Source organism: Oreochromis niloticus, linkage group LG18, assembly GCF_001858045.2.
Source record: "Oreochromis niloticus isolate F11D_XX linkage group LG18, O_niloticus_UMD_NMBU, whole genome shotgun sequence".
Taxonomy (NCBI): domain Eukaryota; kingdom Metazoa; phylum Chordata; class Actinopteri; order Cichliformes; family Cichlidae; genus Oreochromis; species Oreochromis niloticus.
The window spans coordinates 29,161,113-29,305,291 of NC_031982.2; the positions used below are offsets into that span (position 1 = coordinate 29,161,113).

A 144,179-nucleotide genomic window follows, 5' to 3' on the forward strand; every position below is an offset into this window, starting at 1 on the left:
GGTGATGTTTGGGGTTTGGGGCCTGAGAGGTAAGAAGATGTAACTACATGAATGTGAGTGACTGGAACTCAGCCAAAAGCTGTCAAATCCCTGAACTGTTATAGCTTGCAGGAGATCTATTACGTAACACACACACACACACACACACACACACACACACACACACACACACACACACACACACACGTTCACCTAACCTACATTACCCTGCTGTCTAAAAGAAAATTTCCACTCAATTTATGCCTTTAGGGGCTTTAGGGAAGAGCTTAGAGAAGGGGGCAATCTGCCAGTGCAATTGAGCAAAGGTACAAAAAAAAAAAAAAGAAAGAACGACCATAGAAGAAGAAAGTGATTGCCAAATTGGATGAGATAGATAAAGTTGGAAACTTGAATATATGTATTATACTTCATGTTAATCTGATCAATCTCAAAATAATTTAATCAACTGACTAAACATAGACTAAATGATAGTTTCGCCTCAAAAGCCATGAGTCTAGCATGGCTAAAAAAGATAAGTAATGAAAGAAATCCTAAATGGAGCTACCCATATTAAATTCCACAGAAAACTGTCTCTCTGATAGGAAGAGTGTTTTACATAAATGTTCCGGGTCACTCATATAATCATTTATGTAAAATACTTTTATTTTAAATTAAAATCCCATCAAACTGGTGAGAAATGTTCGATGGCAATGTGTTCCAGGGAGACATTAGGGTTACCTAGTATTGCAAGATTTATGTTGTAAGGCTGATTATGGGAAACACTCACGTGTTACTTGCAATTATGTTAGGATAGCTGTGAACTCTGTCTGATAAAAATAATACATTTGAAAAAAAAAAAAAAGCACTTTGCGGTCTATCAAAATAGAAAAAAAAATTATGCAGTTGTACTCTCTTCACAAAACTAAGAAAACTGTCTGCAAGCAGAATAGAAACATAAGTGGAAGGTGATCGTGATCAGAGTCTTACCTTGAGAAACAGACATTTACCAGGTTCCTGCAAGCTACAAAACACCACTCTTAACATTAGCACTGAAGAGGTGGAGGTGGCCCTCTAGGCAAATTTGCAGAAAAAAAGCCAGATCTGAGTGTGGTCAATGAAACACAGGCCTGAGAAAACAGAAAAAGTTTATATCTGTCTCAAAAAGAAGGAACATTTGAGCCATAAAAAAAGAAAAGATGCTAGTGGAGTCCTTGATACCAAATGTCAGATATGGTGGTGGTGTAATGGTGTTATTGTATTATGGAGATATTGAACAAGTGAGGATATGGCATTACCACGCCATATGCCATGGATTCAGTTTCATCCTAGGAAAACAGGACAGTGACCCGAAACACATTCCAAACTAGGCGGGAAACATTTAAAGAAGAACCAGTTGGTAGCTAGTGCAGTTACCACATCCCTACCTTGTTGAGCTGCCATGGGAACAGCTTGATTGTAAGCAAGACTTGCCCATCAAAGCAATCCAAACTATGGGAGGCGCTCTGGGGAGCATAGTTTGAAATTTCTCCAGATTGCCTCAAGGCATAACAGCATATGACTGACATGCAGTAAGCTGAAAGATGGATGCATATAGAAAATAACTACTTTTAAATACATGTAAATTAAGCAATACAATCGTAAAATCAGTTTCTGCTATTTTACACTTTTGAGCATGTCTAATCTTTCTTGTCACAATCTTCCCACGGATGTCATTATAAATGCTTTTTATTTGAAAGATGAGCGTCCTGCCAACACCTGCTATGATTACACTGGTAACTCCGTTTTTCTTTGTATTTTTAATTTATGTAAATAAAATTATAGAATCTGGAACAGCTACAGCTTCAAAATAAAGTCTTACCCCTTCACAGTAATGACTGTTGAGTTTATGAGTCTGTGTTTTAGGACTACAGTTGAATTGACTTGAAATATCCATAATGACAATTAAATAAGCTATAAAATATAGAAAATGAGAGCGCTTTTGAACAAAAGTTACATAACATTTCCAGGTTTCTAGCAATTAACCAAATTACACAAAGAATGACCAAAGCCAGCAGACCAATTATGTTTTACACTTGTTGTTGCAGATCTGTAGTATTGTTTGTCTTTGACTATTATCAGCGCTAACCTCCTATTATAGTTAACCTTACTGCACGTAGACTGTTGAGCTCTATCGTTCTGCTTTGTACTCGGCTTTATTTACAGCAACTGAAAGGCCTTTAAATTGGTAAACTGTAAGGTACATATAAGAGGTGTCCTCCAAAGTCGTACAACAAAAACAATCTAAAGAAAAAAAACTTTAACCACATTTAGAATTTAACCACAATTAACCGACAGGGGTTTACTCTCTACCCACCAACACCAACTGAAAAATAAAATAAAATAAATGAAAATGTGAAATGCATTGCATTCTTTGCCCCAGGGGTTTTTCAGGAAGGGAATACATGCTGAGCACCAGTTGGAGTCAATATTCAAAGTACTGTAGATGGGAAAAAGGCCTTTTTGGCAATTGGAGAAAAGTTACATGTCCATTAGTCATTCTATTTATTAAGCTGGGAGTGTGTCTGGTGGCGCTGGCAGACTGACAGTTTACCCAGCAAGAGTGATGGAACAGAGCAAATAGTTAGCCGTGAGTGAGTCAGATTGGGAAGCAGATCAAAAAGTGAGTGACACCTGAGTCTGTGCACATCTGGTTTTAGGAGTGAGGCTTCTCTCCAGGCCACATGTGGTATTGATTTGGGGCTACATGCTGCAGGGTTGACCCTTCCCTGTAAGAAGAACTCCCACCACCCCACATTCGCATCTGGAATCCAACTGAACACCTCCCCAGCAGGCTCAACTTGACCCACTTATAGCTCTTATAGTTGCACCCTCCCGCCCCCTTTCCTTTTCGGTTCACTGGCAAACTTGGCTTGCTTTAGGTTGTTGTAATGTCAAGCAAAGGCAAACATGCTGTAATGCTGAATTTCGAGCTAATTATGCAGCTGCAAAACTACACAGTGAAGCATGTGAATTTAAGCTGAGAATTTTTATTCCCAATGTAATGCAAGGATGTAATTACTGTGTAATTCAGTGTAATCGACTGTCAGATCTGTTCAAAAGGCAAGGCAAAGAATGCTGTAAACCTCTGAAAAACAGGTCATGAAAGACTTCTCGCATAACAGCCTTTTCACATAAAAAATAATGCTTATGCTTTAGCAGGTAAAGCATGTTAGTCATGGTCAAGTCTGACCATTTGGTCATGATTAAATAGAATTGTTTTTCTGATTCTATCTTTATCGGTTTTTTGTAACATAATGTGCTTATTTTTAAAGAAAATTTAAAATATTATCTGAAGGACAACATAATGGCTTAAACTCAGAGCATGGTGGCAGATTTTGAATACTGCTTCATGTAAAAAGACCCAAACCAGCACCTGCATGTCTGTATGAAAATCACTAATAGCCACAAAGATGTTTATTAATTTTTAAATAACCTGCCGGGGATAGTTTCCACTGCTGCAGGAAGCTGTCTCCTTCAGGCACATTAACAATATTGGAAATACTCAGTGTTATTTAGACAAGTGATATATCTGAATATGGGCAGGTGACAGCAAGCATGGCACCCATTTGCTAGAGACCTGCTAGCAATAAATCCCACAGAGTTTGTAGTAGGGTGCTGGCAAGTCAAACACCAGCCAGTGCTCATGGACCCGATCGATTGGAATTTGCATTCTCCCATTCACCTCTGTTGGGTGATGTCCAGAAATTTTCAGTGCTGCAGTGAATGTGTGAAATTGGATGTAGTCGCAAAGCCAAGCTATCTGTTTGATGTCATTCCAGACTTTATGCTAAGCTAGGCTTACCTCAAGTGCCATCTGTCAAACATGTTTGACAGGAAGCAAATATATGTTTCTTAACAAAATTGCTCTTTTTTTTGTCCTATCTGGCAGCTTTGCAAGCAGAATTGTGATCTGAATACATGGTGGTACAAAAGCGTTCTTAATGATCACCTATCATAGGATGGAATATTTTTTTTTTATCAAGATATGATTGATCTTCTCCAGGATGAACTCTCAATAGAGATTAAGGCAAGACAAATTATGGAATGACAAAAAAATACATCAATAAATAGTGATGATAATAATATGTAAATCATATGCTTTTGTCTTTGTGGTCGCCAGGTTTGCTGTCACCTGTGAGATACACTCAGTGTGAAGGAATATCTTTCACAAGAACGGTGTTTTAGAGTCTAAGTAGCAATCCATCAAAGCTGTTCTCATGGCATATGGTGGCACAACACCATACTAAGACTCCTTATGTTGGTTTTCCCTTTAACTTTTCTTCTTGCACAATAGATGCCAACAAAGCCATCAACACCTCTGCCAAAAAAAATCCCTTCCTCTCTCACTGGTCTGATGGATAATCAAGCATGACTGAGAAAAGTGTGAGAAGTAAAAATGACTTTCTGTTAGGGAAAAACAGAAATACGCAATTGTACTACATAAGGCTAAAAAAAATCGACCACTCTTTTAAAAAATGTCCAGAGATGTATGAGCAATTTGTTCTCCTGCTGAGGTGCTAGTGTGGCTGTTTCTATTAACTTGACACTGCATAAAATTACGGTTAATGTATGAGTCCTATTTGTCATGAGTGGAGTTTGTTTTGTCCTTCCAAGCTGCTTCATCTAAAGATCTATGGCTCAGGATTGTACTTAGCATCCACGCTGCAGCACCGCCTAACATAGGTAAATATGACTGATTCATTTTCTGTTTTACTCTTGACCCCAATATTACACACACACACACACACACACACACACACACACACACACACACACACACACACAAAGACATTACATTAATAGGTTGGCATTAATTTTTTTAAACATTTTTTTACTGAGTTGTGGCATTATGTGCTGGGATACTTTATCAAAGGAATATATTCTTATCACCAGTGCAGCTGCTGTTGGCAAGGTTTTTTCCATACTATCACATGGTTTTGGGCACATTGGAACTTTTGTGGCAGATAGACAGTACCCTGAAGAATAAAGAATACAATGGTTGGTTTATTACAACATGTTTATTGAATTTCCAAAGCAGTTGTATCTTGTTTCATGCACATTGGGGTTCATATTAGCAGCTTGCCTTAAGGAAAAAGACCATTCAAAACAGCAACATGTTCCAAATTATATTCACTGAAATACGAGACTGAAGCTGAACCAAATTCAAACAAAGCTTTGCATGCATCCTAAACTCACAAATGTGGTCATATACTAGTGCAGTGAGGCCTTGAGTAATGTTTTTGAAGGTTCATGTTTAGTCCCAAGTGCATTAAGAGTGTGTCAGATTCTTTTTTCTTTTTAATTCGTGAACTCATTGTGATGACAAATAAGTAAAAGAACATTTTGGCATTAGCCAAATAGTTGCTTTTACTGACACCAACCAAATAATATTAAGTCTTTTTGTGTACCCAAGCTTTTTAATCGTGCCTGTCTCACATGTGACAAGTACTGTACAACATCTAGAGTTACAAACTCAAAGTAAATATATAGAATTGTTAGCCTTTAAAAATTTGCCTTTAGCTCAGGAGGTAGAACAGGTCATCTACTAAAGAAAGGATGTTGGTTCAATCCCTAGCTGCTCCAGTTTACAAATCTACTAATCTGCCAAAGTATCCTTGGGCGAGATACTGAACCCTGAGTTGTTAGAAAAACAATAGAAAACTGCTTGTGTGAATGAGGCATGATAAAAAGCTCTTTAAGTGCTCAAGTAGATTAGAAAAAAACTATATACGAACCACTCCACTTACCAAACCTCCAAATTAAAGCTATATTCAGTTGAAACTGACATAAAAATCAACAAAAATTACAAACACAGGAACCAAAAACATTTTAAATAAGCAGTAAAGCAATAAAGCTTGGACTGTATGAAACTGTATTTTGTTGGAATGACTGCTCCAACTGCCAGGCAGAGAGTCACTGAAATCCTGTCGCACAAGATCAGAAAACTACACATTAGCTTATAGTTACTGCTACTGCTGCTCCCTGCTGCTTTAAACCAAAGAGAAAAAACAACTTCTGTTTAAACACACAGTCTGGGTTCTGATTTGGCTATGCTATTTCCAACCAACAGAAAGTGCCAGTAAACTCCTGCTCCTGGTTTGCATGCCAATAGTTATCTAACATGGCCTTCGCATTTCTCCTCCAGGGATTCCCCCTAGCTATTGTAAGCGCTGTTCTGCTACTCTGAAAACTTTATTCAACTTTTGTGAGATAAACCATATAGAGGTTCAAGGAATCAAACAAAGATGTAGACTCACCCAGTGTGAAATGACTGTTTGTTTTCCATAATGCACATGGAATAAAACTTAAAATAACACTTTTTTTTGGTCGATAATCTTTTATCCAGGCTATTGTTTTGCAAGGCCATCGATGAAAATATCAAACATGGTTAAAAAATGAGCTAACATTCTGGGCAGTGGAAAGCCTGCAAGCAGCAACTAAACTGTTCATGAACCTCATAATTCACTTAATAATTAAAGTAAGCCTATGTCAGCAGAAAACGCAAATTTTTTGTTGAAGTGATAAGGTTAACCCCCTCGTTAGTATACAAGATGAAAACTAATTAAAAACTCCTGAAACGCCAGATCATGTTCATTACATTTGATAAATCTGGAGTAATGCAACTAATATATCCTATATGGAGGCTATGTCCAGCTTTCCTACTGAGGCCAAATTCTTTACACACATAATGCTCTCACACACAAACAAGCACACACAATTTTATATACATAGGCTGTATCAAGATATATTAGGAATCAGAGGGATACCAGCTAGAATGAGTAAATTCAAAGCCACACCAGAAAACTCATGTGTTCTGTTTTCAGGTTCATTTTAAAGTTTGCCTTTTCAAACTGGACTTTCCACGCCTTCTTCCTAACTATCTCTTCCCTTCCCTGTTCTCCGTGGGAGTGAGTCCCTCTTGAGGCCTTCACCACGGCACCGTGCCAACTCCTATTTGGCTGTAGAACATTATTTGGAATTCACACGCATTTGAAGGGACACGGCAGGAGCAATTTCTCAGCACTCCAGGGGTGTTCTCTCTGCTTGGGGAAGAGATGGTGGGGGGATTTCTTGCTTGGCTACTGGTAACTCTCAGAGGGCATGCTTGGCAAATCATAGATCTTAGTGGAAGGAAATGGCAGCAGAGCAATGTTTGTGAATGTTCCAATTGTTACTGATTCACAGCATAGCTTGAAACTCTTTGAAAAGGGATCTTTGGAAGCTTGGGGAGGGTTGGGTGCAAAGGGCATCTCAGACTTTTATTCCTATTTCTCTTCTTCTCTGTCTTTCTTATCTCTTTCTGTCTTTTCCCTGGCAGAGCTGGGTTGTTAACTGGATCACAGACTGGAGGAGTAAGAATGATTTCATTTAGAATGGTGGGTGCATTCTTGTGTGAGCACTGCCTGAAATTGTACAGGCCCTTTTAGGGAAAAGAGGAGGGTTACAGCTGCACAGTATGACCGTTTCACTGACAAAAGGATGTAATGTGAATGGAAGCAATGAGGCGTGAATGAAATGCTTGTGTCATGTGTCAGATATGTTCCAAGACAGAAAATGGAAGTCATTTACATTTCTGGACTGATTTCATAAGATGACAGACTATGTAGTTAAATACAAAATAATTACCTTTAGAATGTTACATCCCAAGAAAGTGTATAAGTGCATATAAATGTAGTTTTATGTAAACTTTTGTAAACCTTTTGATAATCTCATGTTTTTGTTTTTTACTTTTGCACAGATTTAAAGTCTACATAAAGCAGATCGATGGACTGTTGGGGGCTGTGTGCGCAGAACGCCATAATACTTTTGCTATGTCTCCAACTGGTGCATAGCAGTGCTGTACAAATTATTGCAGAAATCGAGAGACATGGCCATAAAACCCTCTGCTACAGCCACCTTACCCTTGCTCTCTGTTATGTTTTTGTATTGATTCTAAAATTTTAGTACTGACTTTAAAAGCTTTAAATAGCTTTGAGCCAAAATTAATCGCTGACCTCTTGCGTATGTCTGAGCAAGGAAAGAAGGATGTGAGAAGAGGGGGGAGGAGCAGGGCTGCTGTGTAAAGCCTTGCTGTGTCTTCCTGTAAGAATGCATCCTCTGAACTGGATGACACGTATAGACAAAACAATGTGTATGAGAGACACAAGGCAGTTAAATGGATTCTTTTGAATGAGCCGTGTGTGTGTGTGTGTGTGTGTGTGTGTGTGTGTGTGTGTGTGTGTGTGTGTGTGATGCAGAGACCAAGAAATCTTGTTGACAGCTTGTTGTTAGGATCTTACAAATTTGGATATGCGTCCAGTCTTTATGTATATAATGCAGTTCAAACAACCTCTGAGCTGTTTAGTGTTGAGTTTGGTTCCCTTAAGTTGCTGTAAATGTGATTTGAGCTCTTGCTCAGAGCAGTCTTGGGCCTATGTGATAGCAGAAAATGCATGTAACATACAAATTCAGTCCGATGAACTGCGATATGCATGACTATTTGGCAGTGGTAACACAACAATCCACTAGCATAACAGCCTGTGGATTTTCCTTCATAAACCAACATGACTAAGAGTTGTCAACAGCACTAAAGGCTCTTCAAGGCTATACTAAGGCTAATAGGTGGTTTGAGCTCACACCATCCATCCATCCATACATCCATCAATCAATCTTTTTCCACTTATCCACAGCTGGGTTGTGGTGGCAGAAAGTTACGCTGGGTATTCCAGACATCCCTCTCCCCAGGCGGCGAGGGATACTTTATCTCTTCAGCGAGTTCTGGATCTATCCCAGGGTCTTCTCCCAGCTGGATGTGCTTGGAAACCTCCCAAAAGAAGGTGACCACGATGCATTGTAATCAGATGTCTGAAGCACCTTATTTGGTTGTTTTGAAATGTATATTTACTCCCAGCCCCCTCTGGATATCCACAATTCTCACAGTCTCATCACTGTGTCTGTTGATCTATAATGGTAGCTATTCGGAAAAATATATGAAGTTATGCAATGCTTACAATTACTTACTTATTACCCCCTTATTCTAATGTACCTACTTTGAAGTGTTTGTACATAATTTCTACAATTATTAAATTGTATTTTCAGATACTGCAAAATACACTGAGATTCCATTTAACTGGACAGGAATAATGCCCTTGGTTGTTGGATGTATTATAAAGTGTTACCAGAAAAAACTGTTGTGAATTAATTTCCCTGAGACTAGAACTCAGCCAAAACTTACAAGGAGTAATTTGTGTTTTGAGGCATCAAACTGGCCTCGAATTGAGATAGACTGTTTTCATTCCCACAAGCCTATACTCGGCTAATAGAAAGCACATAAAAACTGTATGTAAGTGGTTCCCAAAAGATCTGACCTTCTCACTCTGACTGCACTTGAAAGTTGAAATTATGAATGTCAATAACAGGGTTGGAGACAAGACCCAGTCATAAACGGAGTCGAACACAGACTAAAACATGTGTTTTGCAGAGATACACCTCTCCGTTCGATTGTAAAAGGACCACATGGCTCATAGCACTGTCAATCATATCCTGTTCTGCCACACCACCGACAAAATGTTTTAGAACATCTTTTACTCCACAAAACACACGCAGACTACATAGATGGTCAAACTCCAAAGACATTTGGCTCAAAAGCAACGCTGAAATTAATGCAAAACTATGACGCTGCTGTGCTGCTACATGTATGTGGATTTGGAAGATTCATTGGCTTTTCATGTCCACAGTCAGTGGAATGTATCTGTAAAAAAATGTATCCTGTTTTCATGGTTATTTCTGGACACACAGTGTTCTGTATCAGTCCTGCTTTCCACTTTGTTCAAACCAAATTTATTTCTTAAGCCAATAGTTTTTCAGGGTTGAATATGAATATAAGAAGGCCAGTATTCATCTAAACTCGGTGCATATTGCCCTGATTCCCACATACAGTAATGTGAAAAAGATTTTGCCCCCTTCCTTATTTCCTTTCCTAAATATGCAAAGTGTTTTGCATATTTGTCACACTTACACGTTTCAAATAATCAAAGAACTTTTAATATTAGACAAAGATAACCTGAGTAAATGCAAAATGCAGTTTTTAAATAATCATTTCATTGATTAAGGGTGAGAATTTATGCAAACCTACTTACCTACTTTTTCACTGTGTGGAGAAAGTAATTGCACCTCTTGTGAAATCATAAAATAACTGTGATTAATCAAATTGTTTGGAAAGCTGAGTTCAGTTTCACTAAACACACTGAGGCCTGATTATTAGCAGACCTGTTGAATCAAGAAATCACTTAAATAGAACCTGTCTGACATTCATCAGTCTGGAAAGGCTTAAAAAGTGATTCCCAAGGCTTTGGGACTTCAGTGAACCATTAAACACAAATGGAGAAAACTTGGAACAGTTTTTCCCAGGATTGCCTGACCAGCTAAAATTTCTCCAAGAGCACAGCAACTACTCATCTAGGAGGTCACAAAAGAACCCAGACAAAACATTAAAAACTGGAGGAATCACATGTCTCAAGTCAGATCAAAGTTTATAATTTAACAATAAGAAAGAGATTGGGCAAAAAAGCCACATAAAGGCTCATCTCACGCTTGCCAGAAAGCATCTTGATAAGCCCCGAGACTTTTGGAAAAATACTCTGTGGACTGACAAGATAAAAGTTAAATGTTTTGGAAAGTATGTGTCCCGTTACCTCTGGTGTAAAAGTAACACAGTATTTCAGAAAAGGACCATCTTACCAACAGAAACATTTAGTGGTGGTAGTGTGATGGTCTGGGGATGTTTTTTCTGCCTCAGGACCTGGAAGACCTGCTGTGGTAAATGAAACCAAGAATTGTGCTGTCTACCAAAACATCCTGAAGGAGAATGTCCGGCCATCTGTTCGTGACCTCAAGCTAAAGCACACTTTGGTTTTGCAACAGGACAATGATCAAAACACACCAGCAAGTCCACCTCTGAACAAAATGAAGACTTTGGAGTGGCCTAGTCAAAGTCCTGACCTGAGTCCGATTGAGATGCTGTGGCACAACCTTAAAGGGACATACTCAAAACCCTCAGATGTGCCTGAATTATAACAATTCTGCAAAGATGAGTGGGCCACAATTCCTCCACAGCGCTGAAAAAGTGTGATTGCCAATTATCACAAACGCTTGATTGCACTTGTTGCTGCTAAGGGTGGCTGAAACAGTTATTACGTATAGGAGGCACTCAATTTTTTACACTGGGTGATGTAGGTTTGAATTTTTTCCCCCCTTAATAATAAACAACTTTATTTAGAAACTGCATTTTGTGTTTACTTGTGTGATCTTTATCTAATATTTTAATTTGTTTGATAATCTGAAACATTTAAGTGTGACAAACATAATAAAATAGGTAATCAGGAAGGGGGCAAACACTTTTTCACGGCACTGTATATGAGCTCCCATCTGTGCAGGTCTGAGTTATACTCAACATATGCTCTAAACACCAAAGCAAACTGTTTAAATTTCCAAAAATGGGATCTTCCAACCTTCTCATTTTGATGAAATATATCTTCACAACCGTTTGCTGTTTGGATGTGATTTGGTAGATGATAGGCACTCCACATGAATGGAGCAGTGAGCACCACGACACAAGGCGACGTGCAGTAACTCATTCCTTGACTTGTTATTTTTCCCCTTCTGCCTCTTTTGAACAGTTCCAGTGAAGCAATGGAACCATTGTGTCTAAAAGATGGCCGGATATGGGCCTCCTGTGTTAGCTGATGGAGCAGCCACAGGCACAGTATGTGTATGTGTGCTAGTGTCTGTGATCGCGCATGTTGTGGGTATCTGGTGTGGGGGGGGATTTACTGGTGACAGAGCCATAATAAGGATTAGATGGTAAATTTCTTCATAAAGCACACTAGAAAAAGTATAATAGTGTATCAAAATGTGACAAATGACAACTTTTATTTAGTACTATCAGTAGCATAATGAAACGCAATAATATGGTCCTAGATGATTATGGCCATCACACAGACTCATTATAGCCCACTGTTGTTTTCTTTGTTTTTCAAACTAAATGTGCCAGAAAGTATCCACTTCATAAAGCATTTATTTTCAACTTTCTCCTGATTGTTTATTTGAGCAGAAATGAAAGTTGATTTAACTCGATGAGTAACTTAACTCATTATACAAAGAACAACAGAATAAAATTTAGAGTTTTTTATTATTTAGTATGGTGGAAGATGAAACAGCTGAGTGTAGTGGTTCAGCACGGAGCAAACAATGAAATAAGCCATATAACTACTTGTTTTGTGAGCTCCACAAATTTTTTGTGTACATGCTGTGATCAGCTGACCTGTGCTGCTACACTGACCTTTGTGGATTTAGCCAGTTGAATTCAACAAGATGTAAGCAGATATTTCACAAGCCATATGACTGATTTCCAACTGCCAGACATTATAAAGCTTGTGAAAAAGGGAGAATTTGGTGAGCAACCTAATACTGACCAATTTCACCAAGTACTGCAACCAAGACGTTTAGCCTGTACTAAACTTAACTAAACTGCCTTGTTCAATGTTTCATGCAATCTTTGAATAAGACAATATTACCTTACTTCAATTTGTTTTGCAAGAGCCAGCCATCCATGCTTTGCCACATATCCATTTCAGGGTCGCAGGCGGGGCAAGTATCTCCCTTTCATCATTAGAAGCACTGCTATAATACATGAAAAATTGATTTATTAGACAATTGTACACATTAATCTAGCTATCAGATTTAATTGTGTGTGTGTGTGTGTGTGTGTGTGTGTGTGTGTGTGTGTGTGTGTGTGTGTGTGTGTGTATATATATATATATGTACACACACACACATAAAAATTTGAAAGACTCACATGAGAAACTTATTAGTAAAATGTGTAACTATATACTGCAATATCATAGAAATCAATGCCAACAGCAGAGTCAATGCAGAGATTTAAGTAGTCACACAAACAGTCAATCTGAGATATGTTTATACATAATATGTCAATATGCTCCTAATTTTTTGGCCCATGAAACTATTTCATTAGTATGCCAAATTCAATTGAAATCCTTTGCATTTATAGTCATACTGACCCCAAAATATAAGATGACCCCAAGGTATTTATTGGTATACTGCATTTAGTACTAAGCTTCTAAAGGACTTTCAGACACTAATAAGTTTTAAAAACAAAGCATAATAACTGATTTAGGAGAAAATGTCAGCTATTTCATACCACATATTGTTGTTGTTGAGTCTATAATTAGTAGAGGTTGATGTTGGCTAAGTCGCTAGCGACTCAAATGGGGATATTTATCAGCCTTTGCAGAAATTTTTAATTGATGACAGTTACTCACATGTGAACAGTCAGTCTGAACAATGTAACAACTGCATGAAGAGGAGATTTTTTTTTTGCAATATGCATATGTAAATTATATGTGTATGTAATTATTGATAGTAATGCTTCAGTCATATTAGTACCTGTAAGAAAAGCAGAACTACAACAATAGTAGTTTTCATTTTATCAGACCATTAGGTAAAAATACCATCAATATATATCAATATATGCTTAGTTTTAATCATCTGTAGAGTATCACAGTAAAGAAAGTGCAGTTTTGATTCCCTTTGGAAGTATAGGCAATGCTGCCGCTAGACTGTAGACAAACATTGCTAGTCTGGACAAACAATAACACAGTTCTTTAATAAGATCTCCAAATACAACACTCCAGCATATAGGAGGTCTGCCCACACCTCAATATTGCAGCTATACTATGGAAACAATGGTGTATTAACCTCAGCCTCGCTGATTTCCTCACCAGTCCACATGTTCAATCAATGTTGAACACATCCCAGCCAGGGCACCATTCATTACTAGACATTATAAGTAACGTTATCCCTCAGTTTTAAACATGGTCATCGACCTGGGGGCCAGTTAATGATAGAAAAATGATATCATTTGCAGTCGTGTTCCTTTGTAAGCTGACCCCGAAAACCACACGGGGTCTCTTCATCTTGACCACGTCGGCTATCGATTTCCACTGAGGATAATGACTTTTTATGTCTGTAATATATGAGGGTATGTTTGATGTAGGCTGATCTGTTTGCTCACTGTAGCCCATTTTCATTGCCATTGTCAGGGGAGTCATATCAAGGAAAGCTAGAAGCAATATATATTAGAAGACACTCTATGGACATTGCTTAGCAGGCTTTAGCCTCTTATTTTAGTGAGCAGCTCATCTATCCGAAGCCTGGTTCTTTTTTCCAGTCACATTCGCTGGTGTTTGAGACATATTGTACAATTTACTGGCTGTTTTGGTTAATTGCATTAAGTTGCACTCTAAAATAAAGTTATATACTCTTTCATTCCCAGCTTGTGGAAAAAGCAATGAGTCTTTAACTGTATGTTTAATTACATTTCTAACTTTTTGCTTTTTTTGTTCCACAAGACACTCATAACTGTGACAGCAAAATTTGCAAAATGCAAACTACATGAAAGGAAACTAAATTATTCTTGGTGAAGAGAACTTGGTCTTATTTGATGTTTCAGAGTTGTACTTTAAATTCAAGTTTAATTAAGTAGCTTTCAATACCCTGCATGCCACGCTTGCAAATAAGAGATGTTTTACTTTCCTAAATTGCCTCTTTATTTCAAGGTTATGTGCTTTGATTATTCTCTTTTGAATTACAAATAAAATGTACCTGAAACACAACCAGTGCTGTAATAGATGGCAGTCAAACAGTATGTGGAAGATTTTAAAGATGCTGCAAGCAATCTGAAAAAATAATATTATTTAAAATGATAGAATTTAATTTGATTTGATGTTGCTATAAGTGATACTGAACCAACAAAGACAATCACAAAGACATCTTTCATCTAGGTGCTGATTTTTGCCCCCCTTGACTACTGGTTGCTTGTAATATTGATGAGCCAGGAAACTAAACTTATTGTACTTCTTACATTTGTTTTGGGCAACCTCAAATACATGGAAAGAAATTAATGGACTATTCTATAAAAAGCGCAGCAGCTACCTTTATTTTTGTGTTCTATCTTTGCTAAAGGTGACTGTAACAAGGTAATAGAAATTTTAAAGACCCTCACTTTAAAAACCTAGCAAAAGTTTCAGCAAGGAAAATAATCGCTTACTGAACTTTTATGAACAATCTGAGGTCGTGTGAGGTCAAGAGTAGCATTCATAAGGTCGTGTAGTGATAACCTTTCTAAAGGACAGTGAGGAGGATGAGGTTCGCCTGGCTGAGCTGAGAGAAATTAGCTTTGGCAGCATATGGATAATGACCTGCCGTCTGGCTCAGCACTCACACTCGACAAAGAAAAAAGAAAAAATAAATAAAGTAAACCCACCCTTCCCCCTTCTTAGGGTTAATGGACACATGGATTTATTTTTTTTCCCCCTCTTTGTAGCCCAATTTATCTCATTCTTATTGGCATTACCCTCTTGCCTTTGTACTCTAGCGGGGAGGAGGGGAGGCCAAGCGAAACATGAGACCGTAATGAGATTTTGCAGACATTGCACCATGTAGAATTTCGGATGTTCATATTACAGTTTGTCAATATCCAAGAGAACGTATTAAATCAGGCATTCTTGACGTAGCAGTGGAATGACTGATTACATGACCCACTTTTACGTGCTTAATCAAAGAGTGGATATATAGGCATTTGGTCCTGTTTTTCTCCAATCAATCCAAGAGAATAGGTTGCCAGTGAAACATTACTGAGTAATACCATCTTGTTTATGATAATATTGTGAAGGCAGGGAGAAAATAATATTGTTAAAACCTTTCTAGACCTAGGTCTTTCTCTGCGTCGCTCCAATTTGGCCTACTTTGTTTCTTTTAATAATGGGACATTACTTGTTTTTTATATTTACATTTTTATTTTTAGCTTTTGATATTGCAGACATAGAATCTCAGATTGAAAACGAGTTTTGTTCTTGAGTCAAAGCATCTTTAGGTAGACATGAGGTAGTGTACCTAGTGTAGCAAAAGAAAATCGAAATGACCTGACGCATTAGAAAAAACAACTGTAAATTTTAAGAACGTGTTTATTAAACATATTTTTATCCTTAAAAAGAGCTTTGGCATTTTAAACTATATAGAGAACTGCTGGTTCCCTGCTATGCAGTAACACTTGTGTCAGCTGCTAGACACATCATAATAAGCAGGTAATATCCAGTGGCTTTTTACAGGCACATTACTGTAATAATCCTGGGCTGCTGAATATTGTTAAGTGGAGTGTTGTTCTGCTCATATTGCTCCCTGCTCCAATTTGACAAAGCCACTTAGGCTCCTCCATGTTCAGTCATTTCCATTTGGACTGGAGGGGATTTAAAGCCACTGGAAATGAAGTCTGTGCAGTGACATCATCATGCTGCTTCTGGATGTGTGTGTATTTAGCTTTGGTCCTAGAGTGATTTTTGTGCCTGCTTGTGTGTGAATTCTTGTAGCAAGTCTATTGCGATTTTCCACTTCGTGTGTGTGTGTGTGTGTGTGTGTGTGTGTGTGTGTGTGTGTGTGTGTGTGTGTGTGTGTGTGTGTGTAAAACATTGTGAAGCCCACAGATTTTTATAGAGCACAGGGTCTTTAGGTGTGTAAATTCAGTGGCCGACTGCATGACATCATGACGGATGAGTTAATCATGTCAAAGTTTCATTGGATGGGTCACGTGATGCAAAGCCTGCTGGGATTCCCACTTTAAAGGCAATACAGCATATTATTTTTGGTCTCTAATAAAGTGACACTGTTTTTTAGAAGCAAGTTCACTGCAAGGAAAAAAGGTACACATGTATATGCTCTAAATCGATTGAAAGCAAATACAAATCAGAATTCGTATTCGGATTTACATTAAGTAACTCAGTGCATAATAATACGTTTATGTTCATTTAGACAACGTACAGGAGCTTACAGAGTTAGAATTTTACGAGTCTATCGACATAAAAGATATAAAGTGACCTCCCTTCAGCTGCTGTTGTCAGACTGCTGCTGATCTCCAAACACATTATTTTATGCTGCTACCATGAGACCAATTCACTCTTAATTAGAAAGTGAATGTATTGCACTGCATTACATCATATAACAATGGTTCATTGCTGGTATGTGTTGAACAGATAGTTTGAGACTTTAATGTTGTTTTAATCTGCTATCAAGACTTTTTATCAAGAGTTTTAGGGTTGTGGTAAGAATGTGAATTTATATTCCGAATAGGTCAAAGGTTGAGGTTCGATACGTTTCCTTGATGCCTGGGTTATGTTTGTGAATATTTTTTCTTTGCGTTAACTACAGGAAAGCCAGCCCTCAGACACAGGTGTTTGACATGTGTTAACAACACTTCCTGCAGAGTTTTCTAAAGTGCTGAAAATCATATTATAAAGCAAAAACAACATTCAAGCAATATTTATCACTCTAGAACTTCTTATTTGTCATATAAAGAGAGATAAGGGTAAGAGACAGCAGCTGATTGGTTATTTTTACAATCTATCATAAAGCTTATCATTATTTACATGTGTGATGGTACAATATTCTGCTATGCTAGCTGTGTTTTTTGACCATCTTTGCTCTATGTCAGAACCGCCAATGCAGACAGAATAATCTAGACACCCACCAGTACTTGGACCAACTGCTGGTGCCCAGAAGATTGAAGGAGTCAGCATCCATCTCATATCCAGACTATATCCACCAGAATTTATATTTCCACCTAGCATGAAATCTACATCTATAAACATAGAAGATATTTACTGTATTCACTTCCAATGAGATCTAATTTCTTTCGCTCATACACTGTCACAAAGCCCCTTCCTTTCAACTGTGTATTTTAAATAGACAGAGAACAGGTATCACTTGCGTCCACCTGAGAATCCAATTTTGCACAAAGGACATTCGGCTAACACTCATTTGTCTGTCAGCAAGATATCTCAAACTGGTATGAATGTATTTCCATGAAAGTTTGTGGTAAAACATATACTTCAGGCTTTAAAAAGAATCACTTAGTTTAGGGAGATGGCACGTTATAATATATGATCCGCAAATCCCATAGAGATGGTTTTACAAACAAACTCGACAGTGATGAGGAATGATGAGTTTGTGTGCCAAAAATTATCATTTAGTATCAATTTAAGGTTGTCCCTCAGAAGTATAAATCCCCTTTACAGCCACCAGCCATCTGTTAGGTTTGAAGGCTCCATTTTTGTGCACAAATCCTTTATCAAAGGTCTAAATTTAGTATTGTGGCTATGGTTATGATTGTTGTAGGATAGATTGTTTATTTTGTGGAACTTAAGGCATATTAATGGATGTTTTGGGGATATTTTCTTATTTTCTACTATATCATGTGCAGTGTTGGGGAGTAACAGAATGCATGTACCGGTGTTACTTTTTTAAAATACAAACTATGAGTAACTGTATTTTGTTACAGTTACCACTTAAACAGGTGATAATTAGAATATAGTTACTTTGTTAAAAAGAATGGATTACACAGCGGTCTTTTCCTGTTTCATATGTTAGGCTATCCTCTCTCTATCCCTTCTCTAATTTTGGTAATTCCACGCATTGCCGGAAACCCAAACAAAACACGCAATAAGAGGCTCTAATGTAAGCGTCCTGTTAATGTTGATGGCGTCAGTTACACAATGGACCCAGAGCCAGCACAACAGAGCCAGCAGTGCACGGGCAGGAATGCATTTCTTACTTGGAAATTCTGACACCAATTCATATTTAAAGAAGAAAGGGAATGGCGAAATCTGATTGTGCAATGCAAACTTTGTTTGCCAGCAACCAAGCTGCTATCAGCATCAACAGACTCCACCTCCAACCTAAAGAAACACCTGGAAGTCAGTTCTTTTTTTTTTTAAAAGCTAACCTTAGCCTACTGCAGCTACCTTGTTTTAGTTGGGGTAGCTACCTGGGTTATGTGCCACTTCAGTATCTTCGATGTGCTATTGCTGTGTGATTTATTACTCTTACTGAAGGCTGCATTACAACATGCTAGCTGCAAATAATCATGTGCAGTTCTGAAAGCAGACAGAAAGATAACAGATTACTGATACAGAAATAGTTTTCTCTACGAGATCACTGCAAAAAGTGCAGCCGTACCTAATGTCCACCCTACTGTTACTCATTATATATTAAGATTTTAAAAATCTAGTTGGTATTGCTTTTAGAACTGCACACGATTGTTTGCAGCTAGCAGGTTGTTAATGCTTTGTTAATGCTATCCATCAAGTCTAACAGTCTGCAGTCTGTGAACTAACCTCGGCTAACGCCAGCTAACAATGTTAGCTTGGTGGCGAGTAGCCTACAGTAATAAATCACAGAGCAGTAGTACATTCATGTAGTTGTAAAAAGCATGACAATATGTCAAGCAATCCAAAGTATTCCGAATACGTTACTCACATTGGATAACTAAACGGAATACGTTGCAAACTACATTTTGGGCATGTATTCTGTAATCTGTAGTGGAAAACATTTTAAAAGTAACCTTCTCAACATTCACAAAGACCTAAAACTTACCACCAACGACTGGCTAAAGAAGAGGCACATTAAGGTCACCGAGTGACCTAGCCAGTCTCCACACAACAATCCCATCTGTGGAAGGAGCTGAAGCTTGAACTTGCCAAGAAACCCAAAGGATTCAGAGTTTCTGTAAAGAGGTGTGGGCTAAAATCCCTTCTGAAATGTGTGCAAATCTAGTGACCAACTACAAGAAACATTTTGTCTTCGTGCCTACCAACAAGGGTTTCTCACTAAGAACAAAATCATGTTTTGCGTTGGGAGAATACTCATTCATTGACTTGCAATTTAATGTATAATGTTTCTGGATTTGTGGTTGATATTCTGCCTCTCTCCATTAAAATGAAAGTACCATAAAAATAGAGACTGTTCATGCCTTTGTAAGTGAACAAACATACAAATTCAAAATCCCCTACTGTATGATTTATACTTGTGTCCCAATAACAGTAGAGAAAATGGAATTTGATTACTATTCAAAGAATTACTAGGCTTTTTCTAGGATTGCAAATTACCTCTGAAAAACCATACGCTTTTATGTAGTTTAATGCTGTATGCAAGATTCTATACACACATGCTGTATGGCATCCTGGAGTTCAGTTGTTGAAACACTAAAAAAAGTCAACTGCGTATGTCTAATGGATCTGGCCTACAATAGCACATATCAACTCCCAGCTCTGTCTGAGCCTCTCTGGAGTGCATAAACAAAACCCTTCACAATTTACACTCAGCAATGCCCTGACCCTGCATTACTTACTCTATCCAGCCAGCATCTGCTGCTTAGTGACTCAGCTTCCTATCAGCTGCTGTGGCCGAACTCAGTCTGGCATCCAGGAAGGAGTGTTAGGCAGAGATCCCCCCCTAAGCTTAGCAAGAACTGCTGATCTCATCCAGCTATGCATTCATTTCCAGTAACAGTTCAGATAGTGTCTTTCAGTTTCCCTGGTAGACTGCAAGAAGTGTGTGCATGACTAAGTGTGCCTGTGTCTGCCCGTGTGTGTGTGTGTGTCTGCCCGTGTGTGTGTGTGTGTGTGTGTGTGTGTGTTACTTTCCCCTTGAAAGCTGTTTGTTATTAACTGTGAAAAGGAAAGACCAACTTCCACAGAAGTTAAACTAAAAGTAATGGTGCAATATTGTTTCACACATAATACTGTCGAGACTGAGACTGAAGGAGTCACTTGGAAACGTTTCTCCCACGGAAAACGCCACGTCCAGATGAACAGAATAAACTTTTTGGGGCATAACATTGTAGTTTGGTTGTTTTTGGAAATATATGTTTGTATATTTGATCACATTTATGGTTCAGGGCTTATAGAGAATTCTATGTAAGACTGGACACTAAAGAAGGAAAGGGATTTATATCGACTGGGTAGTTAAAATCGATCAAGCTGGAAATGATGTGCAGCAGTTTGAAATGATTAAAAATGGAGAGAAATGTACTCATGAGTGAAGACATTGAGTTGATAAGTTGGAAGGAGTATTTTGAGGACCTCATGAATGTAGAAAACAAGAAAGAGAGGAAGATGGATGGAGGACAGTGACTCAGGAAGAGCAGAGAATTAGAAAGGAGGACGAGACCGCTGCTATGAATGGATGAAGAATGGGAAGGAAGTTCGTCCATACCTGTGGAGATGTACAGATGGCTTGGAGAGAGGGCAGTAGCCTTTGTAAACAAATTGTTTAACACACTCTTGGAGGCTGAAAGGAGCTGTAGTAACTATATATGGATAAAGTTGATGACAAAAACCATGCATCTATGGGAAAGAGTTGAAGCTACGCTAAGAAGAGACCAGAATACCAGCAAGCACCAGAAAGAGCACTACAGATGTGATGTACATCAGAGCAGTTTGAAGACATAAGAGTTTTCAAACTGCTTTCAAAAGCTTTCATGACAGATGTTCATTAAATTGTAATGCAAAAAAGAAAATTTGATTCAATGTCAAAAGGGAGAAGGAGCGAATAATGAATGTCTTCACGTGCTGTTTAGATGAACACTTAAGTTCCATGTATTAAGTTTGCATACTGTAGACGCTGTGCAAGTCCTTTTATAGACACTGTGTTGTATATGCTGAGAAGCTGTAAGTGTCTGCAGTATCCCAAATAGGAATTGTTTAGAGAAGTCTTGCAGTAGTGAAACAGATCCTGTGCAGATGTACCTATGCACCTATCACATCTGCCACTGTACTAGGAATAGAAAAACAACCTAAGCAGCAATAAAGTCAAAAAACATTGCTACACAGCAAACAGATCAAACCTCTGTTAGGCTTAGAAAAGACTGAACACATTTGGTTTCTGTTGAACATGATCGATTCGAATGTCACCGCAGCCAAACTTCACAACAGCTATATTTATGCTGTCTCTTTCTGGTCTCATTATTATCAGGAACTTAGTTTAAATGTAAAGCTTATGTTATGACTAACTGTAGACTTAACAGAAAAAGGTTATAATACTTATTTTCAACCTCAGTAGCCAATGCTTTTGCTCTGATAAACAAGGGAAACTGAAGTGAGCATCTGATATATTGCAAGACAGCAGCAGTAGTGTAGTTGAACAACATTTGAACTATCAATCACAAACAGTTTATGGTCATTTTAATATACTGCAGAGATTTAAAAAAAAACAAAACAAAAAAACCTCTCCAAATATGATTACGGCAGGGTTTTGTGTTTTGTTTTTCCGTCTGACTCATACGGATGTCATCCCGTTGGTGTTTCCCCTTGGTGCGGTTCATTTGTGCAGATGTGAACACAGTAATCACACTCAGGTGTGGACTAAAACAATCGTACCAAGATTCTTTGGAGGAGGTGGTCTTGGTTCGGTTCCAAGTGGTTCATTTATGATGTGATTGTGATCTGAAACAACTACCAGGTGTTTGTTTCAAGTTTGAGCCAAAAAAGGTCCCGCAACCATCTATGCTTTGGATTTTGGGATGTAGTAAGGGACTATAGATGTTTAAAGGGCAGGATGGGCTAACAGCTTGCAGATTCCAACAAATTCTCCATGTTCTCTAATAGCCCAGAATACAGCACCTTCTTCCCATGTTTACTGTTGTTGTTTCCTACCCAGAAAGCTTAAGTATCATTTCATATATCTGTTTGTTTTGTAAAACCTCCTTTTTATATTCTATTCTTAGGTCTCGGCATATGGCCGAGACTGGCAGAACCTGAGCCTGGTTCTGCCGGCGGTTTCTTCCTGTTAAAAGGGAGTTTTTCCTTCCCACTGTTGCCAAAATGCTTGCTCATAGGGGGTCATATGATTGTTGGGATTTTCTCTGTATGTGTTATTGCAGGGTCTACCTTACAATATAAAGTGCCTTGAGGCGACTGTTGTTGTGATTTGGCGCTGTATAAATAAAATTTAAATTGAGGTCAATTTAAAAATTCCTGTACATCATTATGCCATATAGCTATAAAAGAGCAACTGATTTTCTACCACAGTTGCTCCAAGGTACTAACACTTCAGCCAGTTTAATTTAATTCTCCCTTTGCCATACACTTATGTTCGGTGTTGATCACAACCACAGAAAAACAGCAGAACTTGGAATGAAATGGTGAAAAACAACTGTTCCTTTAGGTGCGGTGCTGATGATTACAAAAATGTACTGATTCACTATGACAGTTCACTGCCATAGATACATTTGGAAAATAAGGTATTGTAAGTAACATCAGACAGAAAACTAAGAAAAGAAAAACAACAAAAGAAAACAAGGGATATATTCATTTACTAGGCACTGTTGTTTGAAAGCAAGAGAATATTAAATGTGATACGACATTTACTAACTAAGCTAAATCAAGCATCAGCCCAGGATTTCTGATTTGACTAGAAGCATTCACATACACTATATTCGTGGTTAGCTGATGAGAGAAGCTGAAATCTGAGATGTGCGATACATCTACTAGCAGCCAATTCTTGAATGTTTTTCCTCTTCTCCTTTTCTGTGTGTATGATTATAGCTCCATTACTGTGGGAAGTTGGTGAGAAGAGTGGGTGAGAAGCAGCTGCAGCAACTTCAAACTAGACGCTGAGACGCTCAAGTTAAAAAATAAAAAATAATTTCCAATTCCAAATAACATGCAATTTCTTTGCTGCCCTATATGAAAGGAAATGCAACATTGGGATAATGGAGAGAAGTTGGTCCAAAGAGTAAAAGCTACTCACTAACAAGCCATGCTAAATATGGGTTTTTTAATTGCTGTTTTTGGATTTGAATCTTCACAGTGAGTTGCTTTATCCACTTCCACATTAACAAAGCAGCAACAGCTGAAGGACATTAGTGTGACTCAGGGTAAAAAAAAACACATGGATGCAACATAGTAGTTATTCATACTTAACAGGGTGCAGTTTAAGCATTTTGGGTTAGCAGGGGAATGAAATCCTGTTTCCACTGTCCTCAGTCTAACTCCAGGTTCTCTGGAAGTTTCATCATGTATCCATTAAGCCGTGCAGCTCCTCAAAACTCACAACAGTGACGTAAAACAACACAAGCAGAGTGAGTCTGGGTCACTGAGTCTCTTTCTTTGTACTGCGGTTACTGTAAGCATGACTTAATCCCTACCAGAGAGATACCAACAGTGAGTCCCTTTGGCCTGTCTTTGCAGGAACAATTCCCCAAAGCCTCGTACTCCTTGCCGTAGGCCTCAGACATGTGTAATTAGGTGTAAAATACAGCTGTGTGGAAGGTAGGGTGGGCCTGGGCCACGGTAACACCAAAGGGAGTCGAGGCTCAGGGCCGGAGAGCCTTGAGCTGCCAGTGCACAGAGACAATTAGGTCCAAATGAAAAATTGATTTCCACTCATACTGAATGGATGTTAAAACAAAGCACATAATAAATACCGTCTGGTGACAGGCAGGAGTGCTGGCCGCAGCAGACGAAGCCCCTTGTTAGCCTCGGCAGCGCCAGGATATCGATCGCCTGTGGTGACAAAGGCGACTCTAAACGAGACCGAGAAGATATATAATTCAATAAACATATCACAGACCTTTAGATTGAACGTGGCAACATGAGCGTACGGGTGCCACCTTAAATGTCCGAGGTGGTTAGTCTGTTGGTGGACTCTTGACAATTGATAGAGAGAACATTGTGCCTAAATGGATCAAAATATTGAATTATGCACTAAGACTGTGGTGTGTTGTGCAATGCATGATGACATGTATGAAGCTCCGCTGAGACTTGCTAAGATGCGGTCGCAGTTCTGACGCTTCTTCCTCAATTTCTACTGAAGCCTGTTTGAAACTGGGTAACGTGGTCAGTCCAACAAGAGCGTAAAGTCATGTTTTGATCTCTTTTTCTAGTAAGCTTTAATATTGAGTTTGAATTACATAAGATTGTGTGAAATATTTCAACACAGGAGGCTGTGGCTACACTATGACATAAAAATTAAATATTCTACCTGTCATGTGAATAGTTTTATTCCAAAACAATTTACTTTTGACATGTGTGGATTGGAAAAGGGTTTTCTGGTTCTGTTTGGGGTTAAAATTAATATTGGAATGTTTAACTATGCAAGCTAATCCTAATCTTGATTAGGTTAAATTTAATATTCTGAATACTGCAGAAATTTTGAATTTCCAGGATAGAAATGCAAATGTATTTAAGATCGACATCTTTTTAGTCATATGGAAATTTGACTCTTTAACCCTGTAAGACCCAACCCATCAAAAAACAGCCAGAAAATTCTGATTTTTTGGAACTGAGATGTTTATTAACCCTTATAACAAATCCACAAAATTCTTTTTACTATATCATGTTGTGTATGATTTATATTTATTATATATTTTTTGTATCGTATTTGATACATTCGGTGTTTTTGGCAACTTCTTGTTAACAACAATGTCAATTTTAGACAAAAAAAAAAAAAGAGTTTTGTCCATAACATTTTGAAATTATGGTAAGTATTGATCATGTTGATGAGATAGAGGTCTCAGAAACTCAAGTGTCAAATATGATACAAAAGGCATTATAGGGTTAAATTCCCAAATGACTGCATCACCTATATTTAAATGTGTACAGGGGAGTCTGGAGTACACTGTCAGTATGAGAGCAGGTTAATGTACAGTAAGTTTAATAAAACATGTCCTTCGGCTACTTTTTTTTTTTTTTTCAGTACAGGATATTAAGGGTACTTTAGCTAGCATATATTTTCAATGAGGAAAATCTAATTATGAATAAACATTTATGTAAAGAGTTAGAGAGATAGTAAACATCTCATAGGCTTAGAAAACATAGCATGTTGAATATAAAGGGAAAAATGAAGTCTGTGCAATGTAACCATTGTTTTATCAGCTGGCATTTCTGTTTAATTATTCACTTCATAGAAAGACTGTGTTGGTAAACCTGAACAGTCCTTTTTAGGAGCCATTCGCCTGTGACTTTAAGCAAGGATTTCTCCCTTAAAGTAGTGGCAGAAGAGTCTTGTAGCATTGCTACATCACTTTCTGTTCACTTAATATACCTCACTAAATCAAGTGAGCATAGATCTCCAAAAGAGACAGAAGGAAGGACAGAGACTGTGAGAAAGGAAACAGACTAGACAGACAACGTAAAGGATGGACCAAATGGAGATGGCAAAGATATGATGGGAAAAGAGGTAATTAGACAATGAGAAGGAAAATTAAAGAGCCTGACTGAAAGGTTTAAAAACTCTATACAAAGGAAGTGAAAGAGCTTCTGAATAATATTAGCACACAGCTGCCTGCGTGTCAAGCAGTGAGAGATTGAGTGACAAAAAAAGAATAAAATAGTGCTTAAACATAAACATGACAAACTGTGAACATTTTAGAGTTTAATTAGATTTTGATGGAAATGGACCAAAGCAAGTTCTCAAATAATGAAAAAAAAAGGTCTCAGTGAAGCTGAGACTGCATTTGTTGGCACATTATATGAGACATAAAAAAGTAAACAACAAAAACAATAATAAGAAAATGATAGAAATCCCCAAAGCCTTAGAAACATCACCTCATAACAGAATATAGAAGGCTTTGTATCTGCAGCACATTCATGGACTTAATTGCATATTTTGTTCCTCTACTTTAATCTGCTCTGCAGTGACAGTACAGACTTAATAAAATTTACCTTTTTTAGGGGCCTTTCATCACCCCCTTTGAGGGTCTGTCAGTTTTTGTTTGCTGTATTTGCTGTTTCATATTCATTTATCTATTTTTGTGGAGGGGAAAAACCCCAGCCATTATTAAATATGTATGTTTTATACACAACATAATACAATGACTTTAATGTTCTATTTCTGACACACTACATTAAAAAGCTACTCAAGAATTATGAAGGTGTTTTAGTTATTCAAACATTTCTCAGAAGCAGAAATAATCTCATTAACTGAATTAGGTCTCAGTGACCTGAGCCATGCAACCACTCAGTTTTTTTGGCTTGTGCTTGACAGGTTCAAGAGGCACAGAATGAAAATAAAAGGCAACAAATGCCAAGTGCTGGTGCAACCATTTTTAAAGCCAGTACATACATATATTCAACTCCCTGAAACTGGATACAAAAATTTTCTGCACTTCCCTCAACAACTGGAGAATGTTTGAAATTTTATTCCTGACACGTGTGTTTTGCATTAAAAATATGCACCCACTGTTTAACTCATGTGCATGAAGTTTGCACTTGCACTCAGTGTTTTGCTGTCAACAAGCCTTGACCTGTTAAAGTTCTAACTGAACCACCTGTGAACCAGTGCAGTGGCAATGCTGTATGAACTCAGTTCAACAGAAAAACAGGAATGCACTTAGATTTAGCTCCTTGACAAACTAGATTAGCTAGCTGTCCCAACATGATTATTAGTAACCATGACATTTGCTTTCCTTATTTAGCTGAAGCTTTAGCTGTTGGTACAGTGCTGTGAAAAAGTATTTGCCCTCTTCCCGATTACTTTTTTTTGTTTTGCATATTTCTCACACATTTCTGATCATCTAACAGATTTTAATATTAGACAAAGATAACCCAAGTAAATGTAAAATTCAGTTTTTTAAACATGATTTAAAAAACCTACCTGGTCCTATCTGAAAACGTATTGCTCCCTAAAACATTGTCTTTTTGTCCATTTTGTCTCATTATTGAATTGCAAACACTAACCTTAACTGAGGCAAATGATTACTGTCGTTTTTTTAATGTTCTGGATTCTTTTGTGACCTCCTGGTTGAGTTGTTGATGCTCTCTTGGAGTACTTTTGGTTGGCTGGCCACTCCAAATAAAAAAAATGAGTCCATTTGTGGGAACATTTCCATTTGGATCTCACCATGGTTTGCAGGAGTCTCAGATCCTTAAAAACGACTGTGTTATCCTTTCCAGACTGATAAATGTCTTTGTCAGATTTTTCAATTCATGATGCATCAAATGTGTTTAGTTGGTGGCAGGTCTAAAACTGCAGGCAGGCAGGCCAGTTCAGTGCATGGACTCTTCTACTACAAAGCAATGTGCTGTAATAAATGCAATATTATGGTTTAGCATTAAGTAGTATGCAGTTTGATTTAAATACATTGGCATATGTCCAGTAACATTTTTGGTTCACTTGGGAAATCAGAAGAGACGATCACTCACAAAAATGCTCCGAAGACTTCGGATTCATGATCATCTTTTAAGAAATGATTAAAGGCCAGCAGCTGTGATAAGTAAGATAAGCAAAAGAATAAAGATTACTGAACTGAAGTTACTTATGAAGACGCCTTAAGCCTTATTATTATTCATTCATAATAATAACAACAACAATATAAACATCTTCAAAAAACTTACAAGCATTGCAACATGTTAGCCACACTGTTTGTAACACTATGTACTTCTTTTGAACATTAATCCATAAATTTTTATGTGCTGTGCCAAGAGATGTTTGTCTAAATAAAAATACATTCTTCCTCTAAACACCACACTGTATTAATTATTAAAAGTTCTCCCACATGCCATCTCTTGGGATGATGAGTCCCACAGTAAACCTACATGACAGTTCATTCATTAATGAGCTGGGAGGGGGTGGAGGGAGAGTTCCCAGCACCAGTGGAAGAAGCCAGAAATGCCCTTGGGATTAAATGACAGTAATAGTGAGTATAGGATAGCATGTTTGTGACAGAGACTGGCAGACAGAACCATCGTGCATGGGAGAAATATTTGCGACATGTACAAGATGGAAAACCCAATGACACTTGGTCGTTATCCTAAAAAAAAAAAAAAAAAAGGTATATTTCTTTCTATAATCAGAAAAAACAAACTCATCATTAGACCATGTTTTACATGTTCAGTGTCCTCAGTTCAGGTTTTCCAAGCTTTCATTTCCCTTTGTTTTCAAAGCATAATGCCACTTTTGGTGCTGGTATCTAAACCAATAAATCTAATTGCTACCCAATGACAGTAATTTGAACCATGATGTTGACAGAACGCTGGATCACCGTGTTCTTGCCAAAGATGAAAATCCTGCATGTGGTAATTTGAGTGAAATCCCATCCATGTTTCTTCTGTCCCTCTGAAGTGCCAGGAAATTGTCAAACACGCTGCTCGTACGGTATATGATTGCAGCTATGTCTGAAATTAATTATAAAAAGGTTTTGATGGTGTCATGGGAAAAGGTATTTGATGTTGCTTTGTGGTTCCCTGCGTCGCATAAGCTGAGTGAATCGCATCATGGTTACGCTGAGATGTGTCTGAACATGTTATTTTGTTACCCGCAGGGCCAAAGGGGTGGGGTACTCTTGGATTCTTGTTAAATTCTGATAATGTGGGACAGTGCACAAAACAGTTTCACAAGAATTACGATGTTTATTCAAAGTTCAGTTATATTTTCGCTTCCAAAGAAATACAGTATACTATAAGGAAGTGTATATTAAGTATGTTAACTCACACGTCAGAAATGCAAGCAAACACGATTCTTTTGATTTGCACTAATGATAGCTGGATTGCAGCAGCAACATCTCTGGAGACAGGAAGAATCATGTAGGTAAAATGTCAAGTGTCTTAGTAAAAAGCATGATCACCTTTTTTGCTTTCAGATTTGAAGAGCCTCTTTTAATTCAAAGAGTCTTTGTCTACAATTCGATGTACACTGAAAAAAAGAGCATGTTGGATTTATTTAATTCAGTATTGGACACTGGTTCCACACAATTGTTTTGCTTTGGCAGAAACTTAAACAACTGAGTTAAATCAACACAACTTATTCATATTCAATAAACCTGTGCATTTTGTGTTGATAAAACGTGATTGAAACATGTTTAGATGAAGTAAGTTGAACTCTTGGAATATTTTAATCCTTCACAATTTTGTCATTTTATTCCAACACTATTCTATATCTTTTACCCCAATACTACTTGGTCACTTAAATACTACATGTTGTCTTCATATTACATAATGTTCAACAAAGCCTAGAGTCTGGTTAACATAAAAATTGAATGGATTTACAATGACTACCATCCTATCTTTATCCGGGTTGCAGGGGGGCTGGGGCATAACCCCAAAATAATAGGTTAAGGGGCAGGGTATAACCCTGGACAGCTCACCAGTCTATCACATAGAAACAAACAACCATTTGCTTGCACAATTATGGGTAATTTAGAATCACTAATTAAGCTAACTCTAATTGCATGACTCGCCAGATTGTGGATTTGAACTTAAGACCTTCTTGCTATGAAGCAACAGCCGTAGGAAAGCTATGATTTCTGTACGATTTTGTCCTTGACAGGTTAGACCACGATAAAATAGAATTTTGTAAATGTAATAACCACCCAATGTCCTTTTTTCGATATACCGAAAAAAGTAAAGGTGGCTGCTCAACCACCTTCCTCAAACCACGATCCAAAGCGCGTGAGATGAAATCACGAGTAATGTCGCGAGATTTAACATTGCTATGTTATTGACTTACTTCACTCGAACATGATATGAACAATTTAATATACCCTCTCTGCATATCATGTAGTGTCTGCACTATATAGTTACACTTAACTTTAAAGCACGAGGCATTTGTGTTGAATACACACAAGATGCTTACATAAATCCAAGAGATGACCAATCCCTTTTTTTCCCAGTGTAATTATAACATCTTTCAAATTCTAAATGACACAGTTCTGGTGAGTAGTGGTGGAGCATGTGTTGCTGTTTAACATGTTGTTGGTAATATTAAAGATGTGAATCTTCAAATTCTACACACTATGGCTAATTCTGATTCAGACCTCTTAAATGAAAAGTAATAATAACAAGCAGCCAGCCCCAGCATTATAAATGGTAAAACTCAAATACAAGAGTGAAAATCAAGTATTTTTATGGAAATAAAAGCTTTTTAATAACCAAATATTTTATGAATTGACAAAAAGCCTTCAGTTTGAAGCTTTGCAGATGAGACAGACACAAGACATAACTCTATAGTTATGATGCAATAATACATGTTTCAAATAGAGAACTGATATCAACACTTTAAACTAAGAAATTAAATGACACATATGAGGACACATTACTTTTAATTTCATCTCACTTGGTAAACTAAACAGAATTTGTTCATTAGAAACTGGCTTCACCTTTCTTTGCTTTTTTTCCTTGCAGAAAGTCTTAACAGCATATATTGCTTTGAAATGCAACTTCCCTTTGGTGGTTTCTTGGTGATATCATTTCATCAAGGAACTTACTGTGATTTCCATGACAATTTAGAGTTTTATCTAGATGATGAGCTATTCCTTTCCAATAAATGTTTTTGTGTCAGTGCCAGAAAGTTGACGCAGCATTTTCAGTTTGAGGAACATTACTCATCCAAGTGACTTCTTCAGTCTTAGGTAAATGCAGATTGACCTAACCTTATAAACAGTACAGTTGAATCATTCAGCCGATTATTGACCGGTAGTGATGGGAGGTCTGGCTTTTTTCAGAGATTCAGCTTTTATGGCTCTCGAATGGCTCCTCATTCAGAGGCTTTTTATTTTACCCTAATTTAGCAATTATGAATGGTTTGTGTGTTGGAAAGCCATATTTTTATGCATTTACTACTAGGGTGAACATACATGAGATTAAGGCCTGATCAAAAGTTTAACATCTTTTGTTCTCCAGAATAGAAAAATAAAAATAGAAATGGGTATAGCTTCAGCCAGCTCTTTATATTATGAATTCTACTCTGAGCTTTGCAGTCACCAATATCATTGACATGCTGGTCCTTTTCTGTTTTCGCTTGTTACTTCACTTTTTCTCGACCCGCTAGCATTTAAAGCTCCCTCTCTGTCGCTCTGTATCATTACTCTCCCTGGCTTTTACATAAAGGTGTTATCCTAGTCTGTCTTTGAGGATGAGAAGATTTAAAGCACTGGGTTGCCTAATGCCTGCTTCTGATGGGAGTGGGCTTTTGCCGTTCACTACAAAAAAAACTTATCTCTTACTGCCGGCTCGCTCATGAATCACACATCACTATTGACTGAACATCCTACCAGAGAATACCCAATGCAAGCTACACCTAGTCTGTAGGTATTTACCTCAATAAATACAGTGTACCTATGGTAAATGGACTGGTTCTTGTATATGCCTTTTCCATTCTACTCCAGCACTCAAACTTCACACCATGCATGCTTTTGTTATGTTTCTGCCACTTACTGATTTCTATCTTACATTCACACATTTCCACAATTAGCTGACCAAGGATCAAACAACCAACCTTACAGTTACTGGATGAGGTGCTACCTCCTGAGCTACAGCCATCCCAAGACACATTGTCAGCAGTTTTGTTTCCTACAACATCTCTGAGTTCCTGGCTTCAGCAACTGAAAATGCTGCATCCTCATAAAAAAATCGACTTTCTTGATTTCCTTGCTTTGACCATGCATCAAGACATTTATGTCAGTGCTTTGACTGGAAATTCACAGATCCTTCTAGAATGTAAATAATGTATTAATGCATCTGAGAGATATGCTGGTGTGTTTAATGATATCAACATGCACTTTCTAATTTTGTGACAACACAGAGTTTTCATTGTGCATAGGCTCAGTGTTCACTGTCTAATCACTGCCAGCAACTTCCTAAGCCAAAAGCAAACATGACTATCAGCTGATGCATTGTGGGTTTATGGCAGAATCACAGGTTCAGTCTATTCAACAGCATCAACTCTTTTACTGTAATAAAATGTTCACATTTCTTAAATATGCATGGCTAACACTGTTTTCTAATAAATACCTATGAAATGTTGCTTCATTTCATTAATCTGAGAAATTCACAAACCATCATTTCTGGGATACTTAACTGCTTAGTAAAGTCTGTTTTACTGTTTAGAACTTTAGGTTGTCTGATACTTTTTATCTTAATGATATTAAAATTTCCATAAGGTCTTCTCAGTACATGGGCTTTCTGCCCAGGAAGCCCTGATCAGATATTGTTGGCATTCCAGATTCAGATTTCTGCCAATAGAGATGATCTTTTCATATTGATAACTTCCGAAGAAATGGAGGTAGATGCTGAATCCATATTCATTGTTTGCCAACTAAAAAAGTAAAATTCAAGTTAAGATTCATTCTAAAAAAAAAACTCATCCTACTATCCGGGGTCTGCAAAGACCCCAAAGGCATATTATGTTGTCACAGGTGGGTTTTTTATGACTTTGTCAGTCATTTAATTCCTAATTGTGTGAGTCCATAGTTTTCTTCTTCTTCTTCTTTTATTTTTTGCTTAGATTAGTGCATATTTAAAAATACAAATGTTTTTGGATCCCAGTCAGGGCATGACGTGCTCATGCCTCATATGAAAAGGAGAGTTGATACAGCAATTACCCTCCAAGGAGTAAAGGAAACACGTCTGCTGATGTGACTGTGCAGGACTCAGCTCAGGAAGGTCTACTCAACAAAGGTGTTACCTTTGTTCCTGTATCACACGCAGGAAGGTAGCCACAGCATGAGGTAAATTCATTGCCTGCAGTGTCTGACTAGCTGTTGTTGGTTTTAGTAATCGCTGGTCCCTGTAAAGCCATAGTGGGAGCTTGCTTCACACTGCCACTAGTACACAAAGTCAGACTGGACAGGCATAAGTATCATTTGTCACTAATACTGTTCATAATTTCTATGAACAGTATTAGTGACAAATGAAAAAGAATCATATATAAGGTAAGAATAAGAATTTCTTGTTGCAGCCAAGGTATGGAGGGTGGAGGGTTCATGATGTCATCTCTGCTTTTTGTAAATGATGTGGTTTTATATGTATTATTGTAGGGTCTACCTTGCAATCTAAAGCCCCTTGAGGCGACTGTTGTTGTGATTTGGCGCTATATAAAAAAATTAAATTGAATTGAACAGAATTGGTTCTGTTGATTCATGACTTCCAGCTTGCACTGGGGTGGCTTGCAGCTGAGTCTGAGTTGAGATGAGAAGTGGGATCTCCAAATCTGTGGCTGTGGTTCCCAGAAATAGGAGGAGTGCCCGCTGCAGACCGGGGACAAGTTGGAGCACCAAGTGAAGCTCAGGGTCTTGTTCATGAGTGAGGGGTGAGTAGAGCGGGAGAGTGACAGACAGACTGGTGTGACTGGTGTATCTGCTGTGATGAGGACCTCCTAGGTGAAGTGTATTGGGCCTATCCTAGGAGAGGTGATGAGGTAGCATGAACCAACGACTTCCCTTACCATTACCCTCTCGTTTATTATCTTATATATATTTCTTTTTTAATTGTTCACTTAAAAGATCCCATGTTTTCTAACATCCATTCAGGCTAAGAGAAATATAAAAAAATCTCATATTTACATTACAGTTGTTTTGCTCTTCATTTTTATTCATCCTTCCACTTGTACTAAAAAATGTGGAAACTATGCAAATAGACATAGACAGATGCAGGGAAGAAAGAAAAGGAAAATTAAAAGTATGACTATGTACATGCATGTTCTGTGGGAATGTAGGCTGCAGGACACTGAGAAGCACTGACAGCACCAGTAGAAGAGCCTGCAGCACTCTTTACAATGAATTGGATCACCTCACAAGTCTGCACAAGAGAACCAGTTTACATAATCAAAGTCAGGGAAAGCCCTGAAGGGAGAAATTGATTTGTTTCACACAGTGCAAATGATCTGCCTCTTTTTTCCCTTATAGCTGATCATAAATGTACCCAAAGCATTCATTTGTTGAGATGCTGATGAAGAGACATTGTTTAGATGCCTTCAATTTTCATGAGAGGTTCACTGGCTAAGAGCTTGACGTCTGAAATATTCAAACCACAATATTTTGTATTCATTAATTATTACATAGTCATTTAGCCTCGCATAATATTATATGGGTTTTGGATTGTTGTTGTACTCGTATACTGTATCTCAGACCTTTGCATTAGTACACCGTGCACACTAGATACTAGGTACACTTGAGTGCATGGAAGTTATTGTTCTCCTAAATCAAACACCAACTGATCACCTATCAGAAATAATACTTACAATTTGGTAGCTTCTTCATTTTCTGACTTACTTCTTGCCAAGCCCTGACTGCACATAATATTGGATTTCACTGTAAAAAACACAAATTAGCATTCATACACTAAATTAAGTCACAAATGTAGTTTCTATACTATAGCTAATAATTATAGCCTCTGTTATCTAACTTACTTTCTCACCTGTTACATAGCCAAAAAGAATAAAGTGTTTTTGACCATTATACCAGGCCTCCACCATCCAGATATTCATAGTGCACTGCATGTAGCATTACATTTATCAGCTATGAAATTAGAAACACTTTGATAGTACTCCAAATTGAATTTAAGTGCAACTAATTTGGAAAAAATGGAACAATTATGCAGTCTGCAGGTTAAATGATTCCACTATGGGCCAAGCATAACAATGAATTTTGTTAACAAAAGGAGGAACAGCAGATTGAGTAAGCCAAATCTCATGCATGTCAGAGAAGCTGTGGCATGTTAGCTCATGCAATGTACTTTTCTTCCCCACAGCAACACCTCCTCTAGAGTTTCTCAGGAACAAGCAGGCACAGGCAGACAGACCCACATTACGCCATTGTTAATAACAGAAGCTGGAATCAGGCCATGGGAAAAATAAATCTGTAACACTTTATTGTAGCTGTACACCTGCCAGCCAGCATGTGCATGATATAATCATTCTAATTCTCATAAAGGGCATGTCTGGTCCAGTTTGGTCTGCATCTCTCATGTAGTGTAAGCAAACAGGGAATTACCCTACCAAGGAATAAAGTATGATTTGGATAAGACAGACTTTATCTGTCTAAAAATGTTTAGTAGGTCTGTTACGGGAAAATCTAGGGATTTACAAAATTGCTCACAATTTCCCCCCAAAAAGTGGTGGGGGTAATTAGCTTAAGCAGTTAAATGACTGAAAAACATCTTAAATGCTGTATGGTTCAACTGTAAAAATAAAGGGAATGTTCAATCTTAAAACATTTTATACTGTGCTTTGTCAAAATTGCTAAATTACCAACCAGATATTAATACATAAATACATTTTATTTCAAAGTAAAATGTGTAAATGCATAATAATATAACAATGGAACTTGTGTAAGCTGATCTTCAGCTTTTACTTTACTGCAGCATTTTGCAGAGCTTTCTGTGAGTGACAGGTGAATATCAAGTTCCTGACCTAAAACTTGTCAGTTAAATGTTGTCAAGTAGCCTCAGGCTGAGGTAATGTCTCTGCAGGCAGTTGAAGTAGTAGAGCGAGAGTTTGAGAAATGTGCTTAAAAATGTTTTGCTTATGTTCACTGTCTTCTGAAACTTTTAGCACTATGGGTCGTTTTTCTTTGATTCCAAAACTAAGATGTGTTTTCGCTCAGGTAATGACTATCATTACATCACAATAGAACACTAAAAATAACATCAAAGAAACACCTAATTCAGGCAAACAAGGGATTTAAGCATGACCTCTTAGCGACTGATATATCCTATGTGAGTACTGCTGTAGCCAAGAAGATGTTAGCGAAGTTTGGAGGTCAATAATAATTTAACTAACTCGCTTGCTTTTTGCCAGCACTGATTAGCTATTCAGAGGCTTATGTTCTACTGAGATAACTTTGATTTCTCGTCACAAAATCTGGCATGAGATTAAGCAAGCAAAACTGTCTGTTAGGCAACACCGCAGGAATGAGTCATAGGTATGAGAAACTTCATGGTTTGTCTCGCAGCAGAAATGCCTTGTTTATCAGACCTGATTGCTAAACACACATGCCTGTCACCGTTCAAAGCATAGAATCACAGGTGTTTGGATATGCATGACATACCACTGCAGTGACGTGACTGAACAGTTTGGGTGCTCATGAGAACAGTGTTTACCTTACTACCGACCAACTCCGCCCAGGCTTAGCATAGGCATTAATTTTGAATGACTTCTTCGGATGTCCCTGTACCATCTTATATTAGCATACTTGACAATAATCTGCTCTTGCTCTTTGTTTTTTATGATCATGCAGTAACTATGCTAATTGACACGTTTAGGTGTTCTACTCACATGTCTGCTGGATTCTCAGAACTTTTTCTGATAACCTGAATATGAATTCTTAGAACTTCCCTGTTTACCACAGCTATGGAATGCTTTAGCAAGGTATTCAGCTCTTCCAGGTAGAGGCTTTCACAGTAGAACGTATTCATGGAAAAGTCTTGTTCAGGGCAAGTGTAGACCTACTGCAGAGGAGAGTGATGTTGTCACAAAACCACAAGTTTCAGTGCTGGAACATTTTGTTTTTCCCAATTCAGAGAATCCCCTCCTTAAATATAAGTTGTCTGAGCAACGTCTTAATGAAAGTATGTATGTAGTTACTGCTGTGTCTTTAGAGGACATTGTGACTTCTTTAAACCACGTTCTTGCTATAAATAAATGGTCAGATAAAGACAGCAAAACTGAAACTACATGCTATTGGTTTGATGTGAACTTTGCATGAACCTTCATTCATGTACAAAAATCCCTTTTGGTGATCCCCTGAATTTTTCACCTACTGACATCATCTTATTAAAAAGCCTTATGCTAAACTTAGATGGCCACCATGGTGCGATATCTGAATCAACTGATAACAATAGCATATCATCACTTTTAATGTTGTTATTTTGAACTGGCTGGTAAAGCGTGATGTTATCTACACATTCACTGTTATGGAAAAACAAATTGTGAGTCATGTTTCTGGCAACTTGACACATGGAAGTCAGTGAAGTGAGTTTTATTCCTTTTGCTCCTGTTTTGGGCTCACTGTTTAGATAAGCTATCCTTGCAAGCTAGTAGCTGACTTAGTCTGTATGCTATATAGCGCTTAATATCTACTTATTTGTACCTTACTTCACTTTAGTTTATCAAAAAAATAATAATAATTCACGCACACAATTGTTTTTCTATAGTTCCATCAGTATGAGCCAACCCTTCCAACTAAAATGTAAATTGTCAAGGCAATATCTTACTGGATTTGCAGTGACCCATATACTTGTGCAATCCATGCAAAGAAACATACCTCAGTTTCTCAACTTTCTGAACTACAAATGGCTTATCATTACTGAAAAGGACACTAACCTTCAAAGAGCCATCTTTATTTAAAAGCAGCAAAATTTAACAGAAAAAATTGCTAATGCAATATCAAGTATTGTTTTGTCTCTGCATGTGTGCTTCTTTAGCTGTGTAAAATTTCCCACATTTATTTAATGTGGGGGACTTTGTATAATTATTAATTAACCTTCGAACCTTTTGTGTTCCATGAATTCCATCGGCATAATGAGTTGAAATGAATCATAATAAGATAATTAGTGCCCTCCGGATGTCTTTCTGTAAAGTCAAGAGTTATTGAATTGTTTTACCAAAAATTAAAATGGGGGTTTTCCATATGGAGGAGAGCAGAAAACCCACACATTCAAAAGGAGAGAAACAGCAATTATGTATATTTTATTTTTGTGCATGTCTTGGTGTAATTGAGTGGGTGTGCACTTGTGCATGTTTTCTGTGCATGTGTGCATCTGATTCCTAATTGATCCATGCTGGCAGAGGCACCTGTAAGAGATCCATCTCCTCCACAGGCGAAGGGGCCAAGCTCTGCAGCATCTCCCACACAGATGGACCTCGCAGTGGGCGACTGTCCATGCAAACTCCCTGGCCCCTCACCAACGGATGGTGTATCACAGTGGGAACATCGTCACACATCAATCCCAATAAAGGGCTGGACTGCCTTAGCGATGACATTTAGATGCTGTGTATTGTTGGGTGAGAAAGGCGGGGAGTTTTCTTTGGTGTGTTTGTTTTGGCTTTGGTGAAACAAGACTCATGTGCCAATAATACCTTTTTTCCCCCATTGTGGGAGGGACTGCGTGTGTAATTTTGTTTCTGCATGCATGTCAGTGCAGAAAATAACAATCTAATTATACATAAGCCACACAAAAAGAACACCGTGTTACTTTTAGTTTTTTGAAGTATGTATTACACGTTATCTTGCTAGTCATTAAAATACTTGATGCAACTTGTAAACTGATCCTACTTGCCACAACTAGTTTTATAAGAAGATTGTGTAAATTGCCTAATTATAAATTGTCAGTGAAGTAATGAGTTTTTCAGTAATTTATAATATTAATACTTTTTATTATTAATGCTTAAGATATTATTAAAATGGCCTTATAATAAGCTTGCTACCTGACGTGCTAACGGCACAACGGTAACTACATGTGATGTTTTAGAATTTCTATGTTTACAATGAAACAAGCAGGTTAGCAGTTACTAAATAGCTCACATTCAAATGCAAAAGTTGTAATTTTTTGCAAAAGGCCAAGCTGGCAGCTCTCGACACAGTTTCTTTTGTGAATGCACGGGAATGTATGATGCAGTTACTGATTGTGTTTTATCTAGAAAATGATGCAGTATTTGGGCCTGATCTGGTATTTGGGCCTTAATGCAACATCTTTTCCCCACCCCCCTGTCACTCCTGTGAGCGCTAAAGAGGTCGCTTGTGATTATAAGTCATTAGCCTTATGTCTTATAGCCTTGAAGTCTGCAATGGAGGAAATAATTATTTGATCCCCTGCTGAATTTCTAAGTTTGTTCACTTGTAGAGAGTCTGTAATTTATATGGTTATTATTGTTATTTTAATGAAGAGGTACAGAATATTAACTAAAAATATGTTTATGTTGCATAAGTTATAAATTGATTTGCATGTCATTGAGTGAAATAATTATTTGATCCCTTACAACCCAGCCAGATATCTGGCTGGCACAGATTGGGTAGGTTCCCGATCTGACACTCAGATTACATTCAATCATCAATCAAGTACAGATACTTCTGATGTTAACTCATTACGAAGCACACCTGTCTAGAGGATAAGTTTCCAACCTCTTTACCAACATGGGCAAGACCAAAGAGCTGTCAAACAATGTTAGAGACAAGATTATAGACCTACACAAGGCTGGAATGGGCTACAAAACCATCAGCAAGAAGCTTGGCAAAGCTTTCTAACACATTACGCCATAATGGACTGAAATTTTATATCACCTGCAAGGTCCGCCTGCTCAAGAAGGCACATGTATAGGTCTTTTTAGGTTTGAGCATCTCAATGATCCAGACAGTGCTTGGGAGAAAGTGTTGTGTGATGAAACCAACACTGAGTTATTTGGCATCAAATTGATCTGCTGTTTTTGGAGGAAGAGAAAAGCTGGGTATGACACAAAGAACACCATTCCCACAGTCAAACATGGAGATGAAACATTATGCTTTGGGGCTGTTTCTCTGCTAAGGGCAGAGGACAACTTGGCTGCATTGAGGGGTCGTGTACCATAAAACCTGAGACCAGAATATATAAGATGGTTATGGACAGTGTTGGCGAGTAACGGAATACATGTACCAGCATTACATATTTAAAATACAAAATATAAGTAACTGTATTCCATTACAGTTACCACTTGAACAGGTGATAATTAGAATACAGTTACTTTGTTAAAATAAATGGATTACACGGCGGTCTTTTCCTGTTTCATATGTTAGGCTATCTACTCTCTATCCCCGCTCTAATTTTGGTAATTCCACGCATTGCCGGAAACCCAAACAAAACACGCAATAAGAGGCTCTAATGTAAGTGTCCTGTTAATGTTGATGGCGTCAGTTACACAAAGGACCCGGAGCCAGCACAACAGAGTCAGCAGTGCATGGGCAGGAATGCATTTCTTACTTGGAAATTCTGACATCACTTCACATTTAAAGAAGAAAGGGATGGGCAGGATCTGACCGTGCAATACAAACTGTTTGCCAGCAACCAGACTCCAGACTCCACCTCCAACCAAAAGAAACACCTGGAAGTCACTTCTAAGCTAATGTTGGCCTCACTGCAAAAAGTGCAGCCTTACCTAATGTCCACCCTACTGTTACTCATTTTACAGTAAGATTTAAAAATCTAGTTGGTATTGCTTTCAGAACTGCACATGATTATTTGCAGCTAGCAGGTTGTTAATGCTATCCATTAAGTCTTAACAGTCTGTAGTCTATGAACTAACCTCAGCTAACGCCAGCTAACAATGTTAGCTTGGTGGCGAGTAGCCTACAGTAATAGTAATAAATCACACAGCAATAGTACATTCATGTAGTTGTAAAAAGCATGACAATATATCAAGCAATCCAAAGTATTCAGAATACGTTACCCACATTGAGTAACTTAACGGAATACGTTGCAAACTACATTTTGTGCATGTATTCTGTAATCTGCAGTGGAATACATTTTAAAAGTAGCCTTCTCAACACTGACAATGACCTAAAACTTACCACCAACGACTGGCTAAAGAAGCAGCACATTAAGGTCACTGAGTGGCCTAGCCAGTCTCCACACAACAATCCCATCTGTGGAAGGAGCTGAAGCTTGAACTTGCCAAGAAACCCAAAGGATTCAGAGTTTCTGTAAAGAGGTGTGGGCTAAAATCCCTTCTGAAATGTGTGCAAATCTAGTGACCAACTACAAGAAACATTTTGTCTTCGCGCCTACCAACAAGGGTTTCTCACTAAGAACTAAATCATGTTTTGCGTTGGGAGAATACTCATTCACTGCCTTGCAATTGAATGTATAATGTTTCTGGATTTTTGGTTGATATTCTGCCTCTCTCCATTAAAATAAAACTATCATAAAAATAGAGACTGTTCATGTCTGTGTAAGTGAACAAACATAGAAATTCAAAATCCCCTACTGTATGATTTATACTTGTGTCCCAATAACAGTAGAGAAAATGGAATTTAATTACTATTCAAAGAATTACGAGGATTTTTCTAGGATTGCAACTTGTCTCGCTGTCAGCTGTTACTTAAAAAGATTTTAAAAAAGAACAAAATAGAAGTCTTATTGAGTTGTATCTGAACAATGCAAAAAGAATCAACTACGGCAATAGTGGCCACATAATCCACAAATGTGAAAACAACAGAAATCCCAGTTTTAGATGTACTATATTATCAAGCTGTTTAACTTTCAGTCCAGTGTTGACAGATCGCTCCACTAAATAGACCTTATTTACCCAACTCATCTTACTTACTGTAAACCAAAAAAAAAAAGATGTGGAAAATGTAATTGCAAGGTCTATTTTTCTGTTGATAGATGAAAACCACAAATAGAAACTGTATGATAATATTTCTTCATTGGGTTCCACATTTTCCACAGCACCATGCAGCTCACTTTATCATGGGTGGCCCCTGTGGAGATCAGATCCTGGGTATGATATCAATTCCTCTACTAATTAAAGGGCTGATGTACCCTAAAATAAAATTCACTGTCTTTCCTCCTACTTGTCACGTATGGATGCAAGTTATCCCACATACTGTGATTCAACCCTCTCCTGAATTATTATTTTATAGAGGAAAACAGCATATAACACTCTGAAATACGCTGTAGATACTATTGCACACTATAGAGCAGATATATTATATTTACCTCATTATCTTTTATACCTTCACTCATAAAATTCAAGCTTACACCCCACGAAGCCAAATCTTCTGCCACAACACAGCAGGGTAATATCGTCGTCCGTGAAGGAAATGTGAGAGATAATGAGGTAAATATTGGATTGCTGCACCCACAGAGTAGCTGTTTTGGAACAAATGACTTGAATTATAACAATAACACTGGTTTGAAAGCGGCTTTAATTTATTTGGAATGTTATTTAACTGTCAGTTAGTCTGGGAAAAGATGGAGATGGTAATCCTCCTATTTGGTGATCTTAAGTTTTCCGTAACTATTTCAATTACCACTTCATACACTACTCTATCAAGACTATTGGATTCTGTCTATGAAATTATTTAAGGTGAAATTCAAAGGTTTCAGCAAAACAAAAACCTGCAAACAAAGACAAACCTCAAGATTGCAGTAAGGCTTTCATATCCTCCTGCAGTGTGGCTGTTGGAACATATAAGGACACATAGCTATAAGAAGAAATAGGGGGAGCAAATTAAAAATACATGTGGCATGAGTGAGGGAGTGAATGAATGAGCCGCCTCCTGTTATGTAATGCTGTGTTGTGTTCTGCAAAATATTGAGAAACTGCTTGCTTGGCGCTTGGAGTCCGGGCTTGAGACATTTTGCTGAAGTAAGACTCTGGAGGAATGTCTGTGTTTTTGTGTGTGTGTGTGTGTGTGTGTGTGTGTGTGTGTGTGTGTGTGTGTGTGTGTGTGTGTGCTACAGCCTCCTGGTTCAGTCTTAAGGATCCAGCCTGATCGAATAAACAGAAAAACCTAAGTAAGACGAGAAAAAAAAGAAGGAAAGATGGGGAAAAAGAGAGAGAGAGCTCAGACCTTTGAAATGTCTCGCAAGTAAGTAAGGTGCAGAATAACTGCCAAAACCAGAAAGAGAAAAACAGACTAAAAGGAACTGAGAGAGGGAGTGACAAAAAGAAAGAAGGAGTGTTACGTAACTTTGTCCTCAGGAAGCTCTGCCAAAATTTGGCTGGGCTTGCCAGACTACTACGACGACAGAGATTTTCTCATGGAACAGATTAAACAGCTCAAGCGGGAAACCAGCAGATGTATGATGGATCCCAGTTCTACAAACTCCCATAAATTGCAGCGAAACACCTCAGTAGACGTTGTATATACTGCCTGGGGACACTGAGATATGCCAGCACAGTGACAGTGTAGCAAGTACGAAGGTTCTACTTACAAACTGCATGTTGAGATAAAAAGGAGAGGGGTCTTCATATCACCTGAGTTTTGATTATCTACAATTTGAAACCTTTTAGTCCATTTTTTTAAGCTCATTTACTATAGACTCCTACTTATCTGGTGATTTGCAAATACGCTGTGTGTCTGTGTGTGTGTGTGTGTGTGTGTGTCTGTGTGTGTGTGTGTGTCTGTGTGTGTGTGTGTGTGTTTCTTCTCAGATGGATTTCAAGGGAAAAAAAACCTTTCATTCAGTTTCCAAGAAAACATCAAATGGGCAAGTCTGGTTTTGACAGTGACTAAATAGGGAATACCAAAATAGCCAGTTCCTGATTTCTGGAGGATGTAAAGTTGCAAAGCAGAATTAAAAAAGGAACTTTTCATTCAGAGTGGTAGCTTGGCCTGTTTCCAGTGCGTAAAAATGAAAGCAAGAATATAAGGGAAATGAAACCAAGGCCAGATAAGGTGCAAAACACAAAGCTACAAATGGGATCTGTGATTATGTCAAAACCAGTTCCAAACATCTATCTTTAAACAGGACAGGAATCTTTCAGCATACCAAAAGGACACTTTGCATGCATCTCTGCAGTGTCAATGGAATGTGACAAATGGCACTGGCAATAGCTGACGCTATATGTTGACGACATCTTGAATATTTGTGGCAGCTAGCTCGACAACTGTAGTCAAATGTTTCGGTTGTCATTCCAGTATGTGGAAGAGCTGAACCTGGCATTAGAAACAAAATGGAAACTATTCACAAATTTTCTTAGTATTAACTATTCATTCGCCTACCACAGTTTCTGAAAAAGAAAAAATTTTTTTTATATATATATATATATATATATATATATATATATATATATATATATATATATATATATATGTATGTCTTTGTATAAATAAGCTAATTAACAATGAACTCAAGCCTTATGTAGTGCAGCTATAAAAAAGATGTTTTTAATTGATGTTGTCTGAGCTTGTACGCAGATTTTCTCATACACAGATTTCAAAGAAAACAGGCCTCTCACTCAGATTCCAAGAAAACAGCCTTCATATGGGCAAGTCTGGTTTTGACTGCGACTAAATGGTGAAAACCTGAACACACAACTCCAGCTCATGATTCCAGGAGGACAAGATTTTTCAAAGCGGCATAAAAGTAGTGACATTTCATTCAACATTAGAAAAAGTGGCGCCTTGCACCTCTGTCTGTTCCTAGTGTGTAAAGGTGAAAGTAAGAAAGGAGGAAAAATGAACATCAGCCAATACAGTGAAGTCAGATAAAGCGAAGGACACAAAGCTCACAATTATGACTCGAAGCATAGTCGCCAGTGGAACATAGTAATGTGCAAAAGTCTTGAGCCACCCCTCATTTGCTTATATTTTGGCAAAAGCCCAGTCTCGAGCTGGAGTTCTAGAGAAATTAAAATGATCTTTTGAAGTTTTTCTTTGGACATCGGGTATATTTAGGTGTATTGTGCAGCATGTCCTTTAAAAATTTAACTAAACTGGACAAGTGAGTCTTCGCTTGGTTGAAAAAAGGAGAAATGCATATATCTACAGCAGATCAAAAGTATCTGAAAGTCATGTCTGTAAGAAATAAGAAAAAAATATAAGCAAAGACCGGACACAGGACCTGAGAGATCTTCTGAGCCTTCAACTGATACATCTGCTGTTCACGGAGGCATCATCAGAACGAGTCTCAGTGGAAGGGTAGCTGTTAAAAAGCCATTCTTATAGAAGATAAAGAAGGAGAAAAGGCTGATGTACGCCAAATTACACATGAACTAGACTCAAAATCAATGGCAGCAGCAATATTTTTTTTTAAGTGACGCCTTACATTCCTTAATTCCTCCCTGGAGAGAGTAATTTGTTACACATCTCTCACAGTTTTGCAATACTCCATAATATAGCATGGAAAGCACTGTAATATAATTACCAGTCTACTATACAGACCTGAGGCTACAGACCCCCACACTGGCACAAATTCCTATGCTAATGAGGACAAACACAAGCTTTTTCTTTTGCTGTTTAACTGTTAACACAAAGCCGCAGCTATGCTGAAAACAAGCCCAAAAAGCACTTTACTGCCACAGCGATTTTACTGTCAAGACAGGTACAAGCATAAACGAAGGCCGCAGTGCTTGTCTTCAGTTGCCGTACACTCAGCTTGAATATCATGCTGGGTACTTTGTTAGTTTTGTGTTAGCATGCTGTCTGTGCAGATGCTTGAAAAGAGCCTACGTGTTAGCGGCAGAGGAGTTGTTTCGGTCTCCGATGCACATTCTCATCCTTTCAAGTTGTACAAAAAAATAATAATGTCCACATCTCCACTCCTCAAATGTTGTAAACTGCTCCACCAATTAACTCCTCCCTGCACGCAGCTAATTTTAACTGGTGTGGAACTTTTTATCTGCACATTGTGCATGATTGACTAGCCTTTGTAACATAACAACTGTAACATGCTAATATGACTGTAATGTGATTCCTCAATATAGTATACTAATGCACTATTACTGCATTACAGAAAGGATGCGGTTTATAAAGGTAAAACAGATTATGTAGGTTGTTTGTTAAAATCAAAGAGAGAGCTAATAAAAGTGGCAATTTACAGATGTTATTTTTAATTTAAGACTAATTTGAGGAGTAGGAAGTATGATGCACCCTGGATGATGACTTGACATGAAATTTGCTTTGAGGCAATTCATTTGCCATTACTTTATAACAACAACAACAAAAAAAGAGTGACATTTAAAAGTTTCCTTAATGCTTCACACTTGCCAGATCATGCCGCTCAGTCATGTGTGCATTGCTCTCTACCACGAACAAGTCAGCGCTCTCATTTACTGCCTAATTGGGCTCTCAAGGATAATGGCTTATTTGTTTGTTTCTGTTTGACCGTGAGCGATCAACAGTCTGTAGATGTTAAGAGTGTGTGCTTTCATTCTCCGTCGCTGTATCTGCATGACCGGCTTTGTGTATTTATGTGTGTTTGACACGGCCCCTTTCCTCAATGTTAATGTCATGTGAATGAGGCAGATCTATGGCAGGTGCAAGAACAGCTTGAGGCTTGTGTCATTAGCCCACCACCGGTGTCACTCTGTCCTGTGCTGATCCAGCCTGGCACCTTTCATCCACCACATGCTGCTCACACACTTTTTTTTTATGAAAGTCTGTATTCCCTGCAAAATGATTTAATGCCTCAAAGTGCCGGTCTCTGTAACTGTTGACTGGTTATAAATGAACTAGAGGCAGATTCCGTGGCGCCTGCTCTTTTCTTTGTTTTTAGCCGAGATTCATTCAAGCCTGGAACAAACGGCACTTCTGTCAGTGTGGTTTAATTGTGCGCTGCGAGAGGTTGCAAAAACACGCATAAATTCTTGGTGACAAAATTAAAAAGAAGTAGGGGTTGAATAAAGGCAAAAACACTTTGTCCTCCAGATGTAAAAGAAAGTGAGATGAACCCAGTAGGTGTTGAAACGTGTCATCTCGAGCGTTTGACACTTTTGAATGTGTGAGAAAAACATGAGTGGAGGTTTCGGAGTGGACCCGGAATTGGGACAGAGTGACAGACTGCCCCGGTAAGCCTTTGGCACTGTCGTCATGCTGCATTGTGGGTAACACCGCATGACACGACCACAGGAGTCGGAAAATGAATTTTCCACTGTGGACGCATGGCTTTGGGGTGATTAACAAGGTAAATGTTACTCGATACTAATTAACACTTATTGAAGCCCTTTAATGTGAATTTAATGTGAATTGCCATGAATGTTTAATTCTTGATCAAAGGAGCAAAATGAAACACCTCAGTGACTCAGTGGTTTCATTTGAAACAATAAGCACGATTACTAATGTGGTAATAAATCCAAATAAACTATTTCTCATCTTAAAAAATGTAATCTCGATATGTTCTGTGAATATATACACATATGTTTAACCTTTTTCATATAGTAAAGCTTTGTAAGTAGGCACCTGTATTTTCAAAGCTCTGGCTTGTCATTCATAAAGTTGTGCACAATCCAACTTGACTCCTGCTGTGACATACAAGCTCAGTGCGCTGCAGGCAAAGTGGAAGAAACACGCAAAACTTTTACATCAGCAATTGTAGTACACCACAGGGCAGAAGTATTACAAGGAAAGGTCGTATGGATTTTTTCTTTAGAAAAGGTACTGCATACCTTGTAAAATATATTCACATATGAATTTAAAAAATAGTAAATGATACTTTGGAAGTGGAAATTACAAAGCAACCATTTGGAAGTAGAGATGCATAAAGCTTCTTATTTTCCCCTTTTTTTTCCTTGAGATCTTTGTCAAGATACCAAAACCAAGACATCAATGTTTTGGGGGGGTTTATGTTTTAATTCAAAACAGTGATGATACTGTGTAAATTCATCTAATAAAATTGAAATATTGCTGGTATTTTATATTCCATTCACATTTTCCCCATTGTGTAGTGATGGTTCAGCTAGGTCATTGCTGTGGTGTCCTAAAGCAGCTGAAACACAGCAGAGCTTGTTTGTTGGACTGAGTGGCTCTGGGGAGTGCCCTGCTGCCACACTGGTTGCCCCAGTATACACTGGCCACACACACACGCGCACACACACACATGCACACACGCACACACAGAGAACAACCTACACACAAGCCTATGATCACAGCGTTCATTGTCAGCGTGAACCAGGGTGGCACAAACAAACACAAATTGGTTACCATTCTTGCAAGCGATCAAACACACACAAAAAGACATGCACACAAAATGCTCCCATCTGTAATTGCATTGACATACCAGCCCACATACTGAGAAACACACACACACACACACACAATCCCCTGAGCCCAATATAGAGTCCATTACTTCGGAATGCCACACTGCTTTCCTCAAGACACGAGATGCACTCAGACTTCGCCGAACCTGACTGGGGTGAGTCACACAGGGCTCCGAGAAACCGACATGATTGCCTAGTTACCCGTGTGGCTACAGCAACTACATGTTTAAGGACAGAGTGACTCACAAATGCCCAAGATTACCCTGGCATTATAACCCACAGCTTGTGTAAATACAGGACTGTTATTCCTACTGAGTTCTCTCATTCAGTGTTTGCAGTGGAGTGATTCATACAGTAACAACACGTGACCAGAAGAGTGCAATTGCTCTGAATGGGAAAGCATGCATTTACAGCGGACTCGGGGGGGAATTCCCAGTTAAATGGATTGCCAACTTCACTCTGCAGTATTCGTGAATATTCTGTTTAGATTATAAGCTGCAAGGAGGTTGCTCAGAGAGCTTGGTGATCTGGCAAAACTCATGTGTCACTGATGAGTATTGCTATAAGATAAATACCCTTTTTCTTTATAAAACAGCATGGCTGATCAAAGATCATTATGTCTACAGTTTAGGAGATCAGGAGGAAATACCACCAGGGTGATTTTCAGTGATCAGGGCTTTTAATAGGAAACGCCAAGTCAGCATAAAACGTTGCGTAACTGAGAACGTTGAGGAAATCTCCTGAGCAAAGCTTAGTGATATACTTTTAAAATAGAAGTTATCTGACAAGGCTTCAAAAGGTATTCATAATTAAAATTGAAAAGAAGGGTAAAAATCACATATTTGAAACTGCAAAGACATTAAAATCACTAGTGAGCCTATAAAAGGCCTTTAAACCTCGTCAAGGGAATTCAGCACTGTTAAGGACCTAACGTTTAACTCTTTCATTTATTCCCTTGAGCTAAGCTGTGTAAGTGTTTTTGCAATTTAAAAAAACAGAAGAGAATCAATTAAACTGTGGTGCAAACACGTTTTCAGAGGGAGTAGTCTGTCAGCTATTAGTCCTCTTCCTCAACAACCACGAGCGAAAGATGCTTGAACTTTAAAAACTGGCATCTTCATGCTTTGCCATCCCAACATCTATACATATTTAAGAAAAACCTAAATGCAACACACTGGGGAAGTCATGAAGCAAAGAGTAAATGAATTGGGCTAACTGTGGATGGCATATAATTTACATATATTTTGAATATGCATAACTATGACAGATGCAAAGAGGATCTATTTCTTTTTTGCCACTGCTACAAGGCAGCTTTCCAATATTTGCACATTGTCAAGGGACTCCATGACATTGTGGAGAGGCCATGTTGCTACCAAATGATTCACTCATACTGTAAATGAAGTTACAGGTAAGCAATAACAATGTGATGACAATGATCACATTGTTATCAACAAAATAAAATACTTCTTTTTTTCAGGACATGACGCTTATTTTTTCCACAAGATCTGTTCTGGTTTGGATAAAAGTCATTTAGACAGGATATGGAATACCTTTGAATGGGTGGGGGATAACCTTTAGAGTGGGAAATCTAGGTTACAGTGGGAAGGAAGGGGTCACATTCCTGTTTGTTTTCATTATGGGATGGCAGGCGCACTAGAAATCTGAATAGGGATGGGTCGTGCAAGGTCCTCTGGGGTCATTCCCTCCCATCATCACATTCGCAGCTGCTGGGGCAGGGCTGCGTGGGAGGATGAGGGCAGAAGGAAAGTCTCCCATGATGTACACTCCTCAAGCCTGTTGGACTTGGAGTTGAATGTGAAAGACGAGGTGGTTCTGTTGAATCCCGCTGAATGTAGTTGAGTTAAAGCACTGTTGTGTGGCTGCCTGGCATGAATGAATGAGTTTCAAAAAAAGGAACATCAATGGTCAGCCAGACTTCCTTGCATAAACAAAGGTTTAAATAAAACTCAGCAGCTTGAATGCACTGCTTCTGCAGACTCCGCATATAGAACAAAAGTGAGACTCTTAAGCTGATGATTACATTTGCCTTATTTGAGGTGTGTTTAACCAGCATATTCGAATACCTCTTAACGATTTTACCAGTTGAAAAATGTATTGGAAAGCATTTCACAAGGAAATATGAGCTCAAAGTAAATATATCCAATAAAAACAAACTTGACAAAACTGGGACAAAAGTCAACCAACTGGCATGTGTTCCTTTCATTGAGTATCTTTCCACACTATCCAGTGTCTCCAGATTGCTGCCATATCCTCCACTATTTCTCCGTGTCCTTTGCATTTCTCATTGACAGGGGATATGGCTGCTTCCTTCCTCTCATGAGCAACAGGATGTGTGCTACTTGGACAGTACGTGCAAGTTTTTGTGACCTACAAATCATTTTTAGCTCTGATTCCAAGTGGAAATGCAGTCATAGGTGTTATATGCTGGTAAACACAGACAATACACTGAACATTAGTATGGGCTCTTACACAGTATAGCTGAAAGTAAGTTTTTCAGGTTAACATCAAAGAACATCAAACATATTTTATTAGAATATAAAGATAACCCAAAATAAATGCAAAATGCACTTAAATGCAAAAACTCTAAATATTCTATATGAAAAATTATTGCTCCTTAAACCTAATAAGTGGTTGTGCCATGCTTAGCAACAAGAACAATAACTGGCAATGCGGTCCTGAAGGGGCAAAGCAATCCCAAACCATCACGCTACCAACACCATATTTGACATTCTATTTATGAAATGCTCTGTCAGTTTTATCCCAGACGTAATGGGAAAATACACCTTTTCCCTTAATAAATGAAAAATCATCAGCTGCGGTTTGTATTTACTCTGGTCGTCTTTGTCTAATATTAAGATTTGTCTGTTGAGCTGAAAAGTGTGAAAAGAAATGTTTCTTTACTTTTTCACAGCACTGAATGTCTCATTTCATACAAGTGTCATTTTTAAATTGTGGTATTGTGCAAAAGTATTTTGTAAGGACTTACTTAGGTTTAAGTTGCTAAACTAATGTATCTCCAAGTGTCAGAACCATTAACATAATTCCTATAACAAGAAAAGCAATGGTGCAGTACGATATAAGCCATTATGGAAAAACTGCATTTTTTTTATTACATTACCAGGATTAACAGACCCTATGCATATCTCATTCATATGATTCAGTCGTAAATTCCCAAGGTACTGTTTAGTCATTTTAAAACCAGCTCTCATCTTTTTTTCCTGCTTTGTCAGGTAGAGATTCTGATGATTCGACTCATTAATTCAAGCCCCTCGCTAAGTGCTGGACTGGTAATGGAGATTAGGAACCAAACTGCGCCCATCTTTGAAATCTGTGGCACTATACTGTGGAAATGTAGCTTCATTATGGCGCAACATGCACTTAACTAGTGTTATTATAGCTGTCCACTGGTTAATATGATGTAGAAAAGCAGTGAAAGGACAACGGAGGGTTTTTGACAGCATGTGATAATAATCTGCCGACAGCTTGAAAACATCTGAAGAGATTGTTCTCAGTGCCAATATATGACAAACAACAGCAGTGTGTACTTGGGTTTTATTCAGTCACAACCAAAAGTTGAAGTTACTATTCAACTTCAACTATTCAAGTCATCGTTTTAATTTTAGACCATCAATCACACGCAAGAGTTAAATTCATCGATTCATATCTCACATTTTTCTCTGAGCAAAGCTGCTGTCTTATTCCACCAAGGATCAGCATTCAATTTATCTCACTCCTGCTACAATTCAACAGAGGTGATAAATCTCCAGAGCTAAAGCAAAAGCTAAAACAACTGACCTCAGCGCTCACTGATAACGGCTGTGCTCCTCTAAACTGAAATCAATACTTTATCTTTTACATTTTTTAAATCACACACATTTAGCTGATCGCGTGGAAGGGATGCTTCTTTTTGGTCGGAGATGCTGAACTGTTCAGTTCCACTTTATTTCAGCAAGAAGATACTCCCAGCTCCCTGAAATTCAGGCACATATGTACAACTAAAACAATGCAAACAACTAAATTATATTTTTTTTGCAAAGAAAAATGTCTTTGGCAGCCACATTTGTAACGCATACAGGGAACAAACTTGTGAGCCTCCGGCTCCTGGTTAGTCTTTTTGCCATTTGATCACCCTGCTGCTCTATCAAATCTACAACAAAAGTACAGTGTTCAACAAGAGGATGCTTTTCCCAAGAGACCAAACCACAGAAATTCTGCACACTTCACAGCATATTGGTCAAGGTAAAGTGGAGGATTGTGTTTCTATGGAGTAACTGGTCATGAGATGAAGATGACTCACAGTCAGCTGTTGCCGTTTCCTCCTCAGCACTCTGGCTGCCATCAGCTATTCCTGTAAATGGCCCTTTGATTACAGGTGTGTGCACACAAACACACAAATTCAGATATGCACAAACACACATACGTGCACGCGCGCACACACACACAAACGTACGCATGAATGCATTCACCGACAGAGACTGGAATAAGTGCATTCATGCACCAGCGAACAGTTTTGTACACAGGTCAACACTCCTGTTACAGTAAATGCATGATTCCATTTCAGCTGAGCTAGACCCCTACAGGATTACTATCTGCATCATCTTCTCTGTAAATACAAGAGAGTAGAACAAGATTACAGTCCATAAATTTTTAGTTGCACACACTGAAGAGAATTATACAGGCAAGCACAAGGGACGGGTTCTCCATATGTGCATCCACCTGTGATGTAATCACTGTAATCAGAATGATCGACATTGCAACATTTAATAGAAATTAGTAGAAAAAAAAATGCAGTAGAAAAACTAACCTGCAGCCTGCAGACATTTGCAGATAAATTTCACTGTAGAGCGTTAACATCAGTTCTAAATCCTCGCATAGCATAACTGTATTAAGTCGCATTGCTGCTTCAGAGGTGCCATGTTTTTTGCCGTGTTTTGTTCTTTGACATGGCACAACCTGAAACAATGTGTATTGTTCATTAAAATAAAGCTTTGTGTCTGTTTACACACACACAAGAACTTTAATTTTTTGAAAAAGCTTATAGTTAGTTGACACTGAACCCTTAGTTATGTTGCTAAAAGCTCAGGCTGCTGGAAGACCTCACATAATGCACTCAGCACTTATTCTTCACTTCCACCTTTTCACTCCCGGTGTGTTTTTACACCTCTATTAAGCATCATTAACTTTTATCTACTCTCTAATTTTGTGTTTTATCCCATTTGTTGTATCTCTCTGCTCTGGTTTTTGTTCTCTCTTTTCTTTAAGGCAGGTCCTGCTAGTGATGTCTTCCAGATAAAAGGAAGGCTTTCCTCCCTGCCCTTGCTTAACGCTTGCTTAACCAGTATACCGTACAACATTTAGCATCTTGAGCTTACTGATGTTGTGAACTCTCAAAATATAAATAAAACTGACGTGACTTGAATTAAATTCAGTTCCATTCAATTTAGTTAAACTGGTTCATGCTATGTGTTACCACAAGTCTTAAATGTCACTGAAAACTAGCTTTACAGCTTAACGTTCGTTTTATGTCACTCCGATGATCGTGACATGTAGTGCAGGACGTTTTATTTCTCAGCCGCCAAGCTGTGCATTATGGTTGCCCAAGGGCACATGTGGCCTATTCTTTTAACAAAAACAAAAGAAGCTGTTGGCTGCTCAGTCAAGTCATACAAGGTTTCCAAATGACATCACACACTAATTAGCACATCAATACATTTGCTACACCACTTCTGTTTTTCCCAAGCTTGTAGCAGGCTGAGTGTATTGCAATTCGTCGGACACTACCGTCTTTCAGGTCAGCATCAACTGCACTAATTTGTTTTCAAAATGCTCTGGGACTCCACACAGGACTCCTAATGGTTGGCAAAGTGTTTGGAGCTCTCGCTTGTCCCTTTTAAAAATGATGTCACCACCAACAAATTTACCAACAGTTGCCAACATCGCACTTTTCGTCACTTAAAAGCTTTTCATATATGCCATGCAAGACATATAGGCACTCACCGTCCCTATACGTTTATCTGAGTCTTTCCAGCACCCTTTTCATCACGTCTTCTCTCGGATCATTGTTCTAATGCTCCCCTGGGTTGCTCAAATTAAATCAGACGTTCCAAGAAATGGTTAACATGCTGTAGTCGTCTAAATCTGACCTCCATGTATGAGAAGAACATGTGACGTGATCCTTGAATGAGATTAGGTGAGCCATGACTCTGCATTATGTACAGCTGACAGATGGACATAGCTAAAGCAGAATTATTTCACCATGAAAATCCCTGTCATTGTTGCTCACATTTTATTACACTTAGGTATTTGTTTATTTATTATACCTTGTATTATCATTGTAAAAACATACTGTGCCATTTGTGTAATGTTCCAGACCATTGTGATGTAAAGAGGGCTAAGTCAGATGCCAGGTTTAGGATGGTTAGGCTCAGCTTTAGAAACAAGGTGAGGATTCTCCTTCACTTTGGGCGACAGCTGAGGTGATTTGGGCTTCTCACCAGGATGTCTCCTGGGCTCCTTTCTTTGGAGGGTTTCCAGGAGCGCTCAACTAGTGGGTGGCCATGAGGGTAGACCCAGAACTCGTAAGAGGGCCATCTGGCCTTCAAGTTTCACAGGGTGATTTATTTACCTTATTTTTCAGTTTCATTGTGAGAAGAAAAGAGGGAACTGAGGTTATGTTGTTATAAAGGCATTGAGTCAGTATATGCAGGAGTTTAGAGAGGATGAATGAGTCAACAAAAACAATGAATGAACATTTTTTCACCTTCCGAATGACACACAGGGGTTTTTTTTTGGTTTTTTTTCCATCATGAGGTCTCCCTAACCTCAAGTGCATGTTTGTTATTGTGTAGCCATGATGATGAAGAAGTACTGTTTGCTTCCTGTTTAAAAACGAAAAGACCGTGCACTGTTTCATAACCTGATCAGGATGTTTATTAATGTTGCCATGACGATGGGAATCCCCTATGTTAACCTAAACCCTTCCCCAGATCTAAATTAACAAAGTTTTTTTTGTTTTGTTTTCTTTATGCTGTTGTTTGTGTGTGTGTGGCGGGGGGGGGGTAATTTAAGGAAACACTTTAATTTTGAAGGACTTATTTTAGTTGCATTGTCAGTAATTTGGGTCTTTATTTTCAGGCAACGACAACCTGAAGCACATTTGCTGCTCAACCAGCAAAAGGCTCATATAACTCGCATAACTATGTAGTAATGTTGGACTGCTGGGAACTGAAAAGCTTGTTCAAAAGCACTTTAAGAGCAGGTGTTGAAAAAGGGAAGAGCATGTCTGTTCTATCTCCTCAGGATTTAAAGCAGTACTCCCATGAGATATTTTTTCTCTTCTAAACACTGCAACTGTGAAACAGGATTCCACTCCCTTTAATGACCGAGGTCTTATGATTCTGATTCATCCACAGTGCATCAAAACCCAAGATCAATAGGACATGTGATGTAATGAACCAATTAAATTAACTCTGCTTGTTTTGCTGCAGTCACTCCACAGACTTTTGCTTATTGTGCCTGCTCCCTGCTTTTACATACTGTACTTTTCTTTCACTATGAATATCTTTGCATTTTGATTAGACTCAAGTAAAAGGCAGTTGGGGTGCCACACACTAAATATGTTAGCAAAATCAAGTCTCTCATGCATCCAAATTGTAATTCAGCTAAATGGCATACATTTGTGAGACTATCAATCAAAACCGCAGACACAACATGTGCGGCTTCTAAATCATTGTCATTTGTTATTATGCTATCTGACTTTTCTTTCCTAATGGCAACAACAAAACTTTTTAGCCTAATTGCAGCCATGGATTTCTAATCAGGCACCAGACGCTGTTTGCAAATTAAGAACTGGCCATTATCTGCTGTGCATAGAATTTTAGGACAGCTAATTAAAAGTGAGTGACCACTTTTTGGCATGCTTTCCAAATGCAGGATTTCAATTGTGTGTAGTGGATGCAAAACAGGCAATGGGTTGTTTTCTCTGCTTGATTCCTGTCATTGTCTATGGTTAGACTTTTAAAAAAAGACCTGACTTTGTGGCCTGTGTCATGTACTGGCTGCTTATTCAGTTTGCAGCTGTGGTATGAATACAAAGTTGTGCTTTTAGCTGTTAGCTGTGTTAAAAAAAAAAAAAAAAAAAAAAAAAGGCAGCATATCTTATTATCAATAAAGTTATGTGTAAAATCAAATAATAATTATGGTGTAGACTGAAAAAAATGGACACCCCGTTTTACATGTGATGTGATATTTTGAAATAGTTTCTGAATCAGTATTCTTTACGTAATTGCAAACCTGCCCAGTGTCAGGTAGAAAAAGCCATTGTATATGAAGTGTTGAGACATAGGACAGACAAATATTCAAATACACACAGGATAGATGGCATGGTAGTATCTGTGCTGCTTGCCTGCATGCTGTTTATGCCCAGTATTTTGTTGCTATGGATTCATCCTAACACAGATCAGCATCCCACGTGCATTGCAGCCAACATAACTCATGGCAACTGTAATTATATGACTCGTTTTCTTTGCATCAGCGTCCACCAAACAGAACACAAAATTGGCAGCAATCTGATTTGATGACATATCTACAGAGACGATAAATATAGACTTCATGCAGGAAGTCCTTTTTTTGTTTGTTTTTTATGACAGCAAAAGTGTCACTTTAAAACGTTGTGACTGTACTGCATTCTTGGGACAACAGAATAGAATAGAATAGCCCTTTATTGTCAATGTACAATAAAGGGAAAAACATGCTCCATACAAGCCACAACTGTAATAACTAATGCAAGGCAAATGAAAATAATTTCCCCTCAATGAAAATGTATTTCTAACATAATTCCTTGCCTTTTTTTATGCTACATGCAAATGATACATGAATATATTCAGTCTGCACACAAAATCTGCTTATGCTGTGCTGCTGATGGAAACAGTGGGTCCAAGCTGTATTTAACAAAGAAGTTGCTTACAGCAGCATGTTTAAAAAAAAAAAAAAAAAAAAAAAAATTGTGCATCCTTGGTAAAACAAAACAGAAACCATATGTAATACCAGTTAATATATAGTACCTAAGTAGTATAAATCAGGTCACAGATACATACTCTAAGTCAGCTGTCCCCAACCTTTTTTACGCCACGGACCGCTTTAATGTCAGACAATATTTTCACGGACCAGCCTTTAAGGTGTCGCGGACAATACAACAAAATAAAATGATATGACCAAGACAAAAACTGTGGTATTATGTAAATATAATAATATATGCGAATTCACTGTGTAATTGTGTAACTTTATTAGCAGCGTCCTCCTGAAATGCGCCAACAACATTGAGAGTAACATCCTCCTCTCTGCCCCTTAATGCTCTCTGGTCGTTATGGTAACGTGTAAATATTTCTTTCAAAATAAGACACTACAACACGGGAAAAGACCCAGGGAAACCGAGTTAACGATAAAAACCCTGAAAACCATATATTTCACACCGAGCCTCAACTCTTGCGACCCGGTACCAAACGACTCATGGACCGGTACCGGTCCGTGGCCCGGGGGTTGGGGACCGCTGCTCTAAGGTACTGGTATTTCCCTACCATCACTTACATTAAATATGATGTTAATACATAAGTTTAATAAACTCTCTACAGGGTGGGCCATTTATATGGATACACCGTAATAACATGGGATTGGTTGGTGATATTAAAGTCCTGTTTGTGGCACATTAGTATATGTGAGGGGGCAAACTCCTCAAGATGGGTGGTGACAATGGTGGCCATTTAGAAGTCGGCCATCTTGGATACAACTTTTGTTTTTTTTCCATAGGAAGAGGGCCATGTGACACATCAAACATATTGGTAATGTCACAAGAAAAACAATGGTGTGCTTGGTTTCAATGTAACTTTATTCTTTCATGAGTTATTTACAAGTTTCTGACCACTTATAAAATGTGTTCAATGTGCCACCCATTGTATTGGATTGTCAATGCAACCTTCTTCTCCCACACTTCACACACTGATAGCAACACCGCAGGAGAAATGCCAGCACAGGCATCCAGTATCCGTAGTTTCAGGTGCTGCACATCTTGTATCTTCACACCATAGACAATTGCCTTCAGATGACCCCAAAGATAAAAGTCTAAGGGGGTCAGATCGGGAGACCTTGGGGGCCATCAACTGGCCCATGACGATCAATTCACTTTCCAGGAAATTGTTCATCTAGGATACGGTGTATCCATATAAATGGCCCACCCTGTATTCCTTAGAGATATATGCTGACGTCATCATTACAATTTCATCCTCTGGTACACTACTCATGTCTAATAATCTATTTTTTACTCTTGTTCCTCACAGTGACCTCTCTTATTGTTTCTTTCCCTGTTCAGGCAAACTTTCCAGCCAATTAGCATTCTCTTCAATGCATAGCATCATTAGCATCAAGCTAGGCACTGTTAGCTTTTTACGAAAATTACGTTCAGATGTGTCTTTGCACCTTCATCCAGACAGCCACAAACTGCTTACAAGTGTTACATTTTTATTCTGTGGTAGCTTAGCTTTGATTAATTCCATTTTATATACAGTGCTGTGAAAATGCATTTGGAACCTTCCTCTTTCATATCTTTTGTGTGTTTCTCACGCTTACATGTTCCACACCATTAAACAAGTGTTTATTTTGACAGATTTTTTTAACGTGATTTCATTCACAGTATTAAGGGAATAAAGCTAGCCAAACCTACTTGCCTGTATGTGGAAAAAGTAATTATTTCAATTACTTGAAATAAAATCTTGAATTAACTGTGATTAACCTAATTTTCTGAGAAGCTGAGCTCAATTTCATTATTTCACTGATCACTGCAAGACCTGCTGAATCAATAAATCACTTACACACAACCTGACAAATTAAAGCAGGCTAAATAAACTAATGTAAAGAAACTCAAGAACAGACTGGAAACAAGTCATTGACATCAATCAGGAAAATACACTGTGGACTGATGAGACAAAAGTTGAACTTTTTGGAAGATTTGAGTCCAGAAACAACATTTCATCAAAAGAACCTCATGCTAAGAGTCAAATATCATGGTGGTAGTGTGATGGTTTGGACCTTGCCATATTTGATGGACCTATGAATTCTGTTTTCTAACAGAAAATCCTAAAGGAGAATTTCTGGCTATTAATTTGCACCCTAAAGCTCAAACTACTTGGGTTAGCTGGACGTGGGTATGATTTGGCATGGCCTTGAACAGGCTGTTCGTGCTTGAAACCCCCTCAATGTGGTTGAATTAAAACAATTTTGCAAAGAAGAGTGGATCAAAATGCATCTGCAGGAATGTGAAAGGTTCATTGCCAGTTACAGCACACACTTTATTGCAGTTCTTGCTGCCAAGGGTGGCAAATCAAGTCAATGGGTTTGGGGAGCAATTAGGGGGGTAATTACTTTATGACATATAGCTTTTCATGTAATGTGGCAAATATGCAAAAAATAAGGACTCAGGAAGGGGGCAAATACTTTTTTCACAGCATTGTAAATGCATCTATTGTGTGGAAACCTTCTCATCATGCATGTTTTAAACATCTTGGTATATTTGAGCTGAGGGGAAAGAAATGGTCCATAGTTTCTCATTACTTAATATTTAAGAGGTCAGTCTCCCATTCGCTAACTTCATGTTTCATATACGTATAAAAACATAATGTTTATAATGTTTATGTTATAATAATAATAATAATAATAATAATAATAATAATAATAATAACAACAACAATAACAATAATCAGTGTGTTCTGACTTTATGGTTTGTAACATTGTAAATTCTCTGTTGTCCCAATTTATAGCCTAAAAGTTTTGCAGTGATGCTTCCCTTCAGTCATGTATGTCATGACAGAGCGCCCATCCTAGTCTTATCTGTCCATGAAACCCACAGACTCATGTGAAAATGTGATGCTGCTGAGTGCTGCAAATGCGGCCACAGCTGAGAGCTCAACAAAAGAGACTCCGCTGTGGAGGCGCTCGACCGGGCCGATGTGCCAGACAATGGCGCTCTGTTCCAAACATGTTGTTTGTCACATCGCCTGCCTTTAACTTGTCAATGCCGCTGTTGTTCTGCTTAACTTTAACTTAATCTTGCATCTTATGTAATTCAGTATGAATTTTTGCTCAAATTTACTGTATACAGTATTCTAGGCACTCATAATCTTAATGATAGCTCAGTGTTAGTCATAGTGTTTGGAGTGATAGAGGACACATTCAGAGTGATTTAAGTATCAGTTAACTTTATTTGCTGACAGGATGTGGGGAATCTGACTCCCTACTTAACAAAATAAAAGTCAAATTCTTCCACAAGCTATAGTTTCTATCAACTGTATTTCAAAACGTGGAAATTATCACCTATGGGACTTTTTTTTTTTCTTTTCTTTTTTTTAAATAAACTGAGTTTTTATGCAAACAACATAATACATGAAGCACAGCACACAAGGAGGACATAAATCTCATCATATACCAACTTGTACATGTATTACCACAGATTAATATTCATGTTTCTTTGATCTCTGGGAGGAGAGATGTGGGAAAGCAAAGCAATTTACATTCAAAGGAGTGAAAGAGGTAAATATATTTCTGGGAGTGTGCCAGAATGTATTTATAACATGTCACTTTAGAGCTGTGAGAGGTATATTGCCGTCTTGCATTAGGAACTCTCACCACGCACCATGGGTGGCAACACTGTTTTTAACCTGTTCTACTTTCCCCCTTCTAGAGGAAATAAGGTGATGCGGTTTCACAAGCAACTACATTCATACAGTTTGCTGCAAAAGAAGTAGGCTCTTAAGAGAGCCACAGGTGACTGACATTAAAACGCACACATGCACTCACAACGCCTGCCAATGCGCATCATTCCCAGCAAAATCTAACCTGTCCCTTACGGTATGCTTCAAACTGCTGCCACTACAATAACCCGCACAGCATTATGTGAATAATCATCTTTATGGCAACTCTATTATAACTTAATAGCTTATTAAATTGTCTACACTGTCACAGAGAGACTCATAATAATGCTCATAAATCTCTGGGCAGCCATGAAAAGATGAAGTCTATCACATTTGTTTCATAGAGCACAGAAATTGATCAGGCTCTTGATGATCCCCCCGAGTCTGCAGACGCGTCTGAATATTGTTGTCATGAACTTGCGTTTTGCAGGCGAGAGAGCAATTTTCTTTACAGACTTACGCTCCTAAGATTCATAGCGCAACTCGCCAAGAGAACGAGAGTAACTAGTACGTGTGTGAGGAAATAAAGATAGCCGTCAGTGTCTATTTAGAGACCGATGCCTCCGCCACTAGCGGACGCTTCTCCTGCCGCTGATCCGGAGCGGCTGACGCTCAGAGTCGAATCAGTAGAAAACTCAACTTCCTCGTTGTGGTAAAACAGGAGTCTCGCTTATATACGGTTCTAAAAATAGCGCTGATTTAGCCCAATGGGAGCCAGAGAGGCTTCTAGCTCTGCACCAATCACGACACACAGGATGACTCGGCTCTCGCTCGTTATTGGCCAGAGGTGGTCTGGTAGGCCTTTGTAAAGTTCCTGCAAGCCCATTGGTAGACGTGCCGTAACGTAATGTAATCACATGGGGGTGGGTTTGCCTGTAATTTTGAATCGGGGGGGAAGTTTACAGTGCGCTGACGGACTTTTGCAGAGTTCGGTGTTGTGCGCTCACGCTCAAAACCTCCACTGGAAGTGCACGACTCCAGACTAGTATACATGCAAATACAGCTAAGACTTCAGCTTCTCTCTGAACACATCAGGCTTCGTTTCCTCACAAGCTTGAATTCGCTTCTACTTGTGGCTAAATCTCAGGAGTGAAATGGATGTCATCCCTATGTGTAGCATCTTCCAGGAGCTCCAAATTGTGCACGACACCGGATACTTTTCAGCTTTACCATCTCTGGAAGAGTATTGGCAGCAGGTAGGCTGACGACTGATTCCTCCCACTCGATTCCTCAGTTTGACAGATAGTGCCACAGGCTCATGTGTGAAGTGCCAGCAGAGTGCGTAATTTCCAGAAACTTGTTTTAAGTGACAGCTGCGCGCCGACTGGCAAATGTCAGAGTAGTTCAATGTAATGTGAGCGCGCGTTTGATTCAGTAAAGCAGCTAATATAAATTTATTTCTCAAAACTTGGTTTGCCTCCGGTTATAGGGGAAATGATGCAAGTTCCCCTCGTGACAGATCTCTTAGGTATTTTTATAGTATGTTTGTAAAAATGCGGACTTAAAATGCGGTCTTCTTTAGTTTTTTGGCGCATTTCATAAAATATCCTTTAAATGACTTTTACAGTATTTTCTGGTGTTACAGCGCACGCACAGTTGTTCGGTGGTGTTTTGCTCGTATTGTGGACAATTTCGGCTCAGGCATGCAGGTTCTACAGGCACATCGGTTTGTGATAAATGAAAAACACGCCGTGTTGCAGATTTAGCGACTGAATGGCGAGCCGTGCGTCTTTGCGCCTCCTCCTGACTTTCTCTCTGCCCCCTCTGCCTGCCGCTCACTCCCTCTCGCTGTCACACGGACCCACACATACAAATGAGAGTGACAGACTGTCAGAAAGAGAGAGAATAAGAGAGGCTGGTTTCTATTGCACCGTTGCTCGACCAGGCGGCCGCCTGGTTGACAAAACAGTGGAGTTTTACACTGGTAGTGACGGGAAGGGACAAGTCGCTTCTTGCTCAGATTGGGAAATGAATTGGCCTGACTCTTCAGTCTTCTCTGTCTCCCCGTCTATCAGATATGGTCGGGCTTCATTCCAAGTCGCCCTCTCAGGCATTTAAAGCTCGCCTGGGATTTATCCACCACTGCTGACAAGAAACATTTGAACTGAATGCCTTCTTTTTCATTCCCAAGTCACGAAGATTTTCCCATGATAGTCCTCTTTTAGAATATATATACACACACACGAAAGGTGTTTATAGTTGCTGCCTGGTACCTGTGGTTTCATTTTATTCCATCTCATCCTCCATCTCTAGATAAGCTATATTTATTCAGTATGGTATTCTTATAATATTTTCAAAATGTTGTTGGTGAGGCTTGTCATTCTTCCTTTCTTTTAGTGTTTCGTCAAGTGATGCTTGTGCTGCCTGTAACCAGATCAGCCAAAGAGGGATAGTCCCCTCTCGGATAGTTTCATTTTCATTTTGACCGTATAAACTTCCAAGCAAATGGGAAAATGTCAATTTCTCACTAAGGGAATAAATAGTTTTAGGACGAGTTTGGAAAAAGTCCGAAAAATGTATTTGTCCCATGACCTCTTGGATCCAGGTTTCCTCAAGCTTTGGCTGCCACTGTTCCAGTCAGTTCTGTTATAACAACATTTGGCTGTAATTTTAAATTTGCTTCATTAGGAAACTGCACAGGCCTGTTTGTGGCCTTCGTATCTGGCCTGTGCTTGCTGACTGCAGAGGGTTAAGGAAGTGCTCTCTCACTTCCTTTTCACAGAAACAGGCCCACAATCCACAGTGGCTGTTGCAGTATTCATGCCAGGCTTTTTATGAACCCCCATGAACCAGACCTCCCTCCACTCAGTCCCTGGTGTGCTATGTTATTTCTAGCAATGCCTCCAAATGCATTATTAAATCCACATTATGTTGAATAATTGATAGATTTAAAAGATCTACAAGCACTTCCCTAACCCAATGGGGGGCTCTGTAGCATATGTAAATTTCATGACCAACCTCTGCACACACCTACACACATTCAAACCATGCCTGCGTTCGCGGGGAAGAGCACCTTGTTCTTGCAGTCTCTCAGAAGGAAATGTGGTGCTTGTAATGCTCCCTGATATGGCCTCAGAGAACACACTTAGAACGTACTTGACTATCCCCTGCATAGGACATTGTGTCTTACTTCATTCCTGCAGGCAGAGAAGAAACAGGGCTGGTGATGTTACAGTGTCACAGCATACCCCCTTTTTTGCTGCTGTTAGAATAAATATAGTGCACAGGAGAATACCTGAGTCTTGTGTTTCCTGTAAAAACAAATGGTCTTTTTTGGTGGTTTTCAGGACTTTCAGGTTGAATGTAAGAGTTTTGTTACATGCCTTTGGCTCTGTGCACCAGTGAACTCATTTCTATCTTGTCTTTCATCTACACAGACATGTCTCGAGCTGGAGAGATACCTCCAGAGCGAGCCTTACGTCTCAGCCACAGACCTTAAATTTGAGACCCAGGAGGACTTGTGGAGCAAGCTGCTGCTTGCCTGCGGGGACAAGTCAAATGAGTCAGACCCAAAGATCACCCACATTAAGGAGGAGGAAGACAATCAGGATAGCCAGAACCATGATGCTGGTGGTTTCAACTCCGATGCCAGCAGCGAGGCCTCGGACAGCTCGGAGGAGCTCTCCCCTACCCTCGACTTCACCTCCAGCTCTTTAACTGATATTCTGGCCGACAACGGCGATGACGTGGCCTCTGGTATCATCAGCACACCACCGTCCTCACCTGAGCTCGGCAAGGAGGGCTCTGTAGCCCAGACATGGATTGGGATACAGACAGTGATGCACTCAACAGGGAAAATAAGGGTTGGGGGCATGGAGAGGAGCCTGGAAAGGTCAGGTCTGACCAGCGGGGAGGCATCGCCTGACGGGAGGAGGCGTGTGCACAGGTGTCACTTCAACGGATGCAGGAAGGTGTACACCAAGAGCTCGCACCTCAAAGCACACCAGCGGACACACACAGGTAAACTGGCCTGACAGTGAGCCTTTCAGAAGTGATGATAGCCGAACTGAAGCGCTGAGTTATTGCTCAAAGTTCTGAAAAAAAATACTCCCACATACTTTGAATAGTTTGTCAGGAGGAATGCCCTCAACTATGACCTAATTCACACAGAGGAACGTGACTTCATGCAGGGCAAAGGGAGGTGGGGAGTGCGTGAGAGAGGGAGAGAGACGCGAAGGGGAGGGATGTTCTTTTGTGGCCAAGTAGCACCCAGAGGATGTGGATCCTGAAAACAAATCAACAGTTCTCAGATTTCACCATGGGAAAAGCTTCCGAAACTCACTCATTTGCATACAACTTCCCAAAAAAAGAGAGCGAGAGAAACATTATGGGAATCTGACATTTGCACTGTTTTGTTAGGGGCTCAAATGTGAGCAGTTTCCCTTGTCACCTTTGACCTCTGCCAGGCTGTTTACAGCTTGGCCCTCCATTAGCAGAGGAAGTCACATTCCTAGCATCGTTCTCCAGCCACGTTAGCCACATGGTTAATGATGGTTAATGGCCTGTAGGACCATTAGGAACAGTCTATTTTTTTCGTGTAGCTCTCCCCCTGTTACATAAGCCTTCTACTCTAGCAGCTTCTTACAGCTGCATACCACAGCTCTTGAGACCCACAAGGCACGAGGTTGTTTTTCTCTTCGTCTTACAGTAGTCAGCCCAATCTGCTTACCACCTGCACAGGATCATGTTTATTTGACCTCCCGTACTGTAAATATTGGCTGTATATCAGAAATTGTAGTTTAAAATATTCATATTGTGATTTAGAAATTCTTAACTCTCTGGTAAACTTGCAGAGGCTGCTTGAATAGCTAAGTAAATGCAAGGCTCTGAACTCGGATGAAAAATGACATGGCTGTCTTTAATATTTTGCTTTTCTTTACTATTATTCTTGTAGGCGAGAAGCCTTACAGGTGTTCATGGGAAGGCTGCGAGTGGCGCTTTGCACGAAGCGATGAACTCACCAGACACTTCAGGAAGCACACTGGAGCAAAGCCATTTAAATGCAGTCACTGCGACAGGTGAGATGGTTTTTATTGTCATGTGTCACCATAATTAGTCACATTCTTCTTTTTTTGTTACAATGGCAAATGCCTCTCAAAACAAAGTGCTATAAATTAATTTAATGCCTCTTCATAAGAACTACTCCCCTTCTTTATATTTTGGGTGCCAAGCACTTCTTTACTGACAAAGAAAGCAGCAAATTAGTTTATCAAAATGACATGCTAGTGGGAGGGATGAATGAGGGTTAAGGATGAAAATGGTTGAGGTCAAGGGGGTGGATAAAAAGAGAGTTGAGTACAATGGATGGGATGTCACATAGAGAAGAGTGCAGTGAGACTGAACAGCATGAAGTTTGGGTCTCTTCTACCAGGGCGCTATTTAAAACATCAGCCAAACCTATACAGACTGGGATAAGGGACTAGGTGTAAGGGGGAGGCATGAACCCTTTCTTTCAATCTATCACATGTTCCTGTTATATAGCACAGAGAGTAAGAAGAGTATCCGATACCAAACAAGCAGAATAAAATTGGCTGCATAGCCATAGGTACTTTAATCTAAATGGAATCCAACAAGCATCTTTGGTGGGTGAAAAAGAAGCTTTATATTGTTTGTTTCACTGGTTTCACATGTTAACAAACCACCCCAGGGTTCTTGTGTTGATTAGCGTCTCGGATGGATGTGTGAACATTCTCCTTCAATTAAAAACGAGATTTTTCATTTCCTTACCCTTCATCTCCTGCAGCTGAAGTGATAGCTTTGTTTATTACAGTGTTTTTTGGTTTTTTTTGGTCTATTAACTGATTCAGTTGAATTTAGCAGCGTTTTGCTTAGTCATTGTAGCCTAGTTAGTTGTTAATATAAGCAACTTTTTACCTTCAACAAGTTATAGTCATTTGTTTTAGTTCTTCAGTTTAGTGGCTGGATCTGATGTTTTTTTTCCTCTTTTAGGTGTTTCTCCCGTTCTGACCACCTGGCGCTGCACATGAAGAGGCACATCTAAGATGGTCTTCATGTTGAGAGCTCTGAGGGATGATTCGGGTTGATTGTCCTGACCTGTGGAGATCAGCGAGGCCGGTGTGTCCTGGGAGCGTTAACAGGGGCACCGTCGTGTTCCAGTCAGTGGAAAAACATGAAGCAACGCAGGCTATTATTTGCACCATACTTAGTGCCTCCAACACCTCGCTGTGGTGATTGCTCTTGAAAGGCTTTTATGGAGGAGCAGGAGGGCAAAAAGAGACTCCAAAATGGGAAAGATCTAGGCTGGAGAAGATGGGAAGAGACTCTTCTGTATGGTGTTCAACGCTTTATTCCTGGAGAAATTTGGGACTCCAGGGGTTGGGGTGCCATTCCTCCACTGACAGTGTGTTTGCCTGTGCGCATGGGGACTGTGAGTGCCTGCGACTGGATGCCTGTGCTGGCTTTATGGAGTGGATGGAGCTTGCATTGTGGAACTGCGAGTGAATGACATAGCAAGGGTGATGTTATACTCGGGAGGTTTATTTTTCTTTTTGAGGGAGGGTTATGTGTTGTCTCTCTAAGAATGAATGCAAGCAAAAAGTTCTGTCTGTCATGACTGATTCTGTCAGCTGTGGAGAGGAGTAGGGGGGTAGTTTAGTGGGGCTGATTGGATAGAGATTGCCCCCTTTCTGCCTGGAGGTGAAACTACAGCTCCCTGTCTAAAAATGGGAGGTTGTTTTGTTTAGTGCAGCTATTAAATGTGCAATGTATTACGTAGCCTGTCTCAAAACATACACGCTATAAAGCTCATTTTGTTTTCCACTGTGTAAGCTTTGTATCTTAAAAGGAAAAAAACAAAAACAACAACAATTGTACACAGTTATTGCCATTATATCAGAAGTTGCATGGGATCTGGGGATGTGTTGCTCACCTTATAGGACAACAAAATTCCATTCAAGAGCAGCTACCTTCATAATACTCAGTATCATAGTATTGTACAAAACACATAAGGCAGTCATTTTGTTTTGCCATATTTTTTTTCTTCATTTTCTTGATAAGTTGGGGATACCACTGTTAGCAAATATTTTGATTGTGGGATTTTTCTTCCTTTTTCTTCACTTTTGCTTTTCTCTTTTGTTCTGTCTGTAAATGCACTGTTGACCTTACCGATGCCTTATGTAAGTGGCCTTGTCCTGTTGAATAGATCACTCTGTTATACATACACACATACACCAAATGACCATTGCGAATGCAGTTGTGCGTTATTGAATAGCTTTATAAAAGGCTCTGATCCATACAGTTGCACCTTTTGCCCTTTTCCCTTGCGACAAACTCCTCTAAACTCTTGAATATTAAAACAAAAGTAACTATATCAGCTTCATAATGACTGCCATTTACACGTCTGTGTTAAATATATCATAGATATTTCAGAACTAAATCATAGTCTTCAAAATTATCCAGATCTGAGACAGAATTGTGGAGAACTTGGAAAAGCAATTCACTTTTATATTGATTTACTACTATGTAGTATAAGATTGCGTGGATGCACTTCAGATTAACTGTAACTTGCTGTCAAAGGTACAGAGTCTTGGAAGCACGTTCTCATGAAATGTTGTGTGGTCAGCCACCGAGAGTTGCAAATCAAGATTTACTGCAAAGGCAACATTTACATTGGGTCCATTATGTCAAGCGTATATTCTCAAAAGCAAAGGATGACTCATTTAAAGTAGGCTAATGACCGCATTCTCAGTCACGAGAGTGGTTTGATATTGGATGTTTCGGGAAGTCTCACCTCCAAGGTGAGTCAGTGTCTTTAGTCAGTTCTAGTTTTAACAGCCCATGATCTGACTTAACGGTACAAAAAATACCAGTCCAACCAGTTCAACTGAGCTGTGTTTCAGATCTAGAGGTTTGTGCTGGTAACCTAAGGTTACAAGGACAAGCTGTCTGTACCAACTTCACTATGTTCATGTTTCAACATAGGTAACATGACTTCGTCACACTCCAAAGTGAGCTGAAACAAAAAAATCCGATGAGCGCACAAGTGGAGAATCTCATGGCCACTTTCTCCACTTGTAGAAATATTTTGGTGCCGTTATATTATACTCAAAAATTATGACAGATGGAAAATTTTAGAAAGAGCATTCATTCATTCATTCATTCATCAGTTACTTAATGTCTCACTTTGTCAACATCACAGGTAGCCTTGTTAAAACTCAACACGTCTCCGGTGAACCTGTTGAACATTCATTTGTCTACAATGTTACTTTTGTTTTTACACTGAGAAACACAAAGATATGTTACATTGTAAACTACGAGAATTTTGTAAGGAAGCTTCTATTTTGAACAGGTGTGGGACCAAAAACAAGTGCAGTGTGTTGTTTCCAAATGTGAACGATAAAAGGCTGAAGAATTATTGTAAAATAGATGCACTCCATTCTCCTTCATTTGCTTCTGTAACATCTTTGTTTTGATTTTTGGGAAAAAAATAAAGTCAGAAAAAAAAAAAATGTACATTTTAAAATGACATCAGTATCGCCTAGACCCGTGGCCTATCATGTTTAATAGAGAAAAAAAAGAAGAAAACTACTTTCAGACGTGAATTGTTCTGGACACTTGAATTGTAATAATTTTGAATTCTGGTGTTCGCTAAGTATTACGTTTTTTTTATTTGCCATGTCATTTTTTCCCCAACTTGACCTGCAAAGATGCCCTATCTTCAGCTAGAGAATCTTTATTGGATAAACATGGAAAATATGAGGCTCTATTTTTGTTCATTTTATGGCATAATGAAATTTTTTCATTTGAAATTGTTTTGTAAAATAGTTTCTGTATGAATGTATTTTTTATTGGAAAATGGATAAAAAGACTATTGGTTCTACACGTGTTTTTTTGTCCTCCATTATTATTATTATTATTATTATTATTATTATTATTATTATCATCATCATTATCAGAAAGAAAGTGTTTACTGGATATTCAGCAGTTTTTCAGAGATTAACTATCACATCAGGGTTAGCCATAGAACAGGACCACACTGGCAGGGTTTCCGTGACTACAACCAGGATAAGCGCTTTTTAAAAACTTTTTACATTAAAATTTGAATTGTTATTCCAGTGGTTGGCAAACCTAAGCAAAAAACATTGCATGGCGTTTGTTTCATCCTTGGGTAGTTTTTAGCAACCATTGCACAGGTAAATTTGTTTGGAACCATTTTCAGAGACAGAAAAATAAACATCAGTGGTCAGTGAGCCTTTAGGGCAGCACTGCGCATATATGTGGGAAGGAGCCTACAGCCTTTCCATGAACACATACACACTAATATGTGTATGGTTCCTTCATTTCCATGAACACAGTCACCCAGGGCTCATTCATATGCTTTAAATAGCTTTGGAGAACAATCTGCTTGTTGTATTATCAACTCTCTGACTATACTTTTTCCACATCCAATCCTCTATGTGCTCATCTTTTCAGCCACTAATGCTCTACAGCCTAATATTAGGAACATATATATACACACACACACCTTTGCAAAAGCTTTTAAAACTTCAGTGCATGGCTTTTTGGCCCACAGTGTCCCAGACACCAATACTTCAGTGCTTCAGACAAGATGAATGGCCCTCGAATATTTCAATATAGGATCATAATTCTTTTGGTAGAAAATAATTCTACCCATGCGGCAACATTTTTCAGGTAGTAGCTGCAGTTTTCTTGCTTTACCACACCCATTCAATGTGTACCTTTTATTAAAAACCATTTACCTGTCACTCTTAAACTTTGCATGTGATGCTGTGCTTACATTGGGCCCAAGGATCCCTCTGTAGGTTGCAGGCCTCATTGGCATTATATATAAACTAGGCTAACTTCACTAGATTTTACTCCCAACTTTCCTTCAGTCCTTGTTTTATTTTGGGAATCGATGGAGCATTAGGGCCCTGGAATGATTTTCACATCACACAAGCAGATATGCCAGGCTTTAGATTCACACATCCGTAACACACAGAATATCAGCAGGCACATCTTTTAATTGCAAGTTCAGCAGGGTAATGATGTATGTATAAAGAATACTTAAAACAAGTAGCACACAAAGGCTAACTAAACTGGGACCTCGACTTCATTAACAGGCCAGTTTGCATACATTTTACTGGTAATACTTGACATGATTTTGCTGTAATTTGTAAAATAAATAATTAAAGTGATAGTTTTAATAAAGTGTTGTTACACATCTCAGATCGCTAGTTTTTTTGTTTTTGATTTAAATGTAGGAATGTCAAATAAACATTTAGTGCTCAGTGAGGGTATAGGGCTCACTTACATATCATCGTGTTCTCAGATTCTCAGCAATCCCTGAGTACAATGTTAACATATGACTAACAGAATTTATGCCCTCAGCTGTAACAAATAGGAATTGTAATCAACTTCAAATAGTCTTCACGATTCAATACTTGATAGATAAGCAGCCAGGATACTTGTTGCATGTGAAAATTTGGGGATAAGGAGAAATATTTAATGGTCAGACCGTTGAGATGAAAAACTTAATCTAAGTTTCACATTAGAATAACGATTTGAGTTGTTTGAAGGAATGTGCATTGTGAGGGCAATCTGTTCCTCCTGCTCCAGCCAAGAGCGCAGAGTTTTCATCTTACACTCCAAGAAATTTATGCAAATTAAGTTGTGCCACAAACAAATCCCTGATAAGAGCTTTGCACACTACACAGACAAATAGCCTCTTCATCTCCGATTGCAAGCACAAAGTGCCTCAGCTTTAACACTGCTCCACCAAGCCTGCCATACTCCATGCCCCAAAGCCCCTAAATAATTGAAGGACTCTCAAGAGGTTGTTTTATTATTTCTTCCTTTCATTTTAAAGATATATTTATTGGTATTCCAGTTCAAATCACCACAACAAAAGCTGTATAACACCATAAAAGAGGTTTTTTTTATTCAAATGAAACAAAACTGAAGATTAAATAAAGAATGATTATTTTTTAATCCTGATATTAATAGATAGATACAACGTCAAGGCCACAAGGCCAACATTTCAATAATTTGCTGTTTCCAAGACTGAATTATTTTTGTGGTGTAGATGAAAAAAAAATTGTATTAATTAAATATGCATAACTGTGACAGACTCAGACTGGCCTTATTTTCTTTCTCCAGATGTATCAGACTCCCCGCTGTGTGCGCTATTAAAGACAAGCATGGCATGTTGGGCTGGTCAATTTAATGGAGAAAGGGCATAATTTTCCCTACAGGGGAACTTGTGTATACTTGAGAAAAATGTATGGAAATTTAAAATGGAAGGTAACCAGCCCTTTCCATTTACTTGTTAAGGATATTTGCACCAGAGCTGTGATAATGGGCAGTTTTTTTCAACATTTTTCAGTAACTTTAAACAGAATCCCAGGGTTGAGCTTGTAACAATCAGACTCATGGTTGAGGTCACAGCTAGACACAGGCTGAAAATGAAGATAAAGGACAATGTTGTCTGGAATGTAGACACTGGTGGTAAGTTTCCCAGAACAATCTAAAGATCTATGTGGTGATGGGGGAGTGGTTGAGTGAGCAAAAGTATGCCTGAAGGATATTTAGATTGATTGGCCCATGGACGGTAGTCAGAAAATGATTGACGAGATAAGACGACGTAAGAATTTTTGAATGAGAAGAACTCTGACTGAATATGAAAGCATACGTGAGCCGGAACAAGTAACACACTGTCAATAGTGGGAAAATGACAAAAGACCTGCAGTAAATCCACAGGTGTCTGTGCAAAATATTCATTGAACTGAATTAATAACCCTTAAACTTGTCCATGACATGACAGCTTTAACTGTTCAGTTTTACAACAGGCCTCTGGAACCACAGAAACATTATCCAAGTAAAGAAGAAAAAAAAAAACAAGCAATAAAAATCTGAGAGAGTGAATTTGGTGGTTTTAAAGCACCTCTAACACTTCAACACAGCAGCTGTTCTGCCACTGGCATTCAGAGTGAGCGACAACTTAGCTCTAGACAGGATTTTAATAATGAGCCCAACTCCCCCCCCAGCGCAACTCCACACTATAAAATGTGAATAATCATCCAAAACTATGTGGTTATTTATGGTAAATGTTATTCTTCCATATGGCAACCATATGGATACCTATTTTACTACAAACAACCCCCAATAACATTAGAATTAGCCTAAAAGAATCCACAGTTGTCTATGACCCCAGTTTCCCACTAACCTGAATTTCCAGACTAACCACAACAACGTGTCACTCTGGTATCTAGTCCTGCAGTAATTTAGCTCTGGTACCTCGGTTAGTCTACTGAAAAAGTGCCTATTGGGAATTGGCCAGTGTCTTGGTCACTGTTACTGCTGCTTGTAGTTTTCTCAGTATAATATGCCAACCACTGATCCGAAGTCATGCTTGACCCTGAGGGTTATCAAAATGTTGACATTAAGGCACTTTATATTGTACAATAATAATATAGAGAAAACATAAACAGCCCCAAACGCTAACAGTTAGATGGCACTCAATGAACAAGTGCTTTGGCAACAGTGGGATGGAAAAAATGTCTTTTATGGGAGTAAATCCTCCGGCAGAACCAGGCTCAGGGCCAGGCTTAGCAGACACACTGTTAGGTAAAACCAGCACCAGTGTGAGAGGTTAACCTTAAATCTTTCAGTACGTGACTCTACGTTGAATTTAGCCTAGAGCTGTATGTAATGATTTTTTTCCTGGTTATGCGAAGAAATGTGATTTCTTTTAAAGATGTTTTTAATACACAGTTATAACAGTTCATTTGCTCAAACTAGATACCAAAACCACATGTCAATAAATCTCAATCTTCTAATCATTATTATCTCATTTCCACATCACTGCTTGTTATTATTAATAATAATAATAATAATAATAATAATAATAATAATAATAATAATAATAATAATAATGGCAGGCCCTATTTGTCACTTGCCTGGGCCTCAAATTCAAAATGATTACAGTGATGCATACATTTATTTAATCACTGCACTTCACAGCAGCCATTTTTGGAGCCATAGTCGAGGACTCAACCAATGTTAAAACAAATGTAAGGTTTGAGTTGAGCACTTTAAAGGTGCTCGACTCAAACGTAACCTTGCCATGGGTTCATGTCAACACTTGAATAATATTCAGCTTAGACTGCCACTGGCGAACATGTTTTTCACTATGGGGTCAGGAGGATAACTGGTAGGATTTACAGTGTGCTAAAATGGACTGCAACATCAATCATACATGGCTGTTAAACTGAAATATAAAATGTATGAATGTTAACATTAGATGACATGTGGAAGTTGCGATATGACACACACACACACACACACACACACACACACACACACACACACACACTTTTGAATATATAAATATTCAATATTGTATAGAAATAAAATTGAATTGAACTGAACTAATAGTCATGTCATTTAATGTTACCTGAAATCTTAATGTAAAATACTTCAAACTCTGCGCTACAGCAATAAACCATAACAAAATGCAGTGAATGCAAAGAATAAAGAGACATACAAATTACATTTATTAGTGAGATGATTTGCAAAGCAGACTTTAGTAATTCAAGGCCAGATTTCTCTAAATGAGAACATTTACTCATTTTAGGTTTACAGTCATTAACTGTGCACTCAGATGCTTCTTATGTTCACTCTCAATACCTACTGGGAATTTTAAGGATTTGATAAATATTTATTTAACACTGAATTTATGCACCTTACAGAACCTGTATCAGGTTAGATCGGGCAGGTTAGTTGCGGTTAGTTTCAACCTTAGCAAAGTGCAGTCAAAGGATGCATTCGTATTCATAGCTATCAGTAAAATGAATGAGAACATTCAAGGTCAACCAGGAGAGCAAGCTCTTCCCTAGAGCAAGGCTTCACCTCATGCACATATGTATACATACACATCCATGCATATTCCTCCCCCTCCTCTAAGCTCATACAAGCTGCATGTCCTGTGGGGCTGAGGGGGGTTGCTTCTTGAACCAGAAGGAAAGTGGAGGTCAGCGACCCCACATTGGGATGGTAGTCTGTCAAGTCTTTGCCACCTGGAAACCTTTCATCTGGTTGTAATAATCAGACACAAAGAGCTGAGACCAAGTGTTTCTTATTTTGACACTTGCAAGAAATTTTTAATGGAACTCCATTGGAAATCCATTGATTTAATAAGAGCTACATTAATAGACTTAAGCAATAATCAACATTCAAGGTTTGTTCTGTTATTCTGTTGTAACAAATTTCCCACGTGTGGGACTAATAAAGGTTCTTATCTTATTTTGTTGTGTTCATTGCTGAAACTATTCACTCTTTAAAAAAAAAACCAAAAACATTATGTAGTAAATACTCTTTTTTGCTGATACTTTGATTAAATCATGTTGGTAATTAGAGAATCTTTTGGAAGGCTGAACTGATTATGATTATTTGTGCTGGATGCTTTCATTAGAATATGACATCAGTAACCCCTAAGGGCACATCATGTAGTGAACATGATGTGCAGAAAAAGCAAAAGACATACACAAGCAAGTCAGGAAAACTAAATGAAGCTATCTATATATTTAGTATTTAACAGAAATTACTGCATGACAGTAAACCTGTTTGATCTCATGATCAGGTTTAAACAGGACTGGATAGTCTGGACTATCCTTCAAGTGATGAAATCCACTGGGAGTGTCCTTAAGCTGTGAATACCCAGCAAACAGGTTTGCTTCACTGAAACTGATGTTGTGACAAGTAGATGTAGAGGTCTGCAAGATTCCTGCTCAAAATCTGCTTACAAAATTTGTCTTTACTGATATATATGAAAACAAATCTAGTTTCACCATATTACTCTGCTTTGGGAAATTAGAGTTGAAAGACTGGAGGACTAGGAAACTGACTGTCAGGTACAATGACAACAATAGTACACAAAGTAGTTTGTATGTTGTTATAGATAGATAGCCAGTATAAATTATGCTTTAGTTAGTGAAGTGAAAAATAAACAACCTTTTATTGAAAACAACAGTTCGATGATGACAGATAAGATTCACACATATGGCTAGTTACTTACTATCCTAGTTGGGTAGCGGACTCAAAACCATAACCTTACCACCACTTGCTGTGTCCGTATCCTAGCTGTCATTGGGCTTTACCCTGCCTTCCACCCTATGACAGCTGGGATAGGCGCCAAACCACCCCATGACCCTGAATTAGATAAGCAAATGGATGTATGGGTGGAAGACAGCCAGGACAAATATATCAAACAATGAATAAATCAATGAGAAAAAAAAAAAAATCAATGCTTATCAACATATGGTTTTGGTTTTTTTTTTGGTTTTTTTTAAACAAAAAACAAAAAAAAACAACACTACAAAATTCCGTATGAAAGTGAAAACAGCCTGACAAAAACTTGTTCCATGTGGAACTCAAGACAAATGTTTAAGGCTTTTTTTTTCTCTCCTTCATGCTATATGTAAACTTAAGTTTCATTTTCATTCTGTTTGCTTTTGTTTTATTCATTGTTTGGCTACCTTAGGCAGAAAGAGTGGTTTGTATTAAAATTCTACTTTAGGAAACTCAATTTTCTACATTGCAGAGGTGAAGAGTGCCCTCAGAGCAGTCTCTAAAATATGTAATACAGGCATGTCCACTTAAAAAACATTAGTCTTAAAGGTTTTTTTCAAGTTGAGTGTTTTAAAACTCTATTGAATAGATCCCATGTGACAATTTCTTGAATTTATTATATTTGGGGCGGTTTTTTATTTGAAAAAAAAAAAAAAAAAAAAAAAAAAAAAAGAGAGAACAGACTACATATTTGTCGAAAGCAATCCCATTATGGCATTTTTGTTCCTCCATATATAATGTGGTAGTTTTCTCTTCACTTGTACAGACGGTGATTAACAGGTCTGGAGGTTTGAGGGGGCTGGGTCTCTGGGTATGGCGCCTGATGGATGGGCATTCCTCAGCCCCCACTCCATGCAACCACCCGCCAACCCTCTGACCTCCCACCCATCCTTCCCTTCCCCTACGCTCTCCTCCCGTAAGTGATGAACAAGCTCATTACTATGGCCTACTGATAAAAGGAGGCCATTATCTTTTCACTGTGCACTTTGAACTATGACAAAGGAATCTACTCCTCCCCGTCTCCTGCTTCTGGTTACGTAATACAGTTGTGGCATGTGAAATAGATGGCTTAGTGCCAGTGCTTTCAACGCATCCCACACTGGTATCTTCTCCAACATACCGCCATGGCCACATAGCCACAATGCTAGCTCGTCAGTGAACCGAACCTTTAATGCTTCTATCATCAGCCTGTCATTTTATTTCTGAATATATTACATAATGTTAATATAGAACAAGCATTTGGTGTTTATTTATCTGCTCCCGTGTTGTTTTAAAATCCTTTCACCTGACCTAAAGACTCAAAAAACAAAGTAAGTATGGGTATTCTTCTGTGAAACAATGCAACGTGAAAGCATGGTTAGCAGCTGCATGAGTGAATCTGTGAATGAGAGCTATTTTTGAGAGGTGAAGAGGCATGTTGTGTGATGTAATTGTTCTGTTTGTTATTTCAACCTTCTCAGGATATAAAAAAAAAAAAAAAAAAAAAAAAAAAAAAAAAAAAAAAAAAAAGACTAATAGCGCCTCTCTTTTAAGTTCTTTACCTTATTGCATTAATTTACCCAAATACACAACAGCGCTGTTATTTGAGAATTTCCTATTTTTGGTTACCACCTTTTATCTGAAAATGAAGAAAGGTCAAATGTATCTTGTTTGTCAGTTTTTTTGTAAAAAGTGAGCCCCTAATTTCATCAGTTTGGTTGGATGTAGTTTAGCAATCTAAAGAGTAGTGTGATATTCATCTGCACAACCTATATTAAAATAGAAACAAGTATTTGTCACAGTAATCTGCTTGGAAGTCAAGTATCAATTACACGAGCACAAAAGGATTTTAAAACATGTATCAATAATTAATGGAAACTGTGGTAAATGTCAGTGTTTAAAATATCATATTGTATCATGTTATAAAATGTTACCCAGTTTTTAATTAAGAAATACCTAAAATGATCCCAGTGAGAGTCCTAGACTATGAATTAAATTAAAATCCTCATTGTAATTACTTCCAGCACTTCCATATGGTCAACGATGACATATTTTCTTTCCCTAGACTAATTTAAAGAGCAGTATTCAGTTAATAGCAGTGGTAAAATGCATAAAAACAAATATGTTTGAACAATATAAGATACACATTTACACAGTGAACAATATGCAACGCTTTATGGAATATGATTCTTTAGAAACAAACTGAATCCACAGCAATGGTATTCATTCATGTTTAATGCCTGCCAGCAACACAGAACAGCTGTGAAATGTTTGACTACAAACAAAATTAATAAAACATCTTCAACAAGGTTATATAGGTTCCACTTTTGTAGAAGGCAGTACTCATCTTTAAAGCCAGACTACTGCCTGGAATTTAAGAATTCTGGGAGAAGCTGAAGAAGTGGAAGCTATTCTTTGCCAGCTTTCACTGCACAAAAAAAAAAAAAAAAAAAAAAAAAAAGATGCAGCAAACATGTCATAGTTTTAAGGATATGGCACTGTACTGAAAATACAGTTTTTTTTTTTTTAAAGTGTGTACACAGTATTTTGGCAACAGACTGTGTCCTTGAAGACAGAGCTGTTGCACCCTGTTTGGCAGCAGGGTGCTGTTGTGTCCTTAAAGTAACCGTGAATGTCTTTGAGCAAAACAATGAATTCATTTACAGCATATCTATGTGCCTATTCCACTTAACAGCCACTAGAATTCAGTGTTTTCAGCACATTAAAAAAGGAAGGCAACAAAGGGAAGCACATCCATAGTTTTACTAATTCAGGGCAAAGTCAGTCGCTCAGCTTTTAAACCTCTAAAAGGTGAGTTTTTGATAAGCAAGCATAATATGTGCCCTGCGTCCCGGTTCAAATCCTACACTGTAAGTAACACACTCCACGCTCAGTTCAGGTAAAGCTTACTGTGAGAAAAACTGAAAACATCACATTCTGCGCGTCTTCATCAAGGTCGCAGCAACTTTTTTTTCTCCTTGTTCACAAAAGGAATCCATAAACACACCCCAAATAACCACCGCCACGCAACACACACAGGAACAACTCGCTCGTACGCACTCGCACCTCTTTCCCCGAAGGTTTGCAAAGCCCTGTTTGAATTCACCTATCACCATGACAACTTCTCTCTCTTTACTGGCTGTGCCCGTGGGAGGTTTTCGCCCAGCCTTTTCTAATTTCACACTGTGTGGATATCTCCATTCAGTAATTACAATCCCATCCATTCTCATTTTCCCTGTCCAGACAATGTGCCCTGGATATACACACGAAAAAAAAAAAAAAAAAAAAAAAATCTCTTGCCTGTGTATACACATATACACATATTAAACTTGCACGAACACACACAGTGTAGACCCCTGTGCTCATGGACACATATAGAAACAGAAGACCTGTGTGTGTTTGTGAGTGTGTGAAAAAGAGATAGAGGTAGAGAGACAGATGTGAACTGTCACAACTCCTAATTCGCCAACGCACACAATCACATACAAGAACATCACTCTAAAAATCCAATTACAAGCCGACCTCCAGTCTGTAAAGTTAGGCTCATTTTTAAAAAGTTAATAATTGCAAAATAATAGAAACTCAAATCATTATGACTTGTCCTGCAAACAGAAAACAACAGATAACTAGTAAGAGTAGATACAGAAATAATTTAGCAGGTGTGCTGATATAGGCGATAATGGAGACAAAGACCTTTACTGTGCTGATTACATTTTTTATACTTCTTTATCATGATATAAAGATGCCTAAACTATGATAAGACACTATAGTGGAGAGGATATACTGTAGTTCATTGATACTTATTATAACACAGCAGCCAGCTTGGCATGGATACAGTACGTTAATGCATGTGTCACAAATAACATTTATGTTCTGCTCTTTTAACTGATTGTAAAATAATTAATATGGACAGTAACACCAATGTTAGAAAGCTGAAGAAGCTACTTCGGTTGTCCAAAGTTACATATGCACAATACATAACACATACCTAAAACACATAAAAGGTTGGTCAAAACACTGATAACAACTGCTTTGTAAGTTTCACTGCCCTTGGTGGTTTGACACAGTTGTGTTATGAGATTTTTATTCTCGGAGTTAACAATGGCCAGCTCTCCAGAATACAAGCATTTTACTGTACTCTCTTCCTAGTTTAACATATTCCATGCTCTACATTCTTTCCATGGTGTCTCTAGTGACCTCAGGTAAAGACAGTCAAATGAAAAGGAGTTGATTAACAGGTATGTGATTTATTCTGCACATGGATGATGTTAAATGAACCTAACAGACAGTTAACAGCTTCATTCATTTTAGCACCTGGTGGCCATTTAGGTTAAATTACAGTTTTCTGTTGAAAAGGTTTATTTTACTTTTTGTTTTTCAAATCAATTCGAGTTTGAGTGACATTTTAATTCCTTGTTTAAAAATTGCTTCTGATGTCACCAGCTTTGTGAACAGTTACCATGGATACAGGTGTTAGTATCTATTGAGGTCAGCGTCTATGTCCCTCTGCTCTGCAGTAATTCAACATTACCACAACCATCTGTTCTCTCCACTGAAAGGATGGAACTTGTTACTGCATGATTCACTCACTTGCTTACTTAATAATTTTTCTCACTGTTAGATTTCTTTGGTGAAAATTTAGAGGTTGACTTAGTCACAGTGACTGCTGGAATTGACTTAACAAATCAGCCAAGTGAATGTAGCAATAATGCTGCAATTTACATCAGTTTATCCTTTTAAAAATATTGGATGATGATAAACTGAAAAAGGAAACACGGTTTGCAGCTTCTTTCATAGCCACTTGAGGTTGGCGCCAAAAGTGAGTCATTTCCCACAGACGCCAATGATAAAATGCTGACCGTTACATCAGAAATGAACATGTTTACAGGCGGGTAGAAAGTAGTACTTTCAATGTCTCAAGCTAATCTTTCCAGTAACAACTGTAGGGGTAAGCCTATTATAGCTCACACATGTTTTAAGGCTTAAAGTTCTACATTATTAAAGGTGTGGTAATTAGGTATTACCTCATTAATCTAGTCTCTTATTATAGTATTTTATTTGAATCTTACTTAGCACCAATTACCAGGTATCTGATTCTGTGCAATGCACCTAGCTAAACAAGCTTGCTAGCTTTAGCTGCTATCGTAGCGTGCCTTCAAATCGGATCACTTCCGGTTATGTAATGCCATGATGGTGATGACCGTAACGCTAAACTTGAGACTAAAATGAGAGTCCACAAACTACTTAGGGATGTCATAGTGGCTTAGACTAAGCTGTAATCTCTATTTGAGTTTATTTCACGAATCTGTTTCATACAAGAGCTAGTAATGATAACTGTATCATTACATTTTAGACGATACATTGTGTACCTTGGAAAGGATAGCAATAATTATGTTAATAATTAGTTTTCCACATTCTTTTTCTATTTAGTTTTGACAAAGAACATTTGCACTTTGCTTTATGAGAAGCTTGTTGTGTTAGAAAATAAAAGTGATGAGTCACTGTATACTGTTGAGGTACTGAACACGTTGTTGGCAGACAGAGCAGGTCATAACAACATGCTTTCACCTTACTAAGCTAAAGTATTGTGTGAATTGCTGCTACTTTGCTTTTTCAGTAATTTTGTGCATACACCAACATTTTTTTCTGAAATTCAAATAAAATTGGAGCTTTATTAGATAGCATTGTTTATAAATTGCATCCCACTTTCCGTGCGTATCATATGTCATGCCACTAGATTTTAAGCTTTTCACAGGTTAATCATGGTGTAATATGGCACAGTTCAACATATAACAAAATACATTACCAAACTCATAGCAAGTCTAATAGATAACCTACATGTGTATTGATGTATTCACATTCATGACGCAGCAGATAGTCCCTAACATACTGAAACCTTGATTGTCTAACACCAGCGAGAATCAACACATTGATTTAAATGACGATATTACAGAAAACTTAACTGGGGTTCTTTTAAGTAGCTGCTAAGTTTCTACATGAAAAGAAGATAATGGAAAAAGTTTCTAAAATCCAATCTGAAGTTCATGTTTGCATCATTTGCAAACACTGGAGCACATGAGACCTCTATTTTGAGTTATGATGGGATCACATTGCAATGTCATTATTTTCCATAAGTGGGTTCTGCAGGCTCAAATCCCTATTCATCTCTTTGATATTCCCTAATAGTTTTTTTGAATATATCTATTATGCTTTTATTCATCTCTTTTACACACTATGCCTATAATGGGCTACCTATAATTTTTGCACTTTTACGTTTTTTGAGTTAAGCATTAAATTCAAGTGCTTACACATTTTATATGCCCAGATATTACACTTCAAAAAGAGGCATCTTCCTTACTCCAGATAACAAAAGGGGGAAGGATGTGACCTGAGTTTATCAGCTTATTTTCCCAAGATCCCCTCACTTCTTGTTTATACTTTGGCTTGGCCGTTCTCAGGACTCCCAGAGGACTCACATTGCAACAAACCACAGAGCTACATGTAAACATTGGCCCGGCTTAACTTATGTTTACCCCACAACTCTTTTAGGTCATTGCTGCGTCCCCCACATTGCCTGTACAACAGATACCAACACTGAGAGACAAGGAAAGGTGGAGTTTAGTAAGAATTTAGTTTCATGAGGTCATTTTTTAGTGATTAGAAATAAACTTTGGTCATCAACTAATGTGATCTTAGACATGTTTTGAGCACCCTGCAACATTTTGAAGAGTATAAAAATAAAAACAGTACACAATCCAACACTGGATGGAAAATGGATAGGCTATATTTTAAAGAATATGATGGAGTTTAGTTTAGCAGATTAACACTGATGCAGATAGGCTTTGCTACAGTTATGTTTCAAGCCATGTTCTGAATAAGAAATGGCCGTAAACCACAGTGAATATAGACCTTATTCTTTTTGGACAATTCTTAAAGAGGATTAATTTTGCTGAACTGCTGAAAGCTATTTATTGTTTACCTCTTATTGCAGGCTTAGTGCCATTAATCCAACGTTGGTATTTCAACAATATTAAGTGGCCACTTGTCCTTAGAATTAAAGCAGCAGGCTTCAGCGACTACTTTTGAGTGTAAACGGTCAGGAAACTAAAGTAAGTGTTTTGCAAGCAGCCTCAGTTGCTAAAGTTAGTCTTGATGTTCTGCACTAGAAGTTTTGCCATCCTACATCGGAAGGTTTCAGATTCCAGTGTCATATTTCAAAATGCTAGGTATCACTGAGTGTCACATTTCCACCGGAAATGGATGTTGTTTAGCAGTAGCCTATTCACGCTCATGCGCTAATGTAACCTGTGTGTTCCTGCGTTGTGTCTGACAATGAAAGGTAAAAGAAAGAAACACCTCCAAGTAATTAACTTGCCCGCTAAAGCTCATCTCTCACAGAGGAATTGTAGAAACTGGCGCATTTATTTTTACATTAAACAAAGTACAAACTTATATTGAACATATTTGACATAAAATAAAAAAAATAAAACACACCAACACAAAATCCTACATACCTGACAATGAAAGTTAAAAAAAGAAAAGAAAGAAAGACCTCCAAGTAATTAACTTGCCCACTCCAGCTCCTACAACCAAATACAAACAGTAGGGAAGAGGTTTAGCTCAACCCACCACAACTTCCAAGCTAGCAAGAATCATCTATTCATGCTAGCATAGACTGTGCCTATAACACATATGTGGCACACACGTACTACACATTTACAGCATCTCGCAAAGACAGGCACAATGATGACAATAACTGAACTAAAAAACACAATCAGAAACATCAGGGTGTCTAAATATACATTATATATGTATTGTACAGTGTTGGGAAAGAAATGACATCAACCTCTCCCACAGGGGAATTATAGAAAAGGGGAGAGGCCAAAGGGGTACTCCGTATTTATAGGGTTGCACCAAAGAAGAATGAGGAGGGGCTCTAACTGATAATGAACATAACTACAGGCTTGGAGTCCTAAAAGTCAGGTATAAAAGGAATGGTTTGGGGTCAAGAACACATTGTGTGTAATTATAACAATATGTAGTTTATGACCCGGTTACACTAACATTAAAACAACAACAAGTCTTTCAATTAAACATAATGGCCATTTGTTCTTATCATTGGAAATTACCAAATCAAATGAACATTTCTAATTAGGAACACTTAGATTGGGAACAATTAAAAACTGAAGTATGAGTCTCATCTGAGACCACTTTTGTGTCTACTTCTGGTTTGGTTAGGTTCATACTGTTAAATGAAAATTTTGGTTTTCAGGGTGCCAAATTCAACCTCATCTGCAATTGATGCCACCAGTTTACATGTCTACATTTTTGTTTCTTTAAACACATGCTATAGAAACATTTCAGATTTCACAGGTATTTTTCATCATTAGTTTACTTTGAAAGATAATACAGAATCTTGACTTTTTGCTATCAAAAACTGAGCTATGGATATTGTTACCACAAGCACAAGTTACAAGCACGAGAATGTGAAACTGCATTACCTTAATTTAGTAGAAACCTGCTAGAGAGAATGCAATTGGAAAATCTGGTCTTGTGAATTTAACCGTTTTTCCATAAGAACTGTCCTTACTATTCCTACAGGGTCAAAAACTGTGATACAGTTGTTTTGCCTGGCAAATTATTAACCCTAGGCCATTCAGCATATAAAACACAAGCTTGAGTGACAAACACATACAGAGAAAAACTTGATTGTGCATGAAACCATGACACTTTTTGATATGTTTCCCACTCCAGACAATCCAAATATTTGGAAACCCCCATCAACCCCTCCCCCCCCAAAAAAACTCCATACCAAAACAGTGTAAACAACATGTCATTTTCATGCCTTTTGATCATTGAGCTATTCTGAGCAAACCTCCTGAGGTTTTGCAACTGGGGGTACAAGGTGCAGAGGCGATGCTCTGGTGTAATGACAAGCTGAGGTTTGTTTTTTATCTCCTTTCTCTCTTTCACTTTTTAGGATTGAGGTTTTGAAAAGGAATAATAAAACAACTGTCAGCTAATTGGCAAGAGGAGCACACTATGGTGGATAAAAAAAAAAAAGAAAAGAAAAGAAAAACTACAAAGTGACTCCACGAGGGAAAAGTAGAAAGCTACATAGTAAGCACACACGCACAGATGGGTTTTAAGGGCATTCTCCTGTTGCGGAACAATCCCTAGTTGACTACTTTTATGCTTTCATTGTTAAATTTTTAATATTTTTGCCTTTTGTCTTGACACAGATAAATACAGTGCGTATTAATGCTACAATAAGTCTCCGTCTGAAGCATTTAACTTGGAGCGACAACCTAGACCTGATTCCGACTGTTACAGAAAAAGGTGGGAGGTGAGGATTATTGCAGTTGCACTCAGATAAACTATTAGTCACAGGAAGTTTATAGGAGAATGGAGCCCTTCTGTCTCAGGGTCCAGTAAAGACACCAAGTTAAAACTTAATATCAGCAAGCTGGTAATATTTTGTAGTAATATCAGCAGTTCGCGTTCCACACATTTAAGTGGCTACATCATATTCTCCGTCTTTAATTTGGTTTTCAGATTCTGATGAATCAGCAGTATAAACAGGAATATTAAAAATATTAAAGAAAATACACAAAACTTTGTTCATACATAAAGTGTTAAGTATAGAAGTTGAATATAACTTCTCCTTCTGTGTCTTCTTCTGCTGATATGACACACTTTGTTTAATCCATATATACATTGCTCAAAAAATTAAAGCAACACATTTTAATCAGAGTGCAGCATAAACTCACTTAAACTTGAATCAGACTTCATGAGGGTCACATGACATGCTCTAGTGGGCCCTGTGCTCACTGCCCAGCACCATGGAGCCCGAGTGGCATTTGCCACCGAATACTAGAATTGTCAGGTCGACCATTTCCACCCTGCGCTTTTTACATATGAGAGCAGGTTTAGCCTGAGCACATGCAACAGACATGAAAGGGTCTGGGGAAGCTGTAGAGAAGGTTATGCTGTCTGTAACATTGTTCAGCATAATTGGTTTGGTGGTGGGTCAGTAACAGTCTGGAGGAATGCACAGATCTCTACAGGCTAGGTTGAGGTCAAATTTATTTATATAGCACATTTCCAGACATACGATGCTGCACAAAGTGCTTAACAAGATAAAAATGCTATTAAAAAGAGACAATGTAAAACAATAATAACAATATAAAACAATGATAGGACAATAAAAGAATTAAAACAATAACTAAGACTATTAAAATAAGACCAAAATGCTTGGGTCATAGTGTGTTAAAAGCCAGGGCATAAAAATGTGTCTTTAGTAGTGATTTAAATTGATCAAGTGTTTGTGCAGATTTAATATTTAGGGGGAGACTATTCCAAAGTCTGGGACCTGCCACAGAGACGGCTCTATCGCCACGAGATTTGAGACTAGTCCGTGGGATGGAAAGCATTAATTTTGAGCTAGACCTCATGGTTAGGTCATGGCACCCTCACTGCCATTAGGTATGATGAAATTTTTTGGACCCACTGTCAGTGTTGGGTTCCTCCTGGTGCACAGCAATGAGATGCAACCTCATGTGGCGGGAGTATGTAGGGAGTTCCTGGAGGAACTAACAGGCCCCCATGCTCACCTGACCCTAAATCCCTTAGAACACTTCTAAGTCATTTTGTTTCGGACCATCTGACACCACCAGTTTGCACCTCAGATTGTCCAGAAGCTTCTTGATGCCCTAGTCCAGAATTTGGAGATCATCAAAGCATCATTCATCATCTCATTAGGAACGTGCCTAAACAGTGTAAGGCATGCAAACAAGCATGTTGGGGCCATACAAACTACTGAGCACCGTTTTGATAGCTGCAATGACATTTATAATGATACTAGCCTGACTAGAGTTTCGGGATGTTTTTTAATTCACTCCACTGAACATTAATAATTTTAATCATCCTTACATCCTTTTGTTCCTAACCCATTACCTAGTCCATATCAGTACAGATATTCACTGTGATTTTTTCCCCTTTGAGATCTGATGTGTTTTCACACTTTTTTTTAAGGAGTATATTTTAGAAATGGGTTGCCAGACTCCAAGATAGCTATTGTGGTATCTACAGGGAACTGCAATACCTAGCTGAAGAAAAAAAAAGAACCAAGCCAAAAAACATTTCTCATAACAACTTGGCAGCAGGGAAAACAGAAGCCCAGCTGCAATTTAGCGGACATTCATATATTGCTCTGAAAGACAAATCAAGCCAGCATTAAGTGGGGAGGCTGCAGCATGGCAAGCCTGACACCCGTTTAGGGTGGTAAGTAAAATAGCAAACTGAGGCTGCTTTTAGTTTCTCTTTGGTTATGGACGATTTAGCTCAAAACATGCCTTGAAACAACCACATGATATTTTTTCTTCATTCTTTTCTTCATTTAAAATGAGGGCCAGTTTATAGCTAATTTTATTTATATAAAATGTACATTGATAGTCACATAGTGGCAAGATGACAGATAAAAAAAATCCAAGCACACACACACACACACACACACACACAAATGTAGGTGTACTTATTTATGCACAAATGTGCAAACACATAAATCACTGACACATCAACCACACGCAAAAAGCTTTTCCACATTGTTCATTTCTTGGGTGACACCAGCCATCACATAGTGGAGGACACATTTGCACTCTTTTACCATGCTAATAATATGCTATCATCAGGCCGAACGACAAATGCACCGCTCATGGCCATAATCTCGTCAGCTGTCTCACACGGTGGATGATGTGCAGACACTCAAAGCCATTTGGCATGTAAGCCTGAGATCCCACAGCCCCATATGAGGGGCCGTACAAGCCAAAATTCATTCTTTCACTCTCACACACATACATTCTTCTCTCACACACATATATTTTCACTCTCACATACATATATTTTCATTCTTTCACTCTCACACACATACATTCTTCTTTCACACACATATATTTTCACTCTCACACACATACATTCTTCTTTCACACACATATATTTTCACTCTCACACACATATATTTTCACTCTCACATACATATATTTTCACTCTCACATACATATATTTTCACTCTCACATACATATATTTTCACTCTCACATACATATATTTTCACTCTCACATACATACATTCTTCTTTCACACACATATATATTTTCACTCTCACATACATATATTTTCACTCTCACATACATATATTTTCACTCTCACATACATATATTTTCACTCTCACATACATATATTTTCACTCTCACATACATACATTCTTCTTTCACACACATATATATTTTCACTCTCACATACATATATTTTCACTCTCACATACATATATTTTCACTCTCACATACATATATTTTCACTCTCACATACATATATTTTCACTCTCACATACATATATTTTCACTCTCGCACACATACATTCTTCTTTCACACACATATATATTTTCACTCTCACATACATATATTTTCACTCTCACATACATATATTTTCACTCTCACATACATATATTTTCACTCTCACATACATATATTTTCACTCTCACATACATACATTTTCATTTATGCATTCCTACATTTTGCTCTCATTTACATGCATTCAATATGCATTTAATCTCACAAATAATATATGTATGTAAGAAGAGAATGCATACATGTCAGAAGAAAATATATGTATGTGAATGAAAGAGTATAGTGGAAACGGAAGGAGTTTAATGGAAACGGAAGGCTGGGTGTCTGTACCGCTGTGATTGGCTGAGAAGCACGCGCGGGTCACTTTCAAGTGTCTGACAGTATGGAGGGGGGAGAAGAAACTCGAGTTCTTCAGCAAGCTATCGGGGTTTTAAGAAATATTTTATCATCTCCTGAAACGGTCACATCGTTGTCCTCGTCACTTGATCGAGATGGGACGGGCTCAACTTTTTTTTTACGTGCGCTCAGAATAGTGGCACAAAAATAACGCCACAGTAACCCAGAAAGAGTAATATTTCAAACTCTGCCACTCTGTGCTTCTCTGCCACTGCCTCGTTTGAGTTTTGGACGAAATGGATTCTGAGATATTGCATTTCGTCATTTCGAGCTGATTGGAGACCAGAACAGCCAATCAGATATTTTTGCATCCAAGTCTGTGATTGGCTGGTTTTGTGGCACAAAAATAACGCCATAGGTCACAAAATAAACTTTTAAGATATTTTCATGCGAGAATGGTGCTGTGTAAACTTCAAATATCTGCTTGATTCATCAAGACATCACATATTTCCATAAGTGCTCTAACATTTTCGGAGATGCCTGTTACCTATGGCCTTATTTTTGTCCCACTATTCTGAGCGCACGTAAAAAAAATTTGAGCGCACGTAAAAAAAAAAGTTGAGCCCGTCCCATCTCGATCAAGTGACGAGGACAACGATGTGACCGTTTCAGGAGATGATAAAATATTTCTTAAAACCCCGATAGCTTGCTGAAGAACTCGAGTTTCTTCTCCCCCCTCCATACTGTCAGACACTTGAAAGTGACCCGCGCGTGCTTCTCAGCCAATCACAGCGGTACAGACACCCAGCCTTCCGTTTCCATTAAACTCCTTCCGTTTCCACTATACTCTTTCATTCACATACATATATTTTCTTCTGACATGTATGCATTCTCTTCTTACATACATATATTATTTGTGAGATTAAATGCATATTGAATGCATGTAAATGAGAGCAAAATGTAGGAATGCATAAATGAAAATGTATGTATGTGAGAGTGAAAATATATGTGTGTGAAAGAAGAATGTATGTGTGTGAGAGTGAAAATATATGTATGTGAGAGTGAAAATATATGTATGTGAGAGTGAAAATATATGTGTGTGAAAGAAGAATGTATGTGTGTGAGAGTGAAAATATATGTGTGTGAGAGTGAAAATATATGTATGTGAGAGTGAAAATATATGTATGTGAGAGTGAAAATATATGTGTGTGAAAGAAGAATGTATGTGTGTGAGAGTGAAAATATATGTATGTGAGAGTGAAAATATATGTGTGTGAAAGAAGAATGTATGTGTGTGAGAGTGAAAATATATGTGTGTGAAAGAAGAATGTATGTGTGTGAGAGTGAAAATATATGTGTGTGAGAGTGAAAATATATGTGTGTGAGAGTGAAAATATATGTATGTGAGAGTGAAAATATATGTGTGTGAAAGAAGAATGTATGTGTGTGAGAGTGAAAATATATGTATGTGAGAGTGAAAATATATGTGTGTGAAAGAAGAATGTATGTGTGTGAGAGTGAAAGAATGAATTTTGGCTTGTACGGCCCCTCATAGCCCCAGCTTAATTGGATTTTGAAATGCAGTGTGTGCATTCATCTGTGGGTGTATGCGCATATGCAGCGGTATTTCAGCACATCTGAGTGTTTTCATACATGTGCATCTGCACTCTCATCTGACACATAAAATCACTGTCAGGTGAGAATCTTGTAAATTACATCTTTGCAGAGGCAGAAAAAAGCAGCCTTGATCTTAAACAGCTTGTGTTTTGAGTTTATCTAATTGGTTTTGAAAGGGTGCCATCAGATCTGGCCATGCGACGCCTTTTCTCGTAGATTGGTGGAAGAACTAAATCTTGAACTTGAGTAAAAGAAGCAATAATGAGAAAGCATTCTGTGACAGCTAAAAACCGTGCTTTCAAACTATAACTGTAGTTTATTACGAGTTATGCACATGCTTTCATTAGTTTATCCCTTTCGTTTCCATCATTACTGACATTCACTATTTGCCATGTTCATTCCATAACAAATTCCAGTGAATCTCTTAATTAAATCAACTTCATTGCTGTCATTTATTTTTATAGGCAATTTACATTCCTCTCTTTGTTTATTTAAAACTATAAATAATGAACAAAATTACAATCATTATCATTAAGCATGTTCGGAAACCCAAAACAGGAAAAATGAATTCCAATTAAACTTCCATATTTCTTGTGCATTGTGTTGTGTAAACCACTGTGCATGTATTTGTCTCTTTATATCCAGAGGCTGTTCATGGAAAGATCTTTTCTCTGAAAAAGTAGGTACAAGTATTGAGTAGTTAACTGTTTAAAAGGTGATCTTTTTTTACCTCGTGGTGTTCTGTCAGTAAGATTTCTTTCACAATAATTCAGAGAATTTCTTTCATAATAGTTCCGAGTGCTGCATCTGGCCAGAGTCATACCCAGCTCTCAATATATCCATAAAGCTTACAGGATGACGCCTTAAGTTAGCTTTGAATGTAGTGGACATACATACTGTAGTTGTGATATCATGTAAGGGCATTTAAAAAAAGAAAATTTGGTCCAACATTTTAGGTGCCGTCTCTCTCTCCCTGTCAGCTTTACTTCTGAAGGAAATGGGTCGGATAATGTGATTAAAATATATTATCATTCCTGGCAGAGGCACTGCTTGCCACCGGGCAAGGCAGGCAACAGCCTGGGCCCCCAAGCCAGTGAGGGGCCCCCAAAGGCTGACAAACTTTAGACCACAGCACTGTTAATGTGCAAATGTTTACAAGTGACAAGAGCAGTTATCCCTCTGGGAGTTTAAAAAAAAAAAGAAAAGAAAAAAAAAAGGGAAAGATGTGAAAAGAGCAAGGCAGTGCATTTTCTAAAAACAAGTTTTTTTTCTTTTAATTTAATCTTATTAATGTGTTACTTCTACAAATATGTTATACTATATCACTTTATTATCATTTGGTATTAAGTTTCTGATCACTTAAAATCATGATTTATTTATTTTATTATTTATAACATGATGACAATGACCTCTAGGTCCCCACTAAGAATTGCTGCTGTTCCTGGCATAACTCTTGGAATCAACCTGCTGGTTTGGATGTTGTAACATTGCAGAGTTCACTGCTTTTAGCATTTAACAATACAACTAAAAACCAGTTCCACAAAAATAAACCTGTGATAAATCAGAAATATCCTTCAAGTAAATGTAAAGACAATTTAGAGAGAGCAAGCAAGGAAGGCTTGCTCAATTAGGCTTGCAGATGCTCTGGCTTGGGTTCAAGTCCAACCTAGAGCCCTACTGCATCTCATCACCCACACTCTGCTCTGTCAAGCAAGGAAACAAAAACCTTGGAAAACAAATTACAAAACAAGAAATCCATCCATCCGTTCATCCATGCATCCAGTGAAAGGTTTCTGTTCTGGACACAGTTTGCACTTTACCTCACAAATAAAACTAATGTTCATCTCTCTACTCCACAAAAGCTGTAGACTGCTCAGCTGTCTTCTTTCTCTCAGCACATCAAAAACCAAAATTAGCTGATTGTTGCACAAGCGCTATAATTAGGTATTCCTCTTTACTTTTCACCATCCTCCATCACTTTTGTTGATCCATATAGCTACCACCTCATCTCTGGGTGTAACCTCAGATTGAAGATTTCTACCTGGTCTCTTGTGTTAGTTCAGTCTGCCTCCTACTAATCAGTGCACATCATAATAATTTGGTATTTCTAATGGCTGAGATTATTAATGATCCACTATGTCATTTAGACAAAACAGCACTTTTTTCAAAAGTGACATACATGATAAGATGTCAGTGCGCCCCAGGGTGGCTGTGGCTACAATGTAGCTTGCCATCACCAGTGTGTGAATGTGTGTATGACTGGATATGTAAAGCGCTTTGGGGTCCTTAGGGACTAGTAAAGCGCTATATAAATACAGGCCATTTACCTTTTATAAGATGTTTATTGTAATGTATGTAAACACATACATTTTATATTGTGAGAAACAACTCCAAGCACCAGATAATGATTTTTCTTGACATGTATTGGAGGAGCAACTCAAAGAACATATAGATAAATGAAGCAATAGAAGCTCAAAACTGTACTGAATTACAGTAAATGTAAATATATAGAATCTAAGTAAATGCACCCAGGTACTTTGTACCTGTAAAAGCATGAAATCATCTAAATTGAAAGGAGCTGGCACACAAATGGCAATGGGTGCTTTCACTTTCCTATTTCCCACGTGTCTGTGGTCGCTCTTGCATGCATGAAAGTTCATAAACCCTAAAATGAAAGGTATGAGATAGCTGGGTGAAAGATTGCTAGTGTGTGAGATAGAAGTGGTCGCTCCACTGCGTTTCAGAGAGACAAGGGAGCCAGCGTCTTGTCTATACTCACCCAAACCACCTTACCTGGTCTCGTCGGAATTCAGCGTCCCTGTTGACTCCAAACAGTAAAGTGTGTAAGTGAACCTATGGAAGGAGCCAAACTGATGACAGGTTTTCAGACCGTGATCATTCATAGTGTGGAGGAAGTGACTCTTTCTCTCAACTGTCAGGCAAGATTGAACGGTTTAAGGAAAAACTGTGGAGTCAGACAGAAGCAGCAATACTCTACTTATTAAGGATCAAGAATACGTTTTTAGACTGAGAACTCATATTTCTGCTGACTTTTGCAGACATCAGTAAATTTAAGAGGAAGGGAAGCAGACAGGGTAAAGTTTTCAGTCTGCCACATAGAAATAAAGTAGGTGGATGTTTCAATGGAATATTCAAAAGGTTATGGAAAGTCTCAAAGTTGGCACAGCTGTAAAAATTAATTCATCACAAAGATTTTCTCTAATCCAAGAGGGGAAAAAAAGACAAATTCCCACAGACCGTTAACCATAAAATGTCATGCAAGTTTTTCACAGCCGCAGCGAGGCAAAAGTTTTCAGTCTTTCACGGTGAAAAGAAAAGAGGCAATCTGATGAATAGAATAGTTCATAAAACATAGAAAGAAAAACTGCCTCGGAGCCTGTAAAGTCAATCTGGAGTAGTAAAAGTGAACACAGCTGAGTAACAAATAATGTTTTTAAAGCATTGTTACGAAGCTGACTTCATAATCAGCAACTCCATTTGAGTGAGAGCACTGAATAAAGCTTTGATGTTGTGCCAGTCGATAACTGTCTATAAAGGAACTGAAAGCTGAAGATTTCATAAAGGATGCTGTAATAGTTTCGTTTAGCAGAATCTACATTTTCCTCTTGTATCACATGAAGTTATCAAGAAACTGTATAAACAGAATAATAAGATGTCAACAGCTTATTGCGATTAGCAGCTTTGTTTCATTGTCAATTTCTCCTTTGGTAGCCATAATTACAATGGTGGTTGGGGGATCAGTGAATTAAAAAATAAATATAAATTTAAACAGTTTTTGAATTCCTCCTAAAGATGACTTCATGGTAGGACTGTACCTTTTCCTGGTAAACCCCGATTTATTTTAGTATTTTTAAAAATGTTTTCGTTTCATTCTTATCCTAAAAACAGCTCACTTTTCCATTGCAATACGTGGAACTGGTAGATTTCCAGGAAATGACAGATTATAGTTAAGTTTCTCTTCTTACAGAAGTATTCAATCCAAACAGAAAGCACTGAAATATGGGAGGAGAGACAGTACTATAGATAGATCGAGGGATACAGGAAAGAGTGGGGGAGACAGTTTTCCCGACTTTCCTAGAAGCCATCTGTCTTTGTTTGAAGAGTATGACTGCTGTCAGGTTGCTGTGATAGAGACATAAACAAACAGGGGGATCACAGCTCCTTATCTCTGCTCATTTCTCCACCCTAACAAGACAAACACCAGCAATCCTGTCATGTTGACTGTGTACATGCATGTGTTAGGGCAGGGGGTTTGTGTGTATGTGTGTTTGTTCATCTCGCTGTTTGTGGTACAGTAATGCTTGGCCAGAAAGAGGTGCATATTTTACGAAACATGATGCAAATCCAGAGAAATACAACTACAGGGCTAGCGGGTGCAGGCAACGCGAGAAAAGATTAATGTTGATTGTTGCAGCATTATATCCAGCTCATCTGACTACTTGATATGAAGTGATGCCCAGCTATGTCAGAAATCACAAGTGTTTGTAACGGATCTAACTGGCAAGGAAAAAAAGATACATTTACAGTCTCTTCAATAAGCCAATTAACAAGGACACAACTTAAAATTGTCTTTTGATACTACTCAAGAGTTTTACATAGGTGGATATGGCAATCAACAAATTATTGATAACGTGCAATCACACATGACTTAGCGATTAAGAGGGTTCATGCCGGCTTCTGTCCATGTTTATAACTGGAGGGGAACAAAAAAAAAAAAAAAAAGGAATCGCAGCTCATTGTGAGTGCATGTCGTTACTGTAGCAACCCAAAGTCAAACTTCCATAATTCATGCATCCTTGCAAATAATACACAATCCAATCACAGCTTTGTGCAACATATTGCAGCATCTGCAGTCCTCCATGAAAATGCAGGTTAATGACAAGCATTCCTGGTTTGGTGTCAAAACTGTCAACTGTACACCATCAGTGTCTTGTAACACGGTGACACCTTTTTGCCTAACGAAAAGAAAGGCGAGAGCTGAAACAAGTGGCGGCTCTCATGCCTTTCAAATGAATTTCAAATGAAACAAAACACAAGCAAACAATAATATCATACAGCAGATTAAGCTAATGAAAGAAACTGGGAATATCAGGATTTAGTATTTGTGTATGTGTCAGTATAAAGTCAAATATAATGAGACCTCATTCAGTCTCAGGTCTGCTCACTCACTGTAAAAGCGCACTGAGAGACTGCATCATCTGCAATTCAAATGAGCAATTCACTGATTAGTTAACAGAGCCAAAAGGTCTTAATACAGTCAAGTAATGACTGAAATGCAATTTCCATTCAATCAGTGCTTTTACTTATAATGACTGATATGGAACTCATATCAGCAAAGCAGCGTAATGATAGAACTTTGTGCAAATACTTGCTTAAGCAAACACACATTTGACTCTGAATGTGAGATAATTGGCAAGATATGGGGGAAAATGTCTTTTGCTGCTGAGCCTAATTAGGGAGAGAACATTTTCATAGCTGCCAAACAACAGCAGACAAACCAAAGGTGCTCTATAAAGAATCTGTGGCTTCATTATAATGTAACATCTGATGGTGTGGGAGAGGAGGAACTGTGACAACACCGACATCCAAAGATCATGAATGCTAATGTAAAAGTTCTTTTACAGATGAAAACTTGTAAACGTGTAAAATCAATATGACAGGAACAAGGCTGTGGAGGATGCGTTGTAAAGATCAATACACTTGCTTCGATCTGTGGAAGGCGGTTCGCTGGAGTTTTGATGAAGCACCGGAGGTCAAAGGTTACTGTTGGCATTGATCACTAACAAATGAAGATCATCAGAGAGCCTTCCTGTTAGATCGATGAAAAGTTTCTAAAGAGATGATTTATGGAGGACATTTTTCTTATCAAAATAACTATTCATGGTGGGAGAAAGCAACGAGAATAGAAAAGGGGTTTATAAATTGTGCTGGAAGAATATCGGTATGCCTCTATCCATCTGAGGATGCAGCGGGAAAGAGATTTTTTTTTTTTTTTTTTTTTTTTTTTTTAGAAACACACCTTGCTGTTAGAGTACCCGCTCCCATATTTTGGTTTTATTATAGATGAAGTTTACATTTCATGTTGCTTCAAACTCACCAAGAAGCCCAAAGCATAAAGAATAAAAAAGGGTTCATTCGTTTTTTTGGCAAAGGGAAAAAACAGGGTTGGATAAACTGCTGTTTGATTCAAAGAACAGACTTAGAACTGCATAGTATGCACAATTATTATTGTAAAATAAATCAGTGGGCAGCACAAGGTTCAGAGTTCAACTCCATCTGGTCAGGCCCTTTCTGTGTGGAGTGCATGTTCTCCCCATGTTTTGTGGGTTCTCTTTGGGTACCTCCCACAGTCCAATGACATGCAGTTACCGGGGACAGGTTAATTGGTGATTCTAAATTGCCCATAGGTCTGAATGTGAGTGTGAATGGTAGTCTCTCTCTCTCTCTCTCAGTGTTACACTGAATCAGATTGGCAGCCTGTCCAGGGTCTACTCTGCCTCTTGCAGTATGGTAGCTGGGATGGGCTCCAGCACCTCCCTCAAGCCCCACAAGTATAAGTGGAAGAGAATGGATGGAATAAGTCAGTGTGTGATCTACGCATCTACACAGATCCCCCAAAAAACAAACAGAATTTCATGAAACTTTGCGACATCGGTCTTTGATGAAGACACATTGTCCGAATGCTCTTCTTGTTACTGAAAAAACAACTGCAAAAACAAGTGGAATGAGCTCAAAGCAGAAGGTCGTGTGTCATTTAGTTCATTCTTTTGGCCCGATCAGTAAGAAGCCTTCCATTCAACTGGGTATATTGTTAGTTAAAAAAAAAAAGGAACTGTGGCAGAGAACAGTGTGTGCACATGGAGTCCTAGAAACGACAGCAGCAAATTGGACTGCAGAGTTATGGGTAGGATCAAAAGAAGTATGAGTCAACAGGAGCAAGTATCATTTTATCAGGTACATCCCACTTCTTAGACAATTTGAAGCAATGAGTGTGGGCACGAGATGAGAGTGAGCCCATGAAAAGTTTTTTCCTATCAAAAAATAAGATTAAATTTGAAGAACATGCAGAGAATGACAGCAGTTTTTACAATAAGTGTGTTATTTTCAGATGACTTCAAATTCAACCTGCATGGATTTTTTTCAAAGAAAATTTGTATGGAGAAAGTCAAACACACCGCACTAAGGCTTTTTCAAATGACTGGAGGCTGCTGTTCTTACAATGGCATGATTAACTTGTTTTATTGATAGAATCAGAAACTATGAAGTCTGGAAATTTAGGGTGCAAACTCAAACAAGCCCAGCTGAAGAATATTTTGCCCAGTAGAAAAGCTAGCTAGACTTAAGTTTGCTCTTCCAGAGTCCTGACATAAACACACAGAGACATACAGTGACGATGAACTGAAACTGAACTCTGCTGACTGAAACCGGCTGACTGCATTCTTTCATAATGTCAGCAATGTCCACAAGCAAAAATGATGGCAAGCTAAATACACAAATACTAAAACTGATTTATTTTTTTTATTTTTTTAAAATCTGTTAACTTCCAGGTCTCTGAACTGTTTAAAGTTTATAATTTCTTTATGTATAAACCTAGCAAATTTATATACTGCACAGAAATTCATAGCTGAGTTTATATTCTTTACATTTCAGAAATTTCACTTTTGAACTGAACTTCTAATGGACCTAAAGTCATTCATCTCCTGCTGTATTCATGTCTAAATTTTATCTTTTACAGCACAACTCCTCTTGTTTGAGTTTCCTGTTTCTTCACTGATATTAGAGGCCACCCAGGTGAGGTTTGTGGGCAGGTTTTCCTTTCTGTCTGAGGGTTAGCAACTACATGCCGACAGCTTGTCGGGAGCATAAAAAGTAACTTTGCCAAAAAGCCATCATTGCATCTCTCAGGAGCACACATAATAACCATTTACCTGGTTTTCAACCAAAAGTATTTTAGTCCATGATGCAATTAGGTTGTGACAAATAATCAACATATTTTGATACAGTAAGTGATTAGGTCAGTCAAAAAGCAAAAACACTAGCTAAAACAAAGACAAGTATTCGCACACTCATGTGCACCTACCATTTCTATGCAGTTATTAATATATACTCACTAAAACATTTCCTGTGAGACATTTTACTTCAAGCAGCATCATATTCTAAAAAAGAAAAGCAATCTGCATTTGTACATGCAGTAGGGCCTCTGTGCATTTCTGCAAACTGAACAGCAAGAATGATGCTGAGGTATCACATCTCAGTCCTCAAAGCACTTTGCAACTTGGAAATAATTCAAACAAGCCTGTGCTCAGATGATGTTTTCTATATTTGTTGCAGAGGATAATGATGCCGTTATCACACTGTGTAACAATCTATCTCCATTTACTCTTTGCTCGGCAGTTGCTACCTCGCTTTGCTTTCTAACGGTAGGAAAACACTTCAGGAACAAATGTGATAATCATGATTTGCACCAAGAATAGCTAATTAGATACTGCCATTTTTGCAGGTGAGGCAATAGTTAAGTTACTTACATGGATAATGACTTTGTGAGACAATGTCCTGCATAGCTCAACACTAGCATTTTGACTTAATTTAAACTTTGCACAAAAAGTAAGGAAATTTGTTTGCTTATTATTTCTTTGTTGTAAATCTTATACTGTTGGAAGCCTATATGAAGACTACAATGCAGACACTGCCAACATAGCTGCACATTGATGACTGGCTTCTGTACACGGAAATGCAAATTCCCAGGGACACAGAGTGACCTTGTCCTCATAAGGCCAGAGTTTGCTATCAATGCCTTGTGGTCATTTGATTAATTGCAAATTTCATCAGATAATTTTCATGAGTAAACTAAAACTTGATCCAGTATACGAGTGCTGATTTGCTTGTAGGTCACAATGTGCACTTTGAGGACTGCGAGGTAAGAGGATATAGTTGGCGTCAATAATGACAGCAGCCATTTTTTGTTTTTGCACCTTAGTTTTACCACTATAGTTACTTTTTTTCTTCTCTAAATAGTGACTTTAATTTTTGAAATATAAATAGGTGAATGTCAAGACTTCTGACATGATTATTAGGTTGTCTCTTATTGTGTTATTCAACCTCTGTCCTGCTGTAATACATGGCCGGCCTGTTTTGAAACAACATTTCTAAACTGCCATTAACTAAAAGAGTGATTTATCTTTGCAGGACAGAAACAGGCTGAGATAAAACCAAGTTTTATGTCACACATAAAGATGTTATGATGTAATTTTCATTGAATGTTGATTCCTGTTTTGATCGGGTTGTGTCTTTCTTGTGTTTCTAACACTATTGTGTCTCCCTCTGTTTAGTAAACTCTATGTATGTATGTGTCTTTTCTGTTATCATGTTTAGTCTTCACAATTTAATGCACTGTGATAATTGTTTTTGTTGTGTTAGGGATGTGAATTGAGTTCAGTTCCTTGGAAATGTTAGTCTGCTTGCATATCAATTCTGCTTATTGGTTCCAAATACGCTTCAATCAGCTGTTTTAGGTTTGTGTGCTGGAGGAGGTAATTGGTGGCGCAGCCTGTAGTATACAGCATAGAAATGGACATTTTATTATATTTAATTGCATGAAGAGACAAGAGAGTAATGGTAAAGTGTAAATAGGAGAGATACAGGGGAGAAAAAAAAAAAAAAAAAAAAAAAGCACTATGCTTCTAACACAACTTTGGCTCTTTGCAATCACTGGCATCGACAGCATGCTAATGCTAAGCTAGCCAGCAAGCCAGAGTAATGTTAAAGTTAAGTGAATGCTAACCCCAGCCCAGCAGCCAGACCCTGAACAGGTAACAAAGACAGTGATGAGCAGTGAGGCTGCTGCCTCCATTTCTACCCGTTCATATTTCTATAGCAGTGCTGGTTTTCATCTTTGCTTTGTGCTGTGGGCTTTGTGTTCATACCTAAATACTAAGAAAAGCTCATAAGCGTGTCCTCATTAGAATACAGATTTGTAATGGTGTGCAGGACTGTAACCTATATAGTTAATGGTAATTATGAGAAAGTGCATTTCACGTCATTTTACGGAGAAACCTGAAGGTAATGCAAAGATTTGTATAACTAATTACTTACTCCTGGGACTAATTAAGTAATGTACTGAATTAGTTTTAAAAAAATTGTGTATAATACATTACTTTTGAGTAATGATCCCAACACTGAACACAACAAAAAAGGGAAATGCCTCTAAAATGCACAAACATTTGACCACACAGAATGCAATTAATTTACATGAATTAATGTTTTTCATATGCTGCTTAAATATGGTGATGACTCAAACCAGAGTGAATGAGAACCCAATGTGAAGCAATAAAGACCTGAATCAATAAGTGATATCAATAATATACATTTTCACTGCTATGCAGATGACACCCAACTTTATCCATCCATGAGGCCAGATACCACACATCGATTAGTTAAACTACAGGAATGTTGTAAAGACAAGACCTGGATCTCCTCTAACTTTCATCTCAGATTGTGGCCTTCCTTGAGGTTCCTAGGGTATTTAGAATTAGTAGAATGGGAGGCAGAGCGTTCAGCTTCCAGGCCATTTTCTCAGGAGACAGACAGTCTCTACTTTTAAAATTTGACTTAAAACTTTCCTTTTTGATAAAGCAACTAGTTAGGGTTGGATCAGGTGACCCTGAATCCTCCCTTAGTTATACTGCAATAGGTGTGGGCTGATGGGGGACTCGCATGATGCATTGTTTCTTCTTCAGCTACCTTTTTCATTCAATGTGTGTTTATACAACTCTCTCCATTTAATTATTCTTCATCTCTGGCTCTCTGTCTTTTGTCCCGTCTTCCTGCCCTCACCCCCAACCGACTGAAGCAGATGGCTGCCCCTCCCCTCCACTGGAGGTTTTTTTGTATTAGAAGGGAGTTTTTCCTTCCCACTGTCACCAAAGTGCTTGCTCATAGGGGTTCATATGACTGTTGGGGGGTTTTCTGTTGTAGGGTCTTTACCTTACAACATAAAGCATCTTGAGGTAACTGTTGTGATTTGGCCCTATATAAATAAACTGAATTGAACTGATCAGAAATTCTTATCAATTCTCATTGTTGGTTTGTATCTTTGATTTTTAGTCCTGGTTTGTCTTCTTTCCTTTGTGATTGTCTGCTCTACCTTTGTTCTCATCTGTTGTTTATACCTCTCTACCAGTATGTTCCTTTGTGTATATCCAGTTCTGTTTTAGACTCTCCTGGCCAGATTGTTAGCTGTGCTGCCCTGTCTGTACACCTGTGTAAAATTTAAGTAACTCATGCTTGTTATTTGGATGCCTGCTTTGTGTTCATTCTGTTAGTGTAGTTTTTTGGATTTCACATCAGCTGAAACGAAGCCTTGCTTTTTGTCATTTGATCTAGCTTGTAATCCTGCACATGGCCCTCTCTTCTGATTCCTGACCTGCTCCTATAAGCATTTGCTGTTGAACCTGAAGAACCAATTTACATTTAAGTCATTGCATTGTTTTAGCTTATTAAATGTTAGCTTAATGCTGCATTTTTTAAAAATCAGAAGGAATGATTTTGCACCCAAGTATGTGTGAGTTCTGTCTTTGCCCAGGAGATTTTAATCTCACTTCATAGCTTGCATTTGATGCTCTTCCTCAAGTCACTTTAAAGTCCACACATTGCTGTCCTTAAAAAAAAAAAAGTCACGTTTAATGATCTCAGATGGCATTATTATCAATGGGGGATATTCAGCAAATTGTAATACTAGAGATAAGCACCCTCAAAGCGCCCCTTGAAATGATGGAGCTCCAGTTTGAGAGTAGCTTCCAAGTGCCAAGTCACACAAGAATTAGAGGCACATCATTCACATGAAAGAAAAAATATATATGAGGGCAGGGTAATTTTCCTGCCATCTGAGTCAAACCTGCATGATACAGGTGTAAGATGTGCACAGTTAGCTTGTTCCCATACTTTAAGACTAAAAACTGGGATGAAATTTCCTAGCCTATAAAGGCCACAGAGGTAGCCTCCTACTTCAAGTGCAAAATTATTCTACTCGGTTCATCTACAGGCAGTGTGTAACCTAGGAGATCTGTTGGCATGTGTGTGAGCCAGACTGAGTCAGTCAGTCAGTGATGTATGAACATCTCTTAAATATCACTTTTCTTTGAATCTGCATACTCTTCTCAAGGCTTCCTCATTCTTGGAGTCCAAGAATGGTTTGCAATCCAAGCATATTAAGACATTTCAGCTAGCTGATTCATGTACTTAAAAAATGGTGGTATGGAGAGTGATTCAAAGATTCTGGTCTATAGCAGCTAAATAGCATACCTGTCATGGTGGTGCTGTGTGGCAGGCAAGGCAGGACCCAAACACAGGACTCAGAGACAGGGGAATAAACTCAAAGAGCCAGCTTTGTTGCTATAGCAAAAAGAAGAAAAAACAAAATCCTCAAACACAAAAGCACTAACCAACAAAAACTCAGAAACTAGACATAAACAACTAAGAAATTACCACTAGTACTTTACCCAGGGAGACAGCAGATTGAAGATTTAAACAGGATTACGAGGGGATGGGCAGCAGGTGGGAACACAGGAGAAACAAATCAGACATAACAAGATGGGGTGACGCAAAAGTAAACACAATGCACACAAGACCAGGACTACCAAAATAAAACAGGAAACACAACACAGAGACAGAAAGTGAGGGACAGTGAGAGAGCAATGAGACAAGATGGGCTGAGGAGAACACAGATAAGACCAAGACAACCAGGACTCAAAGGGGAACAGACTAAATGAACAGGTAACTAGATATTAGAAATAAATGATTAAACTAGAAAGTACAAGGAAACTAAACAATACCAAACAAAGACCAAGAAACACAAATCACTACAATGATATAAGTAAACTAGGCCAAAAAAGTCCAAAAATATAGTATTTGCTTCAACCATATAATCGTGTTTGGTAGCATTTGGAAAATTAAGTAATTGAAGGTTTTTAATTATAAAGAAATTATATCAAACAAATGTTAATATGCCCTCGATAGTAGTGTTCAGGGTAAATAATTGCAAAGTAAACCAATACTGTAATCAGATTACATATATCTGCACATATCGTAGTAAAGTAACATATTACCTGTTTAACCATCCATCAGTTTATCCAGTTCACTGTCTCAGTGGGGCTGCAACCTATCCCAGCTGTTACTGGTGAGAGGCAGGATACGTTCTGGTCAAGTCACTGAGACAGACAGACAAACAATCACTTCCACTCACATTCACACTTACAGCCCATTTTAAAATCATCAGTTAACCTTGCATCCAATGTAGCTTGCCATTACCAGTGTGTGAATGTGTGTGTGAATGGGTGGATGACTGAATGTGTAAAGCGCTTTGGGGTCCTTAGGGACCAAGTAAAGCGCTATACAAGTACAAGCCATTTACCATTTACCATTTATGGACTTTGGAAAGAACCTGGAATACACGCATGTACGTTTCAGAAGAGCTACAGCTGGCTTGCAATTTTGAACCAAGTACCTGGTTGCTGTGAGTTAACAGTGCTAACCACTGTTGTTGCATTTCATATGTGGGATATTTAGATCTGCAGTGATGTTCACTTACTTTGCTTATTGGCTGTGCAGAGAAAGGGATTTTGGTAATTCAGCTAAGGCAAACACTGTGGAGATAGTATGCTGATACTTGTATGCTGTCCTTCAAACTTGATGACCGTGATCTTATTTCCAGACTCAAAAACAAAAAACACGAAAACTTTTTAGAAATTAGATAAAACTTTATTAATCCCTCGGGTGGGTTCCTCCGGAATTTTCTGTAATAACGCTCATTACAAAGTAGTTCTTTGTATATTATGACTTTTCATGACTTTCCAGGACAGGGACTAAGCTAAAGCAAGAAAATCAGCATGAACATCGAGATTACTAGTTGATCTGCATGTTTTTGACAACATGCTTGCATAGACAATAGACAATACGTAGATGTGGGTATGCAAAGCCCTGTGTAGCACTTGTGGACCTCCATGCCGGGATCTTTACTGAGTTTTTCAAGTGACTAACAAGTTCCTGAAAGTTAACAAATGAGAAAATTTGTTACATATTTGTTTTTATTTTTGTTTTTTTAAAGTGAGAACAAACACAACACTACTGCTTTTCATTAAAACTCAAGTGCAATATTGCCAGGAAAAGTATTGAAACGTGAAAACACACTGTCAAAGGCACTCTGAAAGTTTCTCACAAATCAGCAGTTTTTCAGAAACAGCCTTTTATACGTCTTTTTCTGGAAACTGAAAGAGCTGCATCATCAGACGTTCTGTTTTGTTGGCTCAGCCTCCATCTCCTCCTGGCTGGCTGCCTCTGTCTTTGTCTCCACTGCTGCCTCATTGCTCCTCCTTTACTGGCCCATGAGCAGCAGGATGTATATCTTGATCTAACTGATGGCTCATTGCCAGTTACAGCCATCAGAGGAACCTCTTTTCTCTTTTCCTATTCCTGTTTAACTTATTTAGGGCAAAATAGTTCCTGGACAGGTACAGTATGAATGGACTAAATATCCCATTTCAATAAAGTAAATTGTCTACTTGGTTGTGTGTCTGCAGCATTTTTGCAGAACATAATGGCCTTAAAAGCAGTGGCAGTAGTGGTCAGGGTGGTGGCTGCAGTTTCTGCTGTTGCTTTCACTGTTTTCAGTGTAAAAACAATGACAAGGAGCAAAACCAACTTTAATATCTGATAATCCACCCACATAATCTTCCTAAAATTGATGCTAATGGAATAAATGGCTCATACTCTAGTAAAATGACACTGTTCACTGTTTCCAAAATATTGCTTCTGGGTGGTTCAAACCAGAGGTAACAATCTCATTGAATTAACCAGTCACAGGGCTCCACCTGTGTCCACATCATACAAGGATACACACACAACCTGAAGGGGGAAGAGAGCTCGGCCACAAATGTGAAGATACACATTACTGGGAGCACAGTGTGGAAAAAGAATGAAAAGAAATGAATGAATGAATTCAAAAAATAAGCCATAAGATCCTCAAATTTAATATTAATGATAAATGGAGGCTTCAATTTAGACATAAAATGCTACATAAGTTGGTGTTAGCTTTCATTTGCTTTTGCCCTTTCATATTCATCTACTCCTTTATTTTCTTCTCTTCTTGTCCCATTTATTATGAGGCTGTAAACTATCCCAGCTTCTCACTAGAGTGACAAGGTACACTATGTAATTGTCGCCAGTCCATCATAAGGCAAACACAGGCTGACAGAGAATAATTCATGGCCATATTTATACCTATGGCCGATTCAGAATCAACAGTTGAACTTGCATGCCTTTCTTCTGTGGAAGAAAGCCAGATTTCCCAGAGACAACCCATGCAGTCACAGGGAGAACCTGCAGTCTCCACACAGGAAATCCCCAGCCAGCAGGTTTGAACCAGGAACCTTCTTACTGTGAGGCATCAGTGGTAACCACTGTACCACGCTACCATCCTTGTACTAATCCCTCTATTAAAAGATTGATAAAAGGCCAAATCCTGGTGTCCATGTATGTCAATCTGAAACACACAGAGCCTTTTCATGAAAAATAAATAGTCCCCATTGACTCTAAGGGCCTCACTTCACTGGTATTTCCCAGCTGAAGGCAATCCACATGAGTTGACACATGACACATTTTGAAGGATCACCCTCATATTTTCATAATGAATTTATGTTAAATGAATGGAGAAAGCAAAGAGAAAGGTCATTCCTCCACTTTCTTAATCGCTTTCCTAATTCAGTGTTACAGTGGGGACTGGAGCCTATCCCAGCTGACACTGGGCGAGAGATGGGGTACACCATGTACAAGGCACCAGTCAATCACAAGGTTAATACAGAGAGACAGACAATCTCGCATTTGTACCTAGCTGCACTCAATTTAGAATCACCAATTAACCTAACAAGCATGTCTTTGGACTGTAGGAGGAAGGAGTACCCACGGGGAACCGGGGAGATACAAAGAAAACATTACACCACAGTTTCACACTAACGATTTATGAATTTATCTATTTTTAAAAATAATTTTGATATCTCGAAATGAATATTAATTTATCTGAGTAATTTATTTATCCCTGTATTTATTTTTGATGTCCTCCAAAGAGTAGCACGGTGCATATGCTGGTAGGACTGGAGATTCAAATAAAGAGAACACCAGTGTCACCCAGCAGGAGTCCCAGCAGCAGCTGTTCACTGCTTTCCTCTCATCTCAAAGGGAGTTTAGTGGTAAACAAACAGACTCACACATTTCCTTCCTTTTATAAAAATGTTTTAAACTTGTCTTTAAATGTTTTGAAACCTTTATTGTTCATTGTAAAAGAGCTCCAGTTAGTCACACGTGCTGATATCGTAAACAAAGGCAAGAATCTTGCCAATTATCAGTCAGTATTTAAAAATGTCAGAGTATTGGCCACATCAATGCACAAAAGAGAGAACGTAGAATAACACACACATAAAAAAAGATCTAAAATCAGTATTCTCTGTCTCTCTTGGACAACCAACAGAGTTTCATAGCAACCACAGCACCAGGAATTTACTGCTGTAAAACAAATCGCTCAACACACGTATTCACTGAGATTTGGAAACTATAACTTGCTTTCGCATGCTTGTGTCTATTACGTACTGATGCTGTAATTACCGACAGACATAGAACCGAGGCACAGAAAAATCTTTTGCCCTTCTGTGTATTCCAAAACATGAGCGCACGCATTTACAGCAGAATGCACGCAATCATTTTTTCCCCTTTCTTTTTCAGGCTGGAATTCATATCCTTCAGTGTTTTGCCTTGATACATAATGGAATGACACTGACATTTCCCCCGCCAGCTATTTCACACACACATATCAACAAAACAATGCAAACAAAAGTAGTGTATCCTTGAAGCGCTATCTTGAGGCCAAGCAAGCATTACGCACTCCCTTTCTCTAAAAACACCATTTGAATGTTGATTCTAGAGAGCTCTGAAAACCATGGCTCCTTATTTTGGCCGGTTCTGTTCACTGCATGTCCTCAAGATGAATGCAAAGAAGCCAGCTTTGTTGCTGCGTGTTTTATCTTGGGAAAATTCCTCGAAATGTTGAGAGCTGTTTATTAAAGTGACAATAATCAATAATGACTGATGTTGTAATTATAGGCCAATAGCAGCGCCGTTTGACACTGAATTTTAAGTAGGCTGCGAGGGGGAAAAAATGCTAAAATCTACTCCATCAAGAAAACATTCATCTCCTAGAGCATTTCTTTGTCTTATTAATCTTCATTTTGAGGACAGATGCATCTTATTATAATGCACTTTTATCATTGCTCAATGTTATACAACATGGAGCGTTAAAAAAACATTCAGTCCCAAGTTACTATTGCACCTGAAGCCAGTGCTGCATGCTCGTTCAGTGCACACTCGTGGAAAAGTAAATTATGTATGTTGTTCTGTTCTAATTTCTCAACCTCCCTTCCCCTGTTTTCCTCGTAGTTCTGTTTGTTGTGTTTTTTCACTGTAAAATGAATGGATGATTTTTGTATCAGCCGGTACATCCAAGCTGCTCGAGTGCTGGGCTTCCATGCCTGGTTTCAGCGGGATTTGCCGTTAAATACTGCAAATAGATGTGGAAGAATCCATTTTGACGAGTCTCTCATAAACACAGCCAGTGGGAAAAGGACCAGAGGAAAAAGGAAGAAGCCTAGACATCACATAGCCCCTTGCCAAGGCTGGGCATTGAACTATGTTTGTTATTTTAGAAAAGCATTCAGCTGCTCTTGAACAGGCATGCAAAGATCAGCTATTTTTATTCATTCAAATATAGTGTACTGAAGTATACTGAAAATATTCATAATGCATTACCTCAGTGATTTCTTTCATATGAAATCTTTTGGAAAATATTTAATGAATGAATCTGTGGCATAAATGTGTAATTTTCCTGGTTCGTGATCTATTGCTGCATTAGTTTGAGCTGTGTTACCAGGTGAAAGCCAATTATCTTGTAATTATGACAGAATTTGGTCTTAGTTTGATTCACGTTTTAACTTTTAATTGATTTGAGTTTTCTCTTTAAACTTAAAACTTAAATCATTTTACTGTAGTTTTCATCTGGGACCCATTAGTCAGATTTTTTTAGGCTCACTCTGATTAGACATGATTAATCTTCTTTTATGATTTTATGACTACAGTTACATGTTGCTCTCATCTGGTATCGAGAGAGGGAAATGTCTGGGAAAATTATTTGTTCTCATGCAGCGTCTCTGAACCTCAGCTTTCTGTAAAATAGTCATAGACTGTATAAAAAAGGGATGTTGCTACAGCAATGTTACTTTCAGCATTCTGGGCACTTTTTTGGATTAAGAGGTGGTGTTTAATTATTAGCTAACACACCACAGCATGCCATAATATTTGCCAAATAATATAATCACAGTCCACCAACTAGGCTGCTACTTATGGATCATTTAAAAATGTTCATCCCTAATATTACTTAATTTTAGACCTTCATATAATTTAAAGCAGTGAAAAAATTACCATCTGGTGGGAATTAGCTATAAAAGACCAAAATCATTTTTTTCTACTTGACTGTAAACGGTTTAATTCTGCTTTAAAATCCAGCTTTTTAACATAAAGTGCTACGGGGACTGATTTGATTTTTGAGCCTTCTTAAGTGCAACTCAAAGATCTACAGATTTTGGCACGTCCACGTCTGCTTCATTTGATTATAACTGTCAAGGGCTGGATCTGTGACCCAGCGTTTTGTGTTATTTTGTATTGTTGATTTCTTATGTAAATATTCTGTTAAAATGATGTGCTATTCTTAAGTTAAGGGTAGAGTTGAGTTATATTCTGTTACTTATGAGCAGAGATGGGCAGTAACACGTTACTGTAATCCGATTACCGTTTTTAAGTAACGAGCAAAGTAAGGGATTACTATTCCAAAAACGGTAATTAGATTACTGTTACTTTCCCGTAGGCACGCTGTGTTACTGCGTTACTAAAACCGTGATTTTTTTTGCGAGAGTGTCTCATGACAATGACGTAAGCGAGTGCGACATTCGTGGCAACAGCTGTGTGCAGATCAACAATGGATAATATATCGAGTGCGGAGAGAGTATGAGTGTGCAGCGTTTAAAGTGTGGAAGTACTGACCTTACTTTGAGTCTGATTCCGTAAAAAGTGACAAAAACATTAGCGTCCACTGCGTGGGAAGAAAACTTCTTTTTACAGTGAAAAAAGTATGGGTGGTCATAAATGTGGTCATAAATATTTTGTACTTGTAAATCAGGATTTGCATGTGTAAAAAGAATTTGTGTGTGGACTTAGCCAGAAAAAACCCCTGCAAGTTACAAGTACGAATTTTGACCCTATTTTTCTTCCTTTCATCTGATTGGTCAATGTCATGTCAATCACAAATGTAACAATCCAATCAGAGAACAGATGGGTTTGGCTGTCGGAGGGGCACTTTTTTGAACTGCAGGTCCTTGAAGGGTAATACAGTTTGAAGCTGGAGGATCTCTATATAAATATCCGATAGCAGCTAGGTCCCCTAACTTTCAGCAGCTGTTGAAAGGATAAAGTTGTGGTATGTCAGTGGTTAGAAATACCATTATTACTTTAGGATTAGTTTAACACAAAGTCAGGGCTGACCCGGGACCATTGCTGTGAGTCACAGTGCGCAGCATAAAAGTCCTTTCACATCGGACGCAGGATGTGCTGCTAATGCTAACTAAAAGCAAAGGATCCAGAATTAGTTGCGCTGGCTGCTGAGCTCTGTGGGTTTTTGCAGCAGCTCTACCTGTACTAGATGCACCTGCTCCTTGTCGTTTCTATCTCTGACTCTATCTCTGTCCTCTACAAGACTTTGGTTTTTTTGCTAGTTCTTCAAATGTTCAATAAAAACATGTATGCTAATTCATAACGAAGAAAGCTTTGTAATGAAGACTGTCATTTCCAAAACACTGCCCGCCCCCGCGGTCTGCAGCGCTGTTGAAAAGGCTGTGGAAGTCCCTGTATTAAACACGTAGACCTGTGACACAAAAATCACCAAACTCAGACGACCACAGACTGTTTTCCTTCGTGGTGATGAAGGAAAACGCTGGGTTGGCATGTAAAAGGGCATTTATTCCCTTCAAAGACCTGCAGTTCAAAAAAAGCGCCCCTCCGACAGCCAAACCCATCTGTTCTCTGGATTGGATTGTTACATTTGTGATTGACATGACATTGACCAATCAGATGAAAGGAAGAAAAATAGGGTCAAAATTCGTACTTGTAACTTGCAGGTGTTTTTTTGGCTAAGTCCACACACAAATTCTTTTTTACGCACACACAAATTCTTTTTACACATACAAAACTGATTTACAAGTACAAAATATTTATGACCACATTTTGAGCCCATAAAAAACCCCTTAACTTCCGAGCAAGCGCCGAGTGCGCTACCACGGAATGAGAAATTCAAAGACAAACTCGTGGATTCTTCCACTGACCGCTGCGGCACACCTGCACCAGGGCAAATATCCGCCTGCTATACAGGTGAAAATAGAGCAACAGGACCGCTGAGTCTTTGATTTTATTTATTTTCTGCTGTGTTTCACTTGCATTTATTTGAAAGACTGAGTGTAAACACAAAAAAATATTTTATTTTATGTGCTGGAATGTGCAGAAAATAGGTTTAAATGTTAAACAAATTTCTTCCAGTCAGAGAATGTTGCATATATTTAAATTTTTGCTTGATGCATAAAGTTAAAAGATTAAAACTAATAAAACCAAGTTTTAAAAAGAGACTTTTCCATTTGATTACATTTTGTATGATGGATTATGCAGAAAAAGTAGAATTGGGCTGAAAGATCTATCACTTTATTACCTATTCAGGTTGTAAATCGTGTTTTTAAAAAGTAACTAAGTAATTAATTACTTTTGAAAATAAGTAATCAGTAAAGTAATGGGATTACTTTTGGGGGGAAGTAATCAGTAATTAGTTACTGATTACTTTTTTCAAGTAACTTGACCAACACTGCTTATGAGATAACGTTAAGTTCTAGTATTAGTATTATAATTATTATTATTATTATTATTAGTCTTGGTTGAGTCTTGTTTTTCTGTGCTTCCTCGTCTATGTAGGTTCCCCTTGTGTCTCTCTCCTCTGTGTCCCTCTCCCTCTCTCCCTCTGTCCCTTGTGTCATGTCTCTCAGATCATGTCTCCATGTTTCCTGTTTTATTTTGAAAGTCTTTCTATGTTCATTGTGCTTAGTTTTACTTTTCCCTGTGGCGTCATGACTATTTGAGTCAGCTGTTTCCCCTTGTGTTTCCACTTCCCCCGATCACCTCTTGTGTGTATTAATCTGTGTTTTCATTCAGTCTTTGTCAGGTCGTCTGTGTTACCTCCATCACATCAAGTCCCATGTATTTCATGTATTTCATGATTCTGCTCACGTCGTGTTCATGTTTCCCCTTCTCGTTTTTCCTCATCACAGTTTCTCACATGTTCCTGGGCAGAATCATGTTCATGTCTGTTTTCATAGTTACCACAGTTTAGTCACACTTATCATAGTTTAGTTTTCCCAGTTTAGGTTTCAGTTTAGTGTCGCTCCTGTTCGCCTTTGCTTGATTTTTGTATTCATGTTTACCAGCTTTTTGTTTAACCTTAGTCCTGTCTGCTTCCCTGTCTGCAATTGGGTCCTCCCTCAACAATAATACACTGTTTTGAGTCTCTTCATTTATTATTTCCAATATACATAATGTCTTACAAAAAAATTTTTTATATAATACCATATTACCATTGACAGCAGTGATCAATGCTTCTATTCTCAGCAATAGTAGTTTGATGTCTAGATAAATACAATATCTAGCTTAAATAGTGTTGCAAAACATGAATCAAAGAGTAATGTCTTTGCCATTGATGAAATAGTTAAATGTTGATTAATATTATTTTTAAAAAATCAAATCATAAATTATTCTCAGCAATGCACTGACCTTTAAGCCTCAAAAATTTTTAAAGAGCGACCACTTTTCTTTCCAAGCTCCTTGGATTACCATGACCTGGATGACTGTGAACCTTCACAGACTCAAAAACATTTCTTTAATCAAGAGGCTGCAGGTGTTTTTCCAAAGTCTGGATCTTCAGCAAGACTGGCTTTCATTTGCTTCCTCTGTTCTGTACTTGATGTAATATCTGATGGCTTAAGTAACATTTTAATGAAAACAAAAAAGGTGAGGATAGATCAAGATCCCAAAAGTATAGCAAAACCCTGATTTATTGATTGAAATATTACATCATGTTCCAATGATGGGCTGTTCAAAGCAGCAGAAGGAGATTTACAGACTGACAGGCCATTTCAAAGGGTAAAAATCAATCTCTCATCTCATTTTTGTTCCTTTAAAACACAGATCTGGGTAGAGTTCCTCACCCTGTCGAATTTAATATTTAGTTTACTGTGAATCTTGCTCTCACTTTAATTTCTAAGTTCACTTTAAAATGATGACATCTGTTTGTTGCCTTGTTAGCCATCTGTGTTGCCACAAATTGTGACTCAGCATACAAGACACTGAAGACTACAGAAGAAAAAAAGCCTAGCGAAGAGTATTTTTCCCCAGAGAGTAGCTTTTATTTACAGAAAATCTCTATACAAGTAATTAGTTTCTTCTCTTTGGCTGAAGGTGTGATATTTACTGGAAAGTCTGTTTGTCGGGGAGACTTCAAAACTTGACAGGGTGCCATTAGTTAAGCATTTTCTTTCAACTGGATTTGAAAAAACTGAAACCGAGTTAAAGCCAGAGAATACCACAGTTATCCTTTTCATCATTACAGGGGCTGAATGTCTGTTCAGAATGTGTCACATTTTGTTAATGTGACCCCGTGTGTCTAGAAAACTAATATGGTTATCCGCAAATTTATACCTCTTGGTGACACAGGTAGCAACACCTAATATTAAGGAGTCATTCATTGATGACTTTTTTCCATTAACTGTTGAGATATTTCAGTCTAGTCCAAAGTGATGGACCAACAAACCATACAAAGACTGAAACTGTAACACTGAATGCTACCGTTATTGATGCAGATATACATTAATCATAGCATTTAAAGATGTGCAAGATACAGAATTTGCTTAAATGATTAACTTTATTCAAACATCAATCATATCAAGGTCATAAAAAGTGTGTATGTATGTGTGTGTGTGTCTGTGTGTACGACATAGACTTGGATTATATCCAAACAAAATCAAATTTCATGTTTCCTCGAGGCTGCCAAGTTCTAACCCTGCTGTGTGCAAATGCAAATGCCCCACCAGTCACAGACTACAGGTGTGACAGTGGGATTACTTGCATGCCAAAAAGTATAATACTGTGCAAAAGTCTTAAACCACCCCTCATTTCTTTTATTTTGCTAGGAAAATAGGGGAAAATACATGAAAAAATAGTACATATGGTAAAAAGTGGAACTCCTATAATGTAGTTGAAAGCCATGTGATTAAGTGTGATTAACCCACTCTCTTTCTTATCAAGAAACACATTCTAGTAAAATGATATTCTTATGCAGTACCCTGAATGTTGAAAAATCACATTTAAGTAGCACCCAGGGACTAAAACATGATGAAAGGTGGTCCTGGCCAAGCATCTGTATGTGATTGTTTGGTAGTAAGAATGCATTATAACTGTTCTTCCAGCATAATAATAGTCTGGTCTGGCTTATACCTCAGATCTTCTCAGAAAACCCTCCAGAGAGGCTCTTCTCATTTGAGTATTCCTCTAAAAAAAAAACCCTTGAAATGGGATCTTCGGCAAGAAACAACATACCTCACTTGGAAAAACCTTGTTCTTGGAGTAAAACAGGGACAGCAGACTTCTGGTGGCAAGACGTGCACTCATGGGGCTCAATCAGGCTTAGTTTGATTCACTGCTATACTGTGTCTTGCACTGTCACAGTAGGTAGATAATCCAAACTTTTTTTTAAATCTCTTGATATGCATTGCTAGACTTCCAGTTAGATTTGAAAAGCATGCTATTTTCAGAGAACTACGTGTTGATATGAAAAACATTTATCTCAGTATAATTCAGATAATTCTTGTGGCTCTAGAGCAGCTCTACCTCTGTTATTTTATGGTGTTTTGTCTTTATCAGATAAAACACATTGGAGAAGGAGAGGAAATATGTGGCAGTAAAACCCCAGTGTCAACACTTTCACATGACTCTCACTGACTGTTATGCCACTATTTTCACAGACAGGCATACAGCTGAATAAACACCTTGTGGCTACAGGTGAGTTTCACCAACATATTTATGTTGACATGTGACAGCAGGGTAAATCCCCAGAGCTACATCTGTGGGTGATGTTTGTTATTTATAGCCAGAAGAGACCATGAAACTGTGTTTTGTGTGTACGGAGAATATAGTGCGCTCGCTTTTTTAAAAAATCCCGACTTACAGAGTGAAATTGTAACAGTGTTTTTTGGTGGGCATTTTTTACCCCCCAAAAAGTAACTGCTTATTGTGTTAAGAAAATTAATACAAATTTAAAACTAACTTTTTCTGTCAGTACATACATTGGCTGTAGGAATCACAGACACCAGCTGGTCTGTGGGAATAATGACTATTTTGGCGAGATGCCAGTATATAGAAGGATTTTACTGAAAACTCGACAGACAGTTAAAGGACAAACTAAAGGACTTGTGAAATTCACTGGGTTGGCAACACTTCAGTGATGAAGTTGGTTATAAATCTTTTTTTGAGTCATTTCAGTAAACACTTGTTTAAAACAACAGTTAATGCACAGAATTTAAGGGATTGGACAGTTAGGAGAGTTTATAACTGTAACAGTCAAAGGAATTTATTGAAGTGTTTTGAAAAATGAATAGAAAAACAGCGTATATGCCAAAACATACCATCGTATAAGCCCTGTTGTGACTGATTTTAAGACCAGTTCTTGTTTAATTTAGCATATCTCAGCCTTTTCTCCCTGCTTCCATGTTTGACAGTCATCCTTCCAATGAGACTCTTTCTGATGAGACTGATTCTGTCGACGCTTTGATGGATTTTTTCCCATTTCTTAAGAACGTGGCTTTGAGAGGCTGTTCATCTGCTACATCTTATTTTGTCATCCACTTGTGAAGCTTATTAAAGATATACTATATACCATATTCAGATATGGCAAGTTTTTGGCTAATAGCCCTTTGGGAATCACCTTATTGGTGCAAGGGAACTATTTTGTGCCCTTCAAATTATTAACTTTGGCATTTTTCTGTGTTAAACTAAAGAAAGGTGAATAAATTATGTGTTTTTGCAACAGGTTGTCAGAAACACAGAATTTATCATTTGTTCTTTTCCTAAGACAGGGACAACAGTGGATCATTTCTTGAGTTAAGTGTGTTTTTATGCTTAAATGAGTCATAGATCAGTGTTAATGGGCTTAGCAGACAGTGAGTATTTGCTAGGATACACCTTGAACACCAATGACAATGCCATTGTTAAGTAGCTAATAGTTTGTTTATTTATGTATTCATTCATTTTATGAATGAACAACAGATTGCATGCGTTGTTTAAACCTTTTATCACAGCAAGAAACTCTATTTTGCCAGTGCACAGCCAAATTGACCTCTCTTCCCTCTCTGTGATGCTGTAAAACCAGATTTCTATCAGTCAGTCAATGAAGATAAGGCTACTTCACACATAGCAACATCATGTCATCAAAGCTCCAACACTAACCCTAACCTTAAAGTCTTGAATATACTCAGATATGCGTATGGACAGGGACAGCTGGAGACCCAAGGGGGAGTAATCAATTCACTTTTTTTGAAATCCGCCACCTAGGCATCCGGTCATCCCATCTGATCATGAAATTTACATCACTCTTCATACTAGCAGATCCCAGCAGTTGTGCAAATGTGGAAAGTAATCAACACTTAACTTCGAATCCCGCCATATGGTAACTTAATTGACTTTAATTTGCAACATATGAAAAAACATAAACAAAAATTTAAAAAAACAAACAACAACAACACAAAAAGGCTTATAATACCCTCAGGCTGAAATTAAACATTTCCAAGTATTTAAATGACTGTGCTGTAAAAGCTTAAGCTAGTTACACTATAAACTTTCCTGCAGAAGATTTTAGAGTTACTAACAAACGTTTAGTGTAGTAACAAAAGTATCTAAGTTTAGAAACATGTTTCGTCTTCTCCTCACTCAACCAGATCATCTATGTGCCGTCTGTGTCTCGTCTCTTTCAACATTCCTCCAGGCATAATTAGTTGTGTACCAACCGATTTATTTTAAAAAAATATAATATTTGGCTCTCCGTCTCTGATCACATGCAGTTGAGTATAATTTTTTTCCAAACCACTAGTTTTGAGGTTCTATACAGTTAACGAAGAAGTTAGATATGTGATGGGCAGTATCTAAATTTTAAAGAGATGTCTCCTTTTTTAAATTATGTTGACTGTCACTGACAACAGAAATGTAAAATATATTAACACATTTCCAAATATTGCCTCTTAAAGACCAGTTAAACTCCCTAAAATGGTTTGAATCTTAAACAATAGCATTTTTTGCAAAGTAGCAACAAGCTGTAAACCCACAACATTTAATTATTTTTTTTAAACTGATATCCATAATTTAAAACCAAATTTCTCAGCTACTGAGGTGCAAGGCTGTTCTCTATTCCTCTTGCTTTGTCTTGCTCTTCTCGCAGCTCCTCACCCCTCTGGGTAAACTCTTCATGGCTTTCTGGCAGACATCACCTCTTGAGTCTTGCGTAACGTCCCACTCTTTCCAGTTGGACTCCCTCACATCACCGTGATCATCAGCAGGCCCTCCTTGATCTTTATCGCAAATAGCCCCTTATCAGTCAAGAACTCCCTCTTGAGGAATTCATCCTTTTTCATACGCACCACTCGGTCGTAAAGGAATTCCAATAAGACTGCATAAATCAAGTCTAACATGGCCCCGTTCTCAAGGCTCCAGCAGAATCAACATGAGCCTGGCGGTGGGCCTGAAAGAAGGAGCGTATTGTGAAGCAGTGCTTGTAAAAGGAGTTATTTGATTTGACTGGCTTGGCACAACCGGTATGGTTATGTTCAACATTCTTTAGCTAATGGTCCATGTTACAGCTAGTCTGCTCTCAGGGGGGATTAGGAGGAGGTGGATCAAAAAATGGCAACACTTTGAAACAGCCTTATTCTGCTGTATCAACCTTTGTGCTGACCTGTGAAAAAAATGGAGTTCAATATGTGCACAGCAGCACTGAGTGAGTGCACAGGATGAGTTGATGTGTGGCCACAGGGTGTGTGATTGTACAAGCACACTTTTCCTGAATGGATCATTACATTTTCCATTGGCTTATATACTAAAATAAAAGTGAGTTCTTCTATCAAAATGTAAATGTACCCTTCTTTCTTGTTGCTTGTGGTCACTTTTCATTGGTTTCTAAATGAAAAGAATCAGTTACTTTGTTACAGAATCCAAAACATTAAATACAACTTGAAATCAAACATCTTAAATAAAGCTAAATGAAAACAATATGAGAAACAATGACATCAGTTAAGTCAGGGGTTTAATTAGTAAATTATGCGGAAGCACATTATTTGTTTTTAAATTGTGAAAATATGGAGTAGTGGGAGGTTACAGATTAGACTGGTTATACTGGGAAACTGTTTTACTCTAAAACAATGTCGTAGTTCAACTTTAACCTTTCTTAGTGTGTAATATAAGGTTAAAAAATGCTTAATGAAATATTTATCTGATGATGAGGGGGTTAATTTTTTTAAAATGGCAGCCGCACAGCCTCAGCTTCCAATTACATTAGCCAAGGATAAACATACAATAACAACAAAAGCTTCATTTTAATTATAATTCACCAAAAAGTAAAAGGGCAGGATGATCAATATTCACGTCTGGTAGAACAGTTTAACCTTTTACAGGATGCTATTTTTCTATTATGTAACATTAAAAATGACTCCATTTCATTCTGCCCTAACATATTCTGTATCAGCTTGTTATAGTTCTCTGTTAAAGGTAAAGTATGTTTTACCGAATGAGATAATCAGTCAGAAGAAACAAAGACGCCGTATGCAACATCATATGCATTACTTCCTTTTAAAAAGCACCATCAATGTAAGATATAGTGTAGGCAATACTGCTGGAGAATTTTTATATAAAGTAAAATTTAATCAATGTTTGGATCTCCCCATGAGTGATGACTGAGCAATTTGGGAGGGTAAAACATGCATCTTCTGATTTTCTATGCTATCAACCACAGAGGACTATCTACTGTAACCACTGAAATCAACCGCTGAACCGCCAGTTTCAATAGAAACATTTAGGCCTCTAAGCCTTTTGAAGCATCAAATACAAGCATCACTCTAGCTTATTTCTTTCTATTGCATGTCTGCCAACAGCAATTTGACTTGTGTCACTTTCAGACATCATCCATTAGTTTTGCAGCACTTTGGCAGAGGCAGTATTAGATTTTGTGCAAACCCACACTGACAGTCTGAATGCAAGTGTAGGCAGCTGGCCAGCATCACTCATTGAGAGTAAAGGTTTGTGAAACACACCCATACTTTTCTCACATGTAGTTCTCTCACAGCTATCATTTATCATTTAGACAAGTGTTTCAACACTTGATATAGAGCAGCAGGGCAGACGGAAGTCAGACCATTGAGCTGTTACACCACAGGCCAGAATACTCAACCACTGCACTCAGTGGATATATTTAAAGCTATTTGGACAGCAAGCATCAAGCATCCACACTGAGCACTGCACAGTGAATATCCTAATATTCTCCAGTTACAATATCCAGTGGGTGGCACAAGCTGACACACTTCTTTCATCAAATAATAGTTTAGAAATTGACTAGCCGTAAATATTTGACTACACAACAGGTGATTTAGATGCTGATTTGCTGCAGTACAGAGAATAAAGATTTCTCAGTGTCTGGTTCTTTAAAGAGTTGCAAAGCTTATCTTATATATTCCTGCAACCAGTTCTAGATCTTGCAAGTGAGAGCTGCTGAGAGACACAACAGCCAACTTTCAGTTTTCCTATTTGGCAGCATTTTGTGTGAGAGCTGTATTTTAAACCAGCAGCTCACAGACTTGCTGTCTTGTTTTTAAAGTATAAAAAAGTAAATAAACAGCATATAATATTATTCTCTTTGTCTATACAGCATCAATTAAAAATCTCAGATGCTTTTTGTTTTCCTTTCTGAACACAAGCCTGTAGGTTATGGAGTAAATTAAACTAGCTCCACCACAACGAGCTAAACAATAAAATGCTACTGACTGATTATTCATTCACTACTTTACTACAACTGCTGCTACTAAATCTGCAAACAGTTTCTGAGCAATCAAAACAGTCCAGAAAAACACATGTTGGACAAAAACCAACTTTTAGATGGTGACCATCAAAATCGCTGTCCAGGGTGCTGAATCTATGGCAACTGAGGGGTTCTGATGTAAATATAATATAAAATGAAGCATCACTCTGAGATATTTGTATCAGCAAATTCACTCTTTAAAGGAACAATTTGCAATTTGCATAATTAATCTAATTTCTAATGGTAATAATATTCACATCATGCGTGAAGACAAACTCAATACTGTTTTACTTTGTTAAGTGTACATATTATCAGTCAAATGTCTTTTCAAATTTAGTCAAACTAAATGGTTTGTGCCTATAATTCTTTCAGTGTAAAGTTGCCCGCTCTGCAACTCTATACTGCAACACAAACAAGTACTTTAAAAGAAGGTTTGTCATCATCAGTCAAAGATGATAAATTGCTGGTCCCAAAGCCAAACCCAATGCTTACAGAAGCAATACTGGTACAGTACATAGTCAGCCTTGAAGTAAAGACAGAGAGATATTGAGCTTTGTTTCACCACAGATTAAAAGTCCTATCATATCACAACAAAGCTAAAACTGAAAGTGACTTTCTAACTTCAGCACATGCATCTGCAGCAATGTGTACACTCAGAATAAGCCCAGGTCATGTGGGAGGGAATCATTTTGCAGGAAATATCCATTCATTTCACCATCTTTTCGACACCTCACATCCTGGCCACTCCCTGTTTGAACTGTTGCCCTCAGGCAGACGGTACAGGGCAATCAGTTCAAGGACTAATAGACTCAAACACAGCTTTTATCCAACTGCAATAACACATCTGAATACTGCAAAAAAAATGTCCATCACGCCACTCTTGTGTTAACCCATTCGCGGTCTGAAGCATGTATGTGGGAATGTATGTGAATGTTTACTGATATGTCTTATTAGTATTTTAAGTATTTTGTTTATTTTATTTATTATTTTGTTTATTTTATTTATTGAAATTTTATTGTTTTATTTATATATTTTGATATTGTTAGGGATGACGCAATGATCGGGGACCTTTCTTAATTTCGTTGTACCTGTGACAATGACAATAAAGTTTCTGATTCTGATTCTGATTCTGATTCTAGAAGCATGTTCTAATCTTTTAAAAACTCACGGGTCATGAAACTCGCTCAGCACATTAACCACAATGCATCTTTGTATTTAACACAGAGGCTTCATTCAGACATTGATAAAAGCCAGCAGCTTCCCTGCTCAAGTGTCCTTGAACACAACACTTCCAACTACAAAAGTGACCTCTGCCCATTTTTTTCCCCTCAGGCACCCACGGAGTGTTACTCTGCACTGAGGAGAAAAACACCAGCAACGGCAGATAAGAAACATTTCCCGACCAACACTCATGTACATCGAAGATAAACCTGACATTTGGTTACCCAGATGAATCATAGATGATAGTCTGGGACCGGCTCTTGAATTCTCTGTGGGATTTTTGTATCTCCAAAGACCTGAGCTTATTATAGTGATGGTGCGTTAAACCATCTAAGATCAACTATTTTACGATAACATATCAACTCCTTTCATCCTTTCCTAAAGGTAAAGAATTAAAAGGATAAACTTTCTGAGTTTTATTTTTTTCAACTTCTGTATGAACGTCTATTTAAAGCTAAGTGAAAACTGCACTTTTTGACAGAGCAAGATTGCAATTGTTGAAAAAACATGCAGATATGGACCTGGATAATTTAATAAGTGCTTAAATGCAAATGTATACAAATATAAATGTTTATTCTTGATTAATAAGCTCATTTATGTGAAGTCCTCATGGTATCATTTATAATATGTATAGAAGTGATTAACAAAGTATTTAGATGCACATTTAAATATAGAAGGATGAAGATATGAGCTCATCATCTGTGAGTGTATTAATTGAAGTTTTAAAAATACTTATTTCATATTGTAATTCATGGTGAAATCAGGGAGTTACTAGTTGTTAGTTAACTGTTAGTAGGTAGTTGTGTGAAGCATTTATAAATGAAAATTAAATGACTCTAACAAGTCAGCTATCTTCACAACAGAAAAAAATGACACAGAAAATGCACAAAGAGATACAGTGCATACGAATATTTAGTGCTAGATGCAAATATAACCCACCTGATGTTTGCAGAACACTAAAATAAAGGTAGGACCAGATTCTAAATCAGAGTTTGTAAGATATGCTCAGCAGTTGTAGCCACGGGGTAGCTTAACTTCAATATACTGAAGATTCTTCATTGAAAATAAAATAATATTAAGGTCACCACAAATTAGTAGTGAATATTTGACAGTGAGATTCAGAAACAACTTTAAACACTGTAAGCAAAGTGCCCATCATATTAAACTGATAATGCAGGAAAAAGTCTCCGGGATGTTTAAGAGCTTCACAAAGGTTCAGAGTAAGTAAGTCAGCGTCCAGTCAGGTTCAGTACCAAATTGCCTATTATGCGATAGAATGGTTTAGTTTTTAAATCTAATATAAAAATGATGACTTTAGCCACTAAATAGGGGTCTTAGCTTAGTTTAGCATTAACATAGTGAAAGCTGCTAAACATTTTTAAAGTGGAGAAAAAATAAAACTGTGGAATTAAGTCAGCAAATATCCAAATTGTTACTTCCAGTATCCCATCACATAATTATGTGTATATAATCATTACACTGTTATGGAAGGACTTTATGCTCTGTATAGTTATTGTTCATTTTCAACTATTCCTAGACTCTGCCAGAGTATCTCTGTGTAATTCAGACATCAAAAATAGTTCTCTTTTATGTGATCCTGCACTTTGGTGCAACCCACTGTTCAGCCCGTAGCTGCCTTTCCTCTTCCTTTGACTCAGCTTTCATCTTGGCTGTAGCCTTCAGTCATAAGATTTGAACAACAGATGGATGAGGCTGCTATGCTCACAGCTAGTGCTGTGAGTCTGAGATGACCATGTTTAATATTACTATTATGAGTATGTAAGCTTTTTACTTACACACATGCTGACCTAATAAAATATGCACCTACCATTTTAACAGTATGCATATGACAAGAAATAATTATCGCTTTTTTGTTTGTTTGTTTGTTTGGTTTTTGTCAATGAAAATAAACGAATGCCGCAGCACAAAGACATTAAAACATAAATCATATATGATGGTTTCATGTTTGATGATGTTTTAATTCTTTCAGTTTAGGTTTCTATTGAGGTTTTATTGTTACTCTGGGTGTTAGTGTAAGTTTTGGATTCCTGTTTTGATTCATTATTCTAACAGTGAGTCTGGTTCCCTGTGATTTACTGATTTCTGTCTTGACTACATGAGTTGCAAGCAATCTTGAAAGGTTGATACTCCATATAAGATCTTTTACTATATTGTTAGAGTACTAAACCTCAGAGTCCCAGAGGGCAGTATACTGATCATTAGGCCATTTATCTACAAAGAAAACTTTTACCCCCTTTTTCAACTTGCCTCTATTTGTAACAGTTTTGGAAGATGTGGACAATGACATTTTTCTTGTTGGCCTTAAATCAGAAAATACTTTTCTGTGTGGGGAGAGAAAAGCAAAGTGTGTATGTTAACATTAGAGAGATCTGTGGAAATGTAGTATATTGCCATGAAAGCTGCATTTTAATGGAACCAGTACAGAATGAGCGCGCAATGAAATACAATCACATTATACACACTATATGCTTTGTGAAAAGAAGAGCGGCTATATGTCCACTTCTTTCTTCTAACTTACACATTTTCAGGTTCTTGATTGTGTGTTAGTCCACGATCTATGAAGATAACCATACATAGCAGTGCTCTGAAAAACAGAATGACATGTAATGGGCTCAGTAAACCTAAAATGAGGCTATAAAATGTGTCACCTAAGCATATCTGGGGGCAATATTTTAGCTTTTGGTTACTTTCCAAGAACTATGAGTCTTTTGTGAGCCTTTGCAGTTTCAAAATAATCAGGGGAACACTTTCAGGCTTGTCCTTGGAAACCATGATCGCACTCACTGGAATACACAAAAGTGATGAAATTAGATGTGTGAAGATGAACAAAGATGAGTTTGGGAGAACGTTTCAAACCGACTTCCATTCAAATCTGTCTTTGTAAAAACAAAACTCTCCAAAGCACCAAATAACCCGTTTCACCATTTAAAAAGATTTTTCAGACATTCATGGAAATGCTCTTGCCTTCCTCCTACATGTCTCCTGGCCTCTAACATAGCAGTGTGTCAGTGTCGCTGTTGGCAACCACTGTCCAAATATTGTGTGACGGCACTGGCTTGGTAAACTGCCTTTTAGAGAATTGAGAGAGGGGTCGAGCACAGTTTGAATGAATTTCCTCCCAGGCGTTTTGGATGTTGCAGTTTGATTGATGCTGTTTTTCAACTCTGTGAGGATCAGGGAATTGCATCACAAAGTGAGTGAATGGTGTCACCGTGACAACTGGTGTCTTATCTGTGCCTTCAGTGTGTCCTTTTTTATGCGGGTGGGTGGGTTTGCAAGTGTACATCGCCAGTCGAATGCCCGTGCTTCTGAGTATGTGTGTTGGTGCGCTTACTCGTATTTCTGCACCAATGTGTATGTCTCTTTGTGTTTGCATCTATGTGTATGACTGTGAGGGGTTTGTGGGATATGCTAATGTAAATGCCCCTGATTTTACAGTCTGTGTATAGATGTATGGATGTACTGTATGTGCAGGCAGGAAGTGGGGGTTGGGGTAGAAATGGGTCATGCCTAATCAAGGAGAAAGACAACTCAATCAATGTCGGTTCTTGACAGATGATTAGCCAAACAATGATCTCGCCTGACATCTACTCATTCATTTGTAATGTGGTTTGCTCGCTGACTGAAGTGGGGGGGCATTGATCTGATCTGGAGATAAGTCACACACCGGATACAGTTGATTTTACAGTGTTTTCTCTTGGGTAAAGATTCCACATGCTCCATAAACCCGGCTGAAAGCATTTTACATTTGCATTACTGGAATTAAGCTGATGCTCTTTTCAGCTGCCAGTGAGTGAGTGCTGTGTTATGATAAGTGCAAATTAGTGGAAATTTAAAGGAACACATGGAGCCATGAAATGCAGATAGAAGGCTGTAAGGTAAGGAAATAAAAGAAGAAAGAAAATGCAAAGACAGAGAAAATAATTTGCTGGCAGGATAGAGAACACAACAGAGGAGACTGTGAGAGTTACTATTAAATATCTACTTTGGGGATATTTTATTAGATTTTCACTCAGCTCAATGTTTTACATGTAGTTGGAGTAAAGTGACTGTCATTGTCTCACTGAATAGTCTAAGAGTATTTATCTGTTCACCTGTGAAATCTCAATTGGATTTATTTCTGGATTTCAAATGCATTTTTTTTGGTCGAACTTGAAGCAACATTGTGTTCCACAAAGAGGCAAAGACGTGAGGTGTTCAGGGCTCTTTGTGTTTTCTACAAGAGAACCAAAATTTAAATCACACCAACAACTCTTTAGGGTTCAGATCCTCATGACATTCCTGACATGACTTATTCTTTTTCAAATCATTGTTTGGACCTTCAACTACGAGAAAGCTGACTCTAGCACTGCTAGCAGTAATTTAATATTGTCCCACGTTTTTTTCGTTTTTTTAAAAAACGCAAAGTTTTACTCTGCCATAATTTGTAGCCAAGATTTTTGTCATCCAGATGATTATATAAAATGCACAGCAGGTGACAAATGAAGGTTCCATCAGAAAGTCTTTTGACTTCATCTATCAAGAGGAAACTGCATGAACAGATCAGCACTTTTCTCCCAGTTCTTGACTCTGGATGTCATGTCAGCAAAGCACCGCCAACTGTGTCAGGGATTACACACTGCACGTGGCTGCTCAATGTCACAAATTCTTGACTGGCACTATTAGACCACCGTTATACTGGGCCTTGGACCTTTCCTCCCATCTCATATAACGCCCCTGCGCCACAACTCCCCAGGCTGGGCAGAAACACTATTTTTGGCCTCTGGGTTCTATGCTTGACATATTAATTATATAACAGCGGTACAAGCTCGCTTCTTGCTGCTCCATTTCTTTTCTGTGCCATAGTTTAGTGTTACGCTCACTTTTTCTTTGTCAGCACACAGATCCCTACAAAGCTCCGTGTGGGTCCTTGTTGAGTTGTACTGATTTACATGTCCCCTGAGAGTAAAATCGAGTATCTACCTATAAGTACACTGGCATACTTTGGCCTGTTAGCCCTCAGCAGCTGTATGCACGCCTAATACTAAAAGTAAGGCTTAATTCATTCATCAAAACTTTGAAAACATAAAAATGCTATCAGCACTCACACTAAGCCTCGTTAATATAAATTATATGCAAATTGATCACTTTCATGCATCATCTTGAAAGCTATACATGTAGCAATACCTTTGTATTTTTACAAGATAAACATGCGAATTGATGTATAGGAAAGCCGAAGGGCTGTGGGTGGTTTTCAGAAACAGCTGTGATGTGATAAGTAGAAAATTGGACCATTTTACTCTTAGAAAATGGTGGGAGATTTCATAGAAAATTGCTGCACTTTTATCACTTGAGATAAGTGTCCCTGCATGTAGAAGCTGGCCAAAGTCCATGCAGCTGAATATTTCTATATGTGGATATGTCTCTGTCATTGTGTGCGTTTTGCAAGAAGTGCACTTGTGGGCTCACATTTACTAGGTGCATTTGTTAGTGCACATGTGACAAAGTGCTTTTCTGTTTGGAAAACAAGACGATTTGTACTTTAATTTAATTTGACATTTACAAAGCAGTTGATGGTGTGTCACTGGCCTATTTCTCTGAACTAACACTATAAAAACAGACATACCTCTGAAGCTGTTAGCAGCAGCAGCCCACTCTTTTTTTATTGGAAGAATTCATAGAATTCTGTTATTTGTTGTACCTCCAGGACTTTTTCTCAAAATTTGGTGTGAACTGGAAAATTCTTTTAAGTTATTACCACAGTGTAGTGCGTGTGACCTTGGACACGGTTTGATTAATGCATGGTGATTGTGTATCCTTAACTCACCTTCGTCAGAGAACTATGATGAAAATGTTTAAGTCCTATGTAAAAAATGAGATTTTTTTTATTAATTGTATCAATTGGATTGTATGTAGAGCTATATACTACTATATTTGTATGTATTTATGTGCCTCTCAGAGTATACTTAGATTTTAGGATTTTCTACTCTATGTTCACATTCATGCTTGTCGCTGCACATTTAAGTGATACATACAGCTCTATATGTATGCACGTAGCTAAATGCAATGTGTGAGGAAGTGTGTGTTTGAGATCCAGGTATTACTCATGTTATGGGATCCTCAAAATATTTTTAGGGTCACAATTTGGGGATTTATTTTCCCTTTTGAGGAGGAAAACGTAAGTTATTTTTAAGACATGTTCTTGAGTGAGTGTTAGGCATTGGGGTTAATTGGGGTTAGTGTATGCCTCCAGGAAATGAATGTAAGTCAATGTCATGTCCTCTGAGGCCATATGTAATGTATGTCCATGACTGTGAATATATGCAGCTAACAAACAAAGCAGCGGCTGACAGAAAACATCATCTAAATCATGCTTATCCTCCCCTGACTGCTAAAACGGAGCCGCTGCTGGAATCTTTTGGCTCCAAGGATTTGGACCACTCTTTGCACTCTCAGATGCTCCCGTGGGATTTGCCTCTGGACCTTTGCAAGGTGTTATTGTTTTTTCCCTTGTAAAATTTTTAATTGGGGCCTTTTCCGGATTATTACAGAGACAGTAAACAGAAGCAGATTTTTGTGGAGTTTCCTGCCGATGAATGTCTTCCGTCTTTCCTCTGTGTAGTCCCTTGCTGCTTCTGGGTGTGCGCTCAAGGATTTCAGAGTGTTTGTTGAGCACCCTTACCACCTCCCTCACCCTCTACACCCTCGCCTCGCATCCTTCTCGCTTTTACCCGAAGGAGCAACAAGGACAAATTGATTCAAATTGAAGAAAAATTGAAGCAGTAGTTCATATTGGCTCTGTGGGCATTATTCAGTGCGTGTGGTTGTGATGCTTGTTTACTACTGGGTCACTTGATATTTTATGAGTTAAGCTGTTGCTACTCTGTGCATGAAATGATTTTTACACATGACCACACCAAGAAAGCAGTCCCCATCATATACACACTTTAAATCATATGTTGGCTGGAATATCAGAAGCCAAGCTGCGCCTTTCCATCACAGCTCCAAACTTAAGAACCAAGAAATTGTTGTAGAGTCTACCTTACGCTATAAAGCGCCTTAAGGGGACTGTTGTGATTTGGCGCTGTATAAATAAAACTGAATTGAATTGAATTAATTAAATATCACATGATCCACAAGACTTTTGTCTTTTGAGAGAACAGGGTTTTATGCCCATTTGTTATCAATAATTTCTTAATAGTTTCATATTATTTTTGGACTTTTAAGTTTCTTTTTCTGAAGAATTTATTTAGCGCCTTGAGGCAACTGTTGTGCCGTGATTCGGTGCTGTATAAGTCAAATTGAACTGAATTTATTTTAATTTTCTTTACTCTGTTTGTTTAGCTTTTAGAAACCAGCTAGCTGTGGAGGTTTAGGAATTATCCTGACTGGGGTAAAATATGCTTTCCTAACATTAACTATATTAGAACCTTCCTCTGTTTTGGGAGGGGTAATCACTCCATGTTATCTATGATTGGTTGCCTGAAAACAAGCAACAGTAAAGAAAAGAAAATTAACAGCACATTTGGCTACTTTTCCAGCAGGGACATATGAACATTTCTATCGACTTAATAAATGTATGGAAAGCCTAATAATAATTAACATATTAGTTTTCATTTAATTCCCTCTAAATCATTAAAAAAAAAAAATCTGACTCTTCAGCTTCAGTTATGTTTGTCCTGAAAAGGAATGGGTGGGTAGAATATAACCCTGTTTACCTTTTCTCTAAGTGTATCTTATTGCAGCAGGAATTACTTATACATACAGTGATTGTCAGAATTACAGCAATGACCCGAAAGAAGATTTATAAGATTAAAATTGCTTGATGTTCAATTTGAAAATCATTGCAGTTCTGATGTAACACACAACATGTTGCTTGATTAATGCTGGTTTAAGCTTCTGAAAGATAATAATCCTAAATAAGAAACAGCACTTCTCACTTTGAGCCTGTTTATGTGTTTCACTAAGGCTATATCACTATGTTTTACATAATTATCAAACCCAAGATGCATACAAAATTAAGCTAAACTTTTGGCACCTATGGATATATTTTAATGAATCCATTTGAACTTTTATTGTGTTTGGAATGAAGGGTAAAATAAATTAAGATTTTCTTCCAAAGAGAACAAGAAAAACAATTTTGTTTTCTAATCTGTGAGTTTCAGCCTATTCTCCCAGATGTATTGTCATCTATTATATAAATTGCAGTTCTTAACCAGCAAACATTATTTGCTTTGCAACTGATTCAGAACGATTTCTGTCACAAGACCACACATGATCTACTGATACTGTGTTCACCACCGTTCAATACCCATGAAGAATGTAATCTATTCCTATCTATTCAAAACTGAAAAGCAGCACTGAGGCACCCGGTCAAGGTTGAGGGGACCCCGCCCCTCCCTTCACGCACAGAGAGGAACAAGCCAAAACAAAAGATTCTCATTATAAACAGACTGGAAGCAGCTGACTATTAGCAAAGAGTTTCTGTTTGTGTGTGTTTGTGTGTGTCGCTTTGAATGAAAGAAAGCACAGAGGAGAAATAGACCATGTGTTTTCCTGTGTGCTCATGCAAGAGGGCAAATAATTGAATCTTATTACAGAGATGGAGACAGCTTGACATGGAGATGGTTGTTTATGTTATTATACTAAATGCAGTGTATGTGCACTATGTGTCTCCCTATGTACCATTTGTTGTTTGTGTTGCTTACAAGTGAAAAAAAACATTTCTGGGGTTTAAAAAGAACGTCAACCTTTTTTTTTTTCTACTGAGAAACGACTGGACCGTATATAGCAGATACACATACAGTGCAGGGTTAGATTATTTAGATACCTTAAAAACCTGTGTGAAGAAATAGTGAACTTTGTATGGAGTTAAATAATACAAAAAGCAATTCGAAACCATCCTCACCACTGCTAAATGTTTCTGGGTGTGTATCAGTGCTGAAATATCGTTGGGTCTACTGAAAATTAATTGAAAGTTAATGGGAATAATTCCTTGAATCATTCACTTTGACTAGCGCGATCTACTTTTTCAACAGAATGTGTTGTTTCTTTTGCAAATTTTGCATTTTTAAATGATTAAACTCTATTTAAATTCCACCATTTTAAAAGATGAGAACTGGAAAAAATGCCCATGAGCATTGCTGTGCAGAAAATCCACCATTAAGCTAAACATAGTGGATTTCCCTGAACTTACTGTGTGAGGTATCATCATGCTCTCACCACACTTGTCAAAAGCTGGATTAGAAGTGGTTCAACCTTAAAATATGGTCAGCAGAATTCACTTTTTTTGGCTCCAGAGAAGATGGGCTGCACTGAAAGGGGTATATTACTGGTATATTATTAAAGCTGCAGAACATTTTGGCTGGAAATCATATTAACTGATAGAATTAACAAATCATTGTCTAGCTTGAGCACATGTTGCAAAGGAAAACACAAGTTGACATTAATTCCTTACATTTGACTCTGACTAAATTTACACTGCAAAAACTATCTACATAAAATATCTAGCATTAGAATCGAGGCAAAGCGGTTCGTCCTAATTGCCAGAAGCAGTTTTGAGTGTGCTTTTGATAAATTTCAGTATTAATAAATCAAGCACTGAGCAGTGAAATGCATTTGTAAAACTCTCTATCTCTGTCTTCTGACAGGGAAGCTCTACATGTAAGATAAATTGAATTAGAATAGAATCAGGTTTGTGTTTTAAAACCTAAAAAGTTATAAACATGGTTTATTACTCCAAGCTCATTTTCACAACTTGTCACAGGCAACCGGTCTGAGCAGTTGTACTGCAAATATGTCATCAGTTAGACCACATTATATTAACCCCTAGACCATTGTCAATCAATCTCGTGCCGTGTCTCCTGTACAGTACAGAATGGTAAATGGACTGGTTCTTATATAGCGCTTTTCTACTCTGGCTGAATACGTTCAGCTTGTCAAATATACATAAGTCTTGGCATCGCTGGCATGGAACACACGCCACTGCCCATTCCTTCACAGATTTGAGAAGGCCTGGCCAAACAAACTTGGAACTGACCAGTTTAACAGAGGCTCGGACCCCTGGATGAGATAGAGCATGTATCGAGTCAAAAATGCGACGACGCCATGGAAAGGGAAACGTCACAGACAGGAGAGGACCGCCATCCTGCACTGGTCTGTCCTCCACCATGAGGCCTGTCTGCGCAGATTTAAGCACAAGGATGTCTGGGTCCTTGTGGCTACATGGCTACCGGTAGGATAATTTTACAGTGATGTCTGACAAACCATCCTACTTTGGCAAACCGTCCTACCGGTAGGATAATTTTACAGTGATGTCTGACAAACCATCCTACTTTGGCAAACTGTCCTACTTTGGAAAACCGTCCTACCCGTAGGATAATTTTACGCTGGCTTTTGACAAACCACCCTACTTTGCAAAACCTCCATCCATCCATCCATCCTCATCCGCTTTATCCGAAGTCAGGTCGCGGGGGCAGCAGCCTAAGCAGAGAAGCCCAGACCTCCCTCTCCCCAGCCACCTCCTCCAGCTCATCCGGGGGAACACCAAGGCGTTCCCAGGCCAGCCGAGAGATATAATCTCTCCAGCGCGTCCTGGGTCCGCATCACTGCAGCCGCAGCACCAATCCGTCTGTCGATCTCCGGCTCCCTTCTCCCATCACTCGCGAACAAGACCCCGAGATACTTAAACTCCTCCACTTGGGGCAGGAACTCATCCCCGACCCAGAGTGGGCACTCCACCCTTTTCCGGCTGAGAACCATGGCCTCAGATTTGGAGGTGCTGATCCTCATTCCCGCTGCTTCACACTCGGCTGCGAACCGTTCCAGTGCGAGCTGGAGGCCCCCACCCGATGAAGCCATCAGAACCACATCATCCGCAAAAAGCAGAGATGAGATTCTGAGGCCACCGAAGTGAAAGCCCTCCGCCACTTGGCTGCGCCTAGAAATCCTGTCCATAAAAATTATGAACAGAATCGATGATAAAGGGCAGCCCTGGGTGAGGGACCAGACAAAGAGCGATTCAGAAGACCCGTATGAAAAGAACATCGAGGGAACAGTTTACCCTGCCCGGGATAGGGTTACCGGGGCCCCGCCCTGGAGCCAGGCCCGGGGAGGGTGCCCGAGGGCGAGCGTCTGGTGGCCGGGCCTTAGTCCATGGGGCCCAGCCGGGCACAGCCCGAAGAGGAGACATGGGCCCATCCTCCCGCAGGCCCACCACCCGCAGGAGGCGCCATAGGGGTCGGGTGCAATGTGTGTCGGGCGGCGGCCAGGAGCGGAGGCCCTGGCGGACCGATCCCCGGCTGCCAAGACTTTGCAAAACCTCTACTGTACATTGTTTATGCACATTTCTGCTGTCACACAATAATTCCAGCATACATTTAAATAGGTAGGACAGTTTGCCACTTATCTTGACCCATCAGAGTATGCCTCTAGCTCCTCTTCATAAAGGTAGAATGGTTTGCCACTGTCTGTAGAAGCAGTCTGCATGCCAAGGTGCTTAAAGTTATACCCCTGTCACCATGGAAGTGATTGGAACACTTGACTATATAAACTTTGACAATGAACTCACTCCATTAGACTCACAGCATATATTTACTGAATATATTTACAGATACATATACAGTGGTCCCTCGCTCTAACGCGGTTCACTTTTCGCAGCCTCGCTGTTTTGCAGATTTTTTTTACAGTGCATTGTGTTCTGCGTCCTGATTGGCTATAGACCACAGCTGTCGAACTCCAGGCCTCGAGGGCCGGTGTCCTGCATGTTTTAGATGTGTCCTTGATCCAACACAGCTGATTTAAATGGCTAAATTACCTCCTCAACATGTCTTGAATTTCCCCAGAAGCCTGGTAATGAGCTAATCATTTGATTCAGGTGTGTTGAAACAGGGTGATATCTAAAACCTGCAGGACCCCGGCCCTCGAGGCCTGAGATTGCCCACCCCTGGACTGAACTCTACACTCTTCCAATAAGTGGGTCAAAAATGACCCATTAGTTTTTATGCTACTTTTGTCATTTTGGTTAAGAATAATCATTTGTATTATATTTTGTATTATATTTATATAATATATTTTATATTTAATCTTTTCAATATTTAGTATTTTTTAATATTTTTAACATTTTGAAAAAATTTTGAAAATGAGGAAAGAAAAAATTACACGACGCCAATAGAACAATGTCAACATCCATATTGTGTGCATGTGAGAAAGAGTATATGCATGGGTGTGAGACAAACAATTCCTCTCTCTTTTCGTGCCTTCTCTCTTCGCTGTATGGAGTTGTGACAAACTACCTGTATCTGGCTGTAATCCCCGCTCACATGTACATTGCATTTCCCACACCGGCTGCCTACTTTATGATCTTCATTACTTGGATCTGAAATCTTGTTGTCTTTGGTCTGTCCTGTCTGCTTTTTTCTGTGGGTGAGTTGTGTCTTTGGTCACCCCGTACCTTCCCATTGCTTCATGATCAGGGTTCGCACTTGGGGGCAACCTTACAGCCAACTTCTCATATGTGGTCTGGCAAACCTCTTTTGAGAGCTCAGTGAGGAAGACCCGTCATGTACTGGTGATACTGTTTTTGAATTCAGGGTGGTGAGCTGTGAAAAGGTGTAGGCATTCAAGGTGACAATGCCAAGATGTACCACAGCATCAAATCCCTCCTCTGTGTTTTACACTTGCAGGTGTAGGTGTCAACCATCTGGTCCATGGTGTCTACATCCTTTGGTCTTGTTGTAGGATGTGTTATTTTTTCCTTTCTGGTATTTTCATCTACCATTTTGTTGTGATACATCGTGCTCAGAAGTACAACAGCTATTCCTTTCTTTTTGACATAGCTGACCATGGTTGTGCTGCCTCTGAATCCAAGCTAACCCCAACCCTCATCATAGGAGGGATTTCTGCCTTGTTCTATTGTAGAGTCTCCACAACAGTGTCTCCAGAAGACAATGCACAAGAGACACAGTGCAGAAAAAGTTATCTGTGGTAATGTTGCATCTTGTCTTTTTGAATCAGACAATGTTTCCCCGAGATTCTTCTGATCTTCTTCCCCTGTTTGTCTCCCTGTGGAAAACATTCCAGATGGTGCGTAGGGGATGTGTGCATCACAAACCCAGAAGATCTTTATGTCATTCTTGTCTGGCGTGTACTGTAGAAGTTTGAACCTCCACCTGATCACTGGAGATGAACCAGTAACCTCTTCTTAAAAGTTACACTCTTTGTGGTCCACAAAATATATATTCCAGATATTCACAGTTAATAAGAGGCAAAGGTTCCCATAAAAATTCATAGGAAATAAATGCCGGTCATTTTTGACCCACTTATGGAAGCTTGGGGTTAATAATACAAAAACTACAATATTATAAAATGTATAAAAAGGTAAGTCAAAAGTTTGAATTGGTTGGATCATGAAACAGTAAAATCTTTTCATTAATTAGAGAAAACAACCTCACTGGGTCATTTTTGACCCGCTTATGCATGTAAGGGTTAATCATATCGGGACTGACAGCAAAGACTCATTTTAATTAAATATCAATACTGGTGCAGTGACCCATGTCCAGCACCCAAAGGAAAAGAGGTCCACTTGATAAGAGCCTTCTCATCTTACCAGATACCTAAACATCCTGAAAAGTGGACACGCATCTCCTCAGATGGAGACAAATTAATCGCCACTCTGTGTTCTCAAGAGCTCCTCATTCACTGACACCTATCTTCCTCTACTGAACTTTATCCCTCAGTTTATCCATCCTGATCTCTCTCCCTCCTCCAATCTGTCACTGTCCATCTTCCTCTATCTCACTTCCTTTACCATTCTTAGTATCCCTCGCCTCCTGTATTTCCCTTCCTCTCTCTTTCAGCCCACTACTTTCTATGTTTCTTCTCCTCACAGCTAGTGTCCAACCATGAAAACGATATACTGCCTCTCAAGATGAAGTCAGCTTTTATCTGTGAAAGGAGACATTAGAAATTTACTAAGTCTTCACCCCCTGCCTTCCCGAGTCTTTCAGTTTTGAATCTCTGTTTCTATTTTAAGACTTCCCTCTTCACAATGAGTAAAGGGCAATCACCTATCATATTTCCTGCTTGCATTCTTCATGCCCAGTGTATTTTAGGCTGCATTGCCTGCTGCTGTCTCCCCTCTCATTTAGATTTACCACCACCGATATGCTTGTAAAAGCTAGTCTTGTTCAAAGAAAACAGACTGTGCTGTCCCTGTCAGATGGTAGATAATTGTAGTTTTGTCCTTTTCCATACAAATTTAAAAATGAGAAACTATATGATGAGACAAATGCCACAAAAGCGTGAACTAGAAGTAAAAATAGTCCTACTAGGATAGTTCAGAGAAGTCTGTGATTACAGCGGCCACATATAACAACAACACAATTTCCTTATGTCATTTCACATGCATCAGTGCACTGTTTTTGCTTTCCATGCGCAATTTCAAGCCATGTAGACTTTATAAACTTTATTTAGTCATCTTTTAGCACAATGAACAAAACTAAAGCCTCCTTACTAACATTATAAACATACTTAATGTTTCCCAGGGTTACTCATGTAGTCATTTTAGTGATAATAAATGAGTCGATATAAGAAATGCATGCTATGTGTATGCAAATCCACGTCGGCAATGAAAGTGCACCTTGGATTTAGGTGTGCATGTTCGTGTGCATAATAACAGAGGAAGGGATGGATGTTGGAAAATTTGCCAGAAATCTTTAGTGTTTTATACATGAGCATTGCTCAGCCATAAATCGAGTAGGAAGGTGAACATGCTCGATTTCCCTGAACTGATTTTATGTAATATCTTTATGCTTCCCGCTACAGTGTACTTGCCAAGAAGCCAGTGGTTCAGCCTTGAAATATGGTCAACAGGTGAGTTGTTTCGGACACAGTATATACAGATCAGTATATTCATAATTCATAAAAGCATCTATTTTACAAAATAAATTGCTTGACTTTGGGACAAATGAGCAGATGACAAGTTCAAATGGAAATCTTTTGATTATTTACATTTCACACTGCACATAAAGGATCTACTGGTAAAACAAAACATGCAAATTCATATTGGGAGAAAAGAATAAAATAAGCAGTCACTGCTTTCGCTTAGTATCGCTGCTCTTTGCACTAACCACCCCTTCCACACCCTCTGCAGCTGTTACTGCTCGTCCCTGAGTCTCAGCTTTTGGAAGATGTTTCATGGATAAGCTCATCAACTTTGGGTCAAGAGGGAGCCTCTTTGGGGCTGTTGCTTACTACAAAAAAACCCAATCAAATATTTGCTGCACACAGCACAGTCAACGAAAAACTCGAGCCAATTATTATCTTTGTTTCTCCCCCACGGGGCTCCAGTGGCCTGACCCGACCTGAGATGGGAGAGGGTTGGAAGTATTACATCGTGTATGCATTGGCCAAAGAGGGGGTGTTGGGAGTGCACAGAACAGCATGTCAAATGCCCCTGGGGGGGAAAAAAAACAAAAAAAATCAGCCACTCAGGGCTCCAGTCACCATAAAAACATCACGAAGCAAGGCTTGCCTGCTTTTTTTCTGTTACCATAAGAGCAAGCTTGCTACTAACTATTAAGATGCCACTCCACATAACGGACCGTTGCCATAGAAACAAGCAATAAAGGAGTCTGGGAGAATGAGTCCTGTGGGGGAGAGTGCAAGCGAGGTTGTGCTCAAGGTCGTGTTTGCACTGACCCCCGCGGCCTTGTTACAATACAATATATGACCCATTTATGTCTCCATCTACTGTTGCGACTGACCTTGGTGTTTATGAGGCTTCTGCACCAGAAAAGGCCATCATACAATTGGCCTGATTCATGTGACATGTCGGCTAAACAACGGGCTTGTTACCCCAAACACACCCGCCTCGCTACCTCATAGTGGTTCCTATATAACTGCTCACTAAGATATATTAGCTCGAAGCTCAAGGCGTTATTTTGACAGGTAGATTTAGTTACCTGTTACGATCGATGCAAGCTGCTGTACCAGTTAACAGATGTAGTACTTTATATGTTGGTGACATTTCCCAAAATGACATTATAGATTTTATGAAGCTCTATCCACCTTATTGGAGTTTTTCATATTAACTTTCTATTAAAAGTATAAAACATATTATAAATCATCACTCCCTGTTTATCTGTCACCCTTTACTTTGATGCCTAAATCCTTCCCCATCCTTTTGACTGGTGCCTCAGTAATTTTAGAAGCGTTAGGTTGTGTATAAACCATTTCCTGTGACCGAGGAAGAAGGAGATGAAAGACCAGCAACACCAGACGTTCAAAAAACAGCAAACATCAGTGTTTCCTTTTGTTATTGCTCCTCGTCTGAGTTCAGCGTCTGCTTCCTCGACGCCTGTGGAGACTCGGCTGTTGCCGGTTACTTCAGCCTCGGGGAGGATGACAGCTCGTCAAGATGAGTGACAAGTGTGCGTCTAACAATACACTCAAGTCAGAGTGTTAAATAATGAAATAATTAAAATAAATAGTTGTTTTCAGAGTAGAAGACACTTAAGAATGTGTTACTGCGGCATCTGTCTTCATCATACTTATGTCATGTTGAATAGCTGAGCCCAACCTTTGGACATTTAGAAAGTATTCGTTTTTCAAAATGCATTTCATTCATTTATCTATTGAAGAGAAGTTTAACAGGACAAATCCTTTGTCTGCAAAGCTGTTTAGGTTTTCAAAAGCGAGGATGAAGCTTCAATAGTGTGCATACCGACTGCAGGAAGATTTAAAGTCAGCCTGTTTGTGTGACTATATAAAAGTCTCATAACCTTTTGGCTGTCTCATTCAGTTTCCACTGATATACATGTTTTTGGGGCGATACAGATTGAATTAATATCTTCTGTTCTCTGTCAAGCCTACCTTTATATATTGTGTCATTCTAGGAAATTAAGTTAACGTGTGCTTAAAAGGAAAAGCCAAACCAATGGTAATGTGGTTTTGTCTCCATTGGTTTCAGAACACTAATTATTGGAAGTCAAGGTTTTTCCTATTTTAGGCTCTGACATGCTGCCAGCTGGTGTAAACTACTTCGTCTCTGCCACAGACAGTCATTGATGCCAACCAGTCATCGCTAGTTGATATAAAACAGTGCTACTGTTGCTAGAGACACCACATTTTAAGTGTATCCATCCATCTATTATCCTTCAGCTTATGTGAAGTCAGGTTATGGTAGCAGCAAGTTAAGCAGGATATTACAGACATCCATTTTGCCAGCAATGTGTGTGAGTTCCTCTTGAGGGGTTTCCCAGGTGCTCCCAAGCGGAGCTCTATAATCTGTCTCTGTGTGCGACAGAGCCCCATTGCTCAGAGCCTGGCCACCGGTTGCTCACCAGCGAGCACCACTCAAAGGTCTGACTGCAGGAAAGGGAGGATGTTCCTATTCCGGGCAAAGTGCTTTATGTCTGATTATTTCAGTTGTTGGCTTGTTTTGAATCACTCTTCCTCTGGCCGCAGCCTTGGGAGATGCCACCATAAGACCCCAGACAAAACAGCACTCCGGTTCACAGGGACACACAAATCCCTCCTCCACAGCACACCACTGATCAGTTCAGTTTATCAGTTAACTTCCTATGAAGTGCTTGTATTTGAAATTGCAAATACACTTCAGGCGCATAAAAAGAAGCGTCTCTAAAATGAAGCCAGTCTTATTTGGCAGCCTTTATATTAACGTGAATAAAATTTGTGGTTATGGTTTAAGGTTTGTGCAAACAATTTGAATATCGTCGTAAAACAAGAAATATTCCCTTTAATATCGGGCACTTCATACTCGGGGATTAGATTTCTGCCACTGATGTGCAAAGTGTACTTTATGATGTTGAATTTGATGATTAAACTGGTGAAAAAACATTAAAAAAATCGTTCCCTGAACATATCAGGGAAGTAGTTTTGATTCAACTTTTCTTGGCAGGTTTGGAAGCTGTTTATTCAGTAGCTTGGCAAATAAATTCTCTCCATATATGCCTTTTTTGTGTTTCTCTGAACACACACACAGAAACGCATCCTCCCACTCACAACCACACACTTTCTGACTTCATTTTCTCCTCTGGCATACTTGAAGTTTCTTTATTTCCAATAAAAATCTTATATTGATTGCTTTAGTTTTGTGTTTTTATTGGTTTGCATTGAGACTCATTTTCCTCTCTGATTTTCAGCAATTTAGTTTTCCATTTTATCCCCAGTTTACGTCTCCCTAAGCCTGACCCTCCAACATTTTCCCAGCATTCCCCCTGAGGTTGTGGCACAGTATGGGTCCCAGCTGCATGGATCAAGTCTGACTACATCTCGCCGTTGCCATCACAACCTCATAAGCCGTAGACATCTCTGGTTGCTGAGCATGAGGATATATGTTGTATTTACACAGAGAAAGAGCAATGTGGTGATTTAAAAAGAAAGAAAAACACACACACACCCACTAATATACACACGAACAAACTGCACACAAGATGACAACGCTTCATTTGGAAATTCAAAAGCCACATTCAGAGCGGGGAGATGTTTGAGCTCGGGTGTCATTTTGTATGAATAATTCCTTTTATTTGATTATGCACTTTCAAAAGTTGGCTCTTTTGATCAAAACGGTGTCAGACTGTTCTCAGGTGCGGCTGCGTCCTTGTAGCGTTGCATTTTATGGGATGCCGTATTTGAAGAGTTCTGTTCGAAAATGCTTTAAATTCACTCTGGGGAAACATACATAAAAGTTTTCATTTTCCACATTTCTAAAGCACAGAGAATCTGTTTTGTAAAAGTGTAAAGCTGCCAGGGTCACACTGTTCTGTTAACTTTTTATTTCTTTTGCCCTTATTTGTTACATCTGGGTAAGAAGCAGAATTTGCTGTTTCGATTATTAGATCGAGTCAACAAGCTTTGTTCTTGCAAGTGCCCTTGAGCACTACCAGCAGTACCAGAAGATGCTGATCATTCACCACTAGATGCCTCAAGGTGTGAATATATGCACCTGGACTTCATGAAGTATTGAAGTGCGGTTTCTTTGGGCTTTAAAGTCTAATTATTGTTGTTAACTATTGAAATATCTTCTATGGATGAAGCTTTAAAAGTGGGGAATCTTATTTCAGTACAGCCTTTTTTAAATAGCATTTTAAGATAAAATGAAGGCTTAAAATTAGCAGTTAAGATCTTAAAGTAATCAAGCAGTATCACCTCCTCCCTCAGTGTCTGATGGTAAACAATGGCATTTTAAGGGTAGTTGCGGATTGGTTTTACTTCGGGACCCGTCAAGAAATGTTCATCTTCTTAATACAGTCTATTAAAAAGACTAGAACTGCTTTCAGAAATAATCACCATTTATAGTGAGAAGCTGAAAATGCACACAGTCCTGAGCATGCAGAATCACAGCCACATGGTATGAATGGTGAGCAGAAGGTTGGTTGTTTTGGTTGTAATAATTTACAGAAGGACGGGTTATGAAGAAGCAAATGTGAGAGTCTGCATCCTTGCTTTCACTTGTCTCCGTTTTGCCCTTTCTGCATGTCACTATTAATACTGGCTCCTGAATATGTTCACACTGGAAGACATTCTTATAAAAGGTCAGTTTTTACTGAGTTATAACTATGTTTGCATGTGTATGAGGCCTTATCACAGCCTCGATGGACAGGAACAAGTTTGGTAGCACAAGCACTCTGGCATCTGTGAATTCTGTTGGTAAATTACAATCAAGTACTCTAGAAGTTCCCTTTTTAAATTCGGGGAATCTACTTTGTGGCTCTTAATTAATTGAGAAAATAAAAGGACAATTTCTCAGCCTTTAATGTTTTCCAGTGGACTTTAATGCCTCTGTTGTCCCTTGATTGACGGGACAGAAGTACTTTAGCTTTACTCTGGTTTTGATGATCACCTGAAGCTCAGTAATAGCAATAGTTCTACAAGTATCTAAATAATGTTATGTTTTCAAATGCAGAGCAGCACTGAGATGTTCAGTGTTTTTTTAATTACTGTTAATGTTGTCCGTGACCTCTCGCGCCAAATATTGATACATTTTTTCATTGACGTAGCATAAATAAATGAGACGCTGTAAGACCATTTTTCTTCATAGACTTGATAGACATCCTTTCCATTCATTCAACAGTCTTCTCTTCTTATCAACACAAAATGAAGAAAGAAAGAGAACATGCTGCAATTATCAGACGACGAGCATGTTGATGATAAGCTACTTAGTAATCAGGGCCTCTTAATATGTATTTATTGGAAGCTAATAGACTGTGGGCTCATGAATATGCAACCATTAGCAGGTAATTGCTAATTAATTAGCTTTGCACACTCATCCAATTAGAGAAATATGAGGCCATTAAGGAATAACAGATCAGTCGTTAGTGTCAAATATGCAAATAAATGTTTACTCATTAGGGGGAAATCTATCCAAGTAAAATTATGGGGTAGTGTTGGGAGTTTTTGTCCAACTTGGCAGAATGAATAAAAGATTAAATTGCCTTAAAGCCAAAACAAAAGTGTAAGTATCCATTTTGGAGATGTTTTGCTTCCTGACTTCATTAGTTAGTATTTCAAAAAACTTCTTTCCTCCATAATAAAGATCCAGTAGTTTTAAAGCTAAATGTTAGCTTGACTGATTACTTGTATTAATCATTAATTTGCTTAAATTTCATGCCCAATTCTTTTTGTTATGTTTTCTTCCAGTGGGGTATATCTCAATTTACAGTGCAGCTCTTCATCTGCTTTCAAAGACAGCTCGGCTGTGGGCTGCTGCACAGTGCAGCACTGAACTTTTAACAAAACCTGAATTGAGTTTCTCCTTTTATTCTGCACGAGCTAAGACAAAAATACTTCTGAGCTCCGGCTGCTGCAGGAGACGCAGGGAGAAAAGGAAAAGCAAGGTTTGGTTGAGTGAAAATGTGACAGACAGAGAAGTTTTTGTTTCAGTGAATGGCTTCGATACGGTTTTTAGGTTCTGCTGCTGCACATATACTGTAAGTTATTTTTTTCTGCAGTCAAAAAAAGGAAAATTGATATTGAGTGTTGTTACAGTGCTGAAATTTCACGCTCAGTTCCTTCTTTTAGTCACATGAGTAATATTTAATTAAATAGCAGATCAAGAATTCACATTTTTTTCAGAAAATGTGAGCATTTACAAAATAAGCGTTATTTTTCTCTTATTAATAGGAAGAAGATGTAAATTCATCTGAAGGAATTCCAGATTTTCCAGATAACTAATACAAAAAACACATCAGACAAAAAATAGTTTTGAATGTGTTTTGACATGCTTTCATTGTGACAGCAAACTATTGCTATGATTTGTAAAATTAAACCTTTACTGTCAGCAGATCCTCTTCGGATTTCAAATATTTTTGCCCATCTAACAATAAATGCCGCACTAAGGTGCTGTGTACACAGATATATACAGCACAATCTAGGAGACATGCTAGGACACCCTGTTGCTACAAGTTACTATCGCATGGCAACAAGATCACTAACTTGCGGCCACAACTTAATTAGGCATGTGAGTAAGATATTGAAGTCATGGCCATGAGTTAACAAGGTGTGAGCATGAGGTATACAGTCATTAAAAACCTTTATTATTGCATGGCCATTCTTTGTTATCAGGTCAAACGTCACGAAGACACTGAGAGATGCTGTTGTGATTCTATCCTACAATAATAATAATAATAAAATCCATCCATCCATTCGCTTCTGCTTATCCTTTTCAGGGTCACAGGAGGGCTGGAGCCTATCCCAGCTGTCTTGGGGCAAGAGGCAGCGTACACCCTGGACAGTTCGCCAGTCTGTTGCAGAGCTAACACATAGACACAGACAAGCATTCGCGCTCACATTCACACCTATGGGCAATTTAGAGTTTCCAATTAACCTATCCCCACTAACTGCATGTCTTTGGACTGTGGGAGGAAGCCGGAGTACCTGGAGAGAACCCACGCAAACACAGGAAGAACAAACTCCCCACAGAAAGACCTGATGGTGGAATTGAACTCAGCACCTTCTTGCTGTGAGGCAACAGTGCTAACCGCGGTAACAAACACTGATAATAATAATAATGATAATAATAATAATAAACAACATACCTTGTTGACATCTGAAAGAGACAAAGAACAATAACATCCTAAAAGCCACAGACAATAGAAAACTGGTGCTCATTCACCAAATATATTTATCTTGACTTTTGGGAGCTTCATATTGTGTCTCAGAGTCAAATGGGAATGTCCATACATGCATTTGTTTCATCACACCTTGATTGTTGTAATTCATTATTCCTTTGTCTGAGCAAAGAATCCCTGGAAACGACCCAGAATGCTGCTGTGAGGCTGGTCCTCTAAAAAGTCTCATGTGGTATCAGTACTGTTCTCTTTACACTGGATCCAGTTAAAGTTTAGGGTTGAGTTTAGGATTTTGGTGATCATTTTCAAAGCTCTTCGCGGTCAGATGCCATATTAATGAACGACTTCATCCACATGTACCTGCTTGGGCCCTGAGGTCAGCTGATCAAGGTTTTTTGGCTGTACCTCGGTCTGGGTTAAAGACAAAAGGAGACTGTGCTGTTGAAGTCGTGCCTCTCAAGTTGTGTAATTCACCTCCACTGAACTTTAGATCCGTACATGTTGGTAATACCTTTAAAAAGAAGCTTAAGACCCACCTGTGTAGGATTGCCTTTTATTGTTTTTATCCATTTGTACAGTTTTAAAGAAAATAAAGGTAATTACTTACTTCAGAAGACCAATCCCGTGAGCGTGTAGGTCCGTCTGGCGACACAAGATCAGATAAGTAACTTTGTGCTTATTTTGTAAGTCATGTATATAATTTACAGTTAGTATCAGATTTTGGTTTGTAGTCATGTTATGAATGCTTGACAACGACTGCAACAGTTTAAATGTTCACACTGATGCTTATAAAAACACTGGTCACTGTAATGTACTGTGTGTAAATAGTGTGCCACCTCTGGGCACGATTTATCATATACAATTGAGTCATATGCAAAGAAGTAAGGGTCACTGTTAAGATCAGGTTATTCAAAAAGCATACATACATTGTCATAAAATTCTGTGTTATTAAATAAACCAAATATTCAACTTGATCTGCCACCGTTTTGGTCATTATCCAGAATTTTCTCTACATGTTTCATATCTAGCCATGCATTATATTAGCCATATGGAACTTGCCTGTTGTACTGAGTAAACAACT

The 144,179-nt window shown here is 38.4% G+C and overlaps 1 protein-coding gene and 1 long non-coding RNA gene across 2 annotated transcripts; one reads left to right on the forward strand and one right to left on the reverse strand.

The window, feature by feature from the left end:
- Window positions 1-23,090: 23,090 nt before the first annotated feature.
- Window positions 23,091-103,243, reverse strand: LOC106098403 (uncharacterized). The gene is made up of 4 exons (XR_002057231.2): window positions 102,980-103,243; window positions 102,797-102,886; window positions 24,332-24,430; window positions 23,091-24,241 (listed from the first exon to the last, which is right to left on the reverse strand). It is a non-coding gene; the product is annotated as an uncharacterized LOC106098403 (long non-coding RNA).
- On the forward strand, window positions 61,929-69,893 carry LOC100691098 (Krueppel-like factor 6). Its single transcript, XM_003447445.5, has 4 exons — window positions 61,929-62,248; window positions 64,430-65,012; window positions 65,947-66,070; window positions 67,002-69,893. Exons 1-4 carry the CDS (start codon window positions 62,147-62,149, stop codon window positions 67,051-67,053), a joined length of 861 nt encoding a protein of 286 aa, XP_003447493.1. The 5' UTR covers window positions 61,929-62,146; the 3' UTR covers window positions 67,054-69,893.
- Window positions 103,244-144,179: the final 40,936 nt, after the last annotated feature.

Coding starts and splice junctions, on each gene's coding strand:
- LOC100691098 (XM_003447445.5), top strand. CDS start 62,147: ATGGATGTCATCCCTATGTGTAGCATCTTCCAGGAGCTCCAAATTGTG. Junction 62,249..64,429: donor TGGAAGAGTATTGGCAGCAG/GTAGGCTGACGA, acceptor TCATCTACACAG/ACATGTCTCGAGCTGGAGAG. Junction 65,013..65,946: donor ACACCAGCGGACACACACAG/GTAAACTGGCCT, acceptor TTATTCTTGTAG/GCGAGAAGCCTTACAGGTGT.